We start from the raw sequence: 144,179 nt of genomic DNA, 5'->3' as shown, positions 1-144,179 counted from the left end.
GCAAATATTGTGATATCGGGAGGCCATATTTTAGGCCAGGTGGATGGTGGCTAGAGGCCATCAGACAAGTGTTGCGGTCTGTAGGCTTACAGTACAGTGTTGTTTCCAGCTTTCAGTCTTGCTTGTATATTATAATATCCAGAAAAATGATACTGGTGTCTGAGATACTCTGTGTAAATTTGATTGGTTCATCAAGTAGGTTCAATTGTGTAACCATGTAGTGAAGGCTATTTCTGGACCTTGCCAGAGAATGAACAACTTCAATAAAACACTTATAAAATAGAATAAATTGGCCATAGATGGGGAAAATATGTTGTTCCTCGTAGATGACCATGTAGAGGTTTGCATATGAGGGGGCAGGTTCGACCCCATTGCAGTTCTTGACCATTGTACATAGTATTCATCTTTGTACTTGAAATAGTTCAAGTTCAAAATGAGCCCTGCTAGATTGAGAATGAATTGTGCTGGATGATCATTACTCCCATGCTTGGATAATGCTTGTTTTAAGATGTTAAGACCACCAACATGTGTTGTGTACAAAGAAGTGACATCTAATGTTGCCAGTAAGGTACTTTCAGTGATATATATGGTACTTAATTTTGCCAAGAAGTCTAAATGTAAACGTTTTGATCAAACTATATGATCAACATCGTAAATTAACACCTATATTAGTTTCAAAAGGTTAATGATTGTTATAATATCTTTGACAACTAAAAGATTGTTAACATCGATAGTCATTGAGTTTTTTACTGTTTATAATGTTTTAGCATTAATTGGTAATGCCCTTCTTTGATATTTAGGTCATATACGATAGGTGGGTGGATTCGGCTATTCTGGGGGGGGGACTGCATTACTGGGGATCAAATGGTCACATTAGTGATTTATCATTAGCCATTTTTATCATATTGATAAAAATATATTGTTTTGGACCTATAAGGAACTCGAGGGTTGAATATTCACCTCATGTGTTAGGGTTAATGTTGGTGCCCATCTGTTTCATAATTGTTTAATAATTTCATTATTAAAGGCTCTATAATTCTATATTGGTTATCTATTAATTGGGACCTATAGGGATCACAATGGTTAAATACTGGCCTTGTGTTCAAGGATAATGTTGGCTCCCACTGGTCTTACAATATCATTATTAAAGGTTCTATAGTTCTCTACTTCTCTATGAATTATATTTATTTGGGTATTGAGAGTGAAGCAACCTCTGAAACTTGCTGTCAAGTTGAACATGTTGTCACCTGTGAGATATATTGATGTTTAAACTTCTTTTTGAACTTATTATTTATTTATCTAATTATTACTGATCTAATATAATTAACTGCAATTAATTATGATTAGGCTGAGCATAACTAAATAGGGCTATTATTATTAGAACCACTATCCCCTTAATTATTATTTTTTATTTATTTATTTACTTTTTAATTTATTGATATCTAATTTATTTTATATATATATATATATATATTTTTTTTTAAATAATGAGATGTGAATGTATAATTATGTGAGATTAATAAGATTTATATGATATGTGCAATGTATATGCTGCTAAAATGACCACACTTAATGACCACACTCACTTATCTGTTCATGCATTAATTGACTTTTTAAGCGTCACCATGTAGTTCTCCTTATCACCTTTGAAAAAGTCACTTGACACGACACGACACGACACGAAACGCATTAGCAGGACGCTTTTTCAAAATGACCTTGCTACACTGTTGCCTTGCTGCACTGGATTGATGTTCCACTGACGTCCACGCTCCGGATCCCGTCGAATGGCTAATATACCAGCAGCACCTGGCTTGGCCTTCGTGAGTACATGCAGTTCACATTGTGAGAACACGGTCCAGGTATTAGGTGATAAGATCCGCTTGTGGCTGTCATAGTTATTTGCTTGGCTGAGTGGTCGCTGTCTAGATATTTCTGCCCAGAGACTGTGCTCAATCTCTCACAGCGGTTTGAGCTTAAACATGGGAGAAACACTCTGATGGACCAATATGTGTGTATATACAATATATTACAACACAAGGCTAATTAAAACATCTTTGGGAACAAATAAGTGCTTGTGACCACAAATACGGATACTGCTATCAATGCTTGTCAAAAGGCTGAAGTTAATGATCTAACATTTATTTGAATACGTGACTTTTCCATTATTCTATAGATGATCAGTATCATCCTATTTTTCACCTGCTAATAAATTAGCTTCAATATTCTGTATATCTGCGGAAGTGTGAACAGCTCCGCTTGCAAGAAAGCCTTTCAGTTCTGGGCTGCACTATTTACCTATCATATGTATCCAGCTGTTACAGATCACAGTGATTAGCAACATCAATATATTCATATATAACAGTGTAACAGTGTGATTTAATGTTTTATTCTATTGTCAGAGTTTTTATTGTTATTCCAATTCATGTCATAGTATTTACAATAACATGAGTTATTTATAGTGGTTAATAAACTTTTTTATTGTAAACATATATACATTCTATCCGTTTTTATATTTATATAGATTGTTTTTTTTATTCAATTGAGATTAATATAGAGAGAGCGCAGATTTACGTTTTTTCCTTGCTTTCCTTATACTACAAACATTCAAAGAGTTTGTGTAATCTGCTGCAACTCTATATTATATTCTAATGAGAGGATTGTTAATGGATACAGGCGCCAGATATGTTTTTTTATCCTGTGTAATAAGAGTGCTAAACTGCTTTTCAAAATCCCATTTGCATGACATCCTTTTCCCCTAGACCAGAATAGTTTATGTGTAAACATAGATCTCCAGAATTCTTTCCTTTCCAACTCCTCTGAAGCTTTGTTGGATATATCTATGTACCAATGTCCTTTCATGTTATTTACTTCACCTCTCAATCCCCCTTATACATTCTCCAAGGCAACAGGAGTAGTCACCTCACCTCTCCACTTGCAGGGAGTCCAGTGTGTGATATACTTGGATGACTTGCTAATTGTAAAATTTACAACTACAGACCTTAATACACCACTGGGACAGAACATGACCTTATCTCTCTTCATAGAATGGTCCTTAGCCAAAAACAACAATAATAGCACAGGTCCTGATTCAGAGCCGGACATTCTGACAGAGCGCTCGCTCTGAATCAGGGCCGTCCCTGTTACTTTTTGGAGCAGCCTCCTGGCCGCTCGCATAGCTGTGGGTGACCACAATCACCATCGACAGCACGCCCCCTTTGGTGCGAGACCCATAACGACGACTTGGCCGTCGTTATTCGGGTCTTGCACATGCACACGACGGAGCCGCCTCCGCGCACTTGGGCAACATCGACTCGCTTGCGAGCCCTCAGCGCTCGCGAGCGGGTCTGAATCAGGCCCACAGTCAGCAGAGCACAGCCACTAGAGGCAAGATTCCTGTCTAAATCCTGCCAGAACTTTACTCCTTTAAGTACAGTCAGGTCCATAAATATTGGGACATTGACAGAATTTTCAGATTTTGGCCTCTATTCACCACCACAATGGAGGAGGATAGAGACTTTCTGCAGCTCAGTAAAGGATATTTGCACTAATCGCCAGAAAAGTTATAAACTAGCAGTTTTGTCTGACAGGGAGCTGCAAATTGTCACCATTCAAAGAGAGGAAACATTAGTTTCTACATGCAAAGAAAGTCTGTTTTACCAACCTTTAATATTTAATATATTCCTTTGGGCTAAGAACCCAGATATTATACCCAGGAGCTTCAATAGCTTTAGACAGTGCACCAACGAGAAATATTCAGCTGACTTGTGCACTACACTTCATGGATCCTCAAGGTTAAAGCAATTAATAAGTTACTGTATTGATCTTTGTCAAATACTGTGGAAATTGTAATCTGTTATTGCATTTTGCTTTTAATTGTTTATAATTAATAAATGGTTCTGCTCTAGTTTTATTTTATCAAAAGGAAAGTGCAAGTGCATAGGTGTATTGGTACCAAGAATTCATTGTAATGTGCAATTATCTATGCTGAGTAACCAGCAGTTCTTCCAGCCAGAGAAGTTTATTAAGCCAAGGTCCAGTTAAATAAATGTAATTCTGGTTGTCTCAAGTGAAAGTTATTGTTAAAAAAACTGTATCATTTATATTGTGCATTGAAACTTCTTTGATTAGATATGAAAGTTTGATGTAACAGTTAAGGTGCCTACACACTTAGCGATATTTTACACGATTTGCCCGATTCTGACGCATCGTGTTGACAAATCGTGTAAAATATGCCCAAATCGTGAGTGTCCACTCACGATCACTATGCCGATGCGCGTCCCCGCCAATCTGGGACATGATGCATTGGAAAAAGTTAAGGATGCACGATAGATCGCTTGTCACATTGGACACTTTTTACACCAAATCGTGTGCAGGACTGCCGGGGAGCTGCCGGGGGAGAGTTCAACAGAAATCGTACACAATGTCGGATCGTAAGCACATCGCCAAGTGTGTAGGCACTTTAAGGAACTTTCCTTGCTTTCAGCTAAGAGTAAATTTGAGCCAAAAACAATACTTTACTTCAGAGAAACCATGGAAATAGTTTCTGTGTGAGAGTATACTGTACCTCTTTACCTCTCTGGAACAATAATGGTACCTGTATCGGTCAGTAAGACATAGCACAGGGCATATTTCTACATACTGTATCTGAAACACTTTAACTTCTGATACTTACCTTTATCTGAAAACCTACACTATATTTACCTGAGTATCACATCCTTTCCTTCACAGGAACACCCAAGCTCTCCTCAGGCATTTATTATCATGTTATCACAACTGGGTCAGGCATGATTTACCTGTCCTCACATATCACATGATAGATTTCCAGTTGGGCTTCGCTGTCTGTTCCAAATTACAGGTCTGAGCTACAGTATACCCTCCTATGATTTTACTGGTAAGTTCAGATGCATCTTCTCTGGGATAGTAAGTTTTCTTCCAGCACAGAGCTATACGAAGAGAATGGTCAGAGGAGGAAACTCTCCTTCAAATAAATACTTTAGACCTGATACAGTAGCTGATGAATTAGCTTTTCAATCAGTTGTACATCCTGAGATACACAATGCTCCAGTTCTCATCTGCTTTGATAAAATGACAGCTATGTCCTACACCTGCAGAATGGAGGAAATCATTAATCTGTTAAGGGTGTCAGACACCTCCTGCTGCATTTGCATATCTGCAAGGACGGAATTACAAAGCTGCTTGTGTGCGGCTTTGCAAATCCACCCTGTGCTGAATCAGCCCCATAATTCTAAAAGCAATATACTTGCTGGGACCTATTAGCTAACTGGCAGATTCCATGTACTCTCTTTTATGGCTACCTTGACTTAAATATTGTGTCTATTTTATGACACTGACTTCCAGTGTCCGCTCTAGCATTTGCAGTAAGAGAAATCAAGCTTACCTTAATACATTTCTCAGACCTACGGTTTAGCCAAACCCTAGAAAGATACCAAATTATACTCAAGGGTCATACCAAACCAGCTTCCAGAATTCTTTAATAGAATTAGACATGGCAAAAGATGATAAAGAATCAACCCTTTGCATTGTCTTCTGTTCATCTATTACCTTGCACTTACTGTACACTACTTTTTTGAATATAAATTTATTAGTCGTAACTGTGGAAAACCTTACTGTCTATCCAGCGGGGCCGTAACTAGGGGTGTGTGGCCGATGTGTACACACAGAGTGCAGGGCTCTGTGGGCGGCACCATCGCCACCCCATGGCCCCTGCTTCTGGCTGCAGGGTGTCTGGAACGGCACCCTGCAGCCAACATCACTGCAGCAATGCTGCCTGTAGCGTCCAGACAGGCACCCTGCTATAATTACAGCTGCCCGGAGCATCTTGAAGATGGTCACGGCACTGCTGCAGTTTCAGATGACGGTGGCAGCACAAGGTGCTCAGAGCCCTAGTTACAGCTCTGCTAGCCAGACCTTCTACCCTTATAAGATGGATTGTTTATTACATGATAGAAGCTGGTATTGATATTTCTCAATTTAAGGGCCTCTTCTTAGTTCTTACCGGGTGCCACTGCATCTCAAGCAGCATCAGCCTTACCTCTTCACTGGGCCGGATTAACAATGGGGCTGCAGCTCCAGGCCCACCCATAAAAACAGGCCCACACCAGCTGTTGTAAACAGGAAAAAAAAATCCCGCTACAGTGGCCATCCGAAGCAGCCCATCCCCCCAACCAACCACAGGCTGCTAACCCCCCCACTCCCAGCCACAGGCCAATACCCACCCCCCCTCATCTCCCGGCTGCGGGCCGCTACCCCACCTTCCCCTCTCCTGGCCGCGGGCCGCTACCCCACCTCCTCCTCTCCCGGCCAAGGTGGATCAAATGCAGTGATTATACATTATGGCATTATCATACATCTCTGGCCGTCCCTGTGCCACCCACACAATAGAGACTCCGAGGTTCCACCGCACCACGTGACGTTGCAAAGATGCGACCCTGACATGCACCGCGCTCTAAAGTGGTTGTTCTAAATGGACCAGCACAGCACTGAGCTCAACGTGTTCACATTCAGCTCTGTGTAGGTGAGGTGAGTCTTCAGCCATGCTGGCTGGCTGCCTGCTGCTGCTGTGTGATAATAATAAGTGATTTGCAGTGTAGTAGGATATTATTAATATACATATTATCACTGTATATTTATAATATATACACACATGTGTGTGTATATATATATATGTATATATATATATATATATATATATATATATATTAGGGGTGAGCGGGTTCGGATTTCTGAAATCCAAACCCCCCCGAGCCCCCCCGATTCGAGGCCGATCCGAGTCAGGCTCGACTTTTCCCGCCTGACTCGGATCTGAAATCGAGGCAAAACGTCATCATCCCGCCTTCCGGGTCTCGCGGGTTTTGGATCCTATATAAGGTACCCGCGTCGGCGCCATTTTCTCACTCGGCTGAGGACAGTGAAGAGGGAGGGTGGGAGTTAGGGCTGGCTGGGCTGTGTAGTGTAGTGTAGTGCAGAGTAGTGTTGTGCTGTGCTGTGCTGCGCTGTGCTGCTGTTGTCCATAGGGGCTGTGTCCACTACTTCAAAGTCCATAGGGGCTGGCTGTGTTGTGCTGTGCTGCTGTTAATAGGGGCTGTGTCCACTACTTCAAAGTCCATAGGGGCTGGCTGGACTGTGTTGTGCAGTCAGTTCTCCATAGGGGCTGTGTTCACTCCAAAGTCCTGTGCAGTGTCCCAGTCCTAAAGGGGTGCTGTAGTGTTGTCCAGGGGGTGCTCTGTCCATCAGGGGTGCTCCCCCAAGTGCTAAAAAAATTATATTTTTTCTGTGTTTGTGAATTGTGTGCGCAGTAGCCGCACGTGCATCAACAAAGTAGTGCCAAGCGTGCGCCTGTGTCATAAGTAAAGGGCCGGCTGGCTTGACCGTTAAAGGGTGCTGCAACCCCCAAAGTACACTACAAACCAACTAACAAAATATTTTTTCTGTGTTTGTGAATTGTGTGCGCAGTAGCCGCACGTGCATCAACAAAGTAGTGCCAAGCGTGCGCCTGTGTCATAAGTAAAGGGCCGGCTTGCTTGACCGTTAAAGGGTGCTGTAACCCCCAAAGTACACTCCAAACCAAAAAAATATATATTTTCTGTGTTTGTGAATTGTGTGCGCAGTAGCCGCACGTGCATCAACAAAGTAGTGCCAAGCGTGCGCCTGTGTCATAAGTAAAGGGCCGGTTGGCTTGACCATTAAAGGGTGCTGTAACCCCCAAAGTACACTCCAAACCAAAAAAAAAAATATTTTCTGTGTTTGTGAATTGTGTGCGCAGTAGCCGCACGTGCATCAACAAAGTAGTGCCAAGCGTGCGCCTGTGTCATAAGTAAAGGGCCGGCTGGCTTGACCCTTAAAGGGTGCTGCAACCCCCAAAGTACACTCCAGGCCAAACAAAAAAAAAATTTATTTTCTGTGTTTGTGAATTGTGTGCGCAGTAGCCGCACGTGCATCAACAAAGTAGTGCCAAGCGTGCGCCTGTGTCATAAGTAAAGGGACGGCTGGCTTGACCGTTAAAGGGTGCTGTTACCCCCAAAGTACACTCCAAACCACATAACAAAATATTTTCTGTGTTTGTGAATTGTGTGCGCAGTAGCCGCACGTACATCAACAAATTAGTGCCAAGCGTGCGCCTGTGTCATAAGTAAAGGGCTGGCTGGCTTGACCGTTAAATGGTGCTGTAACCCCTAAAGTACACTCCAAAAAAAAAAAATATATTTTCTGTGTTTGTGAATTGTGTGCGCAGTAGCCGCACGTGCATCAACAAAGTAGTGCCAAGCGTGCGCCTGTGTCATAAGTAAAGGGCCGGCTGGCTTGACCGTTAAAGGGTGCTGTAACCCCCAAAGTACACTCCAAACCAAATAACAAAATATTTTTTCTGTGTTTGTGAATTCGTCTGCGCAGTAGCCGCACGTGCATCAACAAAGTAGTGCCAAGCGTGCGCCTGTGTCATAAGTAAAGGGCCGGCTTGCTTGACCGTTAAAGGGTGCTGTAACCCCCAAAGTACACTCCAAACCAAAAAAATATATATTTTCTGTGTTTGTGAATTGTGTGCGCAGTAGCCGCACGTGCATCAACAAAGTAGTGCCAAGCGTGCGCCTGTATCATAAGTAAAGGGCCGGCTGGCTTGACCCTTAAAGGGTGCTGCAACCCCCAAAGTACACTCCAGTCCAAACAAAAAAAAAATTATTTTCTGTGTTTGTGAATTGTGTGCGCAGTAGCCGCACGTACATCAACAAATTAGTGCCAAGCGTGCGCCTGTGTCATAAGTAAAGGGCTGGCTGGCTTGACCGTTAAATGGTGCTGTAACCCCTAAAGTACACTCCAAAAAAAAAATATATATATTTTCTGTGTTTGTGAATTGTGTGCGCAGTAGCCGCACGTGCATCAACAAAGTAGTGCCAAGCGTGCGCCTGTGTCATAAGTAAAGGGCCGGCTGGCTTGACCGTTAAAGGGTGCTGTAACCAGCAAAGTACACTCCAAACCAAATAACAAAATATTTTTTCTGTGTTTGTGAATTCGTCTGCGCAGTAGCCGCACGTGCATCAACAAAGTAGTGCCAAGCGTGCGCCTGTGTCATAAGTAAAGGGCCGGCTGGCTTGACCGTTAAAGGGTGCTGTAACCCCCAAAGTACACTCCAGTCCAAACCAAAAAAAAAAATATTTTCTGTGTTTGTGAATTGTGTGCGCAGTAGCCGCACGTGCATCAACAAAGTAGTGCCAAGCGTGCGCCTGTGTCATAAGTAAAGGGCTGGCTGGCTTGACCGTTAAATGGTGCTGTAACCCCTAAAGTACACTCCAAAAAAAAAAAATATATATTTTCTGTGTTTGTGAATTGTGTGCGCAGTAGCCGCACGTAAATCAACAAAGTAGTGCCAAGCGTGCGCCTGTGTCATAAGTAAAGGGCCGGCTGGCTTGACCGTTAAAGGGTGCTGTAACCCCCAAAGTACACTCCAAACCAAATAACAAAATATTTTTTCTGTGTTTGTGAATTCGTCTGCGCAGTAGCCGCACGTGCATCAACAAAGTAGTGCCAAGCGTGCGCCTGTGTCATAAGTAAAGGGCCGGCTGGCTTGACCGTTAAAGGGTGCTGTAACCCCCAAAGTACACTCCAGTCCAAACCAAAAAAAAAAATATTTTCTGTGTTTGTGAATTGTGTACGCAGTAGCCGCACGTGCATCAACAAAGTAGTGCCAAGCGTGTGCCTGTGTCATAAGTAAAGGGCCGGCTGGCTTGACCGTTAAAGGGTGCTGTAACCCCCAAAGTACACTCCAGTCCAAACCAAAAAAAAATATATATTCTGTGTTTGTGAATTGTGTGCGCAGTAGCCGCACGTGCATCAACAAAGTAGTGCCAAGCGTGCGCCTGTGTCATAAGTAAAGGGCCGGCTGGCTTGACCGTTAAAGGGTGCTGTAACCCCCAAAGTACACTCCAGTCCAAACCAAAAAAATTTATATTTTCTGTGTTTGTGAATTGTGTGCGCAGTAGCCGCACGTGCATCAACAAAGGAGCAGCGCCAAGCGTGCGCCTGTGTCCCATAAGTAAAGAGCCGGCTGGCTTATTTCTTAAAGGGTGGTGTAACCCACAAAGTGCACTACTCTCCAGCAAAAATAAAAAAATATTTTCTGTGTTTAGCCGCACGTATATATCAAATCGATATAACATAAATGGAAGACCAAACTTTCTCTGATAAAAATAAAATAGAGAAAGATCAAGAACCACTTCCTCCTAGTGCTGAAGCTGCTGCCACTAGTCATGACATAGACGATAACATGCCATCAACGTCGTCTGCCAAGGCCGATGCCCAATGTCATAGTAGAAGGCACATACAATCCCAAATGACAAAGTTCAGGAAAATGACCTTGAAAAAAACATTTAAATCAGCTGAAGAGAAACGTAAACTTGCCAATATGCCATTTACGACACGGAGTGGCAAGGAATGGCTAAGGTCGATCCCTAGTATGTTCATGACTAGTGGTTCAGCTTCACATGACGATGGAAGCCCTCCTCCCACTAATAAAATCAAAAGAGTTAAGCTGGCAAAAGCACAGCGAAGAACTGTGCTTTCTAAGAAGATATTACAAATCCCCAAGGAGAGTCCAAGTGTGGTGGTGGTTGCGATGCCTGACCTTCCCAGCACTGGACGGGAAGAGGTGGCTCTTTCCACCATTTGCACGCCCCCTGCAAGTGCTGAAAGGAGCACCCACAGTCCACTTGCTGATATGCAAATTGAAGATGTCACTGTTGAAGTACAACAGGATGAGGATACTGGTGTAGCTGGCGCTGAGGAGGAAGTTGGCGAGGAGGATTCTGATGGTGATGTGGTTTGTTTAAATCAGGCTCCAGGGGAGACAGTTGTTGTCCGTGGGATGAAAAAGCCCATCACGGTCATGCCTGGGCAGAAGACCAAACATTCCACCTCTTTGGTCTGGCAATATTTCTATCCAAATCCGGACAACAACTGTCTTGCCATATGTACCATATGTAAAGGTGAAATAAGTAGGGGTAGGGACGTCAACCACCTAGGAACATCCTCCCTTATACGGCACCTGCAGCGCGTTCATAAAAAGTTACTGTCAAGTTCAGAAACTTTGGCTAAGACCGTAAGCAGTCCAGGGACACCTAAATCCCGTTGTCCTGTTGTATCCAAGCACCTGCAAACCACACCGTCAACTCCCTCCTCGTCAATTTCCTCCTTAGTCAGGATCGGAAGTAGTCCTGCAGGCCATGGCACTGGCATGACTGACTCTCCTATGCGGGATTCCTCCGGAGGATCCTGCATTGCTACGCCTACTGCTGCCGCTGCTGCTGTTGCTGCTGCTGGGAGTCGTTCATCATCCCAGAGAGGAAGTAGGAACACCACTACTTTTACTAAACAATTGACCCTCCAACAGTCCTTAGCGAGGAGGATGAAGTACGACAGCAGTCATCCTGAAGCAAAACGTATAACTGAGTCCTTGACTGCTATGTTGGTGTTAGACGTGAGTCCGGTATCCGCCATTAGTGCAGTGGGATTTAGACAATTGATGGAGGTAGTGTGTCCCCGGTTCCAAATCCCGTCTAGATTCCACTTCACTAGGCAGGCGATACCGAGACTGTACAGAAACGTCAGAAAAAGTGTCCTCAGTGTCCTGAAAAATACCATTGTACTCAATGTCCACTTAACCACGGACATGTGGACAAGTGGAACAGGGCAGACTAAGGACTATATGACTGTGACAGCCCACTGGGTAGATGTATCACCTTACGCAGCAACAGCAGCAGCGTCACCAGTAGGAGCATCTCAGAAATGCCAGCTTGTTCCAAGGCAGGCTACGCTGTGTATCACCGGTTTCAGTAAGAGGCACACCGCCGACAACCTCTTAGAGAAACTGAGGGAAATCATCACCCAGTGGCTTACCCCACTTAGACTCTCCTGGGGATTTGTGATATCTGATAATGCCACCAATATTGTGCGGGCATTACATCTGGGCAAATTCCAGCACGTCCCATGTTTTGCTCACACTATAAACTTGGTGGTGCAGAATTTTCTGAAAAGCGACAGGGGCGTGCAGGAGATGCTTTGGGTGGCCCGAAAAATTTCTGTCCACTTTCGCCATTCAGCGACTGCGTGCTGAAGACTGGAGCGCCAGCAAACACTCTTGAACCTGCCCCGCCATCACCTGAAGCAAGAGGTTGTGACGCGGTGGAACTCAACCCTCTATATGCTTCAGAGGATGGAGGAGCAGCAAAAGGCCATACAAGCCTATACATCCACCTATGACATAGGCAAAGGAGGGGGTATGCACCTGACTCAAGCGCAGTGGAGAATGATTTCCGTGTTGTGCAAGGTTCTCCAGCCCTTCGAACTTGCCACACGTGAAGTCAGTTCAGACACTGCCAGCTTGAGTCAGGTCATTCCCCTCATCAGGCTTTTGCAGAAGCAGCTGGAGAAAGTGAAGGAGGAGCTAAGACGGAGCGATTTCGCTCGGCATGTGGGACTTGTGGATGAAGCCCTTCATTCGCTTTGCCAGGATTCCAGGGTGGTCAATCTGTTGAAATCAGACCACTACATTTTGGCCACCGTGCTCAATCCAAGGTTTAAAGCCTATGTGGTGTCTCTCTTTCCGGCCGACACAAGCCTGCAGAGGTGCAAAGACCTGCTGGTGAACACACTGTCAGCTGAAGCGGAACGTGACACGTCAACAGCTCCTTCTCCATTTTCTCCCGCAACTGGGGCTGCCAGGAAAAAACTTAGGTATCCTAAGCAACCCACTGGCGGTGATGCAGGGCAGGCACGACCAAGTTTGGACATCTGGTCCGGACTGAAGGACCTGGCAACAATTTCTGACATGTCTACTGTCACTGCATATGATACTGTCACCATTGACAGAATGGTGGAGGATTACATCGGTGACAGCATCCAAGTAGGCATGTCAGACAGTCCATACCTGTACTGGCAGGAAAAAGAGGCAATTTGGAGGCCCCTGTACAAACTGGCTCTATTTTACCTGAGTTGCCCCCCCGCCAGTGTGTACTCCGAAAGAGTGTTTAGTGCAGCCGGGAACCTTGTCAGCGAAAGGTGTAGGAGGTTGCTTCCACAGAATGTGGAGAAGATGATGTTCATCAAAATGAATTATCAGCTCTTCCAGGGAGACCAGCCTCCAGAACGTACAGAGGGACCTGTGGTGGTGGATTCCAGTGGGGACGAGTTAATACTCTGTGAGGATGAGGATGTACACACTGAAGAGGGTGAGGAATCGGTGGATGAGGAGGATGAGGATGACATCTTGCCTCCGTAGAGCCAGTTTGTGCAGGGACAGATTAATTGCCAGCTTGTTTTGTGGGGGCCCAAACGAACCAATCATTTCAGCCACAGTTGTGTGGCAGACCCTGGCGCTGAAATGATTGGTTTGTTAAAGTGTGCATGTCCTGTTTATACAACATAAGGGTGGGTGGGAGGGCCCAAGGACAATTCCATCTTGCACCTCTTTTTTTTCTTTGCATTATGTACAGTTTGGGGCCTAGTTTTTCAAACTGCCATCCTGTCTGCCACTGCAGTATCACACCTAGATGTGTCACGTGTTTGTGCCGCCCACTCGTGTCGCTTAGCATAGTCATCCAGCTACCTCGGTGCAACCTTTTGGACATAAAAACACTATTGTGAGGTGTGAGGTGTTCAGAATAGACTGGAAATGAGTGGAAATTAAGGTTATTGAGGTTAATAATAGCATAGGAGCAGAAAAACCTACAAATTCTGTGATTTTAGCTGTTTTTATGCTTTTTTTCAAAAAAATACAGATCCAAAACACAAAACCCAGAACCCAAAACATGGAAGGGTGGTTTTGGCAAAAACAATCCAGATCCAAAACATGAAGAAAGATCCAGATCCAAAACCAAAACACAAAACACGAAAAGTGGCCGGTGCACACCCCTAATATTAGGGATGTGCAGGCTCGGTTCTACTCGGTTCCGTTCGGTTCTTTTTACCGGATCTTATTGGGTTTCAGCTGTCACGAGTTTTGGATAGCCAATAAGATTCGGTAAAAAGAACCGAACGGAACCGAGTAGAACCGAGCCTGCACATCCCTACCTAATATATATATATACATATATATATATATATATATATATATATATACTGTATATCTATATGTTCAACTATTTATGTGTTTATTTATTTATAGTGTGTAATCTATATGTATATTTATTTTATTTTATTTATTTTATTAACAGTTTCTTATATAGCGCAGCATATTCCGTTGCGCTTTACAATTGGAAACATTGATAGAACAAAACAGGGTAATAACAGACAGACATAGAGGTAAGAGGGCCCTGCTTGCAAGCTTACAATCTATAGGGAAACAGGCATTGATACACAAGGATAGGTGCTATTTATATTGCAATTTGGTCTGGCCAGAATGCAGAGTTTCTTGGTGGGCTGCATGATCCAGTCACACAGGAATGTCGGCAAAATGTCAGGAGTATGTGAAAGAAAGACAATATGTGAGGTTATGTGTGGACTGTGAGAGGGGATGTGATAAGACATGGAAGCTATGAAGGTTATGTGGTCGGTTCTGGAATCTGATAAGCTTGTCTGAAGAGGTGAGTTTTCAGGGAACGCTTGAAGGATTGAAGAGTAGAGGTAAGTCTTATTGTGTGTGGTAAGGCATTCCATAGAGTGGGTGCAGCCCGAAGAAAGTCCTGTAACCGTAAATGGGAGCAAGTAATGCGTGGGGATGAGAGACGCAGTTCTTGTGCTGAGCGGAGAGGTCGGGTTGGGAGATATTTTGAGATGAGTGAAGAGATGTATATATAAATAGCCTGCTAATTTAACCACTGGGCCAACTCAGTTTCCATTGGCTTTGCCCGTCCTCTCTGCTGTCCTCATCTTCCTCCCCATCACAGCTCTGTCCTGCCCCCATACCCATTCTGTTGGATCTCCGCTCACATACTTACCCCAGCGGGCAGTCCTCCTCTCCTAAGGCTGTTCGGTCTGAGCCATCTCCTTTGTAGTGGTACTCGTCTGACAGCCTTACACAATTATAGAGTATATATACAGTATATATGAATGTCTATGTATATATATATATATATAGAGGAAGTGCTGCAGCCAATAAGATCAATCTCCACTTCAGCTCTGCCTTACTGTCCCCCTGCTTCCTCTGCCGCACATCAGTCATCGCAAGGTGCAAGCACTGGCTGGTTACTGAGTGGAGAGGATGGTGCTATGCTGGCAGTGTGACCCACAACAGGCCTCACTGATGCAGAGCAGGTTCTATATTCAGTAGGGATAGGAGACTCTTAAATCTCCTGCTGCTTCTCCCAGGAATCTGTGCAGTAGCCCAGGCAGGGCTCACCTTCTCCCCAGTGGTAAATGTGGGAGCACGAGGAGTGAAGTATTCCCGGGGCAAGCTTTTAAAATCGTATCGTCCACCCCCTCCCTCCTTACACAAATACACACTGTTGTCAGTGGCTGAGATGTGTGCCACATGCTACAGACTCTAACTTGGACAGATAAAGCTCATCCCATGATAAAGTGGCTTCTACTTTTCAAAGTGGCATGATGTGTATCGGGGTCACTAAAATTTGGAATAATGTGTATCTGGGTGGCACTATGATGTGGCATAGTGTGTACACTGGGCACTACAATGTAGTACACTGTGTTCCAGGGCACTACAGAGTGGCATAATATATATTAGGGGCACTACTATGTGGCATAATGTGAATTAGGGGCACTACTATGTGGCATAATGTGTATTAGGAGCACTACTATGCAGCATAATGTGTATTAGAGGCACTACTGTGTGGCATAATGTGTATTAGGGGGTAGTACAATGTGACATGGGTTCTAATTCTGAGTCAGATGCAGAAGTGCATGCAACAGTGTCTATTAATGATCACTCATCTACGACTTTACAAATGCTATTACAATCTTTTTCCTTTGTATACATCAGTGCATCCCAATCTACAAGGTCTGAGACATCCACTTTCAGCGTCCACTCCATACACTTGTTAATACCAGTTGGTGCATTCTTAGATGCCACCATCGGTCGACCACCCCATGGCAGTTGCAGTTTCTCCATCTGACTATGGCCCCTTATGACTGCGGCTTGTATCTGTGTATGCAGTCGCTTTCCTTAACATGCCCACAACACTCCCATAAAGCGCCCACTGAACAGACCCCCTGTGTTCTAAGTTACACTGCAAACATTTTTAGAATAAAAGTTCTGGAATGTTTGCTTAAAATTATGTGCACTGATTGAATAAAGCCTGAGCTTTGTGCCCTACGGAAAAGTTGGTTACACTATAGTTTCAATATTTCTTTCCACCTATTTTACATTATAATGGGACCCTGAAACCATGAGATAGGACCTCAGATTCTATACATTATGGGTACCTGGGACTCACATACTGTAATTTTTGTGTTTGTGTGATCACTGTATAGATAGATAGAAAGAGAGCTTGGGGTGGTTGACGATAGGTGGTAGCATTGCCCTTTATGGTGCAAGCCACAACCCACAGCACAGACCACATCCCTTGTACAGGCCAAACCCCTAGAACAGTAGCCACACCCCTGTTGTAATGGTCACACCCCTTGTGGCAGCACACAATAGGCCCTTCATAGATTTCAGCTCCAGGCCCATGTGGAACTTAATCTGGCACTGCCTCTTCATACTACCATGTACATGGCAACTTGCTCTATTGTACATTTGCAACATGCTATTGGAGACTGGTATTCTGGAGGCTTGCTGTCTATACCTTCAAATTGACTAGAAGAGAATTTTACTTCAGAGTTCAGACTCTAATATACCCTCATCTTTCAGGGAATAGACTGTTTCTGAAATGAGAGTTACAGGTTTTGACACAGCTTTTTGAGAGGAGATGCCAAAATGAAAGCTTTGCAGAATAACTTGTTAGTCATCAGTTCAGTCATTTATATAATGTTTTTTAGAGGAATAGTGATCAAGAAAAGATCAGGTTTCCCAGAGCAATCACCATGTGTGTGGTAGTCTGCCCACCTGCTGTTGGTAGGTGGTAATATACTGAAGGAATCTGTTATCTGCAAACTTTCTTTGTTCTAGGGAATATGACTGCCACTTAGCAACAGCACCCAACCCTTCCAACCCTTAGATTAAGTAACTGTTGTTTACTCTTCAAATACATTTCGTTTTTTTAGAGATGAGCGGGTTCGGATATCAGAGATCCGAACCCACCCGAACTTAGTGATCCGAGCTGAGATCCGAGTCAGCTCGGGTTTTCCCACCTGATTCGGATCTCAAAGCTAGGCAAAACGTCATCATCCCACTGTTGGATTCTTGGGGGTTTTGAATTGTATAAAGGTTCCCCACGCTCCCCGCCATTTTCATTCCGGCTTTGAAGACTGAGTGAAGAGGACGTAAGCGAGGGGCTGTGCTGCTGCTGTGCATAGGGGCTGGCTGCTGTGATTAGGGGTTGTCCTAGGGGCTGGCTGGCTGTTGTCCAATGTCCATAGGGCTGGCTGCTGTGCTGGGCTGTGCCTGTTGTCCATAAGGGTGGTGTTGACTCTATCTATACTAGGAGCTGTGCTGCAGACAGAAGAGGGGGGCTTCAGTGGCTCCTGTGTCACTGCAGTCCATAAAGGGGTGCTGCTGTGTTGTCCAGGGGGTGCTCTGTCCATCAGGGGTGCTCTTCATCCCCAGTGTAAAAAAATAACAACAAATTAATGTTATTTTTTCTGTTTGCGCGCGTTAGCCACACTTATCAGCAACGTAGCTGCGCAGGGGTGCTGCCTGTGTCATTTATCAAGGGACTGCTGCCTCCTTCAGGGGTGCTCTCCCACCCAGTGTAAAAAAAAATAATTAATTAATAAAAGTATTTTTTTTTCTCTGTGCGTGTGCTCCAGGGGTTGTTGTGTTCATCTAAGGCAGGGGCTACTGTATCCATCCAGGGGCAGGGGCTGTAGGGGTGTAACAGTGTTACTCTTCATAAAAAATATTGTCACACTGTAAGTGCAAAATGTAGTGTTTTCATAAAAAATATTGACAGTGTTAGTGGATACGCAGTGTATTCATAAAAAAATATTGTCAAACTGTAAGTGGAAAAGGCTGTGTATTGGTAAACAAATTTGTCATACTGTAAGTGGTAGTGCAGTGTGTTATTCTTTTCTTATTCATAAAAAAATCTTGTGACACAAAGTTAGCAATAAAAAAATTCAACTTTTCACTTCTTTCCTCAATCATGAATAAATGATTAGTCTACTCTACATGACTACAAGACCACAACAGTGCTAAATAATGTGCATTATATATTAAACATAATTATATCACAAACGCCCCAGCTGAGATTCACATAAATATTTTCAAAAGGTGAAAATAGAGGATATGGTTTAAAAAATGGAATAAAGCAGCTAAAACTGCATTCTCTGATTACAGTGTCCCTACTCCCTGCCCATGGCCCTTCTACCTGAATTTCAGCGAGTCAGAGGGGCAACTCCATGCAACCGTATTCCAGAGTGCAGCTGCTCCTCCTGTAGCCCAGGTCAGAAGATGTGTAGGGGGTGTGGTGATATGGACTAAAATGGAGCTCACATCCATTAAAGTGGACAATGAATCCTCAATCTAACAGGGAGCGCAGCTGTAATTTATACACAACACAGGATGGGATGACCATATAGGCTTGGGTCATGGTATAATCTGGGGTGATGTATACATCATCTTCTTCACACAATATTAATTTGGCCCCGCTAGAATCCACCATTACAGATGCCTCTGTAACTTTTGCTCATAATTGACGGTAAAGGTCTTTCACGTAGAATTTGTAGTTCATTTTGATGGACATCATCTTTTCCACATTTTAGGGAAGTAGTCTCAGGCAGATCACTGAGTAGGTTCCCAGTTGTGCTGAAAACTCTTTCTGAGTACACACTGGAAGGTGGGCAGCTCAAGTAAAGCAAAGGCAGTTTGTGTAAGGGCCTCCAAATTGCCTCTTTTTCCTGCCAGTAGTTCTTTACATCTCTTCAGATCTGTGTCCATTGGGAAGATGAAACAATGTCTTCATCCCTTCTGGGATGAAAGTCCATTCCCAGCAGCAGGCATGGTGCTCAAGAATTCTCAAGAAAGACACAACGTAAAACTTAAACCTTAAATCTGAAATGTTGCATTTGCTGCTCTGTTCCGCTTGTCCACATATCTGCTCTGTTTAAGTGGACAGTAGGTACAATGGCAGTTTGAAGGCCACTAGCTAACTAACTATGTTTTTTTTAATGTCCCTGTACAGGTTGGGAAATGCTTTTCATGTGGAAGCTTTGCAAAGGATTATTTAACAGTCAATTGTTTTGGAAAGCATTAGCACTCTTCCTGGTCTCCTTCTGGGATGAAAGTCCACTCCTAGCAGCAGAAGCAGGCACATGATTCTCAAGAAAGACACAACGTAAGATCTTAAGTCTTAAATCTTGCTCTTGTCCACATATCTGTGCTGGTTAAGTGGCAGTTTAGAGGCCTAACCATGTTTTTTTTATGTCCCTGTACAGGTTGGGAAATACTTTTTCATGTGGAAGCTTTGCAAAGGATTATTTAACAGTCAATTGTTTTGGAAAGCACTACTTCCTCGTCCCCTTCTGGGATGAAAAAAAATCTACTCCTAGTGGCAGGCATGGCGCTAAAGGATTCTTCTGGGGCAAGAACTGATGTGAATGAATATTTTTTTTTTGTAAATGCCTCCCCTCCCCTCCTGCCCTCCCCTTCTCCCTTATAAATTTACTTTATTAAATTTACTACCAATCAACCCTTTCTGTCCCTGCCTTCAACTACATACATACTCCAAATTCCTCAGGCCTCTCTTGAATAATAAAAACATTTGTTTTCAGATGTGCCATGTTGGAAGTTGAACTGCCAGGTGTTTGTGCTGCCCACTGCTGCCGCTTAGCTTAGTCAGCCAGCTAGCTTGGTGCAAATTTTGGGCCTAAACTGGATGAAAACAATATAGAGAGCTGTGAGTGGTCAAAATTGACTGGAAACGAGTGGAAATAAATATTATTGAGGTTAATAATTCTGTAGGAACAAAACAGGCCCAAATTATGTGATTTTAGCTGTTTTTATGATTTTTTAAAAAAAATACAGATCCAAAACCAAAACCCCAAAACAAAACATGGAAGGGCAGTTTTGGCAAAACCAATCCAGATCCAAAACCAGGGTAGATACAGATCCAAAACCAAAACACAGGGTTTGGCGCACATCTTTTCTTACATTCTGAGGCATCAGAAAATAACATGGATTGGCTCCAAAGGTCCCTAAAAAGTGAGAAAACTTGATGTTCTATTTCTTTTCTTTTAAAACAACATTGCTATTTACCATCCTTATGAGTTCATGGAAAACAAACAAATACAGAAGGAAAGACAGCTCAAAAATAGACTTTATTCTCCAGTTGTGGACATTCAAAGTTATTCTAATACAGCACTCAGAATCTCGACACCAGTCAGAATCCCAGCAACGGCATCCCAACCGCCGGCATCCCGACGGTAAGTAGTGGAGTTAGGGGGTGGTTTAGAATTAGGGTTTGGCATTGGGGGTGGTTAGGTTTAGGCTGCGGATGGTGATTAGGTTTATGCACTGGGGGAGGGTTAAGTTTATGGTGCGGGGAGGGAGGGTTAGAGTTAGGGGTAGGGTTAGGATACCTACCAACAGGTGTCGGTATCATTACCCTGTTAGGATGCCAGCACCGGGATTCTGACCGCCAGGATCCCAAGCGACAGCATCCCGTACTCAACCTGTTCTAACTTCCATTTCTTGATATGTTTATACAGTATATAGTATATGATGTTTCCTCTAAAGCAGGGGTGGGAAATAAGCATCCCTCCAGCTGCTGTTAATCTACACATCCCTGCATGCCCTTCAACAGCTTCAGCATAACCAAATAGCAAAACTGTGGCAGGGCATGCTGGGATGTGTAGCTCTAAAGGTTTGCTTTTTTGCAAGATATACCAGTATCTCTTATCTAAACAAAGTGTTAAGTTGGTTCAAACATACAGGGGATGATTCTGAGTTGCACACAAGTGTCCGTGTCTTTTGCTGGTTGCATCTCTGCGACTTTATGCAAATACTGCTACAAGCCCTTTCCTGGTGTATATCCATGTGTCTAAATATGCAAGAACTGAGATGCCCACTTTGAGCACCTTTAGACCTAACTATCGGTTACACCATGGAAACTTAGACTAGCCCCGTCCTAGGTGCAGATTCCCCATTAGAGTATGGCCTCCAAAGTGAGCTATTATGCATCTGACTTTGCAACTGGTGCAATGATATGCCTGTCACACTCCCATCATAGTGCGCCCATAACTAGGGCCATCTACGTGCATCCGCCTAGCCACCTCCCTGTTACCACCAGGGAATGCCCAATACATTTTCAGGACATTTCTGAGAATGTACATCTCAATTGCAACTGCGATTCTGCCCATAAGGACTTTTGTATGCATTTGCAGTGTAACTTAGAAACATACGCAGAAGACAAAATCACTTAACTGTGTCCAACATCAGCAGTGCAACTGGCTCAGAAACAGCCCCAAAGTGTAGATGTTATTCTGCTTATTTTATAATCACAAACAATATTTACCCTGAGTTATTCTAGATATTAGGATTGGTACCAGTAAGCTTTCAAAAATCTGCCGTAACCCCACCCAGCTGGTTGTGTTATGTGACCTGTGCATAACCTAACCTGCTGGTAAGGTGCAGCTTCCCTGTTAGTGTCTGCAGGTTAGTGATGGAAAAGTTTCACTCCCAATACAACTACAATTTCATAATTATCTTTCTCATAGCTGGAAACAGGGCCAGGATGGTTGCTCTCCATGATATTTGGCGGCAGCTGCTGTAGCCAAGGAGGCAGTGGAGATCACCCATGGAGATGTCAACAGCAAAGACAGTTTGGTCCAACTGCATAACTTAGATGGTATTCCAGAAGATCTACTAATAACCTTGACCTTGCTGACACTTTAGCACCACCATGTACATTCCCACTGCTTCACAAATTTGTAGGTGTTTTACATTTATAAGAAGATGATTGGGGCTGATTCTGAGATAGGTGCAAATCAAAAGAGCAAGTAACTTTGCACCTGGAACAATCCATTTTGCAATGCAAATACATGTATTATTTTTGCATGCACTGTAGACACTGGCTGCTTTTGCATGTAGATCACAAATGCTGGACAGCTTTATTTTTACTCTGCAATTCAGATTTGAGTTTGAAGATGCATCTTTTAAACCTGTTCCACCTGTAGGGCAACATGGTTTTTACCTAGAGGCAAAGTTATTTGCTCTTGTTGCTTTGCTCTCAACTCGATTATGTGGTAGGGCATAGAGTTAATATGCAGTAAAAATAAGGGATGATTGTATTTGGTGCTAATATTTCATAATAATGATGCAGAGGTACAGATTAATTTTAAATCCTACCATTGAATAAATAAACATAATGTATACAATTTAAAGTGCCATGTCCTTTCATGAACCAAGTAATAACCCTTTTTAACTAAATATTTTGGGGATTTCAGAAGCCTATACAGAAAAAGAGGTTCTTAATACAACGAGCAATTTTATATCAAATATTCACATAAAAGGTATACATATAAAAATATACATCAAATGAAATAGTAAACATGAATAAAAGACAAAGGAGAGGTGGTTCCAATTGGGGCCAATAGAATTCTCACAGTCAGGTAAGGTTGGTATCCACATGATGCCTTCGGTCATTAAAGTCCTTTTTCAAGTTCGGATGCCAAGTCCATGACTACTGTATATACTAATTTTATACCCAGTAGATTAGATGTCCCACCTCCCAGAAGCACGGGAATCCTGAATGCCGGCTTGCATTCCAAGTCTCACCGGAAGTATGTCACACGATCCACTGGAAGTGATTTGTGTTCCACCGATGGACAGGAAGTGCATTTCAGAGCTGGAAATGTGTTCCACTGTTTATTGAAGTTTCCATAGTTATAAATAGGACATAAAAAAATAAAAATAAAAACATGATTAAAAGACATAATAAAATATTCACAAAAACAGATTTAAAATGGAAGGTCAGGCATTTCAAAAACACTTAAGCTTGAATTCTGCATTTAGACCCCTAGGTGTCAAAGTATTGAGGGAATATATTCATCTCATCTTTTTTTGGTTAATTTAACTTCGACATTCTTACACATCCTGTTTTCTTTTACTTGTTCTATTCCAAGGCATCTCTTAATATGTGTTTCTGACTTATTATAGTTTTCTTTAAAATGTTCAGACAGTGGGTGGGTCAAAACTCCCTATTTTAATTATAAATTATGTTCTATCATTCATACTTTCATGTTCCTAATAGTTTTGCCCATATACACTAAACCACATGTGCATTCTAACAAATAGATTACATTTCGAAAATGACATGTAATAAATTCATCAATTTAAAAATGTTTTCCATTTACTTCAAAAATAGTGGTTTTCTTCTCAATTGTTTGAATAGGTAGAATGACACATTAACCATGACCCACATCTGTGGTATCCTTTAGTATGATCACTTGTTTTACTATCTGGTAATGCACTATTTACCAACTTGTCTTTCAAAGATGATACATTTTTGTAGATAAAAATTGAGAACTGTTAAAAGGGAGGACTTGTTAAAAGAAAAAGATAAGAAATCTGGAAATGATTCAAAGTACATTTGGACATTTATTACTAAATATGGTTCAAACCACAAAGAGCTTGAAATTGTATTTTGAAAAATTGGAGACTATTGATGGAAGATCCGGTAAACATATACCAAAAAAAGACTGTTTCTGTCTAGCCTTTGCTGGAATTTGGTCAGCATACCTTTTTCCTTAAATCTGCCACCTATCTCTTCAAGTGCATTTTCTAAAACTTCCTTATCTGTACAATTTTGTTTTAGTCTCTTTAATTGTCCCAGATGAATATTTTCTAGCCACTTCCTATGATATTCAATGGATTGTTCAATATCGAATTGGAATCTATTATTTTTCTATATGTGTTAGTACAGATTTTATCTCCTTTTATATAGATCACTAAATCAAGAAAGGGTAAATGAAATGTACTAATGTTGAAAGATAACTGTGTATTAAAATTATTTGAATTAAGACGAAGGCCTCAAGGGATTCAGTATTTCCTCTCCAAGTAAAAAAATATTGTCAATAAAATCCAGCCAGGTCACCAGATTTGCCCAGTCATTTTTCACTGACTCTACAACTAAGTTTTCTGTGTAAGCCATGAAAAGATTTGCATAACTAGGGGCAAACCTGGTGCCCATAGCTGTACCTAAAAGCTGCAAATAATACAACCCCTTAAAATAAAAATAATATTTTTTTTAAATAAACAATTTAGAGTCTAAAAAAAACTATTTTAAATATTGTAAATAAGTTCTCTCTTCAGATGTGTGCTATTTCATTTGATGTATATTTTTATATGTCTACCTTTTATGTTATTTAATGGTAGGATTTGAAATATTAGCACCAAATACAATCATCCCTTCTTTTTACTGCATATTATCTTCTCAAGTAGGGTGTTCCTTGAGTGATGAAAGTATAGGCAGCTTTCATTTTTCTATTTATGCAAATTGTGTAAGTTTTCTTTTATATCACTAGTCTAAGTTGTGTTTAGAATACCAGAAGGTATTTTTTTTTGCTGCAGGAATGTTTGCATATCAAGAAACTAGAAATACACTAATAAATGAAGCTTTCCTAGATTTAGATATTCAAGATCCAAATGTCAGTGATGAAGATTTATCCTCTATTCTCACATAGTTAGAGAAAATCTTTTCATGGCATACTGGTAAAACTTAGTTGTAGATCCAGTGAAAATGTGGCGGGAGGCAAACCTGGTGACCTGGCTGTGGGCTGTGTTTTAGGACATCCACTTTGCCAATCCTGATCGCAGTGGCTGGCTCGCGCACACACACTGAGATGCATACACATGTGCAGAGTGCAACAATCAACCAATTGCATGCATATTAGCAACTGCATTCCTTGCTGAATCAAGCCCTAAGTCAGAAACACATATTAAGAGATGCCTTGGAATAGAACAAGTAAAAGAATACAGGAAGTGTAAGAATGTAGAACTTAAATTAGCACAAAAAGATATGAGATGGATATATTCCCTCAATACTTTGACACGTAGGGATCTAAAAGCAGAATTCAAGCTTAAGTGGTTTTTAAATGCCTGCTCTTTAAATCCATTTTGTCTCTCTTTATTGTGAATACTTTATTATGTCTTTTATCATGTTTTTATTTTTTCTTGTTTTTATGTCCTATTTATACTTATGGAAACTTTAATAAGCATCAGCACTTTATTTTGGAAAATAAATAGAGTCCACCCTCGATAGGTAGGGTGGACTCTCTGGAATACAAAGTATGGGACTAGTGATATAGGGAGGGGTGATACATTAACACTACAGTATATTGCTGAACAAAGAACCTATTCCAATATATCCATCTTCTAACCCATATGGAAGTAGCCAATATAGAGGAACAAACTTACAGTGGAACACAACATTTAAACATCATGTAGAACATAATAATATGCAACACTTCTGGAAAGCGGTGAAATGCTTTTCTGGTCCGGCTCTGAAACGCACTTCAGGACCAACGGCGAAACACAAATCACTTTTGGTGGATCGTGTGACATACTTCTGGTGAGACTTGGAAAACAAGCTGGCGTTCAGGATTCCTGTGCTCCTTGGAGGTGGGACATCTAATCTGCTGGGTATAAAAAAAGTATCTATGCATGGACTTGGCATCTGAACTTGAACAAAGAGGATTCTATTGGCCTCCATTGGAAGGACTCTGCAATCCGATGAACCACCCATCTGTGCTGCTATACAATTTAAGTATCTGAGACTTATTTTGCAATCCTTTGCACACTTCAATCGGTATGAGTTTGGGGAACCATCTCTCCTTTGTCTTTTATTCATATATTTTCTATGTCATTTGATGTATATTTTTATATCTATAGCTTTTATGCGAATATTTTATAGTGTGATTAAAATAGCTTCTTGTAATAAGAACCTCTTTATCTGTGTAGTCTTCTGAAAGCCCAAAGATATTTGGTAAAAAAGGTTATTACTAGGTTCAAGAAAGGACACGATACTTTAAATTGTTTACATTATGTAAACATTAAGTTTATTTAATTTTAGGATTTTAAATTAATTTGTACCTCTGCATCATTATTTTTAAATATTAACACCAAATACAATCATCCCTTCTTTTTTTTTTTACTGCATATTATGTTCTCAAGAAGGATGTTCCTTGGATGATGAATGTATAGGCAGCTCCTTTTTCTTGTAATTGCACAAATTGTGTATGCTTCCTTTTATATCACTACTGCAGCTGTCTTCAACTGCATGTCATAATGTAAGATGCCAGAGCACGGCATGCTCTTATCAAGGTCAGAAGTCTTGGCTTTCCCGCTGGGACTCCATTGCTGCTACATTCCTTCCTCTGCTCTCTATTATAGGGGCAGGTATTTCGACTTACGGTGATATGACAGCACAATCACGGCTGGCTCCAAATTCAAATGGCACAGCATATGCAAACTTAATTATGGAAATATGCTGATTCACAGTGTATTAGTCATCCTGAGCTCCAACATTCCTGTTCCTTTCTCTGCTCTTGATACATTTTGTCTGGTCCTCCAGTGCTTGACCCCACTTGTCCTGCTACTCTGTTTTTGCCTGCTGATTTTGGGTCTGTTTCGGCTTTGGGAATAGAATAAGATATAGCAAGCAATTGTACATCTTGGTAAAACCATGCTGCACTGCAGGTGGGGCATATTTAAAATGTGCAAAGAGATTTAAATTTGGGAGGGACTTGGCCAAACTGAAAACTAAATTGCAGTGTAAAAATAAAGTTGTGCATTATTTGTGGGCTACATACAAAAGCAGCCAGTATTTACCCCACATGCAAAAATAATGTATGTATTTGCACCCCTTGCATTGCAACATGGTTTGTCCAGGTTCACAGTTACTTGCTTTATCTTACTCTATTACCAAAAGCTGAATCAGGCCCTTTCTACATTGACTGTGTTCTCCTGGTTTGACTATTGGCTAGTCTGACTATTTTTGTGGAACAAAATTCCCCAAGCATTCTACCATAAGCCAGTAAAAAAAAGTGGCATTTTAATTGTAAATGAAATGCAGAAGCTTATGCCGGGTACACACTCTTACGATATATCATTCCGATGCGCATTGGGATGACAAATCGTGTGGGTCGTATAGTGTGTATGCTCTATTGCGTGTGCACGCCGGTCATTCATCACATCATCCCAACTGCTATGCTACACAGAGGATGGGATGATGCAATGAATGATGCCATGCAACAATGTTTATCATGCGGTCGGACACAGGATCATGTAGTGTGTGCGTCTGGCGCTTACAATATATTGTTCCATTGCATTGTGCCGTTGCTGGGTACACACATCCTATAGTCGGTACCCAGCCTTAGTACATACATTTGTAGATATATGATAAGCCACCCAATATAGGGACTCTCAAATGCAGAATTACAGTGAAGTGGTGGGTGGATTATCATATATTTGCAAATGTGTAGAGCAAAGCTTCTGCATTTGATTTGCATATATACTGCAATCTTTCTTTACAGGCTTATGTCAGTTTGCTGGGAAAAAATGATTTATGCAACTTCCATTCTGTGTATTCTTGTATAACACAAGCCTATAGAATCTGGGCAGGGGGGCTGCGAGTCTGGGCTGCGACCTGCAGCAAAGCCCAAACCTTTATGTGGGGGGCCCTGGTGAAAACAACTTTTGCATTATACTCCTCTGTCCTAGACAGCACCAATCCTATTTAATAATACAGAATCTAGTTATCATTAGAGTAACTGTGACACTGCCACTCGCAAGCTATAAGTACTGTATTGCAGTGGTGTAGATCATGCACATTTTTAGTACTCCTACTTTGCATAATTTCACATTTATTTATGTCCTTCTATGGTCTCTAGGACGGAACACAAAAGTAAATGTAAGGTTGCCCAATTTACCTATAGTGGCATTACTATCTTTCTTCCTGATACTAATTTCGCTACCAATGAACTTATCTTACTGAAATTCCCCAATGCTTTGCTACATGCTCTACCGACAACAGCATACAGAGGGCCTCATTTATCAATGAGTTTTATCATTCACAACAAGTGATAAAACTTGTTGTGTATGCTAATGGTGCTCTGGCCAACCAGCTTCCAACTGTTATCTGTTTGAAAAATGACAGCTTGGAGCTGATTGGCTTGAGCATCATCTATCATACGGCACAAGTTTTATCACTCGTTGTGAATGATAAAACTCATTGATAAATGAGGCCCAGAGATGGCTCAAGGTCTTCGCCAAACTGAACTGCTTACCTTTGATGAAAATGTTTCGGATGCCAGGCGCGCATGCAGCGGGGGTTTCCGAGTACCTGGAAACCCCCCCTGGCCCAGTGGTGGGCTGGGCTGGGTGGCACGGTGCCTCATGCCCCCCAGCCTGCTCAATTGCTGAGCCGCCGCTTCCTTGGACGGGTAAGGGACCCTGGGCTGCAGATTCCATGCGGGCTAGCTGTCCGCATGGATCTGCTGAAAATGCCCTCCAAAAATGGCCGTCACCTAGGAGGAGAGAGATGCTAGAGGTGCTACTTGACCTCTAGTGTCTGTCAGGGAACACAGAGCGCATAGCGTTACCCGGAAGTGCCGGGAACACTTGCGCTGGGAGAAGATGCAAAAAGCTGCATCTTCTTCCATATAACCCCTGTCAATGAGCATGAAACCCCTGATAACGAGCATGAGACCCATGACAACGAGCATGAGACCCCTGACAACGAGCACGAGACCCCTCTCAACGAGCATGTAAACACATAGCATAAAACCCCTGAAAACGAGCATGAAACCCCTGGCAACAAGCATGAGACCCCTGGCAACGAGCATGAAACCCTTGGCAATGAGCAGGTCATTGAAAAGTAATTGAAGCCTTACTATGGGGCATAAAATGGTGTTAGGTGCATAACTGTATGGGGCATAATGTGTAATGGGCATTACAGTGTGTAATGGGCATTAATGTGTAATGGGCATTACTATAAGGAGGAACAATGATGTAAACTGTCTAAGAGGGATGGTGGCGCATTTTTAACTGTTCGCACTGGGAGCCAAATTGCCTAGAAACGGCCCTGCATTAGTATTAGCAAAATGGCATGGGGGGGGTAGGCGCCAAAAACTTTTTTGGCAGGTGGCGAGCAAAATGTATAGTTACGCCATTGCGCGGCTGCGTTCCGACTTTGACTAGTTAGGCACAGTTTCTCTGTCTAAACAAGACCTCTGTAGCTGCAGCTCTGAATCTGAGAACACAGCAGCTTTCACTGATGACCCCACAACAATCCCATAACATGCCCATGAGACACTCTTTTTGCGTTCACTTCAGGTCACCGCCCAGGAATGCCCATCACTCTGCCGCTCCATTTTCAATACCATCTGATCCGATCGCACCAGCATCATTGTGTGTACACTCAGGGTAACACATTTGCTGTACTGGCTTTCTGAACATGCGCAGTTGCTAAAAATCACATTGTGCAAGTTTTATGCCCAGGTGCCTTGTTGTTTATATTATTTATATTAAAACACTGGAAGTACACAATAAAGTGTATGTTGCTGGCTTATTCTGGTTAGACTTTTTTGTCATTGGCTCGGTAACCAATTATTTGGAAACTCCCCTTTCAAAATCCTACGTTTGCCACTGGATGCCTGGCTCAGGTTTTTCAGAGAATGGCGCGTATACTGCTATGTGACTGGCTGACAAGTCTGGCGCTGAGGCTTTGGACAAGGCGGAGACTTTTGTTTATGTACAGGGGGAGGACAATGAGAATCCTGAAGTCCTTATTAAAAAGTTTGATAAAATATGTCTCCCACTAAATAATTTCATTATAAACAGGCCATACTTTCAATACAAAGGTATTAGTTTCTCCTAGGTGTAGATTAACCAGTAAATAATATTGTCCTTTCTAAATGCTGGAGAATACGTTCTTTCTGATATCATTAAATGAGCTTCAACCATTTGTTAAATTTGTAAATATTCATTTTTTGAATGGTAAAGCTGGTAACAGTTCATAAAATAGTTTTCATAGTTTCAAGTTTCCACAGTTTGCAGCCTGCTTCATCAGATTGGCAATGTATGTGCAGTGAAGAGCCATGCGTGTCAGATTGTTGCCATCAGCTACCATGGTGAAATACCTATGCACGCAGAACTGAAAAGGGCACGTAATGCTATGCCTATTCTCTCTCAACAAAGCTCAAGGTGTTGATTACTAACAGTATTTTTATCTGGTCAATTTATATAGTTACCAAGCCTTAAAAGGAACTTCCAATGGGCCATCAGATTACTCCTCTGACAAAACCGCAGTTGACGTACGCAGAGAAATGTGTAAGGGCCTTGAAATAGCTTCATCTATATTCTAAGAAGTCTTATTTATTTGTACTCATCAGACAGCCTGTTTGCTCACTAAAAGCTGGCTGCATACAGTGATTGGACTGGGAGGCACTGACTGCAGAAGCTGCGCAAACAGTGTCGGCCATCTACAGGCTGACTGCTAGATTCTCGCTGGTAAGCAGATGCCTCTATCCTCAACATAGATGATTAGACAAAAAGTGCCTTGTCCCCAGACACTGCAGCAGCCAGTGTAGTATCTGTATATAAGCTGACTGATTTGTTTTTAACTGTTAAGCTGATCTATCGTATATACAGCACCAATGACATGAATGTCACCACCTGCAGCCAAATGAGATTCTAAAACCAACTACTTTAATATAAGTTGGCTCACACTACTTATTAATCAAATAGTGATATACCCATCTACTGGCTGATTTCCTGCCTGAATGCTATACATTTTGTACAGGCATATTATTGTCTATTGACCACTATGAACATTCGCAGATAATCTTTAAGCTACAATCTGATCAACCATATAGTAATCTAGTCTTTTCGTATATACACGGATTCCTCTGGAGGTCAATTTTTTTGGCTAGGCATATGCCATCCTAAGGAGTTTCTTTTTCTTCATCTCAAATCGGGAATTGTTCACAGTGTTAAAAATGCAATACAGTAGAAACATCTTTTCTCAATTTATTGTGTTTTTGACACTATACTGGTGTGTTTGAGATTTAATATTTCATCAACCATCCTACTACACCTATTATTATTAGGGGTGTGCACCGGCCACTTTTCGTGTTTTGTGTTTTGGTTTTGGATCTGGATCTTTCTTCGTGTTTTGGATCTGGATTGGTTTTGCCAAAACCACCCTTCCGTGTTTTGGGTTCTGGGTTTTGTGTTTTGGATCTGTATTTTTTTGAAAAAAAGCATAAAAACAGCTAAAATCACAGAATTTGTAGGTTTTTCTGCTCCTATGCTATTATTAACCTCAATAACCTTAATTTCCACTCATTTCCAGTCTATTCTGAACACCTCACACCTCACAATAGTGTTTTTATGTCCAAAAGGTTGCACCGAGGTTGCTGGATGACTATGCTAAGCGACACGAGTGGGCGGCACAAACACGTGACCCATCTAGGCATGATACTGCAGTGGCAGACAGATGGCAGTTTGAAAAACTAGGCCCCAAACTGTACATAATGCAAAGAAAAAAAAGAGGTGCAAGATGGAATTGTCCTTGGGCCCTCCCACCCACCCAGGACATGCACACTTTAACAAACCAATCATTTCAGCGCCAGGGTCTGCCACACAACTGTGGCTGAAATGATTGGTTCGTTTGGGCCCCCACGAAACAAGCTGGCAATTAATGTGTCCCTGCACAAACTGGCTCTACGGAGGCAAGATGTCATCCTCATCCTCCTCATCCACCGATTCCTCACCCTCTTCAGTGTGTACATCCTCATCCTCACAAAGTATTAACTCGTCCCCACTTGAATCCACCACCACAGGTCCCTCTGTACGTTCTGGAGGCTGGTCTCCCTGGAAGAGCTGATAATTCATTTTGATGAACATCATCTTCTCCACATTCTGTGGAAGCAACCTCCTACGCCTTTCGCTGACAAGGTTCCCGGCTGCACTAAACACTCTTTCGGAGTACACACTGGAGGTGGGGCAACTCAGGTAAAATAGAGCCAGTTTGTATAGGGGCCTCCAAATTGCCTCTTTTTCCTGCCAGTACAGGTATGGACTGTCTGACATGCCTACTTGGATGCTGTCACCGATGTAATCCTCCACCATTCTGTCAATGGTGACAGTATCATATGCAGTGACAGTAGACATGTCAGAAATTGTTGCCAGGTCCTTCAGTCCGGACCAGATGTCCAAACTTGGTCCTGCCTGCCCTGCATCACCGCCAGCGGGTTGCTTAGGATACCTAAGTTTTTTCCTGGCAGCCCCAGTTGCGGGAGAAAATGAAGAAGGAGCTGTTGACATGTCACGTTCTGCTTCAGCTGACAGTGTGTTCACCAGCAGGTCTTTGCACCTCTGCAGGCTTGTGTCGGCCGGAAAGAGAGACACCACATAGGCTTTAAACCTAGGATCGAGCACGGTGGCCAAAATGTAGTGGTCTGATTTCAACAGATTGACCACCCTGGAATCCTGGCAAAGCGAATGAAGGGCTTCATCCACAAGTCCCACATGCCGAGCGGAATCGCTCCGTCTTAGCTCCTCCTTCACTTTCTCCAGCTGCTTCTGCAAAAGCCTGATGAGGGGAATGACCTGACTCAAGCTGGCAGTGTCTGAACTGACTTCACGTGTGGCAAGTTCGAAGGGCTGGAGAACCTTGCACAACACGGAAATCATTCTCCACTGTGCTTGAGTCAGGTGCATACCCCCTCCTTTGCCTATGTCATAGGTGGATGTATAGGCTTGAATGGCCTTTTGCTGCTCCTCCATCCTCTGAAGCATATAGAGGGTTGAGTTCCACCGCGTCACAACCTCTTGCTTCAGGTGATGGCGGGGCAGGTTCAAGAGTGTTTGCTGGCGCTCCAGTCTTCGGCACGCAGTCGCTGAATGGCGAAAGTGGCCAGAAATTTTTCGGGCCACCCAATGCGTCTCCTGCATGCCCCTGTCGCTTTTCAGAAAATTCTGCACCACCAAGTTTATTGTGTGAGCAAAACATGGGATGTGCTGGAATTTGCCCAGATGTAATGCCCGCACAATATTGGTGGCGTTGTCAGATATCACAAATCCCCAGGAGAGTCTAAGTGGGGTAAGCCACTGGGCGATGATTTCCCTCAGTTTCTCTAAGAGGTTGTCGGCGGTGTGCCTCTTACTGAAACCGGTGATACACAGCGTAGCCTGCCTTGGAACGAGCTGGCGTTTCTGAGATGCTGCGACTGGTGACGCTGCTGCTGTTGCTGCGTAAGGTGATACATCTACCCAGTGGGCTGTCACAGTCATATAGTCCTTAGTCTGCCCTGTTCCACTTGTCCACATGTCCGTGGTTAAGTGGACATTGGGTACAACGGCATTTTTCAGGACACTGAGGACACTTTTTCTGACGTTTCTGTACAGTCTCGGTATCGCCTGCCTAGTGAAGTGGAATCTAGACGGGATTTGGAACCGGGGACACACTACCTCCAGCAATTGTCTAAATCCCACTGCACTAATGGCGGATACCGGACGCACGTCTAACACCAACATAGCAGTCAAGGCCTTAGTTATACGTTTTGCTTCAGGATGACTGCTGTCATACTTCATCCTCCTCGCTAAGGACTGTTGGAAGGTCAATTGTTTAGTAAAAGTAGTGGTGTTCCTACTTCCTCTCTGGGATGATGAACGACTCCCAGCAGCAGCAACAGCAGCAGCGGCAGCAGGAGGCGTAGCAATGCAGGATCCTCCGGAGGAATCCCGGATAGGAGAGTCAGTCATGCCAGTGACATGGCCTGCAGGACTACTTCCGATCCTGACTAAGGAGGAAATTGACGAGGAGGGAGTTGACGGTGTGGTTTGCAGGCACTTGGATACAACAGGACAACGGGATTTAGGTGTCCCTGGACTGCTTACGGTCTTAGCCAAAGTTTCTGAACTTGACAGTAACTTATTATGAACGCGCTGCAGGTGCCGTATAAGGGAGGATGTTCCTAGGTGGTTAACGTCCCTACCCCTACTTATTCCACCTTTACATAAGGTACATATGGCAAGACAGTTGTTGTCTGGATTTGGATAGAAATATTGCCAGACCAAAGAGGTGGAATGTTTGGTCTTCTGCCCAGGCATGACGGTGATGGGCTTTTTCATCCCACGGACAACAACTGTCTCCCCCGGAGCCTGATTTAAACAAACCACACCACCATCAGAATCCTCCTCGCCAACTTCCTCCTCAGCGCCAGCTACACCAGCATCCTCATCCTGTTGTTCTTCAACAGTGACATCTTCAATTTGCATATCAGCAAGTGGACTGTGGGTGCTCCTTTCAGCACTTGCAGGGGGCGTGCAAATGGTGGAAAGAGCCACCTCTTCCCGTCCAGTGCTGGGAAGGTCAGGCATCGCAACCACCACCACACTTGGACTCTCCTTGGGGATTTGTGATATCTTCTTAGAAAGCACAGTTCTTCGCTGTGCTTTTGCCAGCTTAACTCTTTTGATTTTTTTAGTGGGAGGAGGGCTTCCATCGTCATGTGAAGCTGAACCACTAGTCATGAACATACTAGGGATCGACCTTAGCCGTTCCTTGCCACTCCGTGTCGTAAATGGCATATTGGCAAGTTTACGTTTCTCTTCAGCTGATTTAAATGTTTTTTTCAAGGTCATTTTCCTGAACTTTGTCATTTGGGATTGTATGTGCCCTCTATTATGACATTGGGCATCGGCCTTGGCAGACGACGTTGATGGCATGTTATCGTCTATGTCATGACTAGTGGCAGCAGCTTCAGCACTAGGAGGAAGTGGTTCTTGATCTTTCTCTATTTTATTTTTATCGGAGAAAGTTTGGTCCTCCATTTATGTTATATCGATTTGATATATACGTGCGGCTAAACACAGAAAATATTTTTTTATTTTTGCTGGAGAGTAGTGCACTTTGTGGGTTACACCAGCCTTTAAGAAATGAGCCAGCCGGCTCTTTACTTATGGGACACAAGCGCACACTTGGCACTACTTTGTTGATGCACGTGCGGCTACTGCGCACACAATTCACAAACACAGAAAATATATATTTTTTTGGTTTGGACTGGAGTGTACTTTGGGGGTTACAGCACCCTTTAACGGTCAAGCCAGCCGGCCCTTTACTTATGACACAGGCGCACGCTTGGCACTACTTTGTTGATGCATGTGCGGCTACTGCGCACACAATTCACAAACACAGAAAATATATATTTTTTTGGTTTGGACTGGAGTGTACTTTGGGGGTTACAGCACCCTTTAACGGTCAAGCCAGCCGGCCCTTTACTTATGACACAGGCGCACGCTTGGCACTACTTTGTTGATGCACGTGCGGCTACTGCGCACACAATTCACAAACACAGAAAATATATATTTTTTTGGTTTGGACTGGAGTGTACTTTGGGGGTTACAGCACCCTTTAACGGTCAAGCCAGCCGGCCCTTTACTTATGACACAGGCGCACGCTTGGCACTACTTTGTTGATGCACGTGCGGCTACTGCGCACACAATTCACAAACACAGAAAATATATATTTTTTTGGTTTGGACTGGAGTGTACTTTGGGGGTTACAGCACCCTTTAACGGTCAAGCCAGCCGGCCCTTTACTTATGACACAGGCGCACGCTTGGCACTACTTTGTTGATGCACGTGCGGCTACTGCGCACACAATTCACAAACACAGAAAATAATTTTTTTTTTGGTTTGGACTGGAGTGTACTTTGGGGGTTACAGCACCCTTTAACGGTCAAGCCAGCCGGCCCTTTACTTATGACACAGGCGCACGCTTGGCACTACTTTGTTGATGCACGTGCGGCTACTGCGCACACAATTCACAAACACAGAAAATATAATATTTTTTTAGCACTTGGGGGGAGCACCCCTGATGGACAGAGCACCCCCTGGACAACACTACAGCACCCCTTTAGGACTGGGACACTGCACAGGACTTTGGAGTGGACACAGCCCCTATTAACAACAGCAGCACAGCGCAGCACAGCCAGCCCCTATGGACTTTGAAGTAGTGGACAACAGCAGCACTACACTACACTACACTACACAGCCCAGCCAGCCCTAACTCCCACCCTCCCTCTTCACTGTCCACAGCCAAGTGAGAAAATGGCGCCGACGCGGGTACCTTATATAGGAACCAAAACCCGCGAGACTCGGAAGGCGGGATGATGACGTTTTGCCTCGATTTCAGATCCGAGTCAGGCGGGAAAAGTCGAGCCTGACTCGGATCAGACTTGGATCGGGGGGGCTCGGGGGGGTTCGGATTTCAGAAATCCGAACCCGCTCACCCCTAATTATTATTAATATTATTATCCTTTATTTATAGGGCGTCACAAAAGTTCTGCAGCGCCTTACACAGTACATAAATGAGCACACAAGAAAAACAGTTAATAGTAATACAAAACAATGCAGGACAAGGACATGGTTTAAACACATAGCTTACCTGCATAACACAAACAGCAGGGCATTCTAAAGGGGAGGGGCAGACAGACAGGGGCGTATTGTGTGAACTTCAAACCTGCTGGATTTTTTTGATGTATCTCTGCATGTAGTATGTGGCACCTAATATCTTGATACATCAAAAAAAAAAAAAATCCAGAAGGTTTGAAGTTCACATCAATACAAAAAGTTCATAGAGATTGGAGAGGTGGTAATATTGTAAATAGCCTTAAAAGAATAGAAACAAAATGGATATACGATCTCAAAACCCTGCAACCTTTTGGTTTGAACATAGATATTGAACTAAATGCATTTTTATAAATTTTATATAAACAAACCTTTTAGACTAAATATTAAATATATATTTATTTTATTCTAATATCTTAATACATTTTAAAGACATATTTACATATATATATATTTATTATTTTATATACTTTAGTATGTGGCACCTTATCTATATAAATTTACAAAATGGAGAGCAGAACATGTGGGTACCGCTCTTTTTTAACCATTTCCGGTGATCACTTCCGGTTTTTAATGAAAGATCAATAAAGTTTTTTAGGTATTTAAACCAATGGTATGGACATCAATGCCATCCTTGAAAAAGTGCTTTAGGGCATGAAACGCGTTGGAGGCAGCAGGTGTTGGGCATCCAGCATTGAGATCCCCCGGGAAGTAAGCCGTCCGCATCCGCTAACGAATTCCGCTGACGTCATCACTCGTCGCCGCACCTGGCCAGACGCCAGCGGCACGTGGAGAGCAGGAGTCCAGGCCAGACTCTGCTCTAGCGTCCACCAGCGCTCACAATCTGGACTCATACTACAAGGAAGACCTGCTGGAGGGACAAGGTAGGGACAGATAGGGCTGGCATTATTGCGGCTATTGGGACTACTGCTTGGACCTCACCTCACATAAAAATATCTCCAAAAGGAGCTATAAACACTTTATACTAATATATATTTGTTTCACAGGTGCCACTATTTATTAACTATCTATTTATCCACTTAGCGCTCATATTTTAATTTATTCTATGTTTGTATACTAATGAGCTGCTGAAAAATACAGCGCAGATATATACAATATATATTACTATTCTCCACCATATTTGAGATTTAAGTGCTTAAGTGATTATACCAGATGGACAGCAGGTGGTGCTGTTACAAAGTGTAGTTGGGATGGGGAACCTCAGGCCCGAGGGCTGTATAAGGCCCTCGGAATCATTTGGTCTGACCCTCTGAGCTTTTTCTCTGTTAGCCTCATCTGGCTAGCAGGGTGCCTAGAATGGCACCCTGTAGCCAGAATCTATGCAGCAGTGCCGCTTGGAGCGTCCTTAGGATGCTTCAGACAGTCACACCTCTGTCTTACAGCTCCCCAGAGCATCCGCAGGATGCTCCAGGTATTGCTGTAATCACTGACGATTGTGGCCCTGCCCCCGTGTGACATCACTTAGGGGGCGTGCCCTGCACCAGGCCCACAAATAATGTTATATAAATATCAAAATGGCCCTCAGCAGAAAAAAGGCTCCCCACCCCTGCTCTAAGGGGTCAATCCTATTCCGTGCGAATGGTGCAATGTGCCCTTGCAATGGCATTAAAACGCCGGCAATGGACCGGCACATCGCACCGGCATATCGCACCCTTCGTAGCTCAACTCGACCCAGAATTCACCAAATTTTGCCAGCAGCCCCGCAAAATTTGGCGAATCCGGACTGCCGTAAAGTGCAGCCACTGACGCGATGACTCGCACTGGCAAGATCATCGCACAGAATAGGATTGACCCCTATTTACAGCTATGTACTTGGTTGTTGTTGTTACAAGAATGTTCCAGAGGATGTTGTAGCAAAGTAATGTCTGTTGTTCATGTTAACCTGTCATGTATGCATGCTGTTAAACAAAACCAGTTTATTATAGAAATAGTTTTACCACAAAAAGAGTTTCCCAGTGTGTGCCCACTGACAGTGTATGAATCAGGCTTGCCAAGAATCTGACTGCCTTCCTGGAGAGGCAGCCAGCCTGGCACAGCAAGGGGGCATGGTGTGGTTTTATGGGCGGGGCAGTGGGCGCGATCATCGTGGTCCCATCTCCTCTACACAATGCCGAGTTTACTGGCACTGTGTAGTCGGGGGCTAGGCGACGATGATGCGTTTCAGCGCGAATTACGTCATCCGTTACCCCCAGACCAGCCACCTATTGCAAGGTGAAAGTAGATGCCGGTGGGGGGTGCGGGGTGGTACGAACGGGTGGCGCCGGCCGGGAGACTTGTCCACTCTTACGGGGGGCCGGGAGTGTCACCCGATTTTCGGGAGGCTCCCGACCATGGTCGGGAGAGTAGGCAAGTATGGTATGAATTATGAGATTTGATCTGATAACTATATACTACATGATCTCTACTAACAGGTTAAGGACCCAGACACTCCCAGACCCATTCAGAAGCATAAGGAACCCAGACTCAGACAAAAATTACCACAGAACCCAGTTACCAGAGACCCAGTTACTTATAACTATAAGCAAAAGTGTGACAATCTGTTCAGCAACTGAGAAATGAAGCGATGATCCCAGCAGATCTTGATAAAGAAAACAACACAAACTCCAAAGACACCAGCGAGACAGCCATTAAACAAGAGATTGAAATCAGATGCAAACCAGATAACAAAGATACACATGAGCGCACGGCAGATGAAGTAAGGCGCTCAACAAGAGAAACCAAAGGAGGAAGTATCTGACTTGCCAGAAGGGGACACTGACAGATGCATAGAGGCAGAAAGGGAAGAAATGAAATCCATGCATGACAATCAGACATGGACACTGGCTGAGCTGCCAGCAGGAAGACAAACCATTGGCTGGATAGAGACATCAGAGGCTATCTAGAAGGGGTCTTGTGGATTAAGCCTCATCTGTTGAGAAGGGGTGTTGAGATATTGCAACAGACTGAGACTTGTGCTTGAATGATTACAATGGAGGGACAGCAGTTGGCATTTGTACAAAGTGTTGTTGGTGTGTTATTACTCTGTATTCAGTTATGTACTTGGTTGTTGTTACAGGAATGTGTCAGAAGGGTAGTGTCTAGATGCCCTTTGCAGAGAGGATCCTGACGTCATTTGCTACTGTCCAATATCAATCCCTACCATCCAAGTGGACATAGAGAGGGAATATAATCTTGTGGTGAAGGTATAAGTTTCTTCACTAGGTGGACTTTATGGGCATGGAACTGCACTTCTACCCACTGCATGTCACTTCCAGGTCCTTATATTATAACACTCCCAGAAAATCCTGCGTTTGCCCCTGCCCTTGTTTAATAAAATATATTTTTCTTTGACATGCTGCTGGAAGAGGTCAGAGGAGCTGAGGCACGTGAGGAGCCGTGCCAGCCAGACCTGGAGGAGAAGAAGCCAGAAGGAAGGATCATTCTTCAAGTCGATAAGGTAAGTCATGACTCATGAGGCATAGCGGTAGCGGTGGAGGGGGGTCCAGAGGCCCTGCTATTTTGTCAGTCCTGGTCCCCACAATTTCATATAGCAGCCCTGGTGCTTCATAATGTGAAAATGTATTGTAGTTAGGAATCTTTGTCACAAGTAAATTACATTGCATGTGCAAAACACAGGGCTACTACTCCCATAATGTGTGAACTTCTGCTGACATTGCACCAGTGATGTGCGGTGAGGTGCTGGCTGGGGAGGCACACATTGAGATGGGTCTGAGTGCTGTGAGCCTGTTTCACCCCATACTCACTGTAACTCTCCCTTCATTACACTAAGGTTCAGTGTCCATTGATTCTCCTACCTGCATCACTGTGTATTCTCTTGCTGTTGCTGTCTGAGCTCCGATCTCTAAACACTGCAGTGCACTTCCTGGTCACATGACACATCCAAGGAATCCATCAGTGCCTAAGGCACACCCCCCATGCTCAGAGGCATACCTCTATTAGCATTCTTTCTGTGTAGCTTACTGCCCATGGTGTGGTCCCGCCCCCAGCTCTGCAAGCAGTGTCTGACTATACAGAAGTGAGGCTGAGTTGTTGCTGCCTGATCTCTCATTTACCTGCAGTTCTAGGGAGCTCCATAAAGCTGGCGAGTGTTAGCAATAAAAATGATAATGATTACAATAAACAAAGAAGAAGTTTATAATGTATAAATATCTTCTTTGTATTATTCTAATCATTTTTATATCAAATCTCAGGACTATGACAGGGGAGGCTCTACCTCCCCTGCCTGCACGTCCCTGCATTGCACATTCCTATGTGGCAGTAGCAAAAGGCTCTCGCATTCTTCTCCTAATTAGAAACTTGCAATGATTGATTTCATATAGAGCACAGAGTGATAAAACCTTTATTGCTCTTCCTCTCCCACACCTACTCCACACACCTTGGTAATCACTGTGCTTGCTTCAGTAGTGAGTGGCTAGTGATAAGCTCAACAGGTGGTATAGCGACAAGTGGGGGGCAGTGTATAAGTGCATCTCCGGTAACAAAAGGGGGAGGATAAGCTATAAGCATAGCACTGCACATTTATCTATAACATATAACATGCCCCCTTCCATTTTAATAAGCAGATGTAAATTGTCTTTCTAAAGAAAACATGCAAATCTTATTCCATTTTGTGTGTCTACATACATAAATAATATGTATATTATACGGCTGTCATCTATCTCTAGATTTAGCATGAATGGACATACGACCACAGTATTACAGACCACTTACCAAATATTAAAGTGGAGAGAGATAAAGTGCCAGCCAACAGCTTCTAACTGCTGTTTTACAGGCTGTGTTTAAAAAAAAAAAATCAGAATTCAATTAAAGAAAGGAATCAGTTTTATAAGGTGCACTCAATTCCTCACTATTGATATTAATAGGGGTATTCAATATGGGAGCGAAAAGTCCGTGCTGGACTTTTCGCACCACATCAGAGATTTTCCTGGGATAAAGTATCGAGCGCGCGCCCGCTTTATCCCCGTATTCAATTTGAAAGCTATGGAAACGGGACCCGGTGAAGTAGGATCGGCAAAAAAAAATGAAATTTACCTGGAATAAATTGTAGGACCCCCCTAAAACTGTAAAAACATGGGGGATCACTATGGGTACCCCCGTTTTAGCCTGCAAATGAAAGTCGGGGTTTTAAATAGCGGCTGCAGGTGTTTTTCCTGACATTGAAGAAGTGATGCAGAAGAGCACTTAGGGTTTTTTTTTTTGTTTAGTTAAGTGGTCCCATCAAATTTGGGGTACATGAAAATGGGTACTAGCATATTTTTAAGTCCTTAAAGTCTTTATTTAAAAATTCTGCAAGTATGCACCTGCCGCTAAGTCTATTCTAGAATATACCTGCCGCATACTTGCAGAATAGCCCTGAACCTATTCCCCTATTTTTAAACACTTTTTTCCCTTTTTTTTTTTTCACCCCAAATTTTCAATAATTTTTTTGGGGTGTCCCTATTTTTTTTAAAAAACTTTTTTTGACACAGTTTATTTTAATATGACATTCCCAGGGATGCAGGCTATTTTTTTTAAGCCTGCACACCTAAACCCCAATTCTGCACTTTTTTTCGCCACCTATTCAGTGGTGAAAAGTTATCCCAGTTTTTTTTAAAGACTTTCGAACCTGCGAAAAGACTTTGAAATTGAATATTGTGTAAAACCAAAACCAGCGAAAATGACGTCATCGGTGCGAAATTATCGCAAAAAATGACTTTTCACTCCAAATTGATTTGCCCTGTAAGTCTAAAAACACAATCTTTATTAAATTAAATAAAAAAACGGGTATTCTATATATATATATATATATATATATATATATATATATATTAGAGTACTGATTTTAAACTCTATTATTCTATATTTAAAAAACAGGGTCTGTATGTCCTTATAATAAGGTCACATAAAGCGAAGTATATAATTAAAAAAATTACAGAATAGTGAAATGATAAGAAAAAGAAAATTATCTGAATAAATGATTATTAAAAACAAGGCTGTACACTGCGTCTGATTCAGACTTGGGAATAGAGTGAGATATCTCTCTCAACTGTGAACCTGAACAAACCATATTGCAATGCAAGGGATGTAAATACATACATTTTTTTTCCATGTCTGGTAAATACTGGCTGCTTTTGCATATAGCCCACAAATACTGCACAGCTTTATCAGAGGCGTCACTAGGGTTGGTGTCACCCGGTGCTGTAATGCACGGTGACACCCCCCTCCACAAAAAAAAAGTCGGGACAAAGGTCCGCAGCTCCGCGAACTCTGCCCCCTTACCAGTCTAGCAGTCACACTGTGCTCCTCCCAGAATGCAAGGCACACCCGGCGGGCGTGATGATGCCACGCCCGATATTCTGGGTAGTAGTGCTTAAATTGGTCCTTGAGACGTGGTGGAACGACCTCTTCCCCCCTCTCCCCCGACGATTTATCAAAAAAAGGACAGCGTGCGCCTAAGGCCTGTGCCACAAAAAAGGGGTGTGATCTCGAAAGAAAGGGGCATGGTCACACAATACTATCCCCAATTCAAATTATGTCACACAGTAGCACAATCGTATCCACATTACACCGCATATAGTGCTCCTGAGTCACATTACACCATCAAGTAGTGTCCCTTATTTATGTTCTGGCACACAGTAGTGCCCATTTTACACAACACCCACATTATTGACCCTTATACACAATGCCAACAGTAGTAGTGCCCCTTATACAATGCCCACAGTAGTAGTGCCCCTTATTCAATGCCACCTGTAGCTGTGCCCATTATGCAGTTCCCCCTTTAGTAGTGCCCCCTGTAGTTGTGCCCAATATGCAATGCCCCCTGTATTAGAGCCCATTATGCAATGCCCCCTGTATTATAGCCCTTTATGCAATGCCTCCTATATTAAAGCCCATTTTGCAATGCCTCCTGTATTAGAGCCCCTTACGCTGTGCCCCCAGTAGTGTCCCCTTATGCAGTGCCATCAGTAGTGCCCCTTATACAATACCCCCAGTAGCTACTCTTATGCAGTGCCCCTTATACAATGCCCCCAGTAGTGCCCCTTATGCAGTGCCCTTATACAGTACCCCCAGTAGTGCTCTTATGCAATACCTCCAGTAGTGCCTCCAGACAGTAGTGCCCCCTTATACAGTACCCCCAGTAGTGCCCTTATGCAATGCCTCCAGTAGTGCCCCCTTATACAGTACCCCTAGTAGTGCTCTTATGCAGTGCCCCTTATACAATACTCCCAGTAGTGCCCCTTATAGACTATCCCAGGAGCTCCCCTTATGCAGTGCCCCCAGTAGTGCCCTTTTACTGTGCCCCCTATACATTACCCCCAGTAGTGCCCCATATGACGTGCCCCTAGTAGTGCCCTTATACTGTGCCCTCTATACAGTACCCCCAGTAGTGCCCCTATGCAGTGGCCCCAGAATGCCCCCAATAATGCCCCTTATGCTGTGCCCCCTCCACTGTGCATTACTACTTACCTTTCTTGAAGATGTCCAGGCTGGTTTGCAGTGAGGTGTCCGGGCGCGCTCCTCGTCTTCTCGGCGTGCCGCATGCTTGATGACGTCACCGTGACCGGCGTCCGGAGCCACACACAGGCACAGAGAGATGCTCTGTGCTTTGTGCCTATGTGTGGCTCTGGACGCCGGCTGCGGTGAGGGAATGAAGTGATCCCCGGCAGCGGCGGCGTTCAAGGCCATGATCGGCGGTGGTGCCGGGGATGGGGGCAGACGTCACTGTGGATGGGGTGCGGCCCACGGGTGTGTGTGCTGCTGTTTTTGGTGTCACCCCCTTGAAGGGTGACACCCGTTGCGGGCCGCACTCCCCGCACCCCCCTTGTGACGCCACTGAGCTTTATTATTACTCTACAATTTAGATGTCAATTTGGAAACACTCCTCCCAAATCTAAATCTCTCTGCACATTTTAAATCTGCCCCACGTGCAGTGCAGCATGGTTTCACCAAGATGATCAGTTGAGAGACATATCTCACTCTGGGCCTGATTCAGAGCCGTACGCAAGTGGCTGATCGCTCGTTCGACGAACGAGCGAGAAAATGTAGATTCAAGCGCTCTCTCGTAAGTTCGCTCGTAGCTAATCTTCCGCCCCAAAGTCTTCCAACCCCTCCTATAGCTAACGAACGAGCAAAATTGTGACCGTCCATCTCCAAATTTGATTGCAGGAACGCTCGCACAAGTCCAAACCGGAAGTGGGCCTGTCAGATTTCGATTACCTGCTCGTTCATTCAGCATACATACTTTAATCGTATCATGCCAATCAATATATTAATTACTAGCTTAATTGCTCTTCACATGTTTGCAATCCGTTTTTTTGTTCATTTTCAATAAACTTTATTCTTGTCCGTGTGTGTCATTTTTCCCGCAGAATACGTACGGTTTCACCAATGGTTTACTTTATCAAAAATACATGTTGTAACCAATTTTCCTATTGTTTTCCTGTGTTTATGATAGGCCTATTTTCCGATTTTAATTTCTTTATTTAAATTAGATTACGCATGTCACTGCATGAAGCCTATCATAACTCACATTATATTTTGGAGCCTGTAGGACACATGACTCATACAATAACCAATACAATGGTTCCTGTTAATTTACAAAGTACATTAGCCAATCAAAAGTTTTCTCTGGCCTTTATTAAAACTGTTTGTTGGTAAAAAAATCATTGCCATCATGAGAGCCTCCGCATTTACCACACGGGAGCTGTTGGTCCTCACCGAGGTCATGGACCGGAGGATCACCAGCCAGCCTCCCCCCATCACCAACCGGGCCAAGCGATCGGCCTATGCGGAGGTTCGCCACCACCGTAATATCGGCCAATTAGAGCGCAGGTGGTCGGATCTGCGGTGCCGCACCCCCCGCTTGATGGCATGTTTTCGGCTGCGGATCGCTGCAAGTAAGTGTTTTTTTTTTTTTTTTAGGATTTGTTTTCGGCCCTATCTGCGTGTGCTTGTTTCCAGTATAGCCCTGTTTGTTTATTGCGGCCCTATCTTCGTGTGCATGTTTGTTTTCAGTCTAGCCCTGTTTGTTTATTGCGGCCCTATCTGCGTGTGCATGTTTGTTTTCAGTCAAGCCCTGTTTGTTTTTTGCGGCCCTAGCTGCGTGTGCATGTTTGTTTTCAGTATAGCCCTGTTTGTTGATATTTGACATGTCTGTGTGTGCATGTTTGTTTTCAGTATAGCCCTGTTTGTTTTTTTTGGACATGTCTGTGTGTGCATGTTTTCCTTTTATGGAATGTTTGTAATTTTTTTGTGTTGTAAATTTGTGTTCCACCCCCCCCCCCCTCCAAAAAAAAAAAAAAAAAAATTTCATTAATCATTTAGGGGCTGAACGCATAAACCGGCCTCGTCGCAGAGTTCGTCGCCGGGCTCGGCCCCTGACGCCGACGACCAGTCCCAGCCCATCTCCCCAACCTTCCCCCAATTCCCCCTCCACCCCTGCCCGGCCAATAGCTGAGTCCCCTCCCTCTCCCAATTTGCACCACCCCCAAAATTCCCCCTCCCCTCCACCCCCCTCTCTTTTCTTCCCCCTCCCCTCCACCCCCCTCTCTTTTCTTCCCCCTCCCCTCCACCACCCCCTCGATTTTCCACCCCGTCAACCCTTTCCGCCATCTCCCCTCCCTCAACCCACCAGCACTGGCCCACCTCCGAGGAGGAGGAGGATGGAGGGCCTCCAAGACCATCAAGCCCAATGACCGGTATGTTTCCCTTTCTTTTGTTGTAAAAATACATTTTGAATTGGATATACAATGTCTCGGTTATTTTCCACTGATACATATCACACATGTGAAAACACTCATTCTTGGGGTTTTTTGGTTTACCCTAACAAGGGTACTTCATCCTTTTTGGCTCGCCTTTTTGTATGTTCATTTATAATTTAGTATTGATACCATCTTCGCATTTGCCAGTACTTGTTTTTTTCCGCAAAACTGGATCTTGTTTGCAACTAGATTTATTTGTTTAGTTTGTTTATTAAACTTATGTAAGGTGTCATTTCATTAAGGATCCCTTTTTTTTATACCAACAGAGGACCAGAGGTGGATGCATGGTATGCAGGAGGGCTTGGCCGCCTTACGTGGCCACGTCAGTGCCATGCTAGTGGTCCTGGACCACATGGCGGCGCTCCTTCGGAGCTGATTTTTTTGGGGGGGTAATTCTGTTTTGTATTATTTATAAAATAAAATAGCGTTGTATGTTAACGAGTCTCATTTCTTGCCTGAAAATATTCCATTGTTTAACCTTCCATAAGTCCACTATTTGGTCATGTTCTTTAAAGTAAGGTAAATTAGATTGTACAAAGCACTAGAAAGTATGTAAGCTGCCACATTAAACACCTCACCATACCAATAGGTTTTTGAAAAACCAACAGTTTGTTGTTTTTCTTGTGGTGGGTAATGTAAATAGAAACTGAAACCTGCTTAGGCCTAGTTTTAACAAACTACTGATTCACCCTAATACCTTTGTTGTTTTTTCAAAGCCACAAAGCATGTTCAAAGACTTAACCATTTCACACATTACAGGATTCGGCATTATGAAAGGTGGCATTTTTTGAGCCAGGTTACACGTGCTTGTAATGTGTAAATAAACAGTCTTTTTAACGGAAAAGAAAACTTTAATACACAGCAAACACAAACAGAAAGTGAATTGTGACAAGCAATTCACACAGTGAAAACACACTACAAAAAACAACCTACACAAAACTCTAAAAAAAACAAACACTCAAGAACTGATGAAATAAGTAGCAGGCCAACATGAATCCACAAATGAGGTGATGAAATAATTTTTCAACAAGTTAGTTCCAATGTGGCCACATGTAGACAATTTAGTGGATCAGGTAGTAGGCATCGTTTTTACATGGTTTGAAAAGGAAGACAAGAAAAAAAAAAGAAAAACAAGATTAAAAAGGCACATTACAATCGTACATGTAGACATAGGGACAATGAAGTAAATGTTTGTCAATAATTACCTGAAAAATCTGGCCACCACATCATCGCGTATGGCCCCCACACATACTGACCTCCGACCAACCTCGGGGGGGCCATCCTCAGGTAAGGCATCCTCTGGCTGCATTGGGACACCACTCCTTATGGCGATGTTGTGAAAGATCCCACACAGGACCACAATTTTCGAAACCATAGCCGGCAAATACATGAGTTCACCACCAGAGCGGTGGAGGCATCTGAATCAGCCTTTTAAAAGGCCGATACAGCGCTCCACCACCTGCCTGGTGGCTGTAAGTGCGGAATTATACTCACTTTGTGGCCCTGGTGTGGGAGCCAAACAAGGAGTGAGCAGCAAGGGTGTGCAAGGGTAGCCACTGTCTCCTGTGAAACAACAAATACAACTATCAGGATCACTGTGTATCAAGCTTTGCATTGTTTTAAACTAAAGGGCTCCACTTACCCAGAAGCCATGCATCACCAGCTTGTAGGTTGTCTAATTTATGCCAAATCCCTGATTGCCAGATGACGAATGAGTCATGTGCACTCCCGGGTAATTTTGCATTCAGGGACAGGATCTGCATTCAGTGAGTGATAGTGCTTGCGGTTCCTAAAAATTGCCTCCAGCCATGCTGGAGGCTGAAGTGGTATGTGAGTACTATCCACAACCTCTATGATGTGTGGGAAGCCAGCTATTTGGTAAAAATTGGCCTTCGCCACACTAAGGGAATCCATATCCAATGGCATGTTAATAAAATGATGGAGGTGCTTGAAAAGGGCCTCCATCACTGCCCTCAGGATCCTTGAAAAGGAGGATTGGGAGATTCCGGCCACTATTCCCACCGTGGTTTGAAAGGATCCTGAGGCACAGAAATGTAACACCGCCATTAATTGCGTAAGTGGTGGTATTGCTGTAGGACTGTCAATTTGCCGCTCCACATCACTCTCTATTAATGAGAGAGTGTCTATGAGGATTTGTGGAGGAAGATGGTATCGTCTTAAAACCTCATCATTGGGCATTCCAAAAAGGGTGACACGTGTTCTATATATCTTGGGCCTTGCACGCCTACGATGCCTACGCCTGGGACGAGGTTGAGGTTGGTCGGGTTACGGAAGCATGGCCAAAATAAGACGACCAACATCAACCTGAAATGGTAAGCCAGGTAGTTAATGTTTGTTGAAAATGATCTTTCAAAAAAATACTTATCTTTGCTGCAAAATCCAAAGATGCTTACATGCCGGGGTATTGTCATGAGTGCAACAACCTACAGTTCAAAATTAGAAATTCGTATTAGAATTTTGGGGGGCCAAATTTGAATTTTTAAAATTAGGAAAAATGCGTTCAAAGATAGGGTGGAGCACACATTATTTGGAAAATGCACCCTACATTGAGTGGACAAACAAAAATGCCCAAATTTATAATATAAAAATCATTCTGGCGCTAAATCGTTCTCATTTTTACATGGAGAATAAGGAAACATTAGTGCGCTAAATCGTTCGCATTTTTACATGGGGAATAAGGAAACATTAGTGCGCTAAATAGTTCGCATTTTTACATGGGGAATAAGGAAACATTAGTGCGCTAAATAGTTCGCATTTTTACATGGGGAATAAGGAAACATTAGTGCGCTAAATAGTTTGCATTTTTACATGGGGAATAAGGAAACATTAGTGCGCTAAATAGTTCGCATTTTTAAGGGATAAACAAAGGAAATATATTGGCTAAACATTACGCTATATTTAGTGTTAATACATGATTGTTAAACTTAGAAATAAAACAGTAATGTTCAAAATATATGCGAAAACCAACACATCAAAATTGGAAAATCAAGAAAAAAGAGAAACTTACAGAAATTCGACTAAGAAGTCACAGTCCAAAAACTTCAATGGGGCCCAGCCAAAATAACTGTAAAAAAGTAAAAATTAATAAAAAAAATAAGAACATTTGGTTTGTCGATCCCTTATTTTTTAAAGGAGTTGTAAAAAATACTTACTCCAAAAATAACCGACAAAGAAAATAACCGCAATAAAAAAGAGCGAACGGAAAATAAGGACAAAACAAAAACAACCAACTCCGACTCCAAAAACCTGCCTCAATCCACTAATCCCGCCAACAATCCACTACTACACACGAAACCTCCAACAATCATCACCCACCACCTCGACTCGAGTCGCCCAAAGCAATAAATAGTCTTTATTTTCCCGCTCAAATTAAGGACGGATTATAGGAGCGCACAATCAATGATGCGGACGAATAATACGGACGCATTGTATAAATACGTCTCGAAAAAATCAAAACGGTCTGCTGTAGTTCAAGCTGGTGTTCTCAAAATGGCTACAGAGCAGCAAAACAATGGCCAAGAGGCGCCCGGTAAGTATTTTACTCTTTTGGCTTAAATGATTATTTAGAACCAGAATTTAGAGAAAATTGAACATCTAAATTTAAACAATGTTTTGTCAAAAAGGTGTTGAGGATGTCATGGAAGAGGCTGCTGGGCCGAGTAGGCCCACAAAAGAAGCCAAAAAAAAGGCAGCCACAATTCACAAGAAAGGAGATGGAGGTTTTGGTCCAAATGTGTGTTGACATCCTGCCACAGGCAGATCGGAATATGGGTGCAAGCCAGAAGTGGAAAATGTGGGATGAGATAGCCAGTGCTGTCAATAGGGTGGGTGAGTTTGAACGTCTACCCCGGGATGTCAAACGCCGGTACGTAAAAACTACATTTTTTGAAAAAGTGGTTACAGGGCCAAATACTGCAGGAATAATGGCAACTTTTTCACCCACAGATGGACCGATTATAAATATCTGCTGAAACAAAAACTGGCAGAGAGGGCTAGGCATGCAAGGGGGACAGGTGGGGTTCCCACCCCTGTGTCATTGGAGCTTAATGACTTGGAAGAGCTGGCACAGGGGTGTGTGCAGTATGAGGAGGTGTTTGGCGTGTCCAACATGGATACGGACATGCCAGACTTTGCGGCTCCTCATGTTGTCTCAGGTAAATGTTGTTATGTTACCAACTCTGAAATGTGTTTGTGACAATATGTAGATTCTAATGTGAGTCTTTTCTCATTTTTCTCACAGAGACACAGGCGGATGAGTCTGCTCCAGCGGGGAGCCTTGGCCGCAGAATTTCTGCTGGCTCTGCAGGGGAGGAAGCAGTAGATCTGGCTGGGGACCCTGCAGAAGCCAGTCCAAGGCAATCCCCCTCGCAGGCAGTGGCCCTCCTCACGGATCTCAATTTTAAATCGGATCACCACACGGAGATTCTGCTGAGGATGGACGCCAGTCTGCTACGGGTGGCGGAGGCCATGGAGCAAAATGCTGCAGCCAACGTGACCATTGGTCAGGCCCTGGCGGAAAATACCAGGGCCAACATCAGAATTGCCAATGCCCTGGAGCAGCTCGTTCGCCAGCACATGGTGGAGCCACCCTCCCTTCCTGCCGGAACATCAGGATCCTCCACCTCTGGCACAACAACAGCCATCCCTCCAAATGCCCCAACATCTGCCTCTGGAGAGGCCAGCCAAAGGACATCCTGGACCCGTTCAGGCTCCCACCCTACCCCAGCCAAATGGGGCAAAAAGCGATGACAGCACTGGCTAATTTTCCCACAATCCTTCTGTGCTTGCCCCATATTCCTTAAGGGCCAAAACTTCCCTCTCCTTTCTTGTGAATTGTTTTTAATGTGTGTTATTTTATTTTTGCAAAATGCCACTAATTTTGTGTTTTCAATTTTTGGCACAATTATTGACGTAAGCCAGACATGCAAACTGGAAAATGCACATGAAAATATAAAAATGTGTGTAAAAAATAAAAACAATTCAAAACCTGCTCCATTGTAATGTGACATTATTCTCAATATGGTTTTTAGGTAATCCCGGCCCCAAAAAAGAAAAAAAAAAAAAAAAAACAGATTCCAAAGGGTTAAAAACCATTTAGGAGTTTAAAGGAACACTTTGCCCAAACCAAATGGATAAGAAATTTCTGGGACCATTAAAAATGTTGCTAAAACACAAACATGATGCCAATATTGTTGCAATAACACAAAACAAAAAAATAAAATAAAATAAAAATAAAAAATGAAAAATTGGTACGCTAATTGATTGTCTAAGCCAGAAATTAGCAGCTGACTACTTCACCTGCGTACGGTTTTGTGCTACTAAAAAAAAACTAGTTGCTAGACACATTCCAAGCTTGTTTTCAATTCTAAGTTGATTGCTTTTCTGGCATGAAATGATAAATCGAAAAAACATCGAAGAGGCACGGGAAGGAGGACGAGACCATCGACATTGTGGTAGAGTATACCAGACCACAAGCTGTGCGAGCAGTTTGAACGAAAAGTGGATCAGACAGTGACGTATGACTTGTTCCGATCACATTTGCCGTTCGCATGAGATAATTTAGGGACGCCCACAAAATGCCTCGCCACGCCTGCGTTTTCACATCTCCACCCCCGTCACCGCCCAAAAACGGCCTGTTCTGTCAATCACATTTGACATGTCACTTCCTGTTCGCTATTCGACGAACGACTTAAAAAAAGCTTGCAATCAGCCGTACGCACATGCGCAGTGTAACACCGGCACATGCGTGGTTTCACAACATCGGAACGCTACGAGCATACTGCTGCTTACGAGCGCCTCTGAATGAGAGCCTCTATTCCCAAGTCTGAATCATGCCCACTGTCTTTATTCATAGATATATAGTGGAATTCTTAAATTGTCAGTGTCTCAATCAAGGAAAAAAATGTACAATGAAAATGATAGAGGCTAGAACTTTTAGCCTGTGTAACTGTTCAAAAATGTGTTTCTATGTTGAGTAACAATTTATCCAACTCCATTAAAATCTCATTACAATAGTTTCAATAATATTGTATTAGTTCAACCAGTTTGTATATTTTTCCATCATATAAGTTCATCCTTCCATACCTTTATCATTGTTATGCATTAGACCTCATCCATGTGTATGTGCAAACTAATACCTCTTTTCCACCAAAAACCCGGGTCCGGCCTGGGTTTTCAGACATGGGCCCTCATTCAGACCCACTCGCAAGCGGGCGCACGTACGTTAGGCGTACGTACAAAAATATTTAAATTCAATGGCTCGCTCGTATTTTCGTTCGCATCTAAAATTCCTCCCTAAACTCTGACGACCCCTCCTCTAACTAAGGAGCGTACGAAATAGCGAGCGTACATCCCCGAAATGGCTTGAAAGGAATGCACGCACAAGTATAAACAGGAAGTGGCCTTGTCAGATGTCGATTACCTGCTCCTTTATTCTGCCTACCTCCCTCAATCGTATCATGCCAATCAATGTATCAATTAGCTTAATTGTTTGTTTTTTTTCAACACAATGCAAGAAACTTTACTCTTGTCCGTGTTTGTGTTTACCCGCAGAATACGTACGGATGAAACATTCGCTTTTATTGTTCAAAAAACATGTGAACCACAATTAAACAATTGTTCTATTGCTGTGGATCCCCGCATATTTCCCTGGGTTCATTTCTTTATTTAAATTTGCTTACGCATGTCACTGCATCAAGCCTATCATAACTCTCCAGAGATTTCTGGCCCTGTCGAACACATGACTCATACACTAACCAATAAAATTGCTCCTGTTAATTTCCAAAATACATTAGCCAATCAGAAAATTTTGACACACTTTATCAAAAATGATTTTTAAGAAAAACACCATTGCCATCATGAGAGCCTCCGCATTCACAAGGCGCGAGCTGCTGGTGCTTACGGAGGTCATGGATCGCCGGATCACCAGCCAACCTCAACCCATCACCAACCGGCAGAAGCGCTCCGCGTATGCGGAGGCACGGTCCCGCCTGCGGTCCTTCGGCTCACGCCGCAACATCGGGCAGCTGGAGCGCAGGTGGTCCGACCTGCAACGGCGAACGCCCCGCTTGCTGGCATGCTTTCGCATGCAGATCCTGGAAAGTAAGTGTTATGTATTGTGGTTTTAATGTTTGTGTTTGTGGGGCAAACTGCGTGTGCATGTTTTCCTGTCTGTCCTATTTATTATTTGTACTCATATCTGCGTGTGCATGTTTTCCTGTCTGTCCTATTTATTATTTGTACTCATATCTGCGTGTGCATGTTTTCCTGTCTGTCCTATTTATTATTTGTACTCATATCTGCGTGTGCATGTTTTCCTGTCTGTCCTATTTATTATTTGTACTCATATCTGCGTGTGCATGTTTTCCTGTCTGTCCTATTTATTATTTGTACTCATATCTGCGTGTGCATGTTTTCCTGTCTGTCCTATTTATTATTTGTACTCATATCTGCGTGTGCATGTTTTCCTGTCTGTCCTATTTATTATTTGTACTCATATCTGCGTGTGCATGTTTTCCTGTCTGTCCTATTTATTATTTGTACTCATATCTGCGTGTGCATGTTTTCCTGTCTGTCCTATTTATTATTTGTACTCATATCTGCGTGTGCATGTTTTCCCTCTATTTCTGATTTATTCATTCTACTCCTATTTGGCTTATTTTTTGGGTTGTTTTTTTTTTTTAGTTTTGGTGCCCGGATTTGTCCATAAACTAACCGCAATTTCTTTGACATATTTTAGGGGGACAGCCAAGACTCCGCCGTCACCGTCCGTCCAGACGGCGTTCCCGGCCACTATCCCCAACCCCCAGCCAACACTCCACCCCAAATCTTTCCCCTATTCCCCACTCCTCCCCATCCTTCCCAGACCCTCTCCCGGAAATGTCGGGCCTCCTTCCCCTCCGTCCCACTTCCCCCTCTCCTCCACCCACCCCTCTTCCAATTACCCCCTCCCCGGAGTCCATCATAACTCCTCCCCATTCTTTGGGGAATGACGGATCCTCCGAGGAGGATCATGGAGGCATTTCCGGAGCTCCCGTTTTGGCTCCCGGTATGTTTTTATTTTGTTTTTTTTTAAAGCACAAACTGTTTGTATGTAATCATGTGTCGTGCCTTTCTTCGTGTTTTTGTGGCTTGACTTTTGGTGATTTTGCAGTTTGCCTTTACCTCTTCCTGGTGATTTCAACATACACATATCACACCTGTGGGAATTTGTACATAGGCCTTGTATTTTTGGCAGCACCCCCTTTTTTTTTTTTTTTTTAGGTTTAGGAGTGATTTCGTTGTGTTTTTGTTTTTTTTAATGTGGATTCCCTATTGTTGTATTAACCCACACACTTTTCTCACCCACAGAGGAACAGAGGCGTCGGCAAGAGGTGGCGGATTGTGTTGGCCAGATGCGCCAACATGTAATTGGCATTCTGGTGGCCCTCGACCGGCTGTCTGGCCTCCTTCGCCAGTAGTTTTTTTATTTTTGTTAACTTTTCAAAATAAATTTATTCAGACAAATATACGTTCTGGCTCATTTTTTAAATCCAAAACCAAGATAGTTTAGCATGACATAAGTAGACTGTTCCTGCAAGGATTTCCCTTTTTTAAAAGTTAGATTGTGTTTTGTCTTTGTATGTCAAACAGACACAAGAAACACATAACAGTAACAATGTCATTTCCCTTTTTGGGTGTAGTGTCAATTACATATTTCTACATTTTACAGGTTCCTAGTTGGTGCGCAAGCTGCTTAGGCCAATCTTACAAATCCCAAGGTTGGGCCAGGCTTCCTTTTGGTGTGGGTTGGGAAGCTGAAAACATATTTCAGTTTAGCTCAACTGGCGTCAGTACTGGATTACCCCTTAGTCAAATGTAACTTGTGTTAACCTGGTTACACTTGCTGTTAACGTCCCAAAAAAGGAAGACCATTTCACTCTCCAAACATTTATTCACAACATAACAGAGAAAACAAAGTGGTCACTCCCAAAAAAAGAACACAGTGATAAATTCAAATACAACACATACCAAGAAATAATTAAATAAAAACAAAAAATCAAGAACTGGTTGACGAAGGACCATGCCAACATGATTCCACAAACATGGCGTTGCGATATGGGTTCCAGAATATATGCCCAAAAGGACCAGATCCAGGTTTGGTAAGGGTAGCAGGAAGTAGTGAGCGTTGGAGTGCCAAAGATTATGTGAACAAACAGAAGATGGTGAAAAAAAAAACACACAATTAGATGTTCGCAAACAAACACAAACACATTAGGTATAAACACTGTAGTTTTGTTACAACTTACCTAAAAAATCTGGCCACCACATCATCGCGTATGGCCCCCCCACATACTGACCTCCGACCAACCTCGGGGGGGCCATCCTCAGGTAAGGCATCCTCTGGCTGCATTGGGACACCACTCCTTATGGCAATGTTGTGAAATATCCCACACAGGACCACAATTTTAGACACCATATCCGGCACATACATGAGCTCGCCACCAGAGCGGTGGAGGCATCTGAATCGGCCTTTTAAAAGGCCGATACAGCGCTCCACCACTTTCCTGGTGGCTGTAAGTGCGGAATTATATGCACTTTGTGGCCCTGGTGTGGGAGCCAAATAAGGAGTGAGCAGCCAGGACATGCAAGGGTATCCACTGTCTCCTGTGAAAAAAAATAGACAACATCAGGAACACTGTGTATCAAGCTTAACATTGTTATGTACTAAAGGTCTCCACTTACCCAGAAGCCACGCATCACCAGCTTGTAGGTTGGTTAATTTCTGCCATATCCCTGATTGCCGGATGACGAAGGAGTCATGAGCACTTCCTGGTAATTTAGCATTCAGGGACAGGATCTGGAGGGAGGCATCACATACCACCATTACATTCAGGGAGTGATAGTGTTTACGGTTTCTAAATATTGCCTCCAGCCGTGCTGGAGGCTGAAGTGGTATGTGAGTACCATCCACAACCCCTATGATGTGTGGGAAGCCAGCTATTTGGTAAAAATTGGCCTTGGCCACACTAAGGGCACCCATATCCAAAGGCATTTTAATAAAATGATGGAGGTGCTTGAAAAGTGCCTCCATCACTGCCCTCAGGATCCGGGAAAAGGAGGATTGGGAGATGCCTGCCACTATTCCCACCGTTGTTTGAAACGATCCTGAGGCACAGAAATGTAACACCGCCATAAATTGCGTCAGTGGTGGTATTGCTGTTGGACTGTCAATTTGCCACTCAAGATCACTTTCTATTAATGAGAGAGTGTCTATGATGATTTTGGGAGGTAGACGGTAGCGTCTTAAAACCTCATCATCGGGCATTCCAAAAAGGGTGACACGTGTTCGAAATATCTGGGGCCTTGCATGCCTACGATGCCTACGCCTGGGACGAGTTTGAGGTTGGTCGTCTTCCGGGAGCAGGGCCAGAACAATTCGCCCCAGATCTACCTGAAATTCAAAGTTTACAATGTAAGGCTTTTGAGCCACCCCAAAAGTAACATAAAACAACTTAGCTTTATGATACCATCCATAGCTGCTTACATGCCGGGGTATTGTCATGATACGTATAAACTGTAAAAAAGCCAAAAATGAGACATCAAAAATTTAGAGGGTGATTTTATGTTTGTCAAATTGGTGCAAGCCAACACATAAAATAGGCGAAACACACATTTGGCCATCGATGAAAACGACATTGCACACCGTACGTCAAATAGGGGTCAAATGGACCCCAAAAATGGAAAAGGGAAAAGCAAAACTGGTTTACAAGATGAATAAGCCTCGAAAAATGCGTTAATTATTTCGCAAATGCAAGTCACTACACCAACAGTCAAAAATGCGTTAATTAGTTCGCAAATGCAAGTCACTACACCAACAGTCAAAAATGCGTTAATTATTTTGCAAATGCAAGTCACTACACCAACAGTCAAAAATGCGTTAATTAGTTCGCAAATGCAAGTCACTACACCAACAGTCAAAAATGCATTAATTAGTTCGCAAATGCAAGAAAAATAATGGACTTACCAAAATCGAATATATAAGATTTCCCTCAAAAAGGTCTTTGGGTCCGAAAGCCAAAACAAACTAAAATAGATGAAATTAGTGTTAAAAAAAATATATAAAACAAAAAACCAGAAGTAGACACCAATTGGCCACAAATTAGACTGCACAAAACTTACCAAATCAGGAAACGATGGCAAAAAATAAACCAAAAAAATGCGAACGGAAAACCAAAACAACTGTAGCAAACCCAAAAAAATACAAACACCGCCAAATCCTCCAACCGCAAACAACCAAATCCAACCAACTTAACCGCCAACAATCCAACAACGCAACCTCGACTCCACACACACCAAGCCATAAATAGTGTTTATTTTCCCGCACAAATTAAGGATGAATCATAGGGACGCACAATCAATGATGCGGCCGCAAACTAAGGACGCATGTATAAATACGTCACGAAATCACATTTAATTTCTGGTTGATTTCATTCTGGAAGCAGAGACATGGCTTCAGACCAGGGAAACAATGGCCAAAATTCCGGCGGTAAGGCCTTCATGCATTTTGTCTCAATGATTCTTTTAAAACATAATATTGTGCAAGTTGTGAAGTGGCTAAATCTGCATATTTACCCAAATAGGTGAGGAGGATGACATGGAAGAGACTGCTGGCCCCAGTCAACCCGCCAAAGCTGCCAAAAAAAAAAGGCAGCCACATTTCACAAGCAAGGAGATGGAGGTTTTGATCCAGAAGTGCGTTGACATCCTGCCCCAGGCAGCCAGGAATATGAGCCAAAGCCAGAAGTGGAGAATGTGGGAGGAGGTCGCCGTTGCTGTCAATAGGGTGGGTGATTATGTCCGTCTAGCCCGGGATGTCAAACGGCGGTAAGTAAACACTTTCCCATCCTATAAACAAACCCCATTGTAAAAAAAAGGATAATGGTTCCAATTTCATTCCACAGATGGGCAGACTTCAAATATCGTCTCAAGCAAAAACTTGCCGACAGGGCTAGGCATGCAAGGGGGACAGGTGGGGGTCCCACCCCTGTGTCATTGGAGTTGACAGACTTAGAAGAGCTGGCACAGGGGTGTGTGCAGGCTGTGGAGGTGTTTGGCGTGTCCAACATGGATACGGACATGCCAGACTTTGCGGCTCCTCATGTTGGCCAAGGTAAGTCTTGTGATGTCACCAACTCTGAAATGCTATTGTGCCAATATGTAGATTCTAATGTGAGTCTTTTCGCATTTTTCCTAACAGAGACAGAGGCGGATGAGTCTGCTCCAGAGGGGAGCCTTGGCCGCAGAATTTCTGCTGGCTCTGCAGGGTAGGAACCAGTACATCCGGCTGAGGACCCTGCAGAAGCCAGTCCAGGGCGTGCCCCCTCGCAGGCAGTGGGCCTCCTCACAGAACTCAATTTTAAATCGGATTTCCATACGGAGATTCTGCAGAGGATGGACGCCAGTCTGATACGGGTGGCTGAGGCCCTGGAGCAAAATGCTGCGGCCAACGTGACCATTGCTCAGGCCCTGGCGGAAAATACCAGGGCCAACATCTGCATCGCCGATGCCCTGGAGCAGCTCGTTCGCCAGCACATGGTGGAGCCGACCTCCCTTCCTGCCGGAACATCCGGATCCTCCACCTCTGGCACAACATCAGCCAATCCTCCAAATGTGCCTAGCCCTGTGCCTAGTCCAGAGGCCACAACATCTGCCTCTGGACAGGCCAGCCCGATGGCATCCCGGACCCGGTCTGGTGCCCACCCTCACCCAGCCAAACGGGCGAGAAAACGGTGACAGCAATGGCGACTTTTCCCACACTCCTTCTGTGCTTGGCTCATATTCCTTTCTGGTCAAAACTTCCCTCTCCTTTCTTGTGAAATGTTTTTAATTTTGGTATTTACGTTTATGTTACCAGTTATGGCTTTTTTTTTTTTTTAACAAATATCTTTGCCACAAAAAAAAGGCAACAAAATATTAGGCCAATTTGTTTGTGTTTAAACAATAAATTTAAAACAAAAAACTGACATTGTATTGTGACATTATTGTACAAATGGGTTACATTTAATCCTGGCCCTAAAGGCAAAAACTGACCCTCTTAAAAAAAAAAAAAGGCCTCTTTAAGGAAAGTTTAAAAAATCACATAGTGATGCCAATTCCACAGTAAACCCAAAAAAAGGGGAGCTAATTAAAACATGATGACATTATTGTTACAATAGGCCATAACCAACAAATTGTGGCCAAAATAAAACACCAAAAATGTACGCTAATTGATTGTGTAATCATGACATTAGCAGCTCTGATTTCCACCTGCGTACGCTTTTGTGCTATCCCAATAAACTGCTTTCCAAACACATACCAAGCCGGTTTTCAATCCAACACTAATTACTTTACTGACCAGCCGCGATTAATCGCAGCACCATCGTTGAGTCCCGGGACGGAGGAGAAGGCCATCGCCAATGTGGTCGAGTAATCCTGACCCTAAGCTGTGCGAGCATTTTGAAGGGAAAGCGGATGTTCCAGTGACGTATGAGACGGTCCGAACACATTTGACGTTCGCATCTGCTAATGTATGTACGCCCCAAAAACGCCTCGCCACGCCTGCGTTTTTTCATCTCCACCCCCGTCAACACCCAAAAACGCCCTGTTCTGTCAATCACATTTGACATGTCACTTCCTGTACGCTATTTTAGGAACGAGAGAAAAAAAGCTCGCAATCTGCCGTACGCACATGCGCAGTGTAACACCGACGCATGCGCGGTTAGTCAACATCGGAACGCAACGAGCGTACTGTTGTTAACGTGCGGCTCTGAATGAGGGCCATGGTTCCAACCCAGGTCAGACCCAGTTTACACAGCACCATCGATCTGGGTTATTCTCAGGTCAACCCCATTCACACTGAACCTGGGTCTGCCCTACTAGACTTGTGAGGTCATAAAAAGTGGGAGGTGACTGCTCCACAGCCACCAATCAGCTTATTTTTGGCATGACCCAGGTCGGATAACCCGGGTTGCGCTGTTTACACTGCACCATTACCCAGGTCCATCCAGGGTACAACCCTGGTAGCTACCTGGGTTGGATTGCAGGGTCACTTGACCTGGGTTATTTTTCAGGGACCCTTTTACACTGAGCTGCGACCTGGGTAGACCCAGCGAAAACCCAGGTTTTTGCTCTGGTGTAAAAGGGGTATAAATGAAGTCTGCTAACACACGTATGTGCCTGCCTCTATTATAGATTGAGGTGTATCAAAAGATCATTCTATCATTTCCTCAGCCCAACATATTGACTTGTGTCTAACTAGCAATTAATCATGAGGATGATAAAGATCACTGATCAAGTATAATACTCTGCAGATGTATAAAGGGTGCAGATCAAATCACCAATGATTGTAACCAAGGTGGTGACAAAGGTACTGTTTACTCAATAACTATTTTTTAACTGTACTGTATATATTATAGCCCATTATGGGCTATCAATATAGCTTCATTTATACTGTCAGGATAAGAGATATAATAGAATGACCATTAGACCACAATTGCTTATCATATAATATCGACAAATTATTTATTTATTACCAGTTATTTATATAGCGCACACATATTCCACAGTGCATAGAATATTTGGCCATTCACATCAGTCCCTGTCCCAGTGGAGCTTACAATCTATGGCCCTGATTCAGAGCCGCTCATTAACAGCAGTACGCTCGTTGCGTTCCGATGTTGCCTAACCGCGCATGCGTTGGTGTTACACTGCGTATGTGCGTACGGCAGATTGCGAGCTTTTTTTGTCTCGTTCGTCAAATAGTGTACAGGAAGTGACATGTCAAATGTGATTGACAGAACAGGGCGTTTTGGGGTGTTGACGGGGGAGGAGATGGAAAAACGCAGGCGTGGCGAGGCGTTTTTGGGGCGTACATACATTAACAAATGCGAACATCAAATGTGTTCGTACCAACTCATACGTCACTGGATGATCCTCTTTCCCTTCAAAATGCTCGCACATCTTAGGGGCTGGATAACTCGACCACAGTGGCGATGGCCTTCTCCTCCATCCCGGCACTCCACGATGTTGCATCGATTAATCACGGCTTGTCAGAAAATCAATTAGTGTTGGATTAAAAACCGGCTTGGTATGTGTTTGGAAAGCAGTTTTTTTGGATAGCACAAAACCGAACGCAGGTGGAAATCATAGCTGCTAATGTCTGGATTACACAATCAATTAGCGTACATTTGTGGGGGTGTATTTTGGCCGCAATGTGTTGTTTTTGGACTATTGTAACAATAATGTCATCATGTTTAGGTTTGGTGCCTCATTTTGTGTTTGCAAGGTGATTTTTCCTCCTTAGGTAATATTTTAAACGTTCCTGAACGAGCCCTTTTTTTCCAATGTGTAATTTTTTAGGTTGAACGTTGTTGGCTTGTGGGCCCAGATTAAATGTAACCCATTTTTACAATAATGTCAGAATACAAAGTCGTACATTTGATGTAAATTTATTGGTATCCCCCAAAAAATAAATGTACATATTTAACAAAAACAATTTTGGCAGTGTTCATTCCACAATATTTATAAATTGTGCAAACAATAATTTTTTGGTAAACGTAAATGCAAAAATTAAAAACAATTCACAAGAAAGGAGAGGGAAGTTTTGGCCAGAAAGGAATATGAGGCAAGCACAGAAGTAGCCAATGCTGTCACCGTTTTTTCGCCCGTTTGGCTGGGGGAGGGAGGGCGCCAGACCGGGTCCGGGATGTCATCAGGCTGGCCTGTCCAGAGGCAGATGTTGTGGCCTCTGGACTAGGCACAGGGCTAGGCACATTTGGAGGATTGGCTGATGTTGTGCCAGAGGTGGAGGATCCTGATGTTCCGGCAGGAAGGGAGGTCGGCTCCACCATGTGCTGGCGAACGAGCTGCTCCAGGGCAGTGGCGATGCAGATGTTGGCCCTGGTATTTTCCGCCAGGGCCTGACCAATGGTCACGTTGGCTGCAGCATTTTGCTCCAGGGCCTCAGCCACCCGTACCAGACTGGCGTCCATCCTCTGCAGAATCTCCGTATGGAAATCCGATTTAAAATTGAGTTCTGTGAGGAGGGACACTGCCTGCGAGGGGGATTGCCCTGGACTGGCTTCTGCAGGGTCCTCAGCCGGATGTACTGGTTCCTCCCCTGCAGAGCCAGCAGAAATTCTGCGGCCAAGGCTCCCCTCTGGAGCAGACTCATCCGCCTGTGTCTCTGTTGGAAAAATGAGAAAAGACTCACATTAGAATCTACATATTGGCACAATAACATTTCAGAGTTGGTGACCTCACAATATTTACCTGAGACAACACGAGGAGCCGCAAAGTCTGGCATGTCCGTATCCATGTTGGACACGCCAAACACCTCCACAGGCTGCACACACCCCTGTGCCAGCTCTTCTACATCAGTCAACTCCAATGACACAGGGGTGGGACCCCCACCTGTCTCCCTTGCATGCCTAGCCCTGTCCGCCAGTTTTTGCTTCAGGCGATATTTGAAGTCGGCCCATCTGTTGGATGAAATTGGAACCATTATCCTTTTGTTTAAAATGGGTTTTGGTTTTAGGGGGGGCAAGTGTTTACTTACCGCCGTTTAACATCCCGGGCTAGACGGACATAATAACCCACCCTATTGACATCCATGGCTACCTCTTCCCACATTCTCCACTTCTGGCTTGCACTCATATTCCTGTCTGCCTGTGGCAGGATGTCCACACACTTCTGAATCAAAACCTCCATCTCCTTTCTTGTGAATTGTGGCTGCCTTTTCTTTTTCCCTGCTTTGCCCGGAATACTGGGCCCAGCAGCCTCTTCCATGTCATCCTCCTCACCTATTTGTGTAATTTTGGAGAATTGTCAACTTCACAACTTGCACAATATTATGTTTCTAATTAATCATTGAGTCAAAATGCCTGAAATACTTACCGCCAGACTGTTGTCCATTGTTTCCCTGGTCTGTAGCCATGTCTGACCTCCAAACAAGAAATACACCAGAATGTTTGTTTTGGCTCGTGACGTATTTATACATGCGACCTTATTTTTCGGCTGCATCATTGATTGTGCGTTCCTATGATCCCTCCTTAATTTGTGCGGGAAACTAAACACTATTTATGGCTTGGGGCGTCTCGAGTCGAGGTGGCGTTTTTGGAATGTTGGGTTGGAGTTGATTGTTGGCTGGTGTAGGAGTTTTCGTTTTTGGAAGGTTTTTTTTGGATATATTCGTTTTTTTAGTTCCGTTCGCTTTTTTTCGTTTCTACTTTTTTTGGCCGTTTCCAGTTTTGGTAAGTTTTGGGAAGTCAAACTTTGGTTCAATTTGTGTCTCCTTCTGTTTATGATTTTTCTAACTGTTTTTTGGCGTCATTTCATCTCTCTTAGGTTTTTTTTTGGCTCTGCCCCAAAGACCTTTTGATCCGGATTCTTATATATTATCTATTGATAAGTTCATTTGTTAAATTGTTTTGTAAATGTTCTTGTTTGTCTTTACGCAACTTTGGTTGGCCTTACACATGTAACCTTTGATTTTCCAAATCCGAAATTTTTATTTTTTGTTTTTGTTTTTAGGTGCGTTTTTATAACTTGTATTTGCGAACTGATTAACGCATTTTTACTACTTACTATTGTGACTTTTATTTGCGAACTAATTAGCGCATTTTTACTACTTACTATTGTGACTTTTATTTGCGAAATAATTAGCGCATTTTTACTACTTACTATTGTGACTATTATTTGCGAAATAATTAGCGCTTTGTGAAATGCTTATTCATCCCTTAAAATTGTTTGTGTTTTCTCGGTAGCATTTGTTGCTTACATTTGGCCTCAATTTGACGTAGTGTGCGCAACGTCGTTTTGCTCTTTGGCCAAATGTGTGTGTCTCCCCTTTTATGTTTTGTCTTGCTTAAATTTTAGAAACAGAAATGGCCAGCATAAAATTATGTATATTTATGTTGTGATTATTTCCAGTTTCCACATATCATGACAATACCCAGGCATGTAAGCATCAATGGATGGTATCTTCAAGCTAAGTGAAATTTTTTATTTTTGGGGGGGTTAAAAAGCCTGACATTCCAATCTTGCCATTTCAGGTTGATATGGGTCGGATTGTTCTGGCCCTGCTCCCGGAAGCCGACCAACCTCAAACTCATCCCAGGCATAGGCATCGTAGGCGTGCAAGGCCCCAGATATTTCGAACACATGTCACCCTTTTTGGAATGCCCGATGATGAGGTTTTAAGACGCTACCACATTCCTCCCAAAATCATCATAGACAGTCTCTCATTAATAGAGTGATCTTGAGCGGCAAATTGACAATCCTACAGCAATACCACCACTTACGCAATTTATGGTGGTGTTACATTTCTGTGCCTCAGGATCGTTCCAAACAACGGTGGGAATAGTGGCGGGCATATCACAATCCTCCTTTTCCCGGATCCTGAGGGCAGTGATGGAGGCCCTTTTCAAGCACCTCCATCATTTTATTCAAATGCCTTTGGATATGGGTGCCCTTAGTGTGGCCCAGGCCAATTTTCCCCAAATAGCTGGCTTCCCACACATCATAGGGGTTGTGGATGGTACTCACATACCACTTCAGCCTCCAGCACGGCTGGAGGCAATCTTTAGAAACCGGAAACACTATCACTCCCTCAATGTAATGGTGGTATGTGATGCCTCCCTCCAGATCCTATCCCTGAATGCAAAATTACCAGGAAGTGCACATGACTCCTTCGTCATCCGACAATCAGGGATATGGCACAAATTAACCAACCTACAAGCTGGTGATGCGTGGCTTCTGGGTAAGTGGAGACCTTTAGTACATAACAATGTTAAGCTTCATACAGAGTGATCCTGATGTTGACTATTCTTTTTCACAGGAGACAGTGGCTACCCTTGCACGCCCTGGCTGCTCACTCCTTATTTGGCTCCCACACCAGGGCCACAAAGTGAGTATAATTCCGCACTTACAGCCACCAGGCAAGTGGTGGAGTGCTGTATCAGCCTTTTAAAAGGCCGATTCAGATGCCTCCACCGCTCTGGTGGCGAGCTCATGTATTTGCCGGATATGGTTTCGAAAATTGTGGTCCTGTGTGGGATATTTCACAACATCGCCATAAGGAGTGGTGTCCCAATGCAGCCAGAGGATGCCTTACCTGAGGATGGTCCCCCCGAGGTTGGTCGGAGGTCAGTATGTGGGGGGGGCCATACGCGATGATGTGGTGGCCAGATTTTTTAGGTAATTATTGACAAAACAACAGTGTTTATCCCTAATGTGGTAAGGTTTGTTTGAGAACATCTAATTATTTATTTTTATTTTCTCCATCTTCTGTTTTTTCACATAATCTTTGGCACTCCAACGATGACTACTTCCTGCTACCCTTACAAAACCTGTATGTGGACATTTTGGGGATATATTATGGAACCCATATTGCAACGCCATATTTGTGGAATCATGTTGGCATGGTCCTTCGTCAACCAGTTCTTGATTTGTTGTTTTTTTATTTGATTTTGTTGGTATGTGTTGTATTTGTGATTATCACTGTGTGTTTAGTTTGTGAGTGACCACTTTGATTTTTCAGTTATGTTTTGAATAAATGTTTTGAGAGTGAAATGTTGTACCTTTTTTGGAACGTTACAAGCAAGTGTAACCAGGTTCACACATGTTACATTTGACTAAGGGGTAATCCAGTACTGATGCCAGTTGAGCTAAAATGTAATATGTTTTCAGGGTCCAAACCAACACCCAAAGGAAGCCTGTACAATCATTTGGCTTTGTAAGATTGGCCTAAGCAGCTTGCACCCCAACTAGGAACCTGTAAAATGTAGTAATATCTAATTGTGACTACACCAAAAAAAGGAAATTAGATTGTTACTGTTATGTGTTTCTTGTGGCTGTTTTACATAAAAATACAACACACAATCTTAGTGTCAAAAAATGGTAATCCTTGCAGGAACAGTCTACTTATGTCAGGGTAAACAATCTGTGATTTAGAAAAAACGAATGAGCCAGAACGTTACTTAGAAAATAACACTTTATTTATAAAATGGCCAAAAAAAACCAACTAATCCCTAAGGAGGACCGACATATGGTCAAGGACCACCAGCACACCGATTATATTGTGGCGAATCCTGGCCACACAGGCGGATAATTCTGCCTGACGCCTCTGTTCCTCTGTGGGTGAGAAAAGTGTGGGGATTAATAAAACAATACTGAAACCACATTAAAAAACAAGTCAAAACCAAAACCCATCAAAAATTTGAACAATAAAAAAACCCATAATTACACCATTAAAACACATCAACCAAAAATGGTGTAGGCCAAAAATACAAGGCCAATGTACAAATTCCGACAGGTGTGATATGTGTATGTTGAAATCAGCAGTAACAGGTAAAGGCAATCGGCAAAATCCCCAAAAGTGTAGCCAAAAACCCCCAAAAAAGGAACCACACATGATTACATACAAACAGTTTGTGTCGATAAAAAAACGCAAAGAAAAACATACCGGAAGATACAACGCCAGCTCCGGAAGGCCCTCCATCGTCCTCCTCGGAGGTGCCTCCATTCCCCAAAGATCGGGGCGGGGTAATTACCGACTCCGGGGAGGGGGTAATTCTAAGAGGGGTGGTTGGAGGAGAGGGGGAATTGGGACGGAGGGGAAGGAGGCCCGAAATTTCTGCCAGAGGGTCTTGGAAGGCTGTGGAGGAGTGGGGAATAGGGGAATTAGTGGTAGTGGAGCGTTGGCTGGGGGTTGGGGAGAGTGGCCGTGAGCGCCGTCTGGCCGGACGATGACGGCGTAGTCTCCGCTGGGCCCCTAAAAGATGTGGAACAAAATGTGGTTAGTTTCATCACAAATCCGCGAAAAACACAATTTTCGAATCCCCCCCCCCAAAAAAGGACCATGCAGATATGAGTACAATGAATAAATATGAAATACAGGGAAAACATGGCCATGCAGATATGAGTACAATGAATAAATATGAAATACAGGGAAAACATGGCCATGCAGATATGAGTACAATGAATAAATATGAAATACAGGGAAAACATGGCCATGCAGATATGAGTACAATGAATAAATATGAAATACAGGGAAAACATGGCCATGCAGATATGAGTACAATTAATAAATATGAAATACAGGGAGAACATGCACACGAAAGTTAGGGCCACAAAGAAAAACATGAAAACCACAGTCCATAAAATTTACTTTCGGCGCTCTGCATGCGAAAGCATGCCAGCAAGCGGGGCGTCTGCCGTTGCTGGTCCGACCACCTGCGCTCCAGCTGCCCGATCTGGCGGCGTGAGCCGAAGGAGCGCAGGCGGGCCCGTACCTCCGCATATGCGGAACACTTTTCGCGGTTGGTGATGGGTGGAGGCTGGCTGGTGATCTGCCTATCCATGACCTCCGTTAGCACCAGCAGCTTGCGCCTGGTGAATGCGGAGGCTCTCATGATGGCAATGGTGTTTTTACTAAAAATCATTTTTAATAAAGTGCCCCAAAATTTTATGATTGGCTAATGTATTTGGGTAATTAACAGGACCAATTCTATTGGTTAGTGTATGAGTCATGTGTTCGACAGGGCCAGAAATCTCTTGAGACTTATGATAGGCTTGATGCAGTGACATGCGTAAGCAAATTTAAATAAAGAAATGAACTCCGGGAAATATGCGGGTAGAAAAACAAATAGAACAATTATTTAATTGGGGCTAACATGTATTTTGACAATTAAAAGCGAATGTTTAAGCCGTACGTATTCTGCGGGTAAACACAAACACGGACATAAAGTTTATTACATTGTGTTAAAAAAAAAAAAAAAAAACAATTTAGAGAATTGATATATTGATTGGCATGATACGATTGAGGGAGGTAGGCAGAATAAACGAGCAGTTAATCGAAATCTGACAGTCCAACTTCCGGGTAGTACTAGTGCGTGCGTTCCCTTCAAGCCACTTCGGGGATGTACTCTCGCTATTTGGCACGCTCGTTAGTTAGAGGAGGGGTCGCTTGAGTTTGGGGAGGATGTTTGGCTGCGAGCGAAAATACGAGCGAGTGGTTGAATTTAAATATTTTTTTACGTACGCCACGTACGAACGGCCACTTGTGTCCGGGTCTGAATGAGGGCCTATATTCCCTACCACATGCTCACACATACACACTAGGGATAATTTTAGTTTGGAGCCAATTAACCTACCAGTATATTTTTGGAATGTGGGAGGAAACCGGAGAACCCAGAGGAAACCCACGCAAGCACAGGGAGAATATACAAACTCCACACAGTTAGGGCCACAATGGGAATTGAACCCACAACCTCAGTGCTGTGAGGCAGTAATGCTAACCATTACACTGTCTGGACTGATAGCCCGGGGATATCCGCCGCTCCCCTGGCTGGTGGGTGCCGGGTTGATAGTGTAGTGTGGTGCATATAAAAGTTAAAATATTACCTTTTGCAGTAGGACTACAGGTTCCAGCAGGCCTCCATCGAATGCTGGTACTTGGGAGAACCACAAGTACTAGCAAGCGGGTGATTAAGGGCCTGCTTGTACCTATAGTACCCCTGTAAAAGAAGTATTAACATAAAACAAGGACACCGATTGTTTTAATATTTTATTTACCAGCACTTTCACCTGGGGTACGGCAGCCTTTAAGCTCTGTTACATGGCTGCTGCATCCCCCAGGACTTCAACGGTGTCTTCACCTGGAGGGCGGCGGCCTTTAAGCTCTTTTGCATGGCCGCCGCCCATCCAGGACTTCCCGGCTTCTTCTTTCTTCAGCAGCTCTTCTCTGCTGCCTCACAGCCAACGGACTACCGTGCCGTGTCCTCGCAATGGCTTATATAAGCCAGCCGAGGGGGCGGGGCAATGATGCTGCGAGCCGTAATTGGCTCGCTGCGGCCATCTTTAAATTTTAAAAATGGCACTGATGCACCATTTTTTAAATGTGCATGAAAGTAACCTTAAGTTACTTTTGCGGTTCTCACCATTCAAGTCAATGGTGAGAACTGCTCATTGGCTGAAGGCTTGCCTAGCTCAGCCAATGAGCGCTCCGCACAGGGATTTCTATAGTGAAATCCCGCTGCGATGCTGTCATTCGGGTAGTACTGTCCTTAGAGGACAGTATTAATGTTCGTGGGTACGGGTATTTGCATTTTTTGTTTTGCCAAGACCCTGTTTGCCTACTCTGTAATGAAGACAGTGGCGTAACTCCCGGAGACAATGGAGTCATTTGCCGCCGGGCGTCAGCCCTGAAGGGGGCACCTGGCTCCATTGTCCCCAGGAGCTGCATGGAAAAGGAGCGCCGCTGATCAGCGCTCCACCTCCATTGGCGTAACTACGGAGGGTGAAAGGGGTGCGGTCGCACCCCTGCACCCTCCATTTGCCGGGCGCCCGCTGAGTGTGTTACCAGCAAGCGCCCAGCTCCTATTCAAACCCCCGGCGGCAGCCAGAGGACGGTGCTCCCTCCATCTTCCGGGTCCCGCAGTATACTATGGGATTGACGTCATAACGTCACTCCCATAGTGCCGAGGATCGGACGCCGGGGACGGAGCTCAGGAGTGAGCTTCGTCTACCGGGTCCCGCAGTGCACTATGGGAGTGACGTAATGACGTTACTCCCATAGTGCCTAGGAGCGGACGCCGGGGATGGACGGCAGCAGCAGTGTTTTTTTTTGTGTGTGTGTGCGCGCGCGGTGGGTGCCATCACTACTGGGGGCAACTACAGGGGCTCACTACTGGGTGTAACTACAGGGGCCTCACTACTGGGGGCAACTACAGGGGCATCACTACTGGGGGCAACTACAGGGGCTTCACTACTTGGGCAACTACAGGGGTCTCACTACTGGGGGCAACTACAGGGGCCTCACTACTGGGGGCAACTACAGGGGCTCACTACAGGGGTCTCACTACAGGGGCTCACTACAGGGGTCTCACTACTGCGGGCAACTACAGGGGCCTCACTACTGGCGGCAACTACAGGGGCTCACTACAGGGGTCTCACTACTGCGGGCAACTACATGGGCCTCACTACTGGGGGCAACTACAGGGGCCTCACTACTGGGGCAACTACAGGGGCCTCACTACTGGGGGCAACTACAGGGGCCTCACTACTGGGGGCAACTACAGGGGCTCACTACAGGACTCTCACTACTGGGGGCAACTACAGGGGCCTCACTACTGGGGGCAACTACAGGGGCCGCACTACTGGGGGCAACTACAGGGGCCTCACTACTGGGGGCAACTAGCGGGGGCTCACTACTGGAGGTACTGAATAGGGGGACATTACTGGGGAGCACTACATAGGCGGGCACTGCTTAGGGGGACCACTACTGGGGGCATTATATAAAAGGAACTGCATAAGGGGGGCGGCGGCAGCTGGGGCTGGGAGGTGGTACATTTTAGTTTGGGGGGGGGCACCAACATTTATCTTGCCTCCGGGCACCTGGGATGAAGTTACGCCACTGAATGAGGAGGACGTGATCTACACATAGGAGGAGGTGAGTATGGATTTTTTTTATTACAGGTACGCTATGGATTATTTACTTGGACAAGTGGACATGATTTAGAGTGTTGTGTGATCTGTGCTATTTTATGAAGATGGGGAAACAGTAGGGATAGGGAGGTAATCGGGTGGGAAAAAAGGGTATTGTGCCTGGCACAGATCAATGTGATCCCTTTCTTGATCACTCAGAGATATATGTAGAAATCTTGGGTTAATCTTAAAGGGCGCACAGGAAAAGTAGATTATTGTTGCTGGCGAGCGCTCGCTCTGAATCAGGACATGTTGTTTTTTTGTATAACTCCAGCCTGCTCGCAAAGCTGTGGGCGACCACCCACAGCTTGTGTGAGCAGCCTGGAGTCCGTCGCGATTATCGCGACCATCGGACTTGAAACGAGACCCTGTGGTAGGGTCTCGGCTCCCGCAAGCCCAAGTGTACTTCCTGCTCTAATAGAGCAGGAAGTCCACTACTGACATCGCTAGTGATGTCGGTAGGGCCACCCACAAATGCCAGGCATTCCTAAGGAAACGTCTGCGTTTGTGCAGCCACCCCCCCCTCCCCGCCTACAAAACGGGGCGAGCTGTCACTCACCATCGGCAGCCGCCCCATCTTGCAGCGAGACCCATAGCGACGGAGCTGCCGTCGCTGGACGGGTCTCGCGCACGCACACACTGGAGGTGGCGCATGCGCAGTGGGAGACAAGCAACCCACGTGCGAGCGCTGTGCGCTTGTAAGCGGGTCTGAATCAGGCCCTCAGTGTGTACAGTATATTCTGATCAATTTTTCTGATATTTATCCGTATTTATTCTCTGCCACATATTCCACATTTCTCCACTTTTTCATGCCATAATATACATTGTCAGTACTTCAACTATTTTAAGAGCCTTACATACATAACTGACCTTTGTTTTAGCATATATGTTTTATTTCAGAAGAACACACATACTTTGCACACTCTATCAAGGTAAAAGACAACAGAAGAGTGCATAGATCATACACATTTACAGAATTTTATTCATTTTCATGTATGCATGATTAGAACCAAGTCTATCACAATTACTTATTATTTATGCGGATAGCACAGGGCAGAAACATATCAAATGCAATATTGTTTATTCCTGCCATCCCTTTCACATCCTCTACTTTTCCTGTGTGCGCCCTTTAAGATTAACCCAACATTTGTACAAATGGACATGATTGGCTTCAGGGATACATAGGTGAATATGTGAGATACTGTAATGTGTGCATGTATGTTTTAATAAAATGTTACTTTCAATGGTGTGTGTGTCTTGTGTTTATTTTAATATTTCTTTTGCTGTGGAACTACAGGTACCAGTGGGCCCGTAATGCTCCATATGCTGGTACTTGTGGTTCTCCAAGTACCAGCATGCGGGGGAGGCTTGCTGGGTCCTGCAGCTCCACAGCAAAAGATAATATTTTTAATTTTATTTTTACTATCAACAAATGCACCACACTATTCAGAATCAACCCGGCACCCACCGGCCAGGGGTGCCGGGGATAGCCCCGGGCTTTCAGTTCAGGCCTGGGGTGCCCTGGAGAAGGGGACCCCTTTATTGGGGGGTCCCCAACTCTCCATCAGATCCCCGGCCTGGGCTGACTAGGGGCGATACTTCTGCTGGGGGACCTGGTGATAAGGCTCCCCTGGCTGTGGAATTACACCCCCCCCTAGAAAGGGTCCGGTGCTGGTTCTGGTAAATACAGGGTAACCCTACGCATTTTTTTCCCCTGTATTTCCAGAATACGGGAGACCTCTATGTTGTTTGTCCCTCAGTATTTTGGCACCCAGGACTGGTTCTGAATAGCCCAGTGCTGGTTGTGCTTAATACGGGGGACCCCTACGTAATTTGTCCTCTGTATTTAGCACCACCAGGACTAGGTCTGCAAAGCCCGGTGCTGGTTGTTCATTTAGGGGGGGCCACACTGTTTATTTTTTTTTAATTTTCACACTTTAATTTTTTTTAAACACAGCAGCACTGATACGTCCGTGCATCTGTGTTTATTTTTATCACACACAGATGCAGGCATCACTGATCTCCCAGATCCATGCATGCTGCTACTGTCTGCTACCCACACCGCCGCCGGGTCCAGCAGACCTCACCTCCAACCACGCTTGCTACCCCCCCTCCCCAGTCCCCGGCTGCAGCTAACGCCTGCTTCCTTCCCCCGAATCCATCCGCCGCTATCGCCCACACTGGCCAGCCATCTTGGTGCACCCAAGTGAAGCCACAGTGAGTATACCTGCTGAAGGCACCTACTGAGGCTGTGCAACAAGTTGAAGCTTCCTATCTCTACAATGGTGCAATTGTGAGGTAATAGTTTAATAACCGGAACTTTCTCAATTACCTGAAACTTAAAAGACCATACCGTTTAACAATAGCTACTTAATAAAATAAACCCCAAGTCTAAATACACCCCCTACCCTGAGTTATGCCTCCCCAAATATCTCCCATAGAGAACAGCAGAAAGTGGTCCTAACTGATAGTGTCCAAAATAGTTGGAAAGTTAGATTGTTCCCAAATCCACATTTTTTTTTTATTTTTTGCCCTGAAATTTGGCAGCTGCACCGAGCAACAGTTCTACCTGTTCATGCCAAATTTCAGCTCAGTACTTCCTATAGCTTTTGAGGTGTAGCCCCTTAAGCACCATGCCCCATCTTCCAGAATTCTCTATCTCTTAATATAAGGGTTCGACTGTGCCCTTATAATACAGTACACTTAAAAAAGTTATTGAGTAAACAGTACCTTTGTCACCACCTTGGTGACAATTATTGGTGATTTGATCTGCACCCTTTATACATCTGCCAAGTATTATACTTGATCAGCGATTTATCATCCTCATGATTAATTGCTAGTTAGACACAAGTCAATATGTTGGGCTGTTGAAATGATAGAATGATCTTTTGATACACAGCAATCTATAATAGAGGCAGGCAGATACGTGTGTTAGCAGACTTCATTTAGTTTATGCATTATACATATGTAGATTTTTTCTATGAATGAGATACCGACAATTTAAGAATTCCACTATACATCTATGAATAAAGACAGTGTACAGCCTTGTTTTTAATAATCATTTATTCAAATAATTTTTTTTCTTATCACCACTATTCTGTTATGTTATAATTGCATATTTCGCTTTATGTGACCTTATTATAAGGACATACAGACCCTATTTTTTTTAATATAGACTAATAGAGTTTAAAATCAGTACTCTAGTATATATATATATATATATATATATATATATGGCTAAGAATATCTGTTTTTTATTTTATTTAATAAAGAATGTGTTTTTAGACTTAAGCTGCATACACACGTAAAGATTTTCTGTCCAACCATCCAATTAGTTGATTGGTTGGAATGAAAAGCTGGTAAGGTAAGAAAGCAAATGACAATCAGCAATTTGCTCCCAAACGCCTGAAAATTGACATAAACTGTTGTTTGAACAAATTGTTTAGATCAAACATTTAACAAACTTGTCTGACGACCATTTTCATCTGTTTTCTGGCATTTAGGAGCAATTTGCTGATCATCATTTACTCCCATACGTTACCAGATTTTCATTCCAACCAATCAACTAGTTGGATGGTTGAACAGGAAATCTTTACGTGTGTACCCAGCCTTAGTATTAATAGTGAGGACTTGAGTGCACCTTATAAAACTGATTCCTTTCTCTACTTGAATTCTTGTAGCACCACTAATATTCCTATAGAATGAATACTTGACCTATAGGAAAATACGTTGTGTAATATCTTCATTGTGTGATTATTTGTTTATTTAACAACCTGGTGCGGGATTGTTATACTCTATCCATCTGTTTAAAAAATGTTTAATGTCCAGTTAGGAGCTAATTGGTTGGTTCTTTATTTCTCCCCAAGCTTTGATAAATCTCCCCATAAGTGTGAATGCAGCAGCAATCAGGAAAGAGGGAGGGTGAAAGGGCAGAAACAAACATGTGATACAGACCTGTAGCAGTGTTTTCCATCAGGAGATGGTGGAGTAGCTGATAACACAATTTGCACAAAACAGATTTATGGTACTATAATGACATATGATTCACGAGTAGCCATAATCCTGCTAGAAAGTGCCACTTACAGAGTTGCTAAAAGGATTTACATTAGTAATGTTTAATACATGTCACACTAAGGAACTGCTCAGTAGCATGTAATTTATTGACAGACCTTATTTTATGTGAAAGATCCTCTTTAAGTAAATCCTCATAAAACAGACACTTGTATGTTGGAAAAACATCAGACTTTATTGTACCACAATAGTGCTAGATACAACTTACATATTTCAAACAAGTGTTACAAAGATTACACTGATGTTAAAGAATGAATAATTAATAAATTTCTGTATTTTACTAGATTGTCATTAATAAAAATGGTACATTAATGGAACACTCAATTCGTAATTAAAGAAGTAAACTAAATTGAATTAGAAACATATTTTGATTCACCAAAAGCCTGCCATGCACTCAAATTGTGTCTGCGCTGCTCATGCATTACTTGTAAATGCTCCTACGTTCCACGATCACCAGTATGACAAGAATTTGTAGCAGAACATGGTTACCAATAAACCAGCAGGTTCTGACAAGAGGCACAAGAAGGCAGATTCTGCGTGACTTCATAGGTTTACTTTCAGACCAAGACATAATGCCAGCTCAGATTTCTGGATTTTTCCATCCCTGTTGACATCACAATGATTTAGTAGAATTTGACGGAATTTGTCAAGGTCCACACCACTGATACTTGGCTGTCAACAAAATATACAAAATGATATTAGCATAAAAATGATCAAGTGCACAGCATGTATAGCAAAAATAAAACAACACTATAAAGGTCATTTATGAACCAGCATAAATGTGGTGTGGCAGCAAATATGCCGCTTGGTGACATCAGAGATCTAACAATTACTAAAGTGAGAGTTTTTAGAAATGGAGATGTTTCTCATAGCAACCAATCAGATTCTACGTAACATTTACTTAGCACCTTCTAGAAGATAATAGCTAGATAATAGCTGATTGGTTGCTATGGGCAACATCTCCACTTCAAAAATCTCTCACTTTTGTAAATATACCCCTTACTGTTGGGAGGATCTTGTAAGATTAGGGTGTAGGTTACACGCAGTTGCCGGGTTTTTTTTACAGCATTTCTCAATTGTACTAAGCACCAGAATGCGCTTCGTCCCGGTGGGCAATACCATTTTTAAATTCTTATTGGGACACCCCCTTGAGAGGGATCCCTCTCAGCTCACCCCACGGCACGCACGTCCTTCTGCGCACACACAAAAGGACACCAGAGAGACTTCTGGTGTCCCTCTATTGCAAAGGACAGCTCCTACCAGTAGAGCTATCCTTTATTATTTTCTAGGTACATATCGGTGACATTACCACTGGTATGTATCTGATAATCGGAGGTATGTACAGTATCGCGGATGCGATTCTTAATACATATCGGCCATAATTTTTGATATTTAAAGGATGAAAAGGGCACTCACCACAAAAAAATATATCAACTTCAGAGGGGAATAAAATTAGCTGCGGCAATTCAGTTAGTGGGTTACCCCGCATGTCAATTCCCAGAGGTGGACTTTTCCTCACAGCTTCAGGAGATACGAGGAAAAGTCAGCGAGAAAAGGTATCCTCAGGGAGTTAAGGTGCAGAAAAAACCCCATTGGCTCTGCACATTACTGGAATTGAATAGCATTTCTCTGTGTGGCGGGGGTAATTTTTTTTTGCTTTGCAACCATCTCTGAATTAGACTCTTAGTTACTGTATTGATATTATTCAACTGAGGAATCTTTGCTATTTACATATCCAAGGGTATTTTATTGTACATGCTGGCATCTTGATGGTAAGATTGATGAATAGTATTATTTAGAATACTGTATACAGTATATCTATAATAAAATAAGTAGAGATGTGCGGTTCGGTTTTCTTAAATATGAACATATCCGAACGTAGGAGTTCAGAGTCGAACCAAGTCCCAATTCGGTTCTGCGGTCTGTTTGGAACTCAGATTTAAAATTGAACTCAGGTTTTGGATTGCATGTAAATAGGTCTAAAATAGCGGTTTTATAAATTTTTTATTGATTTTTATAAATCTTTAATCGATTTCATTGATTTTTAAGGGATTCTAAACCAAACCAAAACCGAATCTGAACCTAAACACTTGAGGGTGATTTTGCCAAAACCAAAACACGATGATATATTAGAACCAAAACACGGTGGTCTGCGCACATCTGTACTAATAAGCAGTCTAAATTTTGTCTTCACAGTAGCACAGTAAAGATGAGTGGAGTCCCTGCCCCCTCAGAGCCCTCATTGGCTGTTAAGCTGATAGTGTGCCCCCCCTCCTCACAGACACAGCTAGCATTTCCTATCAGCACCTGAAGTTAGCACCTCACTCGCAGCTCCCATGTTAGCCCCCCATGCTCGTGGCATCGGCAGCACCCCTTAACTTGAGGAACTCCACTCTACTCCCACTTGTGGCACCCACATTACCCAATGGGAGGGAGATAGACTTTAGAGAGATGGGCGAATAGAGGGACAGATAAGAGGAATGGGGGGATGAGGACAGGGATGAGAGAGAGGGAATGGATACAGAAGAAAGAAATAGAATGGGTTTGGGGACAGAGATACAGACGGGGGAGGGGAGAAAGGACAGATATGATAGAAACAGACAGGTGAGCGCGGGAAAGAGGGGATAGAGATGTGAGTAGGCATCTGTCAGTGCTTCCTACTCTTAGCATAACCCCCTGCACACCCCACTTCTCCCCCTATAGTAATACACCATCCGTTCCCCAGCCACCCCTCCTACCAGCAGATCATAGAGAGAGAGATGGAGAGGAGGGCAACAGAGATGATAGAGACAAAGGAGGTGACAGGTTACCGAAAGGTATGGTGGGGGACAGAGATTAAATAGACAGAGGGGGTATAAAGCTGTAGAGACATAGGAGAGAACATGAGGCTGTAGAAAACAGGGTGGAAAAAGGCTGTGGACAGACTAATGTGGGCCATACATCTATGGGCCTAATTTCCCATTCTGCCAATCTGATCCATAAACAAATCTGTTGATCAGCGGCCATGAATAATGGCAGATCGGAGAAAAACAGCATGTTAAAAATCCCTGGCTCACCAATCCTGATAATTTTTTGGTCGGGATCAAGGAATCGAGGATTTCCAACGTGTTGAATTTCTTCGGTTCCCTGACCCAGCAATGATAAATTAGGGCAATACATTGCAGATGTACACTAGGCGCCCTATTAGTAGTGGCATGAGGCTGGAGAGACATAGATGGAGGTATGAGGCTGGAGAAACACAAGTATAACAGATATATGCAAATTATATAAATGTGCGTATGAATATGCATACATTATAAATATATATAATATATATGTATATATATATATATATATATATGCACACAGATTACTGTGCAAAGGAAAAATCTAAATCAAATCAATATTTGGTGTGACCACCCTTTGACTTCAAAACAGCATCAATTCTTCTAGGTACACTTACAAAGTCAGGGGTTTTGTAGGATTAGTCAGGTGTATGATTAACCAATCATACCAAACAGCTGATAATGATCATCATTTACATATGTACTGTAGGTTGAAACACAGGGCCTGATTCAGCAAGGAACGCAGTTGCTAATACGCACGCTATCAATTGTTGCGTTCTGCGCATGCATATGCATCGCAGTACACATGCACGAACTAGCTATTGTGATGGAAACTGCATTTGCAGAGGCAACGCAGACCCAGAGCAGAGTGATTGACAGGTAGTGCAGTTTGTGGGTGGTGACGGGGTGTTGACGAGCAAACACAGGCATGTCAGTGCTTTGCAACGCCGTTGCGGGGCATGCTTATATTATCTACTGCATGGCCATAAGCACTGATAGCGTGCATGGTAGTTAGCAATTTCTGAGAAAGGTCAGGGCTTGTGCAAGTGTGCATATGGGTCAGTTGTTACTCAAAGTTACCGATTGTTTCGCTATGTTCCCCTAGTATACGGATGTGAGTAAGGGGAAGTGGGTGTCCTTATGTCAGGATGCAATCTCAATGTGAATGCAAACATTTAAATAGCACCACTGATATTAGCAACAGCGGTGCGTGCGTATAAGCAGAATTTGCGATCCGTAGTGAATCGGGCCCACAGTCATTAATTGAAACGGAAACAGCTGTGTAGGAGGCTTAAAACTGGGTGAGGAACAGCCTAACTCTGCTACAAAGGTGGGGTTGTGGAAGACAGTTTCATGTCACAGGTCATATGCCATGGCAAGACACAAGGTAGTTATACTGCATCAGCATGGTCTCTCCCAAGCAAAGATTTCAAAGCAAACTGGGGTTCAAGAAGTTCTGTTCAAGCCTTTTGAAGAAACACAAAGAAACAGGCAACATTGAGGACCGTAAACACAGTGGTCGGCCAAGGAAACTTAGTGCATCAGTTGAAAGACACATCATGCTTACTTCCCTTCGCAATCGGAAGATGTCCTGCAGTGCCATCAGCTCAGAACTGGCAGAAACCAATGGGACCCAGGTACACCTGTCTACTGCCTGGGCAGAGGTAGTCTTCATGGAAGAATTGCAGCCAAAAGCTATACCTTTGATGTGGAAACAAGGGCAAGCGACTCAACTGTGAACAAAAATATAGGAACTGGGGTGCAGACAAATAGCTGCAGGTGCTCTGGACTGATGAGTCAAAATTTGAAATATTCGGCTGAAACAGAAGGCAGTTTGCTCGCCAAAGGGCTGGAGAGCGGTACAATAATGAGTGTCTGCAGGCAACATTGAAGCATGGTGAAGGATCCTTGCAAGTTTGGACCTGCATTTCAGTAAATGGAGTTTGGGATTTAGTCAGGATTAATGGTGTCCTCAATGCTGAGAAATACGGGCAGGTACTTATCCATAATGCAATACAATCAGGGAGGCATCTGATTGGCTCCAAATGTATTCTGCAGCAGGACAATAACCCCAAACATACAGCCAATATCATTAAGAACTATCTTCAGGGTAAAGAAGAACTAGGAGTCCGAAGTGATGATATGGCCCAAACAGAGCCCTGAGTCAAACATCATCAAGTCTGTCTGGGATTACATGAAGAGACAGAGGGATTTGGGCAAGCCTACTTCCACAGAAGATCTGTGCTTAATTCTCCAAGATGTTTAGAAAAACCTCCCTACCGAGTACCTTCAAAAACTTTATGCAAGTGTACCTAGAAGAATTGATGCTGTTTTGAAGGCAAAAGGTGGTCACACCAAATATTGATTTCATTAGATTTATCTTCTGTTTATTCACTTTGCATTTCGTTAATTGATAAACTGTTAACACTTCTATTTTTTAAAGCATTATTACTTTGCAGTATTTTTTCCACACCTGCCTAAAACTTTTGCACAGTACTATATATATATAGATATATATATATATATATATACACATGCACATACTAGTAAAGGGACCTCCGATTACCTATGGCTCTGCCCTGGGCCCATTCTGCCTGACACCACTCTGCTAATTCCCTTCCTCTCATAATTACCCCATACTAGCATCTGTCCTAGATTCTCCACCTAGGCTAGGTCGGTTTTGTCTCCGTGGCAGTGGGAGTTGATGGGGCGTGAACCCCAGTTCAAACTACATATGGATGTCGGAAATGAGACAACCTTAGAAGATTATTGTACTACAATATCAATTTTAAGACTAATGAAAGTCAATATTTTAACTACACTAACATGATGACATATATTCAATATCCAATACATAATGAGATGTACCCAGTTTAGTAAGTTATCACAATTAATTTCACCCTTCGAAAATAAGGTCTGTTATAGTCACCAGATGATGTGCATTGGCAGAGGTTCCCAAACTCCGTCATTACAGTCCAAGTTTTGAGGATATCCATGCTTGAGTACAGGTGACTTACTTAGTCAATTTGATTTAACCATCTGGGCTCAAGCATGGATAGCCTTAAGTTGGACTGTAATGGTGGATATGGAATATTTAATTTATGCTAATGTGTGTTTCTTTCAAGGCAAGTAAAGATATATTGTAGAAATGTATGAACCATGAAGCAGCACTTACTTCAATCAAATGTGCAAAAACACTGAATTTTTTTTGCAGATATCTTGAAAATACTGAGTTAATCATAATTAAATTAACACTAATTATAAATTTTATTTTAAAACATGGTACACTACTGTATATGTTGCAGTAATCTCTGCTCCATATGTGTGTTTTGGCATACTACTGTAACCCCCTGTCACTGTGAAGCTGGTATCCAAAACTTTGAGGGCCCCAATGCAACATTTTGAAGGGACTCCCATCATGTTTTAAAAGAGACACCTCTCTCTACATCAGGTTTAAATTTTATGCCTCATAGTAGTGCTCTAGTTAATTTTACGTACCATAGTAGTGCCCCAGTTCAATAAATGCACCATTCTAGTACCCTAGTTAATGTTATGCACCATATTAGTACTCTAGTTAATGTTATGTCCCACAGAAGTGCCCTAGTAAATAGTATACCTCATAGTAGTGTCCTAGTCAAATTTATGCCTCATAGTAGTACCCTAGTAAATTTTATGCTCTATAGCATTGCCCTAGTAAATTGTATGCCTCATAGTAGTGCCCTAGTAAATTTTATGCTCTATAGCATTGCCCTAGTAAATTGTATACCTCATGGTAGTGTCCTAGTTCATGTTATGCTCCATAGTATTGCCCTAGTAAATTGTATACCTCATGGTAGTGTCCTAGTTCAAGTTATGCCCCATAGTAATGTCCAAGTTCACATTACACCCACAGGTCAACCAATTCATATTATGTCACTTTGTAGTGCTGCCTTTTCACAATAGTAGTGCTGCCCAGTTCACATTATGCCACACAGTGGCCACAGTATATATTTTGGCACATTGCAGTGCCCCCAGTTCATATTATGCCACATTGTACTACTCCCAGTTCATAGCATGCCACATTACTCACTACATTCCCAGCTCTCTTTACAAAGGCTATAAACAGGAGAATCCTATTGTGTCAAGCTCACTTATTAGCTATCAGTGTGGAGCTTTACTGAGAGGGAGAGATAGAGACAGCCACCTATATAATTGCTGATGAGTTTCCCTTTTCAGGCTGAGAAATGGGCCAAATGCTTAGCGAGCAATTTTGGGTACTTGGTAGACAACTATATGATTTGGGTCCAGGGCCCCATAAGTTTCCCATAGCAACAGCACCCCTTGCACCAACTATAGCTATGCCCATGGCTGGTATGACGAGCATAAGTAAACAGCTCACCTCCTTGCTGATGCATTGCTCTACCCTGGCTATTTTGTAGGTGTGGGCAATTAGGGACCCTGCTCATGTATGCTTTATAACAACACTTTTTCTTGTGTGAACAGAGGTGATGTTACGTGATGGTTGTGCAGGACACAAACAATATGTTTGGCTCCAGGCCATCACTATTCCAAAATGTGTTTATTTATCATAGCTCTACAGCTCTTTATCACAGATTTGCATCTCTATTTGTGTCACAGCTCTGCATCTCTTTCATTATTACAGCGCTGCATCACTTTATCACAGTTCTCCTGCTCTTTATTATAGCTCTGCATCTCTTTATCACAGCTCTGCACCTCAAAATCACAGATCTGCATATGTTTATTTATTACAGCTCTGCATCTTTTATCACAGCTCTGCATCTCTTTATTACAGATCTGCATATGTTTATTTATTTTAGCTATGTATCCGTTTATCACAGATCTGCATCTCTTTATCACAAATCTGCATGTTTGTTTATTACAGCTCTACATCTCTTTATTACAGCTCTGTATCTCTTTATTACAGCTCTGCATCTATTTATCACATATCTGCATGTTTATTTATCACAGCTCTGCATCTTTTTATTACATATCTGCATGTTTATTTATTACAGCTCTGCATCTTTTTTTATCACAGCTCTGCATCTCTTTATCACAAATCTGCATAGGTTTATTTATTATACCTCCTCATGTTTTTTTTATCACAGTTCTGCATCTCTTTATCACAGATCTGTATATATTTATATATTACAGCTCTGTGTCTTTTTATCACAGATCTGTATATATTTATATATTACAGCTCTGTGTCTTTTTATCACAGATCTGCATATGTTTATTTATTATAGCTCTGCATATTTTTTTTTATCACAGTTCTGCATCTCTTTATCACAGATCTGCATACGTTTATTTATTGCAGCTCGGCATGTTTGTTTTTTTATCACAGCTCTGCATCTCTTTATCACAAATCTGCATATTTATTTATTACAGCTCCTCATGTTTTTATCACAGTTCTGCATCTCTTTATCACAGATCTGTATATATTGATATATTACAGTTCTGCATCTCTTTATCACAGATCTGCATACGTTTATTTATTGTAGCTCTGCATGTTTTTTTAGCACAGCTCTGCATCTCTTTATCACAAATCTGCATGTTTATTTATTACAGCTCTGCATCTTTTTTTATCACAGCTCTGCATCTCTTTATCACAAATCTGCATAGGTTTATTTATTATACCTCCTCATGTTTTTTTTTATCACAGTTCTGCATCTCTTTATCACAGATCTGTATATATTTATATATTACAGCTCTGTGTCTTTTTATCACAGATCTGCATATGTTTATTTATTATAGCTCTGCATATTTTTTTTTATCACAGTTCTGCATCTCTTTATCACAGATCTGTATATATTTATATATTACAGCTCTGCATCTCTTTATCACAGATCTGCATACGTTTATTTATTGCAGCTCGGCATGTTTGTTTTTTTATCACAGCTCTACATCTCTTTATCACAAATCTGCATATTTATTTATTACAGCTCCTCATGTTTTTATCACAGTTCTGCATCTCTTTATCACAGATCTGTATATATTGATATATTACAGTTCTGCATCTCTTTATCACAGATCTGCATACGTTTATTTATTGTAGCTCTGCATGTTTTTTTAGCACAGCTCTGCATCTCTTTATCACAAATCTGCATGTTTATTTATTACAGCTCTGCATCTCTTTATCACAAATCTGCATGTTTATTTATTACAGCTCCTCATGTTTTTATCACAGTTCTGCATCTCTTTATCACAGATCTGTATATAATTATATATATTACAGTTCTGCATCTCTTTATCACAGATCTGCATACGTTTATTTATTACAGCTCTGCATATTTTTTTAGCACAGCTCTGCATCTCTTTATCACAAATCTGCATGTTTATTTATTACAGCTCTGCATCTCTTTATTATAGCTCTGCATGTCTTTATCACAGCTCTGTATCTCTTTATCACAGATCTGCATATGTTTATTTATCACAGCTCTGCATATCTTTATCACATATCTGCATGTTTATTTATCACAGCTCTGCATCTTTTTATCACTTGTCTGCATGTTTATTTATTACAGCTCTGCATCTTTTTTTATCACAGCTCTGCATCTCTTTATCACAAATCTGCATAGGTTTAATTATTATAGCTCCTCATGTTTTTTTATCACAGCTCTGCATCTCTTTATCACAGATCTGTATATATTTATATATTACAGCTCTGCATCTCTTTATCACAGATCTGCATATGTTTATTTATTGCAGCTCTGCATGTTTTTTTTTAATCACAGCTCTGCATCTCTTTATCACAAATCTGCATGTTTATTTATTACAGCTCCTCATGTTTTTATCACAGTTCTGCATCTATTTATCACAGATCTGTATATATTTATATATTACAGTTCTGCATCTATTTATCACAGATCTGCATATGTTTATTTATTACAGCTCTGCATATTTTTTTAGCACAGCTCTGCATCTCTTTATCACAAATCCGCATGTTTATTTATTACAGCTTTGCATCTCTTTATTATAGATTTGCATGTCTTTATCACAGCTCTGTATCTCTTTATCACAGATCTGCATATGTTTATTTATTATAGCTCTGCATATTTTTTTTATCTCAGCTCTGCATCTCTTTATCACAAATCTGCATGTTTATTTATTACAGCTCTGTATCTCTTTATTATAGATCTGCATGTCTTTATCACAGCTCTGTATCTCTTTATCACAGATCTGCATATGTTTATTTATTACAGTTCTGCATGTCTTTATCATAGAACTGCATGTTTATTTATTACAGCTCTGCATCTCTTTATTATAGATCTGCATGTCTTTATCACAGATCTGCATTCGTTTATTTATTACAGTTCTGCATATGTTATTATCTCAGCTCTGCATCTCTTTATCACAAATCTGCATGTTTATTTATTGCAGCTCTACATCTCTTTATTATAGAATTTCATGTGTTTATTTATTACAGCTCTGCATCTCTTTATTACAGAATTTCATGTTTTATTACAGCTCTGCATCTCTTTATTACAGCTCTGCATCTCTTTATTATAGCTCTGCATCTCTTTATTACAGCTCAGTATCTCTTTATTATAGATCTGCATGTCTTTATCACAGCTCTGTATCTCTTTGTCACAGAATTGCATATGTTTATTTATTACAGCTCTGCATGTCTTTATCACAGCTCTGTATCTATTTATTACAGATCTGCATATGTTTATTTATTACAGCTCTGTATCTCTTTATTATAGATCTGCATCTTTTTATCACAGTTCTGTATCTCTATATCACAGCTCTGTATCTCTTTATCACAGCTCTGTATCTCTTTATCACAGCTCTGTATCTCTTTATTACAGCTCTGCGTCTCTTTATCACAGAACTGCATATGTTTATTTATTACAGCTCTGCATCTCTTTATTATATATCTGCATCTCTTTATAACAGAACTGCATATGTGTATTTATTACAGCTCTGCATCTCTTATTACAGCTCTGCATCTCTTTATTATATATCTGCATCTCTTTATAACAGAACTGCATATGTGTATTTATTACAGCTCTGCATCTCTTATTACAGCTCTGCATCTCTTTATTATATATCTGCATCTCTTTATAACAGAACTGCATATATGTATTTATTACAGCTCTGCATCTCTTATTACAGCTGCATCTCTTTATTATAGATTGCAAGTCTTTATCACAGATCTGCATTTGTTTATTTATTACAGCTCTGCATATGTTATTATCTCAGCTCTGCATCTCTTTATCACAAATCTGCATGTTTATTTATTGCAGCTCTACATCTCTTTATTATAGATCTGCATGTCTTTATCACATAATTTCATGTGTTTATTTATTACAGCTCTGCATCTCTTTATTACAGAATTTCATGTGTTTATTTATTACAGCTCTGCATCTCTTTATTACAGCTCTGCATCTCTTTATTATAGCTCTGCATCTCTTTATTACAGCTCAGTATCTCTTTATTATAGATCTGCATGTCTTTATCACAGCTCTGTATCTCTTTGTCACAGAATTGCATATGTTTATTTATTACAGCTCTGCATGTCTTTATCACAGCTCTGTATCTCTTTATTACAGATCTGCCTATGTTTATTTATTACAGCTCTGTATCTCTTTATTATAGATCTGCATCTTTTTATCACAGCTCTGTATCTCTTTATCACAGCTCTGTATCTCTTTATCACAGCTCTGTATCTCTTTATTACAGCTTTGCGTCTCTTTATCACAGAACTGCATATGTTTATTTATTACAGCTCTGCATCTCTTTATTATATATCTGCATCTCTTTATAACAGAACTGCATATGTGTATTTATTACAGCTCTGCATCTCTTATTACAGCTCTGCATCTCTTTATTATATATCTGCATCTCTTTATAACAGAACTGCATATGTGTATTTATTACAGCTCTGCATCTCTTATTACAGCTCTGCATCTCTTTATTATATATCTGCATCTCTTTATAACAGAACTGCATATAAGTATTTATTACAGCTCTGCATCTCTTATTACAGCTCTGCATCTCTTTATTATAGATCTGCATCTCTTTATAACAGAGCTGCATATGTTTATTTATTACAGCTCTGCATCTCTTTATTACAGCTCTGCATATGTTTATTTATTACAGCTCTGCAGCTCTTTATTATAGATCTGCATCTCTTTATCACAGAACTGCATATGTTTATTTATTATAGCTCTGCATCTCTTTATTACAGCTCTGCATCTCTTTATTATAGCTCAGTATCTCTTTATTATAGATCTGCATCTCTTTATCACAGAACTGCATATGTTTATTTATTACAGCTCAGTATCTCTTTATTATAGATCTGCATCTCTTTATCACAGAACTGCATATGTTTATTTATTACAGCTCTGTATCTCTTCATTATAGATCTGCATGTCTTTATCACAGCTCTGTATCTCTTTATTTATTACAACTCTGTATTTCTTTATCACAGTTCTCCATCTTATTATCACAGCTCTGCATCTGTTTATTTATCACAGCTTTGTATTTCACTCCATTACTCTTTCTCTTTCAGGACAAAACACCTTGGGGTCTATTCATCATGATAATTATAGGGGTCGCAGTAACCGGAAATTAACATACTAAGGGGCCTATTCATTAAACCTAAAAATTCTCTAGAGATAATTAGGTTTAGAACTCGCATGGAGTTCTACCTAATTATAGGTGGAATTCATCATTCCTCCTCTCCATAAGTATCTATTCCGAAAAGCTGTCATTTTTGCGATTACAGCTTTTCGGGAAATAGATACTTTTCCCTGCCTACACTAACTTATCGCATCTGGAAACAGTGCTGCGCATGCGCTGTTACATCTGTATAACCAGAGCATGCGCAGCACTGCCTACAGATGCGTTAAGTTTGTGTACCCCCACCAACCCTCCCCACCCCCTCCCCCCTCCACTCACCTCCCCCCCCCCGACTTACCTGTCCGCGCAGCAGCCTCCAGCTCCGTCCTGCTGGTCTGTCATGTGGTTTCCCAGCAGACCACATGACAGATCAGAAAAAAAAATAATTCTTTTTTTCTTTTTCTAAACTTTCTTGTGCTCTGCTGGGGAGCACACATGTCCGACCAGGAGCCTGAGGACGGAGCAGGGTGCCGGAGGGACTCGGGGGACCAGCACACGCGGATACAGGTAAGTCAATTCTGCTATTCGCCACCTTACAGTGGCGAATAGTAACTGCATCAAATTCCGAAAATTCATAATTTTCGGAATTTGATGAATACCATAATTTCCACATCCCCATACTAATGTATGGGGAGTGAGGAAATTAACGCAGGGGAACTTAGCAAGGAGATATCTGTGATATCTCCTGTGCTAAGTCTGTTCATGAATACCAAAATAACATTATTTAAGGAAAATGTCCTTAAAAACGTTATTCTAGTGTTGATGAATAGGCCCCTAACTCACGGAGAAAGCCAAAACAATTTAATATTGCTCTGGCGTGGAGACAGCTCATCCGAAATTCAGCTGTCTCCCCAATGCGGAGCAGAGAAACATAGTACTGCTGAGTTGACTGGAGCAGAGGGACAGGGATGAAGGGATCCAAACGTATCTCTCTTCACAACCCAGGACTCCTTTCCATAGGGAAGGAGCAGGGTGATCACCGAGTGTGGGAGCAGGGCTCCGAAAATATTGTTTTTCAGAGCTTGATTAATTTCTGTCCCCATACTAGTGTATGGGGACAGAGGGCCATTCCAGGAGAGAAAGGTAAGCAGGAGATATCTGTGATACTAGTGTATGGGGACAGCGGGGCATTCTGGGAAAGAAAGGTAAGTAGGAAATATCTGTGATACTAGTGTATGGGGACAGAGGGCCATTCTGGGAGAGAAAGGTAAGTAGGAGATATCTGTGATACTAGTGTATGGGAACATAGGGCCATTCCGGGAGAGAAAGGTAAGCAGGAGATATCTGTGATACTAGTGTATGGGGACAGAGGGCCATTCTGGGAGAGAAAGGTAAGTAGGAGATATCTGTGATACTCGTGTATGGGGACAGTGGGGCATTCTGGGAAAGAAAGGTAAGTAGGAGATATCTGTGATACTCGTGTATGGGGACAGAGGTCCATTCCAGGAGAGAAAGGTAAGCAGGAGATATCTGTGATACTAGTGTATGGGGACAGCGGGGCATTCCGGGAGAGAAAGGTAAGCAGGAGATATGTGTGATACTAGTGTATGGGGACAGCGGGGCATTCTGGGAAAGAAAGGTAAGTAGGAGATATCTGTGATACTCGTGTATGGGGACAGCGGGGCATTCTGGGAGAGAAAGGTAAGCAGGAGATATGTGTGATATCTCCTGCATTATATCTTTGATGAAATGGCTCCAAAACATAATTTCTATATGATAATTTTCACCTGCTTTTGTAGAAATTAAGTGATAATGAATAGACCCATAGAGATGTATCACTTCATAGGAGAGAACATATAGAAAAATAAAATGATGAACTATTAAAAGTATTATATTAAAATTGTAATATTGATATACCGTATATACTCGAGTATAAGCCGAGTTTTTTGTGCTGAAAAAGTACCCCCTCGGCTTATACTCGAGTGAAGTGTAGCGGTGACCGGACGGAGTTCGGTCAGCACTACACAGCACAAACACACAGCCACCGGAGCCGGCAGCTGTGCGTTTGCTGTAGTCAGCAGCCGCTGAGAGACTGTCAGACTCTCAGCGGCTGCTGCTGCTCCCACTGCGGGAGCCATCTTCCGGCTCCCGCAGTGGGTAATGGGAGAGACGTCATGAGTAATGACGTCTCTCTCCCATGCACAGCGGCCGGAGGAGCTGTTAGCGGCGGGACCAGGAGCGGGGGTTTCAGGTAAGTGATTTTTTTTTAAATTCTTATTACGTCTCTCTCTACTGGGGGGGAACTACTGGGGGCACTACCAGGGGGCGATTACTACAGAGGGCACTACCAGGGGGCAATTACTACAGGGGACACTAAAAGGGGGGATTACTACTGGGGGAACTACATGGGGGGGATTACTACAGGGGGCACTACCAGGGGGGGATTACTACAGGGGGCACTAAAAGGGGGCATTATCACTGGGGGTACTACCAGGGGGGCATTACTACAGGGGGCACTAAAAGGGGGGATTACCACTGGGGGTACTACCAGGGGGGCATTACTACAGGGGGCACTAAAAGGGGGGATTACCACTGGGGGTACTACCAGGGGGGGATTACTACAGGGGGCACTAAAAGGGGGGATTACCACTGGGGGTACTACCAGGCGGGGATTACTACTGGGGGCACTAAAAGAGGGGGATTACCACTGGGGCACTACCAGGGGGGGATTACTACTGGAGGCACTAATAGGGGGGATTACCACTGGGGGTACTACCAGAGGGGGATTACTACTGGGGGCACTAAAAGGGGGGCATTACAACTGGGGCACTACCAGGGGGGGATTACTACTGGAGGCACTGAAAGGGGGGATTACCACTGGGGGCACTACCAGGAGGGATTACTACTGGGGGCACAACCAGGGGGAATTACTACTGGGGGCACTACCAGCTGCTGCCATTTCCCACCCTAGGCTTATACTCGAGTCAATAAGTTTTCCCAGTTTTCTGTGGTAAAAGTAGGTACCTCAGCTTATATTCGGGTCGACTTATACTCGAGTATATACGGTACATTCATATATAATCGACTTAAATGTTTAGAACTGATTCTGAGCACATCTGCTTGGCTTCCACTGTCCACCTGTGAATTTAACTCACCTTTACTAGCTCCATCATGTCTTTGACAAAACCATCTACTTCAGGACCTTCCAGGGCTCCAGTTTTACTCTGAAATATATCACAAATTATTGTTTACCAAGCCACCCAATCATGTGAATCATAAAAGTGAGCTATGTTAAGACCGTGTTACGTAGAATGGCACAACCTACTCATTCAACATGTTCTAGATTAGCTGAACCAGGTGAAATAGGGATTATAATTTATTATTTTAGAGATGAAGACTAGCGACTGGTTACGGCAGCCGCTCATTCTGTGATCCTGCAAACTACAGGACCACTACCTTACATGGCCAAATAACAGCTGGATCACTTCCACCATCACTGGGGCCTGTTAACGTAGTTGAAAGGAAAACTCAAACAAGTCGGTACAGGTCATGTTCCAATTGTGAGATAATTATTTATCATGTATATTCTAGAGCACTATACATGGCGATACAATAGCAGAGAGGCTAACTCTGCACTAAGGGTCCGATTCAGTAAGGATCGCTATTGCGACTGCAATATCGATTACGCACGCAGTTCAACTGTGATAGTATGTTAATCCATTGCGATCGCTATGCCGCTGCAGCACTACATAAGGATGCCCACTTTACCTTAAACACATCCGTAATGTTTAACAAGACTGCAAAACCATCGGTAACATTGAGTACCATCGCAGCCTCACGCACACTTGCACAAGGTCAGACCTTTCTCAGAAATTGCTAACTTCCATGCACACAGTGAGTACACAAGCTACGTAAGGCTTCCCAGTGGATAATTTATGCACGCCCATGCAATGGCGTTCAAACGCACTGGCACGCCTGCATTTCGCCGATCACCCCCCCGTCACCACCCTCAAATGGTACTTCCTGTCAATCATTCTGCAATGGGTCTGTGTAGTCACGATCACAGTAGCCAGTTCGCGCACGAGCTCTGCGATGCATACGCATGCGCAGTACGCAACAATTGGCTGATTGCGTGTGTATTAGCACTTGTGATCCAGGCTGAATCAGGCCCTAAGACCACAATGATTAGGGCAGATAAAACTCTGAATGAATGTGTTATAATATCCCTGGCACTGACAGGAAACAAGCAATCAGCAGCTTCTTCCTTATCAAGCTGCCAGTTGCTGCCCCTCCATTGCCAGTGATGGGCTGTTAGAGGGGCAATAAACTATAATGCCACTGCCCAGTGCAGCTCTCACAGACTGAACAGAACAGAAAATATTGGCCCCAGTTCCCACCTGTATATAATAAGCAGCAGGGTATGGTGGTGCCATCTCTACAGAGTAGTGGGATGGGAATTGCATATTGAGGAAAAGGGGTGGCAGCTAAGATGCCAACACCAGTTATGTTGGCTATGGACAGCATGTGTGGTCAGCTTTATACTGTGCTTTATACACATTTTTACATTTACCAGGAAATTATTTTCACTGCTTAGCTAAAGTCTAGAGCACAGGTTCTCAAACTCGGTCCTCAGGGCCAAAAAACAGTGCATGTTTTGCAGGTGTCCTCAGAATCACAAGTGAAATAATTAGCTCCACCTGTGGATGTTTTAAAATGTGTCAGTGAGTAATGAGTACACCTGTGCTCCTGCTGGGTAACCTGCAAAATGTGACCTGTGTGGGGTCCTGAGGACTGAGTTTGAGAACCTCTGGTCTAGAGCAGGGGTTCCCAACCACAGTCCTCAAGGCACACTAACAGTCCAGGTTTTAAGGATATCCATGCTTGAGCACAGGTGACTTAATTAGTACCTCAGTTATTTTGATTTAACCATCTGTGCTTAAGCATGGATATCACTAAAACCAGGACTGCTAGTGTGCCTTGAGGACCGAGGTTGGGAATCACTGGTCTAGAGGGATGATTTTACTGTGTGTGTGTTTTACTGCAGTTTAACAGATGTGTTAGCTCCCAATCCCAATCAATTAAGAGAAAATAGCAAAAACTGCATATCTATATAATAAATAAATCATACTTACTACATCATAATGTGCAAAAATTGTTTCAAAGTCTCTTTTTCTTTCATCTTGACTGCTTGCCTAAAGAAGTTAAAGATAGCTAAAGGTTAGGAACAATCACAGTTGTGGCAATCTTTGCTGTGCTCTGATGGAGATGAAAATGTGACTACCTGAATACACATTTGTAAAATACAGTTATAATTCTGTGAAGAAATAATTGTAGAAGTGATAATGAGCTCTGAGAACATTGTGTATAATCTAATTCTAGCTGCACAGTTCAAAAAATCATCACACAACTTACATCACCCACAACAACACTTATGTGTAGCTAAATTCAGTGTGTCCTCTTGTGATTTTCCAATTATAAATTTGCTCATAGAAATGTTACCAAACAGTTGAATATGCATGCTGTTCTCAGGAAATGTTTTTGACTCATAGGACCTCTTTCAGAGCCGCTCTCGAAAAGCGAGCGCTCGCTCTGAATGAGGGCGGCCACTTTTGTTTTTTAGCCAGCCACCTCGTCGCTCGCCAAGCTGTGGGTGACCACCCACAGCTTTTGCGAGCCGCTTGATGGTCACGATGGTCACGACCATAGCGACCATCGGGCTTGCGACGAGACCCTTGTGGTAGGGTCTCGTCTGCCGCAAGCCCCAGTGAGCTTCCTGCTCTAATAGAGCAGGAAGCTCACTATTGACATCACAAGTGATGTCAGTAGGGCCGCCCACAAACGTCAGGCGTTCCTTCAGGAATGCCTCCATTTGTCCAACCAACCCCCTCCCCGCCTACAAAACGGGGCGAGCTGTCGATCAACATCGACAGCTGCCCCGTTTGTAGTGAGCCCTGGAGCGAGTGAATTTCTCACTCACTCCAGGGCTTGCGCACATGCGTGGCGCATGCGCAGTGAGCCACCATCGACCCGCTTGCGAGCGCATAGCGTTTGCGAGTTGGAATGAGGGACATTGTGTAGAGCCAAAAACTGTGTCTATGTACATCAACAGTATATATCTGTTACAGGTCTGGGTACTGTGGGCCCGATTTAGACCCAGACGCAACGCGGCGTTCGCTTGTAGCTGGACAATTTTCACATTCTGCGCATGCGTATAAGCCACAGTGCGCATGTGCAAGCCAGTGTTAGCGATCAGGAATGGGGCACTCGAAGTACACAGACTGAGCGCTAATTTGAGTGACAGAGTGCCGTTTGTGGGTGGTGTCAGGGGAAGGTCTATGAAAATGGGTGTGTGGATGTGTGAATGCAGGCGTGCCTGTGTGTTCTAACGGCATTTCATGGGCGTACATAATTAGCATGAAGGCGTCATTGTACATGTCACCTGGTTGTATTTCAGCCTGCAGTGATCGCAGTGCTTGCAGAAGGGTAGGGTCTACCTCAAGAGCTACGAGCCTCTCCGATGGCTCTTGATGTTATTTATATTGCATACACTTCCTGGAGATGACGTGTGCTTGGAAAGAAAAGGGGGCATCTTTTAGACTGGCGTGCGTTCGCTCTGCCGTCGCTCTCTAAGACATAGAGGGTGTCCTTAAGCCTTGATGTGTGATGACAGAATTTGCATATCCTGCCCCTGTCAGCTGCGAAAGTGCGTTGTGTCCGGGTCTGAATCACCCAGTGTGTACCAGCCAGAAGTAGAACTCCCAGAGGCAGTGGAGTCACTGACCTCTGGGCACCTGCTGGCAGGGGTACACCAGTGGCACACAGATATATCCATCTATCACCACTGCCAGCAGCGCAGGTGGTGGTATACAGTAGATGGATCTATTTATGGGGTCTGGGGAGCTGGCGCCGGTTGATACAAAATAATAGTATTTTACAAGTCACAATAAACAAAAAAACTTTATTGCACCAAACACTGGCAATGCCTGAAGATATGCGACGTGGCAGTCAGAGGGCCGTGGTATGTAGAGGAGCAGGCAGCACACTGTAACGTAGCATTTTGCATGCAGATACACCCGCAGTAGCACGTAGAACATAGGCATGCTGCATATCATTTTAATCCGCAGAAGCTACTTGTGCATTCTATTCACATTTGAAGGTAAAAAGTCACACCGAAAGACGCTCAGCACTACCGAGTTACACCACGGCATGGCACGACTTGAGGGCTGTTTAATGTGCAAGGGGGCTACATGTATGTGGACACATCTGTAGTTCCAAAGCTTACCAGAGCATACGGATTTACCTGCGTAAATATCAGTAACATCGATGTACATCAAGCAGCTATCTTGCCCTTGTGGCAGGTCTGACCAGTCACAAACACTGCATCTCTCCTGACACGCAGAGGGCTCTCATGATGAGTATGTAATTGCAATGGCTAATTTACAGTATGCATGCCAATGTAATGGCATTTAAAGACACACCTGCGTTTTTCTGATCATCCCCCTGTTACCCACCGAAATGCTGACTACCTGTCACTCACTTTGCAAATGGGTTCTCTCATAAGCGTTCACAGGTGCCGGCACAGGGGGTGCCCCTTCGGCATTTCTCCCTCTGTCTGGTAGACTACCCCGTCCCCCCTCCCTCCGGGACTTACACTTGTCGCCTGGACTCACCTGGACGTCCAGGTAAGTAGTCTATGCCCCGTTGGGAGGTGTGGACAGGGTAGTCCATGACCCGGAGGAGGGGGAATTGCTGAAGCGACATATACTGTGCCGGCGTCTGTGTGTGCCAATGGATTCCCTGTGTGTGCGTAATCGCAAGACAACTGCAGCGTATGCTCGGTGCGGCTTATACACTTGCGCAATGGTAAGCAAATGCTCAATCTGCATAAAATCGCTATTGCGTCCATATCTAAATCAGGCCCTTGGACACCGGAAAAAAAAATTGTGCTTTAGAAATAGTTCACGTACTTGAATGTATGTAAAGTCCTGTGCGTCCCACAGAGAATCACACTGTAATATATTTAAGTGATACTTAAATAATATGAAATGGGTGTGAAAACACCTGTCTACACATTATTTTAGTAAAAATAACATTGGTAAATAAATATGCCCATTAGGGAGAAGGCTTAATCTGAAGCCAATTTGAAAAAGACAACAAAGTATTACAGTACATGGGGAGAATGTAGGTATATGTTTCTAATCTTTTATGCATAGGGATATTTTAAATTACACTTACATCATTTATACATTGTTTTAATATGCAAAGTACTGTATTAAGTAAGTTTTGGAAGATCTCGCTCAATTGTATGCACAGAAAAATTAGTCACAGGTGACCTGAAAGACCAGCTCTTAGGTACAATTAACAACCCTACTCTGCTTGTACATGTCATTGAGTCTGGTTTTATTCTCCTGGAATCATTTCCTCTAATCCTTGATCCTTTGTGCTAATTGTAATGGTCTGGATACTCCATAATAAAGATATACAGCCTCATCATTTCATATTGTAGATGTTTTTTGTTTAGTAATCATGCTCCCTCCTGTAACTTAAAAGGCTTTTAGTGGTTTGGACAAAGGATATAGTAAAAGTATGACTCAGCCAACTGGAAGAAGTGCACAGGAAATGATCTAGCTTTACAGCTTAGTGACCTTACTATACATATTAAAATCAACACTACGAAATAAATATAGTGTTGTTAATAAATTGCATAATATTATAGAAAATATATCAGTATTGTCACACATCTGATGTCTGATGACTCCCCAATCTGAATTTTGGACTGCATTGCAGCCCCACCCTTGGAGCTGCCATTGGATATTACTGTCTTTTTCCAGGTTTGCAAGTAGCAAAGCGATCAGATGAAATATCTGCATGAGGGCATATGCTTTCACACACTGTTCTTTATTCACATAATGGCGTAGTACTCACTCTGCATGAGTCCCATAGACTACAATCTATAATAACAGGCACTTTAATATAAGGCAAACATACACTGATACAAGCTATGACAAACAAATCTGACAATTCAATGTGATGGAGTAGAAAGCTGAGAAAAGGGCTAATTGGGAATAAAAAAGCAAACATCTTGGGGGAACAGATTATGAGGGACACATGTGGCCCTGGGGTCACCTGATACCCACCACCAGGTTATAGGTTTGCCATAAGTATGCTTAAAATACTACAATCATGAATAATAACACACTTTATGAAAGTTAATTTGACAATCCAAAAAAATATATATTTAATTTTCACACAAATTTGGAACTGTAACTGTAATGTTTCAAAGGGCAGGTGCTGAACTAGCCCACTGCTGAGAGCATAATCAGTAGGCCAGCCAGGTTCTAATAATGAGTCGAACTGACTCATTATAGTACATCTGTGGCCTCCGTGATGCAGGCCATAACAAAGAGGGAGGAGGAGGCGGTCCTCTTATCTCACTGCTGGCTCCTTCTTTTTGCCTCCTCTCTGAGGCAGTCCTCTTGTTGTTGCCTCCGAGGATCTGATGCCCCCAGTGTAAAAACCAGGGAGTAGAGGAGCCATCCTGCCTGTCCATGTCAATCAGCACTCATGGTCGTATAAGAAGCACTATTGTGGCATTATGTGAATAAGGGACACTACTGTGTGGCATAATGTGAATAAGGGGCAGTATTGTGTGGCATAACATGAATGAGGAGCACTACTGTGTGGCATAATGTGAATTGGGGCACTATTGTGTAGCCTGTGAATTGTGGCACTACTGTGTGGCATAACCTGAAGTGTGGGCACTACTGTGTGGAGTACATGAATATGGGAAACTACTGTGTGGCAAAATGTGAATTGTGGGCACTACTGTGCAGCATAATGTAACTAAGTGGCACTACTGTGTTGCATAACATGAATATGGGGCACTAATGTGTAGCATAGTGTGAATTGTGGGCACTACTGTGTGGCTTAACCTGAATTGTGGAAACTACTGTGTAGTGTAACATGAATATGGGAAACTACTGTGTGACAAAATGTGAATTGTGGGCACTACTGTGCAGCATAATGTGAATAAGGGGCACTTATGTGCGGCATAATGTGAATAAGGGCACTACTGATGGTGTAATATGAATAGGGGGCACTATTGTATGGCATGTGAATTTTGGGCACTATGTGTGGCATAATATGTATATTGGGGGCATTATATTACAGTACATAAAATTTAACATTGATTATATTAATGTTATATTACTGATATACAAGTATATATAACTCTATACATGAGCTTCATGCATCCAACGTTTTGCTCCTTAATTTTAAAATGTGCACTCCTCAGTGGTCAGCACCCTGCCCAAAAATATATATATATCTTTTGTGTTTGTTTTAGTGAGTGGGGACGTGGATGGGGGTCAGGCAAGAATATTGGTGTATCTGGGCCCACTACTCGCTGGATCCGCAACTGTCAAATGGTCCATTATATCTAGTATCTGGTGAGGAGTAAATATGCCACTTAGTAAATATATTTGTCATTCATAAGTGCTCTGCATTAAATATAAGGCAGAATTACAAAAATAGCTTGTACATATTTTACTATGCCTGCTTGCTTTGGCTTTCCATTCACAAACCGTATTGACAGTACAGTATTGTGGTTATAAATTTGATTTACTATATACTGTATATTTTATTTTACACCCTTGTACATTTGTTCTCGTGACAGAAAAAAATCTTTCTTGTAAAATAAATAAATACATTGAAACAAAGTATTCAGTTTGTAGTTTCTGTCTCTGGGAAACACATATGTTGTCTATTAAAGAAAGATTACAGATAACATATTGACCGGCTTTAGCAAACAACATTTCCATTACGGTACTTGAAGCAAGTGTGTAAAAGGTTTAAAGCCTTGCTTTGTAAGCATATTGCTCAGTTCATTTAACACAAGCTAACAATGAATATAATGATGTGCTCCCTGCCAGGCACACTAAGGGGTAAATTTACTAAGAAACGTGTCTAGCTCAGCATGGCAGGGACAGGGGAGAGTTTTATCAGCTGTTTACAAATTTACCAAGACTCTGGTTTTGCTGAATTATTATTATTATTATTATTATTAATAATTTATTTATTTCTATGGTGCCACAAAGGTTCCACAGCACCTAACAAAGTACATAACAATTGAGAAGAACAAAAGAACAGTTACTTACAGTACAAGACAATGCAGTACAAGTACATGGTATATAAACATTGCTGCAACAGTGGTCATAACCCTCAAATAAGTAGTACGGTGGCAGACATAAAGTGTTAGGTGACGAAAGTAATAGTAAGGAAAAAAAAACACATGGGGGAAGAGGGCCCTGCTCATGAGAGCTTATATTCTAAAGTAGGGGTGGGCAATAAGCAGCCCCCCAGTTGTTGTAGAACTACACATCCCTGCATGCCCTTCCACAGTTTTGCTATTTGGCCATGCTAAAACTGTTGCAAGGCATACTGGGATTTGTAGATCAACAACAGATGGAGGGCCGCTTACTGCCCACCCTTGTTCTTAAGGATAAGGGTAAATAGACAGGGATGGAACAGATGGGGTAGTTAGTGAGCATAGGACAGAGTGTAAATGAGAGATGGAAGGCTTCGATGAAGAAGTGGATCTTGAGAGCCCGTTTGAAGTTTTGCAGAGAGGTGGAGAGTCTTACAAGGAGAGTTAGAGAATTCCAGAGGTAGGGTGCAGCACATGCAAAATCTTGGAGGCGGTCATGGGAAGAAGTGTTTTCCGATGGAGTATAAGATCGTGTTTCTCCCTCCATGTTTCCTGTGTATGACTGCAGCCAAACACTCCAGAACATGAAGCCTACACAGATTAGTGAGATCCATGCAGGCTTCTATGTGTATAGTGTAAAAAAAAGAGAAATAAAAACATGAGCCATTCCTGGTTAAGGAAATAAGGGAAAAAATGCATAGGGTTCCCCGTATTCATATCAGCCTGCACCATGCCCTTACAAGCAAGGGGAGGGCGGTTATGCCATAGCAGGGCGACACATTTTACTTGGTCCCCCGACCAAAGCATTAACCCCCCAATTAATCAGCCCTGGCTAGGGATTCTTTGGGAAGTGGGGACTTCCACAATAAAGGGGTGCTACCTCCCGAGTATACCCCAGATCAAAGCTGATAGCTGGTCCTTTGGGTGTGGTTATAATAATTTTGTAAAATATATATATATATATATATATATTGTCCAATACAGTGGCACTACTGGTCCCAGCTGAGAGAGCTGAACCACCGGCTCTCTCAGCCAATAAGCGCTTTCCCCATAGACTTCTATGGTGGGAATAACCTAGAGTCATCCAGTTCTACATGAATATGATGTAGAGTAAAACAGATATAGAATAGGAGATCAAAATAGTTCAGAACAGGCTGTTTAGTTTGAATTACTTTAATGAATAAACATTTAACTGGATAACAGTGTAAGTGAAGATAAACAGTTGTCACTTTAAGAGTTGTTCATTTTGGAAAGAAAGCATGTGTTGAATAGTGTATTGTACGTGCCTAATGCTTCTTCAGGGTCAAGACTGCTGTTCAGGTAAATCCTATTCAAGTTCTTTCAATAGATCACCATTGTACAAGTCAATCTTTGGTGAGGATTGATGTCAAACTTTTTTGAAATGTTTCTGTCAGAAATGTATATTTCTGTCAGTGAGGCAGTGATGTGCTGTTTTTCTGTGAGCAGTGTCTCTGTGAGGGATGTTATTGTTTACACTTGTGGAGTGATACAGCTGTGGCTTTGTGATTAGGTTTTGATTACAGTGGAAAGTAGAACAGGCGTGAAGTGTGCAGTCATTGGGAAATAATGCACAGTCATTTGATCTAGTTTGTCCAATTGTATTGGTGGGATTTGTCTCAATATACCACACCATTATAAATAATCAGATACAGAGGGCCTGATTCAGAGCCGGATGCTCTGACCAGAGCGCTCGCGCTGAATCAGGGCCCTCCTACCTAAAATTGGAGCGGCCTTCTGGCCGCTCTCATAGCTGTAGGTGACCACCCACAGCTTATGCGAGTGGCCAAAAAGATGGTCGCGATGGTCAAGACCATCGCGAACCATTGGGCATGCGACGAGACCCTGCGGTAGGGTCTCGCTGCCGCAAGCCCAGGAGTGCTTTTGGCTCTATCAGAGCCAAAAGCACTCCCACTGACATCACTAGTGATGTCAGTGGGGCCGGCCCCAGATGGTAGGCGTTCCCATGGGAATGCCTCCGTCTGGGCAGCAATGCCCCCGGCACGCCCACCAAAGGGGGCGTGCTGTCACTCACCATCGACAGCACGCCCCCTTTGGCGTGAGACCCATAGCGACAGCTTGGCTGTCGCTATGCAGGTCTCGCGCATGCGCACGAAGGAGCTCCCTCCGTCGTGCGCATGCCCACTAGGGCACCATCGACCCGCTTGCGAGCGCTCAGCGCTCGCGAGCGGGTCTGAATCAGGCCCAGAGTCCCAAGCAAACACCAAAACAGTTTCTGAAACCAGAGGTAATTCCCTCTGAGAATAATACACTCCACGAATACGTGGCAATTTTAATGTGAAGGACCTATGGTTCACATAGGAATTGGATCTGAAAAAGAGTGTCTCTGAGTGTAATATATCAATGAGGCAACAACCGATGAAAAATAAGTAAATCCCAAGTGCACACATACCATATAATGATGGCAATATATATATATATATAATTATATATATATATATGTTTTGCCTACAAAACTTTAGTGAATAGTCCTAAAGTGTAACCTCTTCACAAATGGATAAGGCAGCTTCTACAGGATGAAGTCCTAAATGTTTAGACAAAAATGGTTGCAGTTGGACTGTTTCCATCTATTTTGCTATTCCATTCCTGTTGTCCAGAAAGCTCTATATGTTTTTCTTAGATGTATGTAGTTATGTGTATGTAATAAATTTGTTTTACATGTATTACACCATATGCTGTTATTTCCATCCTACGTTTCAGTGGAGCCCGGGAAAAGATAGAAGCTGCCTTATCCATTTGTGAAGAACTTTATGGCTATTCTTTAAAGCTTTGTAGGCTTTAGTGATTATATATACATATATATATATATATATATAATATTATATATATATATATATATATATATATATAGACACCACTGTAAAGAACCGGCACTCAAAAGTCCAAATGGTAACAACCTGGTGCCTTCCCCAGCCATTAGTATAGAAACACTAGTCCCTCGCAAGAAAGACACGGGCGGCACTCCGGGACTTAGAAAATATATTGCATATATCTGAACACCAATGTTTCAAAACTCCACCTTATATTAAGGCTGCATCTAAAAAACTGCAATTCTCCCATAGAGAATTCCGGAGGGGGGGCATGGTGTTTAAGGGGCTACACCTCAAAAGCTATTGAAGGTACCGAGCTGAAATTTGGCAGGGACGGGTAGAACTGTAGCTCTGTGCTGCATGCCAAATTCAGGGCATAAACATAAAAAATTAGGATTTGGGAGTAATCTAAAGTTCCAACTGACACTTTTTTCTGCCATTCTCAATTAGGACCACTTTTCTGCTGTTCTCTATGGGTTTTTTTTGGGATGGCATAACTCAGGGTAGGGGGCAAATTTATACTTGGGGTTTGTTTTATTAGGTAGCTAATGTGCCAGGGTATGTGCTTTTGGGGTTCAGGTAAATTTGAAGGTTACAGTTTTTAAACTATTACCTCAAGAATGCGCCAATGAATAGATAGGAAAATTCAACTTCTTGAGCAGCCGCAGTAAGAGCCTCCACCACTCACTGTGCTTCACTTGGGTGCATAAAGATGGCCATAATTTGCATGATTTAGTGGTGGTGGGCTCGGGGGAAAGAAGTGGCAATTAGCTGCAGCGGGACCCGGGGGAAAGGCACGGGGGGGGGTAGTGGGCGTTAGCTGTGGCCAGAACCCGGGGACGGTAGCGGGCCCTAGCGGCGGCGGTGTGGGTGGCAGTGCTGGCGTGGTGGGGCAGGCATTAGAACCTGGGGGAGGTAGCAGCACACAGATGCAGGCTCGGATCTGGAAGATCTGTGATACCTGCTTCTGTCTTTAAAAAATAAATAAAAATGGCATGGCCCCGCCCCCCAAAAAACAACCAGCACCGGGCTTTGGAGACCCAGTACTGGTTGTGCTAAATACGGGTATAAATTATGTAGGGGTCCCCCGTTTTAAGCACAACCAGCACTGGGTTCTGAGCCGGCCCTGGTTCTGGAAATACAGGGGGAAAAAATGTGTATGGTCCCCCTGTATTAACCAGAACCAGCACCGGACTCTTTCTAGTGGGGGGGGTGATGCCACTGCCAGGGGAGCCCTTTCATCGGGCCACCCCAGCTGAACAATCAGTCCAGGCCAGGGATCCCTGCAAAGGTGGGGACCTCCCCAATAAAAGGGTCCCCTTCTCCAGGGCACCCCAGGCCCAGGCTGATAGCCCGGGCCTATCCCCGGCAGCCCTGGAGCGGTGGGTGTCTGGCTGATTGTGTAAAGTGTGGTGCAAGAAAAGAGTTAAAATATTGTATTTTGCTGTGGAACTACAGTTCCCAGCAAGCCTCCCCCGCATGCTGGTAATAAAAATTCCATACTCACCTCCTCCTATGCGTGGATCTGTCCTCTTCAGACAATCTAGGGTCTTGGCAATAAAAAAAATGAAAATACCCTCGTACATTAGTAGTGTTCTTAGAGAACACTACTACCCGAATGACAACTCTGCCCGGGATTTCAGTAAAGAAATCCCGGTGCGGAGCACTCATTGGCTGAGAGAGGCAAGCCTTCCACCTCTCAGCCAATGAGCTGTTCTCACCATTGACTTCAATGGTGAGAGCCGAGAGTGCCCTTTTCAAAAATGGCGCCTCAGCGCCATTTTGGAAATTCAAAGATGGCCGCCACGAGCCAACCACGGCTCGCGACGTCATTGCCCCGCCCCCTCGGCTCACGCTGTCCACTCAGTCGGGGAAGCGACAGCCATGTTAAAGAGCTTAAAGGCTGTCACCCCCCAGGTGAATGGGCGGCAAAATAAAATACTTAAAAATAGTCTTTTTTTATTTTAATATTTCTTTTGCAGGGGTACTATAGGTACCAGCAGGCCCTTAATGCCCTGCCTGCTGGTACTTGTGGTTCTCCAAGTGCCAGTATGCGGGGATGCCTGCTGGCACCTGTAGTACTACTGCAAAAGACAATATTTATATTTTCATATGCACCACACAAAACAATTAACCAAGCACCCACCACCCAGGGGTGCTGGGGATAGCCCTGGGCTATCAGCCTGGCCCTAGGGTGCCATGCAGAGGGGGACCCCTTTATTGGGGGGTCCCCAGCTCCCCAGGGATCCACGGCCTGGGCTGACTAGCGGTCAGGGGTGATGCTTTGGATGGGGGCTACCCTGGCTGTGGCATCACCCACTGCTAGAAAGGGTCCGGTGCTGGTTCTGGTAAATTCCATAGACGAAAAACCTTATGGTTTCACATGTCCCATTAAGGCTGCTTAGACATGATCTGAAAATTCACAAAACCTACTGAATTTCTGCCACCAAAACTCCTAAAAGCAATGAAATTATGATCATTAAGGCTGACGCCTTAATGGACATGTTCCTTGCGTACTACAGATATGGTATGCCATGACACCATGTGGTTAACTGCAGATTCAGCACTCTCACAGAATGAGAATGCTGTCACTCACAAAATGGTGGAGCTGCTAATTCACAGAATTGCGTGCTCATTGGAATACACATATGCAGTCTATGCAACTAAGGTCTGAGCAATTATGTGGCACACATATCTCATTCAGTGCCCACAATCTTCCCATTCAGTCACCACAATATGGGATGGCCATATACTAACTCTATTTGCTGCTAAATCTCCTCCACAGCACATGGATGAGTACAATACTCTTTCTATATGATATGAAGGCATTTATATGTTGATGTCTCTTTTGCTACTATATTAAAAACTGATTTTTTTTGGACATTTAAAATCATGGTGGTGTGCTGGTTTTCCTAAAGTTTACCCTTGCTGGATAACTTTTGGAGCTATTTCTGGATGAATTAACCTAGCACCCACAAATTACATTTGAAGGTGTGTGCGATCAGATACTTGGGTATATATATTTAATTCTGCCTAACTGAATGGTATATGAGATAAGATGAGATGAGAGTGGTATATAAGAAGGCTGTGCTTCATTAATAAGCATAGGAAGCTCTTTGGGACAGACCTTATGCTGGTACACAGAAACCTGGCTGCAGAGAAGGAACTGGGTGTCTGCCAAATAGTGCCCTGGCTGGCCATGGTAGATACATCCCTGTTAGGAAGGTCAGAGAGTAGCAGGTTATTACCGTCTCTATAATTTGCTTAATGCACACAATCTTAGAACTGTGGGCCTGATTCAGACCCACTCGCGAGCGCTTAGCGCTTGCAAGCTGGTCGATGGTGGCCCAGTGCGCATGTGAACGACGGAGCTGGCTCTGTCGTGCGCATGTGTGAAACCAGGGTAGCGACAGGCAAACCGTCGCTACTGGTCTTGTACCAAAGGGGGCGTGCTGTCGATGTTGAGTGACAGCATGCCCCCTTTGGTGGGCGTGCCGGGGGCGTGCCTGCCCAGATGGAGGCATTCCCATGGGAACGCCTACCATCTGGGGCCGGCCCCACTGACATCACAAGTGCTGTCAGTGGGAGTGCTTTCGGCTCTGTTTGAGACAAAAGCACTCCAGGGCTTGCAGCAATGAGACCCTACCACAAGGGTCTCGTCGCAAGCCCGATGGTCGCGATGGTCACCCACAGCTATACGAGCGGCCAGGAGGCTGCTCTAAAAAAACAGAGGGACGGCCCTGATTCAGAGCGAGCGCTCTGTCAGAGCGTCCGGCTCTGAATCAGGTCCTGTGTTTACTGTGTATGTTGAAGGAAAGCCACTGTATGGCACAGGGGTTAAAGTGGTCCGGAACATGGCGGAACTGCATTCAGTCAGTTCTATTTGGAAACTGAACCAGTTCCGCCTCCTCCGGCTCCATTTACCGGGCACCTGCTGAGATTTTGTTACTAGTGGGTGCCCAGCTCCTTCCCCACAGCGCCAGCGGCAGCCAGAAGCTGAAGTTCACTCCTGAGCTCCGGCTCTCCTGTTTCCAGCAGTGGGCACTATGGGAGAGACATCATGATGTCTCTCTCATAGTTCCAAGGACTGGTTGGACCAAAGGCAGTGGATGCAGGATCAGGGCTTAAGGTAACAATTGCATTACCAATGGGGACACTACTACAGGGGGCATTACCACTGGGGCACTACTACCGGGGGCATTACTATGGGGGCACTACTACAGGGGACAATACTACTGGTGGCATTACCACAGGGGGAATTACCACTGGGGCACTACTAATGGGGGCATTACATAGGGGGCACTGCATAAGGGGCACTACTACTGAGGGCACTACATAAGGGGCACCACTACTGTGGGCTCTGCATAAGGGGCATCACTACTGAGGGCATTGCATAAGGGGCACTACAGCTGTGTGCATTATGTGTAAGGTGCACTACTGCTGTGGGCATTGTATAAGGTGCACTACTACTGTGGGCATAATGTGTATTAGGGGCACCACTACTGTGGGCATTGTGTATAAGGGGCACTAATGTGGGCATTGGGCGTGATTCAGAGCCGCTCGTAAGCGGCCGCTCGTTTGTTCCGAGCGATGTTAGCCCAACTGCGCATGCATACAGATCGTAATACGCATGCGCGAACCAGTCACTGCGGACGAAAATCGTTTGTTCGCTAAATAGCGAATGCCTGCTATTTTGAGTGACAGGAGGAGGCATATGTGGGTGGTAACAGGGGAAGGTGCTTGAAAACGGGGAGTGGAGACCAGAACGCAGGCGTGCTTAAAGGTCAAAACGGGCGTTTTATGGGTGTGCATAATTAATACAGCAGCGTCATTGACCACGTCACTGGGTTATTTTATAGTCAGAACTGCTCGCAAGATTGTGGTAGGAAAAACCAACCACAAGAATAGCGAGCAGTTCATACGCTGGTCGATGTACTCGATTAATCTAATAAATAGCGGACCTGACGTAGGATGCGAACGGCCAGGGGGCGTAGTTATCCAAAAAATGACCGCAAGATTTGTTTGCTCGTTCAGACATGGAGGCGTGAACAGACCGCAAAGAGCAAACGGTTCATTTGAATAGCCACCCCCTTTTCCTGAACGACCGTTCGCAAATAGCGTCTGGCTCTGAATCAGGCCCATTGTGTAAAAGGCATTAGTGATCAGTAAGGCTGCATAGACATAGGCTGCATTAGATTCAAAGTGTTAGATTATAAGTGTAGTTACAATTTTATAACTAAGATGGTGTTACGCCGGAGTTAAGCTGGAGGAAAACTGAGGAAAAACATCCTTAAAACCAGAACACTTTCTGACCGACACCAAGCAACATATTTATGTGAAATACCAAATTCACCATCTTCTGCTTTAAGAATATCCAGGAAACTCCTTACTGCGCTCATTGCTTGAACACTGCAAATACTTCCTACGTGCTGCTCTTGTTGATTGATCTTTGTTGATCATAACACTTCAGACTGGATCGGCTCGGGACATTGTAATTTTTGCCCTCATACTACATAAAATATTGTTTGTATTGCCTTTTCCCATTGGGTCACATCTATCCACTTTAACCATTTGTTTAATAATTAATTCCTGCACCCACTACTCACACACCTCTCTTTATATATCACTTTTGGAGCTGCGCTCATACATTAGCAGCACTGATCTTTTATCTGTATTTGTGAACATTTAACAACTTTAATCCACACTGTCTCCATATCACAAAGCCTCCACTTCAGTTTTTATCTCACTTATTACCTCGTCCACAGCATGAACATTCTTACTTCAAACACCCCCCTTATTCAGTGTCCACAAAATCCTCTACTTTATCCATCCCTATCCTCCCCCTCTTGTCTCCTCCGATGCTGTTCCCCCTTTTTTCTCTCATCAGTCTGCTTTCCAACCCTCTGCTTCTTTCCCTCTCCTTTCCTGTTCCTTCACTCTCAACCACCTTCCTCCCTCCATGGCCTTGCTACCCCACCACTAAGCCCTATACCCTTTTGGGTATAGGGCTTAGTGGCTGCCAAGAGAAATTCTGTGCCCGGATACAGCAACATCCTGTGGGACCACAGCATGTTGGGGATGGCTGCACCCATTTGTGGGTGGGTCTAGCATGTGAGATGCACCCACTCACAGGAGCATGGCATAGCTTCCAGCAGCTGGGATTAAAGTAGTCATTACTATATTAGGATGGCGGGACAGTCCCATAATATATGCATTTTTTATTAGGATGTATTTAGATGCTAAAATGTAACACACAATAATTAAAGTGCTACAACTTTATTTTGTACATCTCTCATGTAAACAACACATAATCAAAATAATTTTTTTTGTCACAGAGATAGATGAATGAAGGACTTAATTTTGACATAACATCAGGTCATCTTATACACACACATTCCGCAGCACATATCCTATCCCACTGTTCCATGCTCCTTCCTCACTATCTACCCCTCTGTGTCGCCCCTGTCTGTCTGCCCCTCCCCTTTAGAATATAAGCTCTCATGAGCAGGGCCCTTATCCCTCATGTGCTTCTCCTCCCCCTACTTATAGTATCATTTACTCCTAAGTCCCAAATTGGCACCTAACACTTGGTTGCTGAGGCCCTGCTGCTTGTGTTATGCAGCTATGTTTATAAACCATGTCCTTATCCTACATTGTGTTGTATTACCATTAACTGTTCTTCTTGTGTGCTAATTAATGCACTGTGTAAGGCACTCCGGAACCTTTGTGGCGCCATATAAATAAAGGATAATAATAATAAAGGGGCACACCTGTGTGTCATAACATGAATAAGGGACACTACTATGTGGTGTAATGTGAATAATGTGAGTAATGTGAATAAGATTGTGCTACTGTGTGGCGTAATTTGAATTAGGAAAATTTTTTATGCGCCTGCTCCTCTTTCTTTTGAGGACACACCTCTTTTTTGAGCTCACGCCCCTTTATTTAAAAAAGCACCGAAGGGGGGGGAAATGAGTTCCTCCACGTCTCTTAGACCACTTTAAGCACTGCTGTTGGCTATATGCTGAAAGCTACAGTACAGTGTTTTGTTTTTATTGTGTGAACAGCAGCTTCAAGCAAAAGCTCTACACAGGTAGTAGAGCTCCTGCACATGCTTTATTACATGGCTGGTAAATATGACGGTATGTTAATGTTTCAGACAATAAAATATAATATACTCACAAGCAATGCACATTGTAGGCCTAATTCAGGATTGGACACAGATGTGACTGCGGTTTTTGGCAGTACACTGGCTACATCTTTTTGCAAATGCCACTGCAAAGTCCTACCCTGGTGTTCATCCGTGCATATGAGTGGTGGATTTTAAATAAGGGCTGCAGCCTCCTCAGTAAAATGCGCCACTGCTCTGTTATCCCCCAGTCCACCCAAATGTGAATGGCAGTGGCTTTCCATGGGAAGCGCTCGCTGCTAATCACAGATCAGACAGGCAATCCCTGGAGGAGGTGTTCCCTCCCCCAGTGACTGCCAGTCAGGACTGTCTGTCAGATGCAGCCCCTAACCAATGCCATTTTTCTACACATGGGCTGGGGAGGGGTGGGGGTTTCTTTTTCTGTTCTTTATATATGCATGCGCATTGAAAATGCACAAGGGGTTTGGAATGCAACCCTGGCAGACCCCCCCCCCCCCGTGCACTTTGATCATACACACTGTAATACCTCCTGGTGCATCTGTATACACTATCATCGGTGGCAACAACAAAACTTGCAGCAGGTATATGGCAGGTGCAGACTGAGTATGGCCTCCAATGTGAACGATCGAGTGTCTGTGTACGCAAATACTTCAGCCACACACCAGCATAGCACACCCTTAAGACGGACCATCTCCTTGAGTCTGAATAGTCACCTCCCATTCACGCCCGGGAAGCACGGCGCTTTTCCAATACATTTCTGATACTGTCCATCTCAATCACAACAGCTCCTTTATGCATACACTCTGTGTAATGAATGTGCCCTAGGAGTTTTTAGGGATTTTTCATGCACGCACAATACAAAAAACTTGCCATCTACATGAACATCAGCATTGCGTGTGGCTCTGAATCAGGCCCTACAGTGTATGTGTTATGGCCTCTGTACAATTTGTAATGAATTCTTTGCAATATGCCAAATATCTGACTTTTACTAATCACTGCTTCACCTGTATCCTCTGTCCTCTGAGCATATCTGTGTAAAATGAAGATTGCTAGTTACTTACTATGGAAACAGAGGCATGTGAAAGGCTAGTTTACAGAATCATCAGCAGAAGACAATGCAGATATTTAAATGTTGCCATTATCTATAAAATTGATTTTTAGCTATATAGTAGCTTTTAGCTAATCACTTTTACCCTCAGTATCATATTTATTTTCCAAACGTCACCAAATATACCTAATTTAATACTCATGTTCTCAACTCATATGAAGATTAATATACTCCCTATTACATAAATATATTATTTGAAACCGGACTTCTGCCTGAAATTACTTGTGAAGAACTGACTTTTTTTTAAAGCAGCAAGATAGTAATTATTATGTACAACAAACTAATTAATAAAACAAAGTAAAATATCTTGTGTCAAAATCAAAATTGGACTTTATTCGCCAAGTACAAAACATATACATGGAATTTGACTCGGTAACCACTGACAAAGTACTCAGTTTACACACCAAATGATAAATCACGATACATACTCAATATGTCTAAAAAAAGAAAAGTTATAATACAATAGAAGATACATATAGGACTACCTAAACAAGCAATTATTATTAATGATTTAACTGCATAATTGCCTGCGGTAAGACACTATTTGTATATCTTGAGGTCCTAATCGGGCAAGATCTATATAGTCTATCGGACGGAAGTAATTGGAACAAATCATGGCCAGGATGGACCACATCCGCCACAATATCTTTGTCCTAACCTGTCCACTAAAGCCCTAACCCACAGTTCATATGAATCCTAATTTACCATTATGTTATACCTAATCTATCCTTAGTGATCGAAATTCAGCCCTCATACTAATCTACCAGCTCCATCACTAACCATATTGGTCCTGATTCAGAGTTGTACACAAGCCAATCCCAGAAATACATGCTGATCGTCAGCTGTATACTGAGTTGCATCTACCTGTATGTAACTGCCCCCGTTCCTTGTCAAAGAAGCCGTCATCAATATCAACCCTATTCTTGGTACAAGAGATCTGTATGAAATCAGATGGATCTCTGTATATGGTCACCTCTTAATACCCTTCTGCCTACACGCCCATGACATACCCTACGTGACACGTTGCCTCCTTGCTACACCTACTCAGCGGATATGTGGCTGATATGTGTGGCACTCTGCATTGCCTGTAGCTGCACAAAACGCACTTGTCTTCCACTCTGAATCAGTCCCAATGTCTCTAGAATACTATTAAAATGAGCCCTTCTGCAGTTTTCATCCCACGCTATCACATAATCATGCGCAGTTTTCTATTGCTGGTCACATCTTGCTTGTGACTATACTGGGCATCCAAGTATGAGGCCAAATTTCTCAGTTCTGAGTGTTCTTTGATCAAACCTTGGGCCCAATCAGTGAATGAGCTTATGACCATTGGATGATGACTATACACAATACAAATTGGACTATTCCTAAACAGATACTTGGAGCTTTGCGTCAGTAAACACAGATGGAATTTACAGAGTTTTCTGTGTTCACACCCTACAGTGTAGGGCACCATTAACCAGTGTCTTTACAGTATGGGCTGTATTTAATGTATTTAGTATAGATGTGCACCGACCCCGAGTTTTGGATCCGGGTTCATCTTCTCGTTTTGGTTTTGCATTTTGACATGTTAGCATATATTCCAAAACCCGAATTCGGTTTTAAAATCAGAGTTCCGAACTGCGTGAAGATCCGAACTGGGACTCGGGTTGACTCAGTACCCCAAAGTGATTCCGAACTAGGACTTGGTTTTACTTGGAACCCTAAATTCGATTGTTGTCGGTTCTCTGGGAACCAAACCAGCACATCTCTAGTATTTAGACACATACAAATAGGAAATAATGTGGCAGCCAATTACTAAATATTTTACATTTTCCAAATATTGTGTTTATATTTAGTTATGGTTCTCATAACCCACTGAAGTATTCTCATCCAGAACATAGCAGGTCAGTAAATTTAACAATTACTGGTTTATGAAAAATCCATATGTGTACCATTTACACCACTTAGTATTAAGTCTACAATGGAATTTTACCACTTATTTTTAAGATCAACTAATCAAAAACAGAGACTTTACCCATAGCTATATATACAATCCATCCAGGACTAAAAATACGTAATTAGGAGATGTATCAAGCCTCCTAAGGAGTGGAGAAGTGGGCATGTGGATAGTTGGCCATAGCAGCCAATCAGCTTCTAGCAAGCATTTATCAAAAACATTTTATACAATTATAGGTAGAAGCTGATTGGTTGCTATGGGCAACATCACTTGTCCACTTCTCCACTCTTTAGGAGGCTTGATACATCTCCCCATAGATTCCCTAATATTCTCAATTATTTTAAAAAACATAGGAGCTAGTACAATATTATGTAATTTATGATGCCGTTAGTAATACTTACATCCATTTTAAACTGAAGAAGGAAATTTTCTTGTAGTGCCAGTATTCTTAAAACAAAACAAAACAAAATAAATGAATAAACAATATAATAATATATGAAATGCAGTATATCCAGTTTTATTTCTAATATTAGTTCTGAAAATGTTTCTTACATAAATTCTCTATATTTTATTAAATATATAATTTATTGAAATGAGTTAATAAACTATCAGTTCTGCTTCAGTGTCTGTACACAGATCAAGGACAAACCTAAAGTAAACTCTATAGACACTGTATATAATAATAGTATTTATAAACACTCATCTGCACATAAAAAAGGCAATAAAACAAGGTTGCCACAAGTGAAAACCATTTAATTGTTGGTGGTAACATTATTTCCCCACTTCATTTAGCACTAGAAATGCAGAGGGATGAATCCTCTATTATTAGTCGAATAGTCTTCTAGTAGTATATCTGTACAGAAAGGACATACATGCAGTACTGTACATTTAGTAACAACACACATTCAGAGTGAGACAATTACTTTGCCAAGTCATTCAGATCCAAGCGACCATCTTTATTCTTGTCAAAGAGTTTCATCTAAAAAGGAAAAATATTACCTGTCATTGCATTTTAAGTACACGACAAAATTCTGTACTGTATGATGCCCTTGTCATCTGTACTTTAATAGATTAATTATTTGGCTACATGTCAATGGTTACATGATAGTCAATGTTTTTGGTATTAGGGGAGAATATTGCTGGTAAGAGCACTGTCTGTGAACTGCCACTTACAGGGTGGGCAAGTGATAGATGGAGTTTACAGTGATCTGTATTATTCAAGTAAAAATAAACAAAGTAAAATAAACTGTAACACCACTTACCATTGTATCCGTATATTCATCCAATTTATCACCAGTGATTATTTTGTTGTGTTGTGAGAAGAGATCTTGCAGGAAATTCTGCTTTTACAAATATAAAAATAAAACTTTCAAATGATCTTACTATAATGCATTTAAATGTATCTTACAGCTTTAGCTGGTTAAGGAAGAAAATATATATGCGGTATATGTACTAAACCTTGAAGAGAGATAAAGTGGATGGAGATAAAATACCAACCAATCAGCTCCTAACTGTCATTTTTCAAACAGCCTGTAAAGTGACAGTTAGGAGCTGATTGGTTGGTACTTTATCTATCCACTATCCAGGGCCGGATTGAGGGCCACATGGGCATGGAGCTGAAAATGACCAAGAGCCTATTATGAGAAGCAGAGGAGGCGTGACCAGTGCTGTGAGGGTGTGGCCAGTGCCATGTGGGTGTGTACACCAACTATACTCTCAGCCCCAATGTCTCCCTAAATATGTAAAAGAAAAAAAATGCTTCATTTTGTGAGATAAATAGAAATACAATTTTATGACTTATGATTTATGGCTGACCGTGTGGACAGCAGATGGCCAGTCAACATCATGTTGTCACAACAATGGGCCTATGTATATGCTGAGGCCTGGAGCTGTAGCTCCATCCGCCCCATCGTTAATCTGGCCTTGCCACTATCTCTCTCCAAGGCTTAGTACACAGACCCCTTTAAAGATTGACAAACTAAGACATCAGCAACAGAGATTTGTGCCCATTTCTGCCTGTCGTGTTCTTCATCCATCTCCCTCTCAAAATTGTATCTACTGCTCGATAACAACCCTAGCAACAGTGACTGGTATGTGTGGGCAGTGTTACAAGTGGTGCTTACACAGAGACAGACTGTGTTTTAAGCATTTTGGACACTCTGTATGGCTGCTCTGCTCCAACCATGTATGTGTCTTGTATTCAGTGGCCTGCCTGCTGGTATGGAATGTGGCAGTTTACTGCCATTGCCTGCCACTGTGCACTTAGCCGCCACCCTCGAACTAGCACTCTCAAGGGTACATGATCAGTGACTCTATGGGAGCACTATAAGCGACAAATTAACCAAATATGTTCTTTCTATTCTGGATCCATAGGAAACTAAAATTTCCTTTAGTTCTTCTTTTTTTGTCATATTCTAAATGGGATCATTTGTCAAAATCCCTTCATAAAATAAAAGCCCACCCACACACTAAGGCTGACTGATCATAGACATGATACCACCCTACCCACACAAGTATCTTACCATGCTGGCTGCTTGTGATTAGCTAGTGGTAAATAGGAGTCCTGGTTACTGTGTGCTGCTTTTATCTATGTCATCTGTAGCCATATCTCATTCAGTGGCAGGTTGGGCCGGGGGGCAGGGTGCCATGTGCCCCCCGGCCCGCAGCGTAATGCGGGCCACGGGCCGGTGCAGTCTGTGTCACTGTGACACAAACTGCACCACATGTGTAGCGCTGACCGGACGGAGTCCGGTCAGCTCTACACAGCACAAACACACAGCCGCCGGAGCCGGCAGCTGTGTGTTTGCTGTAATCAGCAGCCGCTGAGAGTTTGTCAGACTCTCATCGGCTGCCACAGCTCCCACTGCGGGAGCCATCTTCCGGCTCCCGCAGTGGGTAATGGGAGAGCCGTCGTCATGACGACGTCTCTCCCATAATGCAAAGCGGCCAGAGGAGCCGGTGGAAGCGTCGGGACCAGGAGCGGGAGTTTCAGGTAAGTGTTTTTTTTTTAAAATTAAGTCTCTCTCTACGGGGGGGGGCTACTGGGGGCACTACCAAGGGGGGGATTACTCTGGGGGCACTACCAAGGGGGGGATTACTATGGGGGCACTACCAAGGGGGGGATTACTATGGGGGCACTACTAGGGGGGGGATTTCTATGGTGGCACTACCAGGGGGGGATTACTACTGGGGGCACTACCAGGGGGGTGGATTACTACTGGGGGTGCTACAAGGGGGGGGACTACTACTACTGGGGGCACTACCAAGGGGGGGATTACTATGGGGGCACTACCGGGGGGATTTCTATGGTGGCACTACCAGGGGGGATTACTACTGGGGGCACTACCAGGGGGGTGGATTACTACTGGGGGCACTACAAGGGGGGGGGACTACTACTACTGGGGGCACTACCAAGGGGGGGATTACTATGGGGGCACTACCGGGGGGGATTTCTATGGTGGCACTACCAGGGGGGATTACTACTGGGGGCACTACCAGGGGGGTGGATTACTACTGGGGGCACTACAAGGGGGGGGACTACTACTACTGGGGGCACTACCAAGGGGGGGATTACTATGGGGGCACTACCAGGGGGGGGATTACTATGGGGCACTACCAGGGTGGGGGTTTCTATGGGGGCGCTACCAGGGGGGGATTACTACTGGGGGCACTACCAGGGGGTGGATTACTACTGGGGGCACTACAAGGGGGGGACTACTACTACTGGGGGCACTACAAGGGGGGGGACTACTACTACTGGGGGAACTACAAGGGGGGACTACTACTACTACTGGGGGCACTACAAGGGGGGCTACTACTGGGGGCACTACAAGGGGAGGGGACTACTACTAGGGGCACTGCATAGGGGGGAGGGGACTACTACTAGGGGCACTACATAGGGGGAGGGGACTACCACTGGGGGCACTGCGAGGGACCACTGCTGGGGGCTCTATATAAAGGGCAATACTGGGGGTACTGCATAGGGGGGAGACTACAACTGGGGCCACTATTTAAGGGACATTGCATAAGGGTTACCACTATTGGGGGCACTGCATGGGGGTGGTGGACTGCTACTGGGGGCACTGCATAGGGGGTACCACTATTGCGGGCACTATATAAGGGGCTTACTACTGGGGGCACAAGGGGCACTGAACAGGGGGGACCACTACTGGGGGCACAAGGGGCACTGCATAGGGGGGGATCACTACTGGGGGCACTACTGGAGGCCTGCATAAGGGTGTTATCTCCTGTGGCACACGGGGGCACTGCATATGGGCACTACGACAGGGGGCTGCCCCTAATCTTTATTTTTACCTTACATTAATCCCATATGGACCCGCCTCCTCCCTGAAACACTTGAGGGGGGGCGGCGCCGTAGCACGCACGTTCTTCGGGCACCCTGGCTACACGCTACTCCTCTGCCAGGGCTGCCTGCATGCATTTGCCCCCCAGGCTAAAAGTTGCCAGCCAGCCCCTGATCTCATTAGTTATTTGCAGTGTGTCACAGCATTAGGGCTAATCTTGTTAATTAACCTATGCACCACATCCCTGAAGAGTTGGGAAGAACCCAGAACTTTTAAATGCAGGGCTGATAGCCATTGGGATGTGCACACTGCCCCACCCCCTATTTGCTTCCATACAGATGATGCTGTCATTTATAATGACAGCAATAAATACACAGATTTTATTATAAGTTATGCTGTTATACTTAGGGGTCTATTTTAAGTGAATTTGTAGGATATACCCCAAAAACACCCGTTTTGAAGTGATATCCGCAAATTTACAGTAACCAATGAATGTATCAAAGGGGAGGGAGGGGGCGCAGCAGAAATAGGAGATATCTGCTGCAGTCCCCAGTATTATCTTTAGGTTTCTATAGGGGCTGCTTTTTGCTGAATTTGTCAAACTCCTCGGCATTAGCCACTGTAGCTAAGAGTTACCAGGAGAAGGATTAATCCCCAGCACTCTCCTCTCATGCATGCATGGTCAGCATTAGCACAGCACTCTCCTCTCATGCATGCATGGTCAGCATTAGCACAGCACTCTCCTCTCATGCATGCATGGTCAGCATTAGCACAGCACTCTCCTCTCATGCATGCATGGTCAGCATTAGCACAGCACTCTCCTCTCATGCATGCATGGTCAGCATTAGCACAGCACTCTCCTCTCATGCATGCATGGTCAGCATTAGCACAGAAGGAGAAGTGAAGTGATCTTTCAAGTCTTTTTTAACACGTCTGGGTTATCATTTCTGATTGCCACAAAGGGGTGGGGGTCGCAGATGGGACAGAGGAGCTGGGGTGAGTTGGGGGGAGCAGAATGGGGCAGGGAAGGAGAGGGACAAGCGAGCAGCAGTCAGAGCGGGGCATCTTTGTGTGCAGAGTTGATATTTCACATTGTTTAATAAAAAGATGTAAAAAATCATGTTGTTAGTAAATGTGTGATTTAGACCCTGAAACACAAAATCAACCAAAAATTTACCAAAATCGACTTTTAGTAAATATACCCCATGGTTTTGTATTATCACATCAAAAGAAAAATGTATATATATATATATATATATATATATACATTACAAATATTTACAGTACAGGTCCTGACGAAAATGCTTTGACATTGAAACTTTGACCACAGGAAGACAGTTGTGTATTATTGAAACGTCTGATTGTCCCTTATACAATACTTCATAGGTACAGCGTCTGACACACTTTTGCTGGCAATGGGGTAATGTAATCATTGTTATTAGTGAGTGCTGGATTTCTGGATCGTATATATATATATATATATATATATATATATATATATATATATATTCATATACACAGTATATATTAAATGTATGCCAGACTTTTGCTTTTAAACGTTTATAAATGAAAGTGAATGGATAATGAGAGAATCTATTACTGCATTTGCTGTTAACCCCAGTCTCATCTTTAGGATTTCATCTGAGAGTGCAGATGAAATCCTAAATATGAAACTACTCTAGTATAACATTTGATTAAATATAACATAAGGAAAGAAAGCGCTCTTTTCATAAGTGCCAGACCTCTACTTTTCATGATGTGTCGCTGGGACATTGAATGGCTAATAAGTGCCTGGAACAGATCCCAGAGTGCAGTGTGCTTCTGCTGTCAGTTATGGTAACTGTGGAGTCAGCATAGACATGCTAACATCACAGATCAGAAAGCACAGAATAAGAAAAGATAAGAAGTCACCTTAATGGTGTACACATGGTAGTGACTCAGGACACTAGAAGGGAGCCCTGTGTGTGCACCTCAGGTTCCCATGATCGGTCTGACGTGCGTATCACCCCAGACTGTGAACAAACCAGTCACATTTTGGCTTCAACAGTACAAACCTCTAGTATTGCACCATCAATTTTACTGCTTTATTAAAAATTAATTAGGAAATTCTTGTCTGGAAATCCTGCATTTGCCCCTAGAGGATGTACAACCAACAAAATAGGAGAAGTAGTGATTATGTGTGGGTACTGGTGTAATGTATAGTGAAGAGAGTGGTGGGTGTAATTAATGTGTGGGTGGTATTATTGTAATGTGCAGGAGGTATTGATTTAATGTATAGTGAGAGAGGTGTGGATGTTATTAGTGTCATGTGCAGGTAGAAGCAGCATATTGCATCAAGCATGTGCTTAACTACCATAGGTGCAAGGGGTGCAGCTGCTATGGGGCCCACCTGCCTTGTCAAAGGTACATGTGTTATATACATTTTTCGTAGGGGCCCTTACAAACTATACCTAGTTACGACACTGGCATCAAGTATTGCTTTTTTGCATTATTCTGAAATCTGGAATTTGCAAACTTCCCCTCCAGAAATCCTGCGTTCACCCTGCATCAGATAATACTGCACCTGGGCATCTGAACTGCTGGGAGGAGGTAACAGTTGTTATTTTCATAAAGTCTAGTGTGTGAGGGCTGAGAAGTGGGTAATGGAGGTAGTAGGGGTAGTAGGCTGAAGCTTTACCTAGGGCGCCAAGAAACCTTTCACTGCCCTGTTTGCTGTTCAAATTAATAATATTGAAATGACCATCCTTGTGCAAAGGAAGACAGACGTGTGGTAAATGACAATACAGTAATTACCCTGAGTTCCACTGCAGAAATAAACCCACTGCTGTCTTCATCGTATTTCCGCCAAATCTGAAAAAAAGTGACTTTAATGGAATGTAACACTGTTTCAGATAAATAGCTATACTGTAATGTATAGTGGCAGTCATTCTGACTGTATCAATTAACCTGGTTACAAAAATTAAGCTGGGCATACATTATCAGATAAAATGTGTGTCAGACCGACAGACATTTCATCTGACAGCCTGAACTTAGCAGATATCGTGGCCATACACTGTGATATATGTCACAGTGTATGGTACGATATCTGCTATTCTCCCCTGGGCAGTAGACAGTGCCCCGTTCCTCCCCTGTAAAGAAATGTCAGGTGGTCGGCCGAGGCAGCGCATACACTGCCAGATGTGGCCAATCAATTATCGGAGCAGTCGGGTATGTTGGCCATACACTATGCAATAATGGGCCCAATCTGCTGATAATCTGCGTATCGGGCTGATAATTGCATAATTATGCCTGGCTTAAGAAACACAGTACATGTAAGATATAACAGCAAAAATACAATACCTATATAAACACAAAAAATTTACTGTTAGAGCCTAAAACACCTCGAAATGCTCCCATGAAGAGACAGGTTGTAATGTAGACTATGGGTCTCATTCAGACACGGTCGTTAGATGCAAGCGGTCGCTCTGATTGAGGACGGCCACTTGCATCTTGAAGTGCGGCCTCCTGGTCGCTAGCTAAGCTGTGGGTTACCACCCACAGCTTAGCGACTGACCAGGGTGATGGTCGCAATGGTCAGGACCATCGCGACCATCGGGGCTTGCGATGAGACCCTAAGGTTGGGTCTGGGCACTCGCAAGCCCCAGGGAGCTTCCTGCTCTGATCGAGCAGGAAGCTCCCCACTGACATCATTGCTGATGTAAGTGGGGCCGCCCCAAAATGGCAAGCGTTCCGTCGGGGAACACCTCCGTTTGGCCGGCCACCCCCCCGGCCCGCCTTCCAAACAGGGCAAGCTGTCAATCAACATCGACAGCTCGCCCCCTTTGGTGCGAGACCCTGAGCGACGGAGCGGCCGTCGCTAGCCGGGTCTCGCGCATTCCCACGCCGGAGCCGGCTCCGACATGCACATGCCCAGTGGGCAAACATCGACCTGTTTGCGAGTGCTCAGTGCTTGCGACCGGGTCTGAATGAGGCTCTATGTCCCCTGCAATCCATGTACTGTAATTACCTTAAGTTTATCATACACCACAAAATGCATTCCACTAACACCTGGACCCTGTGATACATACTGCTGAGCTCATTCTAGCATAACGTTTACCTTGCTATTTTACTTATGATTAGAAATATTCAGATATACATTTTGTTAACTTGCATGGTGAATATTGGCAGTTAGAGTCTGTTATGAAATTAATGCCAGTTAATACAATTACAATGTAGGTTAGGATGACTTTTTTATTCTAATGAGTATGCTATAAGCAAGGAGCATAATAAACGTGTAGCAGTCGTGGTAACCGTGCCACACTTACACATACCCGCATGAACTCCACGCTGTTATCCAAAGGAGTCTCTCTACGAAAAAGTAACAGAAAGTTTTCATCTTCTGGCAAAATCATATTTGCAAGCTGGAAAAAAAATATAATGTGATCAGTTAGAAAAAAAATCATCAAACTTTAGTATCCAAATTTCCATTTGTGCCTGAAACAATATTTGTACTTCCTAATGCATATCTAGGCTGGAGAACCAAGTATCAAGTGTAGACCATCCATGGTCCATGTACAGTATGAAGAACTTGTGGCTGCACTTTTAGTTTTTCTATGACAGTAATGGATATTTGTTGCTATATATTACTGGTTGAGGTCTTTGTATTAGTATTTGATGAGTTCTGTAGGAGATATCACTCATAGGATTTTTACAACAGAAACACGTGTTATATGTAGGATCCCATGACATGGTGTAATAGAAGTTACCATAAGCATTGTGCGCTATTACTGCTTATCATTACATCACAAAGGAGAAAATGTAAATTATTGACAACTAAAATGAAAAATATAAAATTACATATTTTATGCTATATTTTGAAACCAAACAGGATTACAGTTATTTATATAGCCACTGTAATGAATATGATATCTTACATTTTACAGGATGTACTTACACATTTAATTTTGCTAAGATGTTCATGATTACTCACTTTATCTAAATATTTTGTTTTTTTTGGCATATATTATAAAAGAAACAACTGCTTAATACTATGTCAATAGCTTGTATAAAAGTATTGCATTGCTAGACAATATATGTAGTAAATATCCTTCAAAACCAGATAGAAGGTGTCCTGGGAATTTAAAGTGTTATTCTGTGCTCAGGTTAATGTTCCTGTTATGTCAGGAGTTGGGCAAGTTTATCCTCATGAGTATTTCACATATTAGGCATATGCACCTACAGTACAGCTGCTGTAGATGGTCTGGTGGATTGGGGACATGTGTGTTGTCTCTCCCTTGTCAAACTCTCAGCTAAATGTGTTCTGCATTAGTCACTTTTTGACAGATCCATGATGCAACATCCATGAGTTTTCATATTTCTGCACTGAGTCAGATGCAGTAGAAAGAGTCACATGCCTATTACAAATAAAGGCACCTTTCATTTATTTCCCAAATCTATATTTAACATTGTCAATGCTATCAAAATTTCAAAGCTGCTGTCTCGACAAAACACCGGGCATGCTTCCGTACTCTCACTGGTGGATCGCTCAGAGAGATATTTATAGACAGTAAATAATAGGAATATGACATAAGCGCGATAACCCAAAAGAGCAAAGATATGAAGCTGCGATGTTAGAAATGTGAGGTTACAGCGCTACTAAAATAAAATAAAAACATTTATTTAAAAAATCCAAGCAATAATCACTTGTTCATACCGGTGAACGTGATAAATGGCTTGTGCACTGTATGTTGACCTAAGTACATTTGCGTAATCCAAATATTTCCTCAAATGTACAGTAGCACACTCATTATTATGTAAATACTCATTGCCAGTACTCATACTGCTGGGCTTATATGCCAAAGCTGATCTGTTCACATTCTGAAAATTGCTTAAAAACAACTAATTTATAACATCCCAGACAGAAAATATGACATGTGACTGGTTCCGGCACTATTCCCATTTCATCTACAGCGGTATCTATTTGGAAAAGGTTTTGAAGGAGAAAAAACACTCATCTTTTTCTTCTCATCTTCCAAAACTGCCATACAGTAACCCCTGAACATGTGTCTAGATGTTATCAGTGGATCGGACAATAGACATAGGGTAACCGGGAGCACTGAGTCTAACAAAATGAAATAAGAGCCTTTTAGGAGGAATATCTTTTGTGCATCAATAAGTACGGTGCAAGTTTATGTACTAATAATGATGAATTTTGTATATTGCAATAAATACTTAAAAATAAATTAGGGATGTGCGCCGGACCATTTTTGCCGGATTTGGATTTGGATTTGGTTCTAATTCGTCGTCCGGCTTTGGATTTGGATTTGGATTTGCCAAACTGCGGTGACTGGCTTTGGATTTGGATTTGGATTTGGATTTGGATTTTTTTACAATAATTGACAAAAAAAGCTAAAATCACATAAATTGGTCTTTTTTTTCTTCCTAGAGTATTATTAACCTCAATAACATTAATTTCCAGTCAATTTAGACCATATCACAGCTTATAATATTGTTTTCAACATTATTGGCCAAAGGTTGCAGTGAGCCGACTGGTTACACTAAGCGACAAAGCAGCGGCACAACGACACAGACACCACAGTATAAAGCACATCTATGACACATTGCCACACAGCAGTGGCAGAAATGAAAAGTAGTGCACCCACCCAGTGGGGTACGGCCAGCAGAGTCACAGTACTTGTTTACAAAGTGGGCTACGGCCCTAGGAGTCACAGTGCACAATCTTATTCTCATTACACCGCACATAGGGCCTGATTCACATTACACCATAAAGTAGTGTCTCTTATTTATGTTACGACACACAGTAGTGCCCCTTTTACACAATGCCCACAGTAGTGACCCTTTTACACAATGCCCACAGTAGCGGTGTCCCTTACACAATGTCCCCCAGCAGTGGTGCCCCCTATGCAGTCCCTTTAGTAGTAGGGTCCACTATGCAGTGCCCCCAGTAGAATGCCCCCCAGTAGTATGCCCCCCATTAGCATGCCACCCAGTAGTATGCCCCCCATTAGCAGGCCCCCCCAGTAGTATGCCCCCCATTATCATGCCACCCAGTAGTATGCCCCCCAGTAGTATGGCCCCCCCAGTAGTATGGCCCCCCCAGTAGCAGGCCCCCCCCAGTAGTAGGCTGCCCCTGTAGTAGCCCCCCCTGTAGTATGGGCCCCCCCTGTATTATGGCCCCCCCTGTAGTAGGCTGCCCCAGTAGCAGGCCCCCCCCAGTAGTATGGCCCCCGCCAGTAGCAGGCCCCTCAGTAGTATGGCCCCCACAGTAGCAGACCCCCCAGTAGTATAGCCCCCCCCAGTAGCAGGCCCCTCCAGTAGTATAGCCCCCCCCAGTAGCAGACCCCCCCAATGTAGCGCCCCCGGCCCTTGCACAAATTAAAAAATAAAAACTTACCTGTATCCCCGCTCACGCGCCGTCCGCTCTGTCACACGCTGAGGAGGGAGCCGGAAGACGGAGCTCATGTGTGAGCTCCAGCCGGCTCCCTCCGTGCAGCAGCCAATGAGAGTCTGTGTGACTCTCATTGGCTGCTGTAACAAACACACAGCTGCCGCTGGCGGCTGTGTGTCTGTGTCTGTGTAGGGCAGAGCGCTATCACTGCGCTCTGCCCTACACACGAGGAGACCTGATGTCGGATTCTCTAGTGAGAATCCGACATCAGGCGGCCGCCGTTCGGCCCCGAACGGGGATCCGAGTCAGGCGGTGAACACCCGAACAGGGTTCGGGTGGACTCGGATCCCCAATGTTCGGAGCGGTTCGGATTCCACAGAATCCGAACCGCTCATCTCTAAAATAAATATATACTTATAATAAAGTAGTACAGTATTCCACCCTAAAATCCATAACTAAGACCGAAACAACACAGCATGAGCTGGTTGCCAATAAAACAGGTGGAAAAATAAGCATTAGGCCCCATACAAAAGAGAAAACTGGCCTCCATACAGAGAGACTGGGAAACTAATAGCGTTGTGTCCCCCTCTTAGGGAAAGCAGCACCAGTCTGGTCAGTATCACGCTGTGATAGGGGAAGCACCACCACTCTGGTCAGTGTAGGGATATAACTTCTATGGTGGCTACTTCCCCGATTATACTACTGTAATATAAATAAGTAAATAATACTTTGACACAGAGTTAAACATTTTTTAAATTGAAATAATAGACTGCATAAAATTCCCTCGTTAACCTCTGTATTCAAGTGGAAAATAAATGATAAAAAATCATAAAATGTTGCACTAAATCATGGTGAACTGAAATGATCTGGACAAGCCTTCACCACTGAGCCAATTAGAAGCATTTTCACGAGCACCAGTCAATCATAAGTGGCTAGCATGGAAAACTACTTGTAACTGGCCTCCTAATCAATTGTGGATACAACAATTCTGAATGGAGCATTTGCTTCATATTCATATTCGTGAGAAGTGTATGTCCCGGATGGAGGGGGGACTGGGTAGTCCATGAGCCAGCAGAGGGGGAAATGCCAAAGGGGCCCCCCCTGTGCTGGCATCTGCACTTTCCTATGGTCATGCATTTAACACAGCCATGTGGTGAGATTTGAGATGTATGAACGTGTGATTTTGATGAGGTATTGTAGATGAGAGTAAGTCATTTGAATTTAATTCTGTAGGTCATTCGGAGACAGTGTAAGTATTTGCAGAGTTGTGCAAAATTCTGTGGGATTTGGGATAAACTGAGGATACTGTAGTTGGCTGAAAGAAATGCCAGCTAGGATGTTGCAGTATTCAACGCAGACTATAATTAGAGAATGGATAAAAGTTTTGGTTGCATGTGTGGCATAATCTAGCCATATTTTAAAGGTGGAGGCAACAGGAATTTGAGGTGGACTGTATATGAGGAGCAAATCAGAGGGTGGAGTCACGTGGGCTACCAAGGCATCAGACTTCAGAAATGAGAACATTGTGGTGTTGTTAACAGTTGATTTGAGCAGAAGAGGAGGTTATATAATAAGTTCTATTACAGAAATGTTGAGCTTTTGGTAGCATTGGGATATTCATGTGGAGATAATAGAAATAAAAGGAAAAAGTATAGCGCTTAAGGATGTCAGCAGATTGTATTGTTGATATGGTGCCTTATCATTCAATGAAAGTCTGTATGAGTTGCTGCCTGAGTATCTAGTCCTAATTTACCAGTCACTCTACCAAAATTTCTGTAATTCAATGTATAATATGTTGAGGTCAAGAATGCTGTGAGGAGTCAGGTCCTGTACCTTACTAGTCCTGATCTCCTGGTTTGAAGAAATAGAATCTTGCATGAAATGGCAATCAGATGATAATGAGTTTAATGTCCCCAAATTAATAATTCTGCAGCGTATCATAAATACATAAATCAATCTAATCCATTAATAGAAACTAGTATATAGTATAGACAAAAATGCCACTGTAAATTGTTACGTGTACTAATTTCTTTCAGTAACTGGTCCGATTGATTCCAATTGCCTCACACCTCAATGTCCGCACATCCAAAACACACACATGGCACAGTTTCAATCACTTAATAAAACTCTATCGATGGAAACTTTAAGGTGAGTTATTATTACTCACCATCAGATCTTTCAGTGTTTGCTGGTCTTACAAAGTCCTATTGGTCTGATGTCTGTACAACTGTACATTAAAGTGAGTGGTAGGGGAGTAAAGAATACAACTACTGGTCACTGAATATAAAGTAAGTGGCTTATTAGGAAAATAAGTATGTTACAAGCCTCATTTACAGTATAACCATTTTAAAATCTATGGAGAGCATCAACCTAAATCAGAATACTACACATATGGGATCTACTATCTAGCTGCATATGAGGACTAGCCCTGCATGCCCCTGTAGGATCACTACATAGATACTGGATTACATTATGCTAATGTGTGTGTGGTAATGTCCAATGCATTTGCCCATTGTTGCACTAATAGCGAATATGAGCTATCTAGTGCTGGAGCTCTTTATGGACATGTAGGGGGATGGGGAGTAGTTGGGGAAACATTCCTTTCTTCTCTTTTATATAAATAAAACTATTTAATCATGTCACATAGTCATAATTATCCGTTTCTACGCTTTAGCTGTGGAAACGTTGATGATGATGACTGCTGCACCTTTGCTCCAGGTGCATCTATAGGTCAGACTTTAGTTGATTTGATAATAATGACTTGTGTATCTAGTTCTAAACTCATTTACACATTAGATTTTAAGTTGGACATATCTTAAGATGCATACATCCTAAAAAATGACCATACGTATGTGTGTACAATCTTGTTCCATCCCTAAGTCCAAACTTTTGTTATCAAGGTGCCAGATAATATCTAGTTAAGCTCAGTGTGCCAGTACTACATTTCTATTATATTTTATATAAAACTGATTAATTAATAATAATGTCATCAACAAATAAACATAACACATATTTTTACTTATAGAAATATGTAATACATTTCAAACCACACAGCTATAAAAGAGAAATAGTGAGAACAATAGGTCAAAGAATTGGTGACAGCTTGCAAGACAGTGCACCAAGATCATAGGTAAATCAGTTGGTGTAGGCTTATTGGTATTGTTTGCTATCTGTAACTGAAAAAGGAAACAAATGATTCTATTAATTATAAAATGAAGCTTAAGTTTATGACTGGAACTTACATAATGGTCTATATGGTAAATCATCCAAACTTCAGTATGCCACTTCTAACTGTTCTGCTTGACATATGTGGCAGGCATCCCGGGGTTTGCTCACCCCTGCTCTAGTATATGTGATACCTCAAACTTTTGTAAATTGAAAACTTGTTTGTACCCCTGCTAGGGCCTTTCTACCTATATATCTTTCTGTTATTACCCAGTTTTGTTCTATTAATGTTTACAATTGTAAAGCGCAACGTAATATGCTGCGCTAAGAAACTGTTAATAAATAAAATAATAAATCATGCTGTATATCATTGTATTAGTTTAGGTTTGCACAGCTCTGGGGTACATACCTCTTGTATTTGCAAGCGGCCATCTGAAGTGACATCATATGCAGACATAAATCGATCCTTCACTCTCTGGACCTTCTCTTTAGTTATTGCATTCTAGAATTATACAAATACATTGTTAATGGCCTTATGGAACATTTTCCTCTTCTCGTCATACTGTAATTAAATTGCTATTACTTTAACTTTTCCAGTTAATGTTAGAAGTATGATAGAAAGGGGTTGGGTACGGGATCCCGTCGGTCATAATAACGAAAGCAGCATCCCATCCCGACAGACAGAATCCCGTCATATGCAGGTAAGCACAAGGTGAGTGCACAGAAGTAAGAAACCCAAAGTGTCAATTCCACTATTTTGCCAGGAAATAATGTTTATATCAGAAGTCATCTTAGCCAAAGCTTTAATAGATAGATTATGGGTACAGAGAAATAAATGTTTACCTAGAGCAACCTTTCAAAGTCACACATGGAGTTCAGTGGAAGGGAGGATGGAGTCTGGAATAACGTCTGCTAAAGGGAAGTTAGAACATATTGCTCTCTCCAGGTCTACCCAGGGCTTATGGTCAGGAGAGTGTACCTAGTCTCTAAACTGGATGAGCCTAGATTTGTGATACTTAAGAATATATGGAAACATGGACAGCATGGTTATCATAGTGGCTAGCATTACTGCTTCAGAGCACTGAGGTCAGAAGTTTATTTTCCAGTCATGGCTGATCTGTATGGAGTTTGTATGCTCTCCTCGTGTTTGCATGGGTTTTATCTGGGTTCTCCAGTTTCCTCCCATATTGTAAACACATACTGGTAAGAAAAATAATTATTAATAATGTATTTGTGTATTTTCATGTGATAGGAAATATAGATTGTAAGCTCTTTTGGGCAGGGACTGATGTGACTGACAGAAAAATTGGAGGTAGTCCCATATAAACAACTCAATAAATATAGTAAATAAGAGCTAAAGGTGGGTACACATTGTATGATGTGTACACACCAATGCGACCCACGAACCCAGGGCCGACATACCCATAATGCGGGTATGGCCTTTTTTTTAAGCAGGCACGGTATGGAATTGCTTATATTATAGAAAAAAATGTAATGTCCAACTATACATAGGCCCATATGAGTGGATAGTCCAATAACGTTTCATAACTAGACAGATCTATTCAGTTTTACAATTACTTCAAACACTTGAACAGCCTGTCATGCTTCCATCTTGTTCCATTCATAGGGCCAATAAGAAGGCAGATAATCTATCAGTATTTAACAATGATAGACCTGACAATGGTAGGGTCAGCGCAAGGTTTCGCACCCTAGGCAAAGCTACACAATACTACCCCTGCTCCCCCCCACAACAACCTCCACCTAACCCCTCACATATCAATACCAACCTAGATGACTGACGTCTATCTGCAGCATTTATGTACATACAGGCTCTGCCATTTTTGATTATGTAGGTTGTAAATGTGAATCTGGACTCAAATAAAAAAAGGGGAAATCCTTGCACACATACAATTATTAGGCTGTCATCCTATAATATTTATTATAGTATTAACAATTGTAATTTATGTATTAATGTAGGTGTATAGTCTAAAATACTAAAATGTGAGGTGATTACATCTAAAAATGTATCTACAGTGTATTTATCTCCAATGTGGTCTTGAGATTGAAAAACATGATGTACATATAAATCCATAGCCACAGAGGTGTACGCTTTATGCTTTTTTTCTGAAATAAGAAAAATAATAAAACAAAAGGTAGATGCTCAAAAATCCTATGAGTAAGTGATCACACAAGTGCATTCTGCAGCAATTAGTATGTAATCATTTGTATATATAGTAGCATAACACAGAAGTAGAATGAAAACAATTGCCAAGATTAAACTGGTCTCAGTAGGACATTCTTATATTTGTCACAATGTGCTATTGCTGATACTGATTTGACAATCCCCAAAGTGTCAAGAAAATGAGTAGCCACTGACACCTATCTGGTAAAAAGCTTATTTAGGGTGAAGGCTGAGACAGTGTTGTCCATTTATTACTTCACTAACAAGATGATAGCAAAGGCCTAACTTTGATACCAACGTCAAATAACAAGATACTGTATATGGTATCTACACAACTGATGGTCAGATATCTGGATATATTTCTTTCCCATAAGCAAAGCACAGAATTAGATTCTGTATCAGTGGCGAAACTAGTAAGTGTAGTTGCAAATATGCAACACACACACAAAATAAAAACATTATATATATATATATATATATATATATATATACACTCGAGTAAATATATATATTAAATAATATTAATTAAATATACTGTACATTTGTACTGTATATATACAGTCAGGTGCATAAATATTGCGACATTGACAGAATTTTCATATTTTAGACTCTATTCACCACCACAATGGCTTTGAAATGAAACAAACAAGATGTTCTTTAACTGCAGACTTTCAGATTTAATTTGAGGGTAATTACATCCAAATCAGGTGAACGGTGTAGGAATTACAATGGTTTCTATATGTGCCTCCCACTTTTTAAGGGGCCAAAAGTAATGGGACAAACTAAACAATCCTAACTCTAGCTTTCACTTTTTAATACGTTGTTGCAAATCCTTTGCAGGCAATTACAGCCTGAAGTCTGAAACGCATAGACATCACCAGACGCTGGGTTTCATCCCTGGTGATGCTCTGCCAGGCCTCTACTGCAAATGTCTTCAGTTCCTGCTTGTTCTTGGGGCATTTCCCCTTCAGTTTTGTCTTCATCAAGTGAAATGTATGCTCAATCAGATTCAGGTCAGGGGATTGACTTGTCCATTGCATAACATTCCACTTTTTAGCCTTAAAAAACTCTTTGGTTGCTTTTGCAGTAAGCTTCGGGTCATTGTCCATTTGTACTGTGAAGCGCCGTCCAATGAGTTCTGAAGCATTTGACTGAACATGAGCATATAATATTGCCCGAAACACTTCAGAATTCATTCTGCTGCTTTTGTCAGCAGTCACATCATCAATAAATACAAGGGAACCAGTTCCATTGGCAGCCATACATGCCCACGCCTTGATACTACCACCACCATGCTTCACTGATGAGGTGGTATGTTTTGGATCATGAGCAGTTCCTTTCCTTCTCCATACTCTTCTCTTCCCATCACTCTGGTACAAGTTGATCTTAGTCTCATCTGTCCATAGGATGTTGTTCCAGAACCGTAATGGCTTTTTTTAGATGTTGTTTGGCAAACTCTAATCTGGTCTTCCTGTTTTTGAGGCTCACCAATGGTTTACATCTTGTGGTGAACCCTCTATATTCACTCTTGTGAAGTCTTCTCTTGATTGTTGACTTTGACACATATACACCTACCTCCTGGAGAGTGTTCTTAATTTGGCCAACTGTTGTGAAGGGGTTTTTCTTCACCAGGGAAATAATTCTTCTGTCATCCACCACAGTTGTTTTCCGTGGTCTTCTGGGTCTTTTGGCGTTGCTGAGCTCTCCGGTGCATTCTTTCTTTTTAAGAATATTCCAAACAGTTGATTTGGCCACACCTAATGTTTTTGCTATCTCTCTGATGGGTTTGTTTTGATTTTTCAGCCTAATGATGGCTTGCTTCACTGATAGTGACAGCTCTTTGGATCTCATATTGAGAGTCGACAGCAACTGATTCCAAATGCAAATGTCACACCTAGAATCAACTCCAGACCTTTTACCTACTTAATTGATAATGAAATAACGAGGGAATAGTCCACACCTGGCCCCTTAAAAAGTGGGAGGCACATATAGAAACCGTTGTAATTCCTACACTGTTTACCTGATTTGGATGTAATTACCCTCAAATTAAATCTGAAAGTCTGCAGTTAAAGCACATATTGTTTGTTTCATTTCAAAGCCATTGTGGTGGTGAATAGAGGCCAAAATATGAAAATTCTGTCAATGTCCCAATATTTATGCACCTGACTGTATATATACAGTATATATATTAGGGATGTGCAGGCTCGGATAGGTTCGAGTTTGCACGCCGAGTTCGGATTTTTCCCTCCAAAAAAACGGAACTCAGAAAGAGGCTAAACTTCATCTTGCATGGACAAACATCATCATTCCTGGACAAAACATGAATTTCAATGGTGCTGTACCCAAAATTCTGTAGATAATACCATAGGGCTGTAAAGCCAATACTACTATTCTAAATATCTTTTTTAAAATGTATTTATATAAAACACATTTTCACAATGCATATTACATCACAATTTGTTGCAGATGTTCCACTCTCAAGCTGTAAGATTCTAGGGTTAAGAGTTCGATTGTGTACCCTTATAGTAGATCCCAGAGCCTCTTTACTCTACGCGTTTTGTCTCTTTTCAAGATTTCATCAGGGGTTGCCTTAATGCTCACTACATTATTGAAATAGGATGATATAATCAGCAATGATTTTCCACAGATTGGAGTGTTTTTCAATACAAGAATAGGAGAAAAATCCCCACGTCTATATAGGTGTGTTTGCAAATTAAGCCCTTCAAATGAAATGATGGAGAAAAGGATCTTACACCTGTTAACTTTACCACTTGCCACTGTGATCAAAGTCGTGACTCTGCAAGCTCTAGGAATAGTGTTGACATGATGTCAACATTGTGAATGGTGTGCATTCGATTTGCCTGAGGTTAAAAAGGTAAAATCTCAGTGTGAAATGGCTGGTTGAATTGACCCCCAAATCTTCCCTGGGCCCAAGCGCATCAGCAGAAGTTGTAAAAGTCTAGAGGGTAATGCATATGGTGGTCTGTGCCTGGCACATGCTGAACAGGTTCCAACATAAGCTTTTACTTTTCTTGGCAGAAGTATTGGGAGACTAAATCTATGGACTTTTGTATTCTGAAATAACTTGTCATTGATGCACTGTGATATCTTTTCCAAACCTCCTGTTTGAGGGACCTAGTTATCAATAAATATTTGCAGGTTATCCCCAGAAAACAACTTTTTTTATGCTTTATTGCCAAATTTTCAAAGCTCTAAAATGCTGGACTGCTTAGCCCCTGAGGTTTGGCATATACTATCAATTACTTTTTACATCATTTACCGTGAATGGTCGCCTGTACATGCATGGCCTATTGACCACGCATGTCCAGTAGTGCACCTGGCTCCCAAAGAAGAAGTGAACCAATCACTTCACTTCTAACACATAGCAGGAAGGGCTCCTTTTGGTACAGTATATCTGGGCGATCCATAAATTATTTTAGAACCTGATATTTAATAAATATGTTCTGAGGGAGTAACTAGGAGTAATCAATCTAGACCAATAAAGAACAACAATCATCAGATCATTTGTGGATTCCTGGTTACTGGACAGAGAATTTGCAAGACCCTATAATAATTCTTAGTAACTTTAGCAAGAATACACCTGAAAGACTGTAAACCTACAGATGCTGTTAGTTTGTTTAGAGAAACCACAGGAAGACTCTTAAATGGAGTGACTGTCAAATTCTCAGGTTGAGGAATTCTATTTCCATTGTGAGAATCAGGCCTAAAGGTTACTATGAAATGAAAGTGACAGAAAAATAGAGTACAGCTTGTTTGCTAAGAATTTAGCCACCTTCAAGTGTTCTAAATTCCTATGACACAAGAAAATGCGAATAGACATAGTGGCACCATCCAGTAAATGACACCATTCCTTCAATGTCATTTGAAAAGCTAATAATTCACAGTCACCAATAGTGTAATTCTGCTCTGCGGCTGATAGTTGTCTGGAAAAGAAACCACACAGTTAAGTGCTTAACGTCCTTTCTTTGATACAAAACAGCGTGTACTGTATTACTGTTGCTGAAGCACTGACTTCTAAGATGCAAAGTTGAATAAGATCCAGATATATTATGCACATGAGCTGACTGAAATGCTTGTTTGAGAAAGCTGAAGGTGTTTTGAACAGAGTCAAAAAATTCTTAATGACATGTCTGTAGTAATCAAGATCCAGGTGATAAGGCCAGTTTTGGATGGACTGAGTCTTGGTGGTATACATACCTAAGCTGGGTACACACTAGACAATATGTCATCCGATTTAATGGATCAGAGCAACATATTGGGTAAATCATCTAGTATGTAGCCATGATATACATGCTCTAGTGGGTCGCTAGCAACCTCGCCCATCGGTCCTACTGCAATGCCGACGGGGGATGTCACTAATGATGCCATGCTGCAGAATGCAGCATGGCACGTAACTGCCCCATGTCGGACCCAGGCATCAGCAAGTGTGTATGCACTTGCCGCATGCCGGGTCCCTTCGCCTGCAATGTTGTGCTGGGTACACATCACTAAGTGTGTACCAAACATTAGACTACAGTATTCTCCCTTGGCTTCAATGTTCTACAAGGTCCTGGGAACAGATTAATGTATCATCAAAGTAAATTATAACAAATGTATCAAGAATGTCCCGGAACACGTCGTTGAAAAAGAATTGCATATTTGCAATTCTTGTCATGTAATGGCATGATATGGTACTCCAAATGTCCATAGCAGGACCTGAAAGTCATTTTCTACTCATGTTTAGGTTAAATTTGGATCAAATTGCGGGCTCTCTAACCTCCCAAAAAGTTCTGGAGTCAATGATAATGGATAGTGGTTATGTATGTTTTTTTTTAACTAAAAGCTCTGTAATCTATGCACGGGTGTAGACACCCATCTTTTTTCTCAATAAAGAATATTGGAGCCCCTGCTGAAGAAGTGTGTGGTCTAATAAAACTTTGTGTCGCGTTATCCTTGATATATACTTTCAAAACCTTCGCCTTAGGCTCACAGAGTAACTAGATTTGACCAAATTGTACAGGTAGGCTCGGATTAAATCAATAGAGCAATCATATTGCCAAGTCCGATGAAGTGTTCCAGTTTGATTTTTGTCAAAAAAGTCAGAGAATTATGAAGACATTTCAGACAACTTCCCGTTTTCTCAAATAAGAGTTACACCAACTGTTGTTGATAAACACTGCTGAGCACAGAACCTTTATTGCCTTGTAACTTTTTAGTTTGCTAATTAATTGCAAGGTTGTGTTTTATCCACCAGGGTATGCCCAGGTCAATTGAAAATCTGAGGTCATGGACAATATCAAATGACAGCTCTTCTCAATGACCTTGTATGGTTTCAAAAGTCAGTGGGCATGTTCCCTGGGTGATATGGCTTGAAATGATGGGAAGACCCATTAATAGTTTCCAAAGCCCAATCTTGCATTTGGAGTTTGACATGATGGGTAAGTGGAAACATTTCATTAGATTTTGATCAACTTAATTACCTACTGAACCAGAATCAATTAGAGCAGATATGGATACAGTATATACTATATAAACTGGTATATACAGTACTTGGATAGATAAACAAACAGGGCACTGAGGAGTCTTGAACTGGGAAGTTAGATGATTCACAGTAAGATGATTTGACCCCAAATCTCTTTATAGAGTTGGTATCCTGGAGTTTCCAGTTTCCCAGGATTCTACTTACATTATTGTGCCAAACAATAAGTTGAACTTCCAAAGTAGTGACAGACCTCTGTCTCCCATCTTTGTAGACACCAAGGGCCTGATTTAGAGTTGTACATAAAGCAGCCATTTTCTGTACTCAGAAATAAGTGCAAATATCTGCCTGTATTCAGAGTCAGCGACAGCACCTCCCCCACCCATGTGTTTGGGAAGCAACTGTTAGCCCTTTTGGCATGTATTGCCTCAACCCCAATCAAGATGCAAGACATAAGTTTGAAATTCTGCCTATAAGCCCACAACATGGCCACAACACACTTATTCTACATGTGAATGCCCAGCTGCAGCCTAGTTACACCCACTAAGCTGCAAGTGGTGATACGACTGAGATCCCTAATACTCTGTATCACCCATAATTGCTCTAAGTTTCATATACAGACTCGGAGGCATGTGCAGTTTGCTATAAATGGCGAGATCCTTCTACAGAAGTATTTGTGTGCAACTCTGACTCAAAACATTCAAGTTGTATGCTGTATATGACTAAGGCACAAGACCCATATCTATTAAGCTTTATTTAAATTGACATTACATATTGACAATGTGATTGCACCATATAGTGCTGCCGTGACCTATTCTGTTTTTACCACCTTAAAGAAAGTTCCATCTGAAACACTGCACAGGTATAACTTGCATTTGTCTGCATTGTAGGTTAAAATCATATTCAGATAAAACTCCACATATTAAGTAATATATATGTATACCTTTCCTTGTTTAAAATAATAAAATAATCCCCCCCCTCCAATTCACCCAAGCCATTCCTGTAATTCTCCTAACTATGTCTCTATTTTCATGCAACCAGATCAACATCATGATAAGCTATGAACTGCTTGGTGTCTCCAACTCAAGTACAATAGCTATATCTGGTCCTTATTGCATATGAAATATTTATAATTTGGGGAAAACCATGCAAGAGCCTGCAGATACTGTAAAATATGTTCAGGGTTAGTTTAGTTGTATTAAGCAGCCCTTTAGATAGTTATCATTTTGTCATGTGATATCATCCTTCAAGGTGCGAGATATGAATATGTTATATCCACAGCAGGTCTACAATGTTATTCTCTATTCACAAAACGTTTTAAGGTACAGTCAGGAAGAATTAGTTTAGCATTGATTAATTATTAACATGGAAAAAAGTACAGTATCACACATCTTCATTCCCAATCTGATATACATCCGGCTATCACAAAGGAAGACTGTTGCCTTTAGGGTGTGTTCACAATTCTCTTCTCTGCTGTATTTTCCTTATATACATCAAAACTCTGGCTTTTTATCATGATCAACTGTACATCTAATTATTAATTTATACTATAATTTATACCATACGGTATTTCTCCCCCTCTCACTTTCTCTCTCTCTCTCTCTCTCTCTCTCTCTCTCTCTCTCTCTCTCTCTCTCTCTCTCTCTCTCTCTCGATAGTTTATTGTCATTTATTAACAGCTACTGTAACAATAAGTAATATTAATTTGCAGAAACATGACATTCAGTATATTATTTATCATCCTAAGTAAACAATTAGATAATGAAATATCTGGTATATTAAAAAGACTTACGTATCAGTCAAACAAGAAAATCCATCCTCATACAAACCTATTTGCTTTCACTTTACTATTCTTTAAGTGTCCAGTAAAACATATAACCATACAGTGGTATACTGTGTACCTAGTCTGCTCAGAAGACATAACCTATAACTCATCCGTGTTTCCAGGCAACAGGATATTGTAAAAAAATTCTCAGAAACTTTGTTTTATTGGACTTTACATGCTATATATTTTACACACAGACATGAGAGCATCCCTATTTTAGTGATAAAAAGTGAATAATAAAAAGTTTCTTGCTTTCAGAATAAGTGTTTTTTTAACCTTGTGAACAAACTAGGTTACAACATAAACAATGTTTTATTTTGCTCCATTAAGACCATCTTCAAGATGACCTTCAATCCCTTCTTGTTTTAAAAATGCATTATATTTGGTTTGAGATGATAACGTATGTTCTATATTGATGTCCTTTAAATGCTTGATCAGTTAATGTGTAGAGTTTTTAATATGTCTCTTAGTGTGTATCCTGACATCATGCTACTGTCTACACATTTTCCCATTATTTCACACTAATGCAAAATTAGCTAGACAGCAATATCACATGCCAACTGTCTGCTGATTATTTTCTAGTGACTTGTCAATGCTTAACAATTTAAGGCCAGAAGGCTTTCCCATTTTTATAACCAGACTCATTTTCATGGTTAGATTTATTATGCCACTGTATTTTATATAGTCTTGTAAAAACTTCTCGTCTTATTTCGCAAAAAATAATAATAAATGAATTATAAGGGTAATATATCCAGAAACTCTTGCAGGAACTTGGGATCTGATAAGAGTCTGGTCCTGCGAAGAAAATAAAGTAATGTGATAGCTAGCGCTATAATTTTACATCTGCATTCAGACACAGCATGTACAGGCGTGGTCATTACCATAGAGGGATCTGGAAAAAAGATGTAATATTGAAGTCTTATGGCTACAAATACTAACACCATCTAAAGGTGGCAACAGCTTTCGGGAGCCACATTCCCAAACAAAAATAGAGGGAATCCAGCAGACATTGGAAATATCTGCTGCAGGAAACTCTTAATACATGCAGAGGACACTTAATAATGCAGAAATCTTCTGAAAGCTCCAGTTTGTGAATTTTCTACCAAATCCCTAAAATGTGCCCTTATGTTTTTAAGATGTGTCAGTTTCGTTGATAATTATTTTTCTATATATTATTATGTATTATATTCTATGTACTAAGCATTGTAGAGAGATAAAGTGGACGGTGATAAAGTACTGGGAATATGGACGAAATAAGGTGTGCTTGGTGTGGGCGCTTCAGGGCTCAGAGCAGGCCTAAAAAAATGACTGTGGGTGGCCTTAGTTAACACTCACACATAAATCCTGAAGGTATAAAAGGGGATGTAATAAAACAAGGCGCTAATCCCAATAAACCAATGCAGGGAACAATGTATATAATACAAATGGGATTTATGTCATAGAGGGGTGCCACAATAAAATGCATATGCAATCAATAAACATCAAGGGATATAAACATAGTGAATAAACAATGTGGCAAAGAGCATGCCAAAAGTAAACATTAAAAAAGACAATTCATATTCAATAAAAAGGCAAGTCAAATTAAATGAAACCAGAATGCCTCTATGGGAAGGAGGCTATGGTTCTCCAGAACCACAATCAATATGGTGAATATACGAGAATAGGTTATGACACCATGCAAGAAGAGTTCCTACCGCACACTGTGATGAGGAGCCGCAGGTGTTGAGATAATAGACATGCAGAGGCACCGGTTCCCCTGCATGTGGCTCCTAAGCTTTACCAGTGATGGGGTCTCTTATCAATGGTGTCCAATGTCCGGATAGCACGGGTATGCACCAACGCGTTTCGAGACACTTAATGGTCTCTTCTTCAAGGCTGAGAACCATAGCCTCCTCCCCATAGAGGCATTCTGAATTAACTTGCCTTTTTATTGAATTTGACTAATACCTTGTTTTATGACATCCCCTTTTATACCTTGGTGATAAAGTACCAACCGATCAGCTCCTAACTGTCATTTTTCAAACACAGCATGTACAGTAACAGTAAGGAGCTGATTGGTTGGTACTTTATCTCCACGTACTTTATCTCTCTCCAAGGCTTAAAACATAGACCCCTTAGTCTGTCCAAGCAAAATTTACATTGTTTTCCCAATCTGATAAGACTTGCTTTTGGTAGCACACTGGAATATAATTTTATTTTATGGGCTTTACATGTTATGGGCAAAATAAATGTCATCATATATGCAATACGTCTGATAAAGTGGGTCGATGTACAACTGAAAATGTAAAGTTTTAAATTTAATGTATATTTTATTCTGTGGCTTCAATGCCAATGGCCCTGACAGGATGCAAGGGCTTGCCACAATAGCATGTATGTGTTGCTATGGCATCATGTCTTGTCAGTGTCATTTTTCTTTTTTACCTTCTGGTTCACCTGTGATAAAAGAATACTTGTCATATTTTATTACGAGGAACGAATTTTACATTGCTCCTTGCAAGAAGTTTGCTGATGCTGATTGCCTTTCATTATCATTATCTAGCAAAAGTTATGATTACACAATTTGTGATTTTCCTTTTCCTCAGTATCCCATACCAAATCTACCGTATAGTATGTTATGTTTATTGAATTGCATTTTTAAGATACACTTTTGTAAAGAGGTAATATCATCCTGAGCAAAAATTATTCAAATATTTGTCATTAATAAATTGTTAATTAATTTTCACTGTATCTTGCTACATTTACCTTTCATTGTGCAGTATTTTAGAATCATCCACTGTGACATGCCTACGGATTGGTCTGTCAACCGACTAACCACCCTTACCGGGAAATGAGCATTATGGACGATAACTGGGCATTGACCATAAGATCACGCGGAACTATGGACCCCATTTAACAATGAAGCATATCCCCTTCAGCACTCACTAAAGGGTTATGTAATCTATTCTGTATTCATCAAACAGTGGTAATCTAAGATTACCGCTATTTGTCACTGCATCACTCTCGCCATCTTTAGATGCCGAGATCGATGTGGTCCCCATTGCCACCGATGTGGTCTCCGGCTTCAACGAAGCCTTCCAGGCACTGCCGGGTTACAGGGGCATGCACATGCCCAGACGGAACGTCATGCATGTGGATTACACAGGAGCCCGTCGCTGGCAGTGTTAGGCTGCCAGCAGCCGAAGGAAGAACCTCGCCGATGAGGAAGACTTTGCTAGTCCTCGCCAGAAGAGTAAGTATTGATGAATACCACTGGCATTTTCATTTGTATTACTGTGATACTAAACATAAAATGCCACTGGTATTTACGTTCGTAAATAGGGCTGTCTGTCTGTCTTGTGAGAGTGTAAAGGGAGTGTCGTAGGCATCAAAGCCTACTTCTTTACTCGATCATGGACATCTGTTTCAGCCAAATCGGATAGTAATGGCTGTGGCTGCGGATGCAAGAATAGTGGCCGGGATAGGCTTCCACATACAGGACCTCATTCAGAGTCGGTCGAAGCAGCCGCACGGTCATACGCCACCGATGTTCGTTATACTGCGCATGCGTAAAGTTCGTGATGCGCGTGCGCAAACTAGCCGCTACGATCAGAAATTTCTCTCTCCTTGAACACAGCCAGGTCGGTAGTTTGAGTGACAGATTGAGGCATTTGTGGGTGGTAACAGGGGAAGGTGCTTGAAAACGGGGGAGTGGAGATTCGAACGCAGGCGTGCCTAATTATGCGAACAGCGTTTTATGGGAGTGCATACGGTTTATGGGAGTGCATAATTAACAAAGTAGCATCATGGCACATGTGACATGAGAGGTTTTTACACTGACATGATCGTGGAGTTTAAGAGAGGGTATGGTCAACCTTAAGCTCTACGACCAGTTCCGATGGTTCCGATGCGATTATCGCAACCATTGTGCTTGCGAGGAGACCCTGTGGTAGGGTCTCAGCTCTTGCAAGCCCGAGTGGACTTCCTGCTCTAATAGAGCAGGAAGTCCACTACTGACATTACAAGTGATGTCAGTAGGGCCGCCCACAAACGCCAGGCGTTCCTAAGGGAAAGCCTGCGTTTGTGCAGCCACCCCCCTCCCTGCCTCCAAAATGGGGCGAGCTGTCAATCAACATTGACAGCTGCCCATGTCTTGTAGCGAGACCCGTTGCGACGAAGCTGCAGTCGAAGTATGGGTCTCGCGCATGCGCACGCCGGAGAAGGCGCATGGGCAGTCGGGGACCGTCGGCCCGCTTGTGAGCGCTGTGCGTTCGTGAGCGGGTCTGAATCAGGCCCTATGTTTGATTACAACTTGTTTTAAGATTGCAAATATCTTCTGAGATGGGAATGAGCTGTCATTAGTCCTGGGCCAAGAGTCAATGAGTGTCGGCTTTACATTAGTGGCCGCTCATTGGCTGGGTCCACGTGGGTCCCAACCATTAGCGGACGCTCATTGGCTGGGTCCACGTGGGTCCCAACCATTAGTGGCCGCTCATTGGCTGGGTCCAAATGGGTCCCAGTCATTAGCGGCCGCACATTGGCTGGGTCCCAACCAATCAGCGGCCGCTAATGTAAAGCCGACACTCATTGGCTTTCGGGCCGGGACTAATGACAGCTCATTCCCATGAGCTGTCATTCGCATACTGTAACTTCATGCTGAAGCATGTAGTTACAGTGTGTCCGTGGTCCTTAATGGATTTCTGCAAAGAACATCGTGGGACAAAAGGTGAGTATTGGTGCTTTATTACAAATACATCCACAGATACTTAACGGTGACAAGGGGATGTGAACATCAGGCATGAGGTAAGTATGTGAGAGTGTGGTAGGTGTGCAATAAACTTGTACTTTCACGATGTGTGTGTTGTGTTTTTTTACACATTTCTTTACAGGTGAACTACAGGTACCAGAGGGCCCTTAATGCCCCGCATGCTGGTACTTGTACCAGCATGCGGAGGAGGCTTGCTGGGACCTGTAGTTCCACTGTAAAGACAATGTTGTTAATTCTATTTTTTACACACTACATACACTATCAACCCGCCACCCACCGCCCTAGGGTGGCGGGGATAGCCCCGGGCTATCAGCCTAGGCCAGGGGTGCCCTGGATCCCTGGCCTGGGCTGACTAGTGGTCAGGACTGATGCTGTAGCTGGGGATCCCGGTGAAAGGGCTCCCCTGGCTGTGGCATCAGCCCCTGCTAGAAGGATCCGGTGATGGTTTTAATAATAGGGGGAACCCTATGCAATTTTTTTCCCTTATAATTAAAACCAGGACTGGCCCTGCAGCCTGGTGCTGGTACCTAAGTTACTGTGGAACCCTACACGTTTTGTTCCTCGTAATTTTAGGTACCAGGACAGGCTGGCAAGACCGGGGCTGGTTAGCCTGTTGGGGAGGGGAACCTCATGACAATTTTTTTAGAAAATTTTACCCTTAAAAAAAAAAGAACAAACAGTCTGCACATATTTCACTGATATGTGCAGCCTGCTTGTTCGGGAGAGAAATTCAGCCATTTAAATCGGGACTTCAAATTGGACAGGATCAACTAAATACACCATCTATCAAAACGATCCTGTCAAACTGGAACCTTGGTAAATTCCAGATTTTTTAAGTGAAAAATAAGGCCATTGTTAATTGATCCTATCCGAGTTGAAAAACGGGACAAATCGGGACCAACACGAATCTTAGTAAATTTACCCCTGAGAGTGTGGCAGCAACCAGTGATTTGAGCTTAATGTTTTGAATTTTTTACTGGCCCACGAACATACAACATGTCTATTGCATATGCACATGTGAACAGTAGAATGCATAATTTGGTTTATATTCCAGTGCATCTGTAGATGACCAACTTGGACTGTATGGTTTTTCAACTTTTATATGCTTTTATTGGTTGGTTTTCAGTGGTTGTCAAGTCAAATGGGTTTTATACAAATTCATCCTGTACCTTACTGAAAGGTTACCTGCAGATGAAAATACTAAAAACTTACCTCTATAGATAAAGATTGCATATTTACATTGTGTAATTTTAACATATATCCTATTTTCAGGACCATTAGGCTATGTGTATTTTTGGAGAATGCATAGTATACCAGAAGATTTCAAATGAATTACATTCATAGAACATTAGGGGGTAAATTTACTAAGATGGGAGTTCTATTTAAGAAGTGATGTTGCCCATAGCAACCAATCAGATTCTACTTCTCATTTATCTAGCACCTTCTAGAAGATAATACCTGCATTCTCATTGGTTGCTATGGGCAACATCACTTCTTAATAGAACTCCCATCTTAGTAAATTTACCCCTAAGTATACACACTCAGCATTACACAATGTAGCACTAGTCTAATAGTAGACTATTATATGTGTATATAATATATATATATATATATACACATATATATGCACATATATATATATAATGTCACATATATATTTTTACATTTAGAATTGTGTTCACAAATAACAGTGCCAAATTTATTTATATTAGTGAACATCACAAATTCATGTGTCTTTAGCAGTGCCAAATAAATATTTTATTGGACATTGTGAATCTATGTATGTTTCTTTGATAAATCAGAAATTCCAACTGATAAATGAAAGATATCTCTAGCATAGGTGATTTACAAAAACATTGCTTTCACACATTTAAAAAAATACATAAATACATAATAGAAAACAGATATTAACTTACTGTGCCCAGTTTCTTAAGAAGATGGCAAAAGAAGTCATCAAGTTCTTTTCCCTCAATGTAACCATTGTCTACATACAAAGAAAATATATGTTTGGTATGTTTAGCAACCAGGAATACACATATTAATCTCACCTATAATTACTGCATACTCTATGAATGTATGTCACATTTATTATTACAGATTATATTATGGCATTCTGTCTAAAATGTAGAGCTGCTCAATTAGAAAAAAATCAATAATCCAGGGTTATACCAGGACTCGTGTTCAGTAATATTTCCTAGTATCCTAAATCTCTTCCCCAATAAAGAACTAAACTAATTTACTCGTAAATGGAACACATGTAATATAATCTGTTTAGTAAATGATATCCTTAAGTGACTGCTGAAAGAAAATGAAAGCTTGCATTAGTTTGTACAAATTACTTTGATTCTTTTTCCAGAGGATAAATGCATATTACTTGCCTGACAAATACCATGTACAAAAGTATTGTATTAAAATAAGTAAAATAATAGTAATATAAGTAACAATTGGTGACAGTGTAACATAGCCATAAAACGATATATTTGGCATAAGTATATTTTTGTTCTACTAAATTAGTTATGTGTGTCTATTCACTTTTCATGATACCATGCATTTAAAACCACTTTGAAGGTCATCTCCTCACCATCAGAATCAAAGCGTTGCCAAATTTCCAGAAACTCCGCAGCATCCAGCTTGAGGAAGGAGCTGTCCATGGTGCTGAAGCAATTGCAGTGCTGAAAGGACCAGCCAGTGTGCAGAACCCGGAGTGCAGCTGAACCGTCTATTTCCACTCTAGCCTTCTGCTCTATTTATAGTTCTTCATTATCTCCTCCCATTAAACACTTGTTGCTCTGCTTACAGGAGGCAGGCTTGCTGCTGAAGCAGGGATGTATCGCATATGCTGAAGAGTAAAGTCCAACGAGCCTTATCAGGATACATATTGTAGGCTAGATGCTCTGCGTCACTCTCATATGTCTAACATCACAGATGAGTTGCACGTACATCAGGTAAAGTGTTTCAGCTCTCAGCAGATACATACTGTACAGTACACACTAGTTTGACTCTCTTCAAGAAATACTTTTTACATCAAGAACCGATGCATTGGCTGATGTAGATGTGTAGGTGTATTGTATTGTAGTATTAATAATATAGAAATAAAGTTACTGCTGAAAAAGGAAATATCCAATATAAAAACTATGTATTATGGCTCAATAAGCTATTTTAAAAATACTGTTAGACTTTTATGTATATATTATAATGCTCATTTAACTGTGAAGTGACATTTTCTGAGCAGTACATAATAAAAATTGTATTTCTTGGTAGCTGCTTTTTTGTATGACATTTTGTTCTGTCCTGTTCCTCTTTTCAATTAGCAGCCTGTTCCCAATGTGGAAAGCATAGCATGCAAAGGACAGGTAAGGCGCACTTTTAGCAGATAGCAGTTTGAGAGGTAAGGTGACTCCTAGCATTGCTGCTCTGAGTTGAGGATTGAAAATATCAATGCAATATTTCCAGTAACAACATTTTTTTGAAGGATTTTATATAATTAAAACTAAAATTAATATAGAGGAAATAAATCAACATACACAATAACTATATACAAGAGTCACAATAAACACAATAAAGTAATTATAGAATTAAGAAGTGATATATGTCTGTTATTTCCCAGTTTTGTTCTATTA

The 144,179-nt window shown here is 42.6% G+C and overlaps 1 protein-coding gene across 3 annotated transcripts; it reads right to left on the bottom strand.

Moving 5' to 3' along the window:
* Positions 1–75,004: 75,004 nt before the first annotated feature.
* On the bottom strand, positions 75,005–143,266 carry SCGN (secretagogin, EF-hand calcium binding protein). Of its 3 annotated transcripts, none has more exons than XM_088475964.1 (12): positions 143,141–143,266; positions 142,476–142,543; positions 126,739–126,831; positions 120,088–120,177; positions 118,571–118,627; positions 112,736–112,813; positions 112,397–112,452; positions 111,875–111,920; positions 104,404–104,490; positions 92,354–92,413; positions 90,377–90,445; positions 75,005–75,504 (listed from the first exon to the last, which is right to left on the bottom strand). In XM_088475964.1, exons 1-12 carry the CDS (start codon positions 143,208–143,210, stop codon positions 75,376–75,378), a joined length of 903 nt encoding a protein of 300 aa, XP_088332090.1. In that variant the 5' UTR covers positions 143,211–143,266; the 3' UTR covers positions 75,005–75,375. The 3 variants fall into 3 exon arrangements, with proteins under 3 accessions (XP_088332090.1, XP_088332091.1, XP_088332092.1); XM_088475965.1 differs by lacking the exon at positions 104,404–104,490 and adding an exon at positions 95,189–95,230; XM_088475966.1 differs by lacking the exon at positions 104,404–104,490.
* Between the last annotated feature and the right edge of the window lie 913 nt (positions 143,267–144,179).

Source organism: Taudactylus pleione, unplaced genomic scaffold, assembly GCF_031769625.1.
Source record: "Taudactylus pleione unplaced genomic scaffold, aTauple2 ptg000179l, whole genome shotgun sequence".
NCBI lineage: Eukaryota > Metazoa > Chordata > Amphibia > Anura > Myobatrachidae > Taudactylus > Taudactylus pleione.
This window is presented reverse-complemented; position numbering and strand designations above follow the sequence as displayed.

Coding starts and splice junctions, on each gene's coding strand:
- SCGN (XM_088475964.1), bottom strand. CDS start 143,210: ATGGACAGCTCCTTCCTCAAGCTGGATGCTGCGGAGTTTCTGGAAATT. Junction 120,178..126,738: donor GCCGCTTGCAAATACAAGAG/GTATGTACCCCA, acceptor TTTTTTTTCCAG/CTTGCAAATATGATTTTGCC. Junction 112,453..112,735: donor ATGAATATACGGATACAATG/GTAAGTGGTGTT, acceptor TTTCCTTTTTAG/ATGAAACTCTTTGACAAGAA.